Consider the following 144,179-nt stretch of genomic DNA (forward strand, 5'->3'; position numbering starts at 1 on the left):
GGAGGAGAGGGAGGTGCAGCGGTCTCATTTTTCACTTTTTCTTCTTTCATTATCTCTTTTCCTCCAGAAGCCCTCCTTGTTCTTTTGGCCACCGATTCCACTGGTGGCTCCGGTGGGGGCATTATTAGGATCTCGCCCTCCGGCATAGCCTCGACGTCGACGATTGGGCTCCAATAAGAACAGGCGTGGAGAGATCTACATCTTGGTTTTCAGCCATGACAGTTGAAGAAGGAAGGAAAAGTGGAAGGAAGAGAAGAAAGAGATGTGTGTCACTTTCAAGAAGATTTTGCAAATAAAAATCTAAAGAAAACCTCCCTATAAATAGAATTCGGAAGGCGGTGAAAAAGGCATCCTTTTGGTTTTCCTGCTCTCTTGACAAGTGGCACGATATTATTTGCCACAAAAGCGACGTACAACGCCCATTATGAAGGTGTTCCTTCCCGTCACGTCATTACAAACTGTCGTTTCAAAATATCGAAAACGGTGCGACAGTTTGTTATGGTGTACGTTAAAAAATAGGAAAATTAAAGTAGCCCACGTTTAAGAGACTCGGTTTCACTTTGCGGAATCGACCACGAATTAAGATCGATCGGTCGTCATCAGAGTAAGTCCATACCACCATCGGTACCGAGTGAATCCTACACAGAGTGAAAAAGGCTTGTAAACTACTTCCTCGACCCAAATAAGGTTCGAGGAAGTGGGGGGCAATATGTTGAGGGTAAAATCGGCACTAAACATGGATGAACAACTCGTGGCATTTCCGACTATTTGGTGAAACCGACTCATTGGATTTAATAAGAATTGTCACGGACCTTATTCCATCCGGATAAGTAGCAACAGGCAAACTAGGAAACCGCCTCCTATAGAGGCAATGTATTCTAAGGCGGTGACTTTATACCTATAGGAAGTTCATAGAATAGTAACTTGCTGTGGGATCCGATCCCGCTAGAGGGGAATGGCCCGCGAGCCACCTTCCTCTCTCTTGGTCTCTCGTATCCACGCGAATGGCATGTGCTTTTCATTATTGATTTTAATTACCCAGACTCGTTACCTGGTTACGAGAATGGAAGGTATGGGGAGTTACCACCACATGCACCATTCCTGCCCGATAATCGGTATTCAATTCCAAAAGTTAACTCTTTTGAATTTCTTTTAAATGGCTCATTTAACTCTATATTAATGTGCGAACTACATGACATACATCTTAAGATCTAATTTCAGTGTAATTCCTAAATGTGTATCTTGATTTTCTTAATTTGTTTGAATTCAATCTAAGTGAAAGTTCTCCTCAAATTCTAATTTCATGGAAAGTCCTAAGTGATTTAATTACTTTTAATTTAAGGATTAATGTACAAAACCCCACCACTTATGTCTGGAGCCGACTCAGGCTTGGTATGCCACTCAAGTATCCAAGTTGCCTACGTATCCCAGCCTCACTGGAATCAGAGTCGATCGTAGTTCGGTGCACCTGAACTAAGCTACTTATGCCTAACTCATCTAGGACACCGATCTAGACTGGATTTACTGTTTTAACAGTTTAAGAGAAATTATTTAGTTCAAGTTGAAGATTTTATTATCCTAGGACTTCATCTAAGATGCTATATGGTCCTATCTAAGTGCAAGACATCCCTTTGACTAATGCAGGTGAACCTACATCTTAGGTAACTAGGCTTGTCCTATGGGAAAAAGGGGTGACTAGTGTAACTAGATCTATTGGCACGGTTGTTATCCATAGCAAACGACCGTGATGAGGCTAGACTCCTAACTCTAGGACTCCCTAAAACCTAGGACACAACGAGACGTAAGTGTTCCTAAGGGGCCCTAAAGGTTCCTACGATAGGAGACCGTAATCCAACGGCTCCTAAGATGCGGATCGAGTTAATTCGATTTGTTAAACTTAATGATTTTCAATTTTTGAGGATTTTCGATTCCTAAACATCTAAGGATATCAAAGGCTCTATGGTTCGCAAGTTTCGGCCTTGAATTGCAATCATGAAAGGTAATCGTGCTCTCAACACTTGTATAATTTAGCACGTAAATTATAGTATCTTATTGCCTGGCATATTTTTCAGGATTTCCGTGGACAGTGGACCTCAGATCCAATATCATACTATAATTTACGCACTCCAATTATGCAGGATTAATCGCAATTAGTATACGATTACGGTTGCGATCTCGGCAGTTAGACTATCGCGGTATAGCGAATTTACAATGGAGATCTATGAACCCTAAGGTTTCTGTTTCAAACAAGTTAGGGATTAAATTCATGATGTAAAGTTAAGATTTTTTAGAGGTTTTTACTGACTTTTGTGTTGATTTGCTATTAAATTATGATTTATTAACATTATTACACAGAAACCGTAAGCAATCAAACCCCAAATCAGCTAAAACGTTTCCAATAACAAAATATGGATGATTGTGGCTTACTGGAAAAATTTCATGAATTATCATTAAGATTTGATATCAATTTCTGATTTTCCAAAATTTAAATCAGATTATAGATTAACATAGCAACTTATAGCATATCAATTTCAAATTAATCCAAAATTTCACAGAATAGAGATCTAAATTATTATAGCTTATTCAAAAACTTATATGAATTGTCATTAAGATTTGATATCAATTTCCAATTTCTCAAAATTCAAATTAGTTCATAGATTAACACAGTAACTTATAGAATATCAATTTCAAATTAATCCAAACTTTCACAGAATAAATAAAATCATGAGATTAGACTACGGTATGACTTTCATGGACTTTTATTACGATTTGATGTCAATTGAAATTCACACAAAAATCGGATGAAACCAAAGAATTACTTAAAAAGCATACCTAATAGTATCCTAAAATCAAATAAAAAATTCCAGTAGATATATAATAGAGTATAAAATTTTAAATAAAAATTTCAAAACTTAAAAATTAAATCTCCTCCATAAAATCATTTTTTAAATAGAAAAGGGGAATTTGTTTCCTAGGAATTGAAACCCATTTATTAAAATAAATTACAAAACCATATTAAAACTTTACAAAACCAATTGTAATTTTTTATCCAACATTCCAGTAACTAAAGTTACTGGTTTGTAAAGAAAAATTTCAAAAATTTACTAATTTCATGAGAAGCGATTAGAAAACAAATTACGGCACGTAAAACGAAGAAGCGATTAGAAAATAAATAAAAAAACCTTTTTTGAAAAAAAAATTCATGAGAAATTCAATTTATTATTGAACATTAATTCTGGAGAGTTTCATCAATTTGTAAAACATTCTGATATTTATTAAAAATGACCGAAATTTAAAACCGGATTAAACAAATTCAAAAAAATCCGAACATTTTTGGATGTTCTGGAAATCAAAACATTGGTTTGGAAATAAGATTTCACAAATTTTGGACATGATTTGATATACTTTTGGATTCGTTCATCAAGAAATAACCCCTTTCGGGATTATTGTTTGAAAAATAGAATGAAAATTAAAACGGCCAAACCGTGATTGAAAATTAAGTTTCCAGTAGTATTTTATTTTATAGAAATTCTAAAAAATATCAGTTTTTAAAGAAACCCACGTTTTCTAACACTTGCTTTAATAATCCGATTTAAATCCATATTGAATAAAAAACGAAAGAAAATCATTATTAAATGGAGGAAATTTAATTTTTTGGTGAAATTTTGAATTTTGAAAACTTATAATCTATATTATAACATACTGGAATTTCAAGGAAAAATTCATTGATTTGATCTATTAAAAGTAAAACTCTAGCATGCTTTTCTACTTTTGATATTACAATGATAAAGATCCTACCGTTGATCGCGCTCCTTGTCTCTAGGGTGCGTAAATTCGAGGTATACGCTTTGTCGCACCCTTTTATATGATGAAGAAGACCCAAAGAACACCGCAAAGATCCTTGATGTGTGATTTGTTGAAGAAGAAAAGGGATTTTAAGAATCCCTTTTGTGAAGAACCCTTGAAAGATATGAATACACTTCAAGAGATGAGGTTTTTTTTTTTTTTTGGAGGAGAGAGAAAAAGGACGAATTTGGATTTTTTTCAATCTTTTCTAGGATTGTTTGCTTTGATTTTTGTACAAAAAAAGCTAGGGTTAAGAGAGAAATAGTAATTTTCAATGTGATAGCTCCCTTTTTGGCTTGTTTCCAATTTTTCCCTGTTGCTTTCTTTCTTTCTTGTTTCCAAATTGGATTTGATTCCAATCTTAATTTCTTGTCAATTAAGACATGCTATTCTCATTCCACATTGCTTCTTTCGTAGAAAACTTTTTTAAGCAATCATTCATCTTTTCCTTCTTTCCTTCTTTTCATTTTTTATTCTTTTTATTTTTCTTTTAACAAATATGATGTCACCATTGTGACATCATCAAGGTTCGGTGCTCAACTCATGTGGGTCAACCATGTGGGCCGCCCACCATGGTGGTTGACCCATATGGGTGAACCCACATGAGCTCCATCTTTGCGGGCTTTAGCCCAATAGGCCATTTCACACGGGTTTCGGGTTTTTCCGTAAAAAATCAATTAAATCTTTTTAAATTCAACATTCTATATATGGACCCAACCCATTTGACATTTATGGTGCATCCCTCACACATGATTGGACCATCTTTTTTGAAAAATAACTTTTCGGACCAAAATGCCCCTATTTGACTGTTAGACATCCAAATGCGACCAAAATACCCTCAGATTGATTCACCCCTAAAGGGAAAAATTGAAAATGGAAAGTCTTTGTGGTCAAACTTTAAAAATAGAAACTTTTAAAATTGGGTCCTTTCGGTGAGCAATATTAAACATGATCATTTGGTATCTCCTGAAAATACCCAAAATGCCCTGAATTTCCAAATTAAGCGAAACTCCTGAGAAATTCTAAATTTAGCAGGTTTTCCAAAATTCAGGAAATCATTCATAATCTCTCAGACATATTTCGTGGATCAAAAGAATTATACAGGAAAAGACCAAATTTCCCCGATGTTCTAGAATTTGGCGAGACTAGGGAAAACCCTGAGAAATTCTAAAAATAGCAGATTTTCGAAAATTTATGAACTGACTCAAGATTTCTTAGACCCAACTTAGGGACCAAATATGGTATGTTTGAAAATGTCTAAAATACCCCTGAAGTGCAAGACTAAGAGAAAATCTTGAGAGATCTAAGTTTAGCAGGTTTCCCAAATCTTACGAAATGACTCCTAATCCATCAGCCGTACCCTCGAGATGGTTTTGGACATATGAGAAATGAATGAAATATCCATAAGATGATGAATATGTGGAAGCCCCATGAGTTTATAAAAATAGCAGCTTTTTCAAAATTTGTAAAATCACTCAAGATTTCTCAAATATAACTCGGGGGTCAAACGAGACACATCGGGAATGACCAAAATACCCCTGCAGTGCAAAATAGGCAAAAATGAGGGAAACCCTGAAAATTCTAAAAATAGCAGGTTTTTTTCATTTGCTTGGAAACTTGAACTTTCATCTTCCAGAGGCCAAAGGAACCCCCTAGAGAATCAACTTCAAAACTCCCATAATGAAATGAAATCTACCCTAAAATGCATGGATGCCTAATCTAATACTGAATACGGATTCAAAACTCGATGATACTACCGAATCTTTTGCTTTTTAAAGCGTTGCAAAATGGGGGTGTCTACAGATGCCCCTCTTTGGTAGAGGCGACGTAGTCATCGAATACCAAAGCAAAAAGTGACAGAACCGTTTTGCGTAGCTTTAATCAACAATGGATTCACTAGACAATGCAACCTAACCTAATGCAAGACCCTAGATGAAGTCCTAGAACATATTCAAGATCATTTATTCTAAACACTGTGACTTGGTGGTTCAGAATAATGGAGAAATGGATCTAATCTGATTTGCAAAAATTTCGCAACTCAGAATGAAAGATAATTATGACGTAGCGCCGTTTTCAAACGGGCAATGAGGAAATGAGAGATCATTTTCAAATGGATACTGCTTTCAAACAGGCTCAACAGAAATGACTTACTGTAATTGTACAGGCCAAAGGGAAATAAGAGATAGATCATTTTCGAATGGACTCAGATAAAATGAAATGCCGTATTTATACAGATTCTGAGGAAATGAGACATCATAGGGATCTCAAAGAGAAACAAGAGACCATTTTTAAATGGACTCAGATAGAATGAAATACCGTATTTTTACGGATTCCAAGGAAATGAGATATCATATTTGTATGATGTTCAAAGAGAACTAAGAGATCATTTTTAATGGACTCAGATAAAATGAAATACCGTATTTTTACGGATTCCAAGAAAACGAGACATCATAATTGTATGATGTTCAAAGATAATTAAGAGACCATTTTTTAATGGACTCAGAGAGAACGAAATATTGTATTTGTACGAATTCCAAGGAAATGAGACGTCATATTTGTATGATGCTCAAGGAGAATAAGGGACCATTTTTTAATGGACTCAGAGAGAATGAAATACCGTATTTATACGGATTCCAAGGAAATGAGACATCACATTTGTATGATGCTCAAAGAGAATAAGTGACCATAGTTGTATGGACTCGAAGAGAATGAGAAATAATTTTCAAATGGGCATGGAAAGAATGAGATACCGTATGTATACAGGTTCAAAAGGGATGAAAGACCATAATTGTATGGACTCAGAGAGAATGAAATACCGTACTTATACTGATTCCAAGGAAATGAGACATCATATTAATATGATGTTCAAAGAGAATAAGAGACCATCTTTGAATAGACTCAGAGAGAATGAAATACCGTATTTTTACTGATTTCAAGGAAATGAGACATCCTAATTGTATGATGTTCAAAGAGAAACAAGATACCATTTTCGAACAGACATCAGATAAAATGAAATACCGTATTTTTACGGATTCCAAGGAGATGAGACATCATATTGGTATGATGTTCAAAGAGATACCATAATTTGAGTTTTGACTGAGGTTATCAAAAAAAGGAAATTGAAATCTCCATTTAACAACTTTAGAAGTAAATGATCATATGATAAAGGACTTTCAAGGCCTAAATTTGAGTCGCCACTTCATTAGCAACCAGCCCCAGCTTGAGGCATTCTGACCTCCTTCTATTCTTTCATCAGAGGTCAATCTTCAAAGATCTTTCGCCATTGATGACAGTCCTGCTTTTTTCAAGTTTCTCAGAACCTGTTGATGAACCCGTTTTTAGAGTGATTGCACCCTACAACAATTCTTAAAATAGAATTTGTAAAAATTTAAAAAAAAAATAAAAATAAAAATAAAACCACAGACATTTGTAATGAAATGACAAAATAAGAAAGATTACTCAAGTAATCCCGTGATGCTTCTGACTTATCATTATTTTCTTTTGGGTTAGGCTTAGCCTCTTTTAAAAAATGTTTCTCCATTGATAAACATCTTCACTTATTATTTAAAACAGCATGTATTTTTCTGTCAACATTATGATTACTAGAAATTAATGCCCCTAGTTTCAAGAATCATTGCTATTTTTGTCTGTCCTATTGTGATTTCAGAGATCAATGTAATTCTTCTGGCGTGAACCCAATCTTACCACGACCAAGTTCCCTTTTTGGATTTTCGACTTGGTGGACCACTTGGCCTTAACTTTTGCCTGAATCACCTTTTCAGATTTTCGACTCAGCAGGCCACCCCCTTAACTTTTGCCTAAGCCGCTCTTTCAGGTTTTCAACTTAGCAGGGGAATGATCTTAAATTTTGCCTAGATAGCCTTTTCAAGTTTTCAATCTAGCGGATCTTCAAGCTCAATTTCTTCTTCTTTTCTCTTTTTTCATTTTTCATCATCATTTTTTTTTACTTGAACACCCAAAGGACTTTATAGGTGAGGTAGGGCTTTTCAAAGAATGGCTTAAGATTTTGTAAGAATTTCGATCGAACCTGTGAACAGGTTGCCTACGTATCCCAGGGTAGGAATCAGGCCGTGCGTAGTTCAGGGCGAGTGCCCCTAGTTTGAAGGTAAATTATTCTTCTTTTTGTTCTTTCTCTCTTTTTTGTTTCTTTGTCTTTTATCATGACCGAACTCGTTTTGACCGAGCTGCCTACGTACCCCGGTGTAGAGATCAGGTCTTGCGTAGTTCAGGGCGGATGCCCCTAGTATATTGGGTTTTTGAAGGAAAATATTACTTAGGCTCAAAAGGGTTCGCAAAAGGTCATATATATTTTTTATCTTGGGTTATGAATTTGGGATTTATTTGGCCAAAAGACGGCCTTCTGGTGTTCAAGCATAGAACCTCATGAGTTGATCAAGGTTTGTTGGTTCTGGTAATATTTCTCCATTTAAATTACGGAGCTTGATGGCTTTTCCGGGTAAGATTTGGTCAACCATGTATGGTCCTGACCAATTAGGTTTGAACTTGCCCCTTGGGTCAAATACTGGTGCTCGGTTCTCTTTCAGAACAAGATTGCCTTTTTCTAAATCTCTGACCTTAACCTTTTTATTAAAAGCTCGGGCTATTCTGCGCTGGTAACCCTGCACATGGTAAAGCGCCTTTAACCTCTTCTCGTCTATCATGTTCAACTCTTTATATATGGCATCTGCCCATTCATTTTCTGGCAACTTAGCCTCAGTCAATACTCAAAGCGAGGGTACATGGATTTCAACAGGTAGCACTGCTTCCATCCCATAAACAAGAGAATAAGGGGTTGCCCCAGTTGAAGTTCTAATTGATGTTCTGTAAGCCCACAAGGCGTACGGTAGCTTATTCGACCAATCCTTATAAGTTTTGACATTTTACTAATGATAGTCTTGACATTTTTGTTTGCAACTTCTACCGCTCCATTTGTCTGTGGTCGATAAGGTGAGGATTTATGATGTTTAATCTTGAACTCTTGGCAAAGAGTGATTACTTCCTTCTTGAAATGAGATCCATTATCTAAGATAAGTTCATGGGGAATTCCATATCTGCATATGATATTAGTGCGTATGAATTTAGCAACTGATGCGGATGTAAGCTTTGTGTAAGAAGCGGCCTCAATCCACTTGGTGAAGTAGTCAATCGCAACGAGTATGTACTCGTGACCATTAGATGATTTGGGAGAAATCTTGCCAATAATGTCAATTCCCCACATCGAAAATGGCCAAGGAGAAGTAAGATAATGCAATTCGGTAGGTAGTACATGGATAAGATTTGCATGTATTTGACATTTATAGCATTTCTTCACAAACGTGTGACAATCTGCTTCCAATGTTGGCCAATAGTACCCTAGACGTAGGATCTTCCTTGCCAACATCTTTCCATTCATATGAGGTTTACACACCCCTTCATGAATATCTGCGAGAATTTCTTCTGCTTGACCTTCAGTGACACATAAGAGTTGAATTCCGTCGAAAGACCGTCGATATAACTCTCCTTCACAAATGACAAAATTAGCTGCCAATCTCTGCAAAGTCCTCCTTTCTTTATTCGAAGTCTCTTCGGGATGCTCATGGCCTAAGATGTAATTCTTTATGTCTGTGTACCATGGCTTACCATCAGGACATCTTGCAGCTATTTCTATAGCATCAACATATGCAGGAGCCCATTGCTCCTGAACCGTGATGGGTCTCATCTTCATATTGTGAGGTATGTCAATCATAGAAGCTAACGTCGCTAAGGCATCGGCGAATCTATTCTTCAATCTTGGTAAATAACTGAAAGTGATGCACCAGAATTGTTGAACAAGAACGTCCAAGTATTCATGATATGGCTGTAGCTTTTCTTCTCTGGTTCTCCACTCTCCCTGACTTTGGCAAATGATTAACTTCGAATCTCCATATACGTCAAGATTCTCTATGCCTAAGGCCAATGCGGCCTCAAGCCCAACAATGCATGCTTCATACTCTGCCATATTGTTGGTGCAATTAAATTGTAACTTAACGGCAAGGGGAACATGCTCATTTCGGGGTGACATAATCAATGCCCCTACTCCTTGCCCTGTTTGGTTTGCTGCACCATCAAAATAGAGGGTCCAACCAGTTTTCGGATATTCATCTTCTACCATCATGATCTCTTCATCTGGGAACATTGGCTTGAAAGGCTGACTTTCTTCTCGGGTTGCTTCTGCCAATTGTTCAGCAATGGCTCGACCCTTTACTGATTTTTGGGTTACATGGCTGATGTCAAACTCAGATAACAACAATAACCATCTGGCGGTCCTGCCTGTCAGGGTTGGTTTTTCAAAGAGATACTTCAGAGGATCCATCCTTGACAAAAGCAGAACCTTATGTGATAAAAGATAATGTCTGAGTCGTTGAGTAGCCCAAACCAAGGCTAAGCAGGTTTTTTCTAGGACAGTGTACTTCTGTTCATACTCCAACATCTTCTTACTAAGATAATATACAGCCCTTTCATGCTTGGTTTCTGGATCTTGCTGTGCTAACATACAACCCATGGTGGTTTCTGTTACTGAGAAGTAAAGCAGCAATGGATGTCCCGGTATTACTGGTGCTACTATCGGTGGTTCAGACAAACTTTGCTTTATCTTCTCAAAGGCCTATTGACATTCCTCTGTCCATTCTTTGGAAGTATTTTTCTTTAAGAGCTTAAAGATAGGTTCGCAAGTTGATGTAAGATGAGCAATGAATCGTCTTAGGAACTGTATCCTTCCTAGGAATCCTCGAATTTTCTTCTCGGTTTTAGGCGGCGGCGGCATCTCCTAGATAGCCTTAATCTTCTGAGGATCTACCTCTATGCCCCTTTGGCTCACCATGAATCCTAGCAACTTACCAGAGGTAACCCCGAATACACACTTACTTGGATTCAGACACAACTGATATTTGAGTATTCTTTCAAAGAACTTCTTAAGGTTCGGGATATGATCGCTCCTTTCTTTGGATTTCACAATCATATCATCAACATAGACTTCAACTTCCCTGTGTATCATGTCATGGAGTAAGGCTGTAGCTGCTCTTTGGTATGTCGCACCAGTATTCTTAAGACCAAATGGCATTACCTGATAGCAGTAGATCCCCCATTGTGTAATGAACGAGGTCTTAGTCATGTCTGCAGGTGCCATTTTAATTTGATTGTAACCAGAGAAACCATCCATGAAAGATAGTAATTCATGCCCGGCCGTATTGTCCACCAGGATTTCGATATGTGGTAGAGGAAAATCATCTTTTGGACTTGCCTTGTTCAAATCCCTGAAATCTACACACATTCTCACCTTTCTATTTTTCTTTGGTACAGGTACTGTATTTGCGAGCCATTCTGGATATTCCACTACTTGCAGAAACCCAGCATTTAACTGCTTAGTAACCTCTTCCTCTATTTTCAAGACCCACTCGGGCTTCATTCTCCTTAGCTTCTACTTTTTAGGTTTAATTCCTGGTAACAAAGGTAGCTTGTGCTGAACAATGTCTTCGCTCAACCCGGGCATATCTTTATAGGACCAGGCAAAAACTTCTTTATATTCCCTAAGTAGGTTTATTAATTCATTGCGCTCTCAGGAGATAGAGTATTTCCAATTCGTATTTCCTGTATTAAATCTTCTGTTCCGATGTTTATTAATTCATTGGCGGGCCGGTCGACCGGGCGACCGCGAAGGTGTCCCTGGACATCCAGGAACAATCCGTCATGGGTTTGGGCGGGCGACCGCCGTGGATCGGTCGACGGCAAATATGTTTTTGAGCCGAATTTTTGAGCTAACAGATTTGCCTCGCCGGACGACCTCCATGGAGCCGGTCGACCGCGATGGTAAGAAATTTGAAAATATAAAAGGGCGTCCGATAGGGGCGGGCGATCGCGGTGGCTCGGTCGACCGCGACGGTTGGGCAAACTAGCCGTTGGGGCATTTTCTGTTTGACTTTTTCGAGCCAGTTATTTACAGTTTTACCCTAAACGGTCATATTTTCAAATACACTATATATACATGATTAAAACCTATCTCTACAAGGTTTTGAACATTTGAGAAAGATCAAATCCCATTTCTTTGTGGTTAAACTTGTCAAATCAAAAGCAAAATCCTCTTTGAGCTTGCATTTCTATATTCTTTCAAGAGGTACTCCATAGGGCTTTACATTTGTATTTTCTTGGATTGATTGTGAGCTATTAAAGTTGTAATCCACCTATTAAGAGGCATTTAGTGTTTTTAATTTTCTTTGTTCTTCATTGAGGGTCTTCTCTACGGCCCGGTAAGAATTGTGAAGAAGAGGGTCTTCTCTTTGGCCCGTTAAGAAAGGTGAAGACGAGGGTCTCCTCTTCGGCCCGTTAAGAAAGGTGAAGATGACATATGAGGGTGCATCCCCTCACCGAAGGCTTCGTGCAGATGGGCTTCGCTTTGGCCCTTGAGAATAGAAGAGTTTGGTCATGTAATGGCTCATTGATCTGGCCTTGAAGGAGGATCGAGATAGTGGACCTCACGCGCGGACGTGAAGAGTGGAGTAGGTCATGTGATAGACCGAACCATTATAAATCTTGTGTTCATTGTCTCTCTCTCTCTCTCTCTTCCTTTCATTCTCTTGCACGTGTGATGATTGGTAATCTCTAACCTTAACTTGTTTATGCTTTTAATGGAACAAGGGTTAGTAAATGCACTTGATTTAAATGTATAAACCCTAATTGCATTATAATATATATTTGAACAAGGGTTAATAAATGTGCATGATTAGAATGTCTAAACCCTAGCTTTGATCAATATGTTTATTTGAACAAGGGTTAGACTAATTTGTGCTTAATTAAATGGATTAATTTTTAATCTTTCCCTAATTAAGCCTAAAATTTATAATTGACCAATTCACCCCCCCTCTTGGGTTGTCACACCTGTATTTCAAAAAATCTTGGAATGATGAAAATCTCGTTCCGCATCCCGGCCCGCAAAGCCCATTTTCTATTCAATATTTATGTGTTTTGAACCTTTAAAAGATGGGATTCTGCAGAGCAACTTGGAGTCGCTTCTTCAGATTCTAGCGAATTTGTTTCTGCCCAATTTTTTAGGCGAGAAAGAGAAGCCTTGCTGAACAAGCCCTAAGTGATCTTGATAAAAAAAGGAGCGTAAGTGATAGACTTGTTTTCTAATACTTAATATTCTCTAATATATTGTAGAAAATGATGACACCGGCAATATAAAATATAAGAGCTCCAACTATATATTCCTGCCCTCTCCCCATCAAACAGTCCTAAGCCTTCAATTTTTAGAACTCTTTTTGTTTTGTTAAATCTTTGTGTACCTATACTCTATAATGTGAAATAATATTGCTCCCAATGTTATTTAAAACCTAATAATTGTAAAGTTCTCATAACCAAGGTTTTAAATTTTGGTTTCGGTACCCATTTCAGACTCCATCGAAATCTGAAATTTCGGCGAAATCCGAAATTTCGGGCCAAAATTCGGTAATAATTAAAAAATATTATTTAATTAATTTCAAAATTTCGGCTGAAATTTTGTAACATCTTTTTTTAAAATTACATTAAATCAAAATTTCGGACCGAATTATATAAATTTCATCCGAAATTTGGTATTTCGGGAAATTCGGACCGAAATTATAGAAATTTCGGCTGAAATTTGGTATTTTGTGATATTCCAAATTTCGGCAAATTTCGGTTACGATCCCGACCAAAATTTAAAACCATGTTCATAACTAATAAATATCTTATAAATGTAAATTTCTTTATAGCTAACAAATATAATATAAATATAAGTTTCTCTATAGATGTAAATTTCTTTGTAGTTATTTAATGCTTTATCTATTTCAATATCTACAATATGTATGCAATACATAATGAAAAACTTGGGTTGGTCTAATGTTATTTAAAACCCTATAATACCATTTCTTTAACTATTAAATAGCTTATAACCATAAATTTCCTTATAGCTATTAATTACCTTATATAAGTAAATTTCAATGTAACTATTAAATAAGAATATAGCATGTGCCACGCATGAGCATTGTTCATGTGAAAATATGTGCTTTATGACTACATCAATATAAGTGCAAAATAGGGTTAGAGCTTGAAAATGTAAGGTTTATTTATAGCTATAAAGAAATTTACATCTATAAGTTATTTAATAGTTATAGAGAACCACACACAGACACACACATATATGATAAAATATTTAATGGCTACCATGGTTTTCAATTACGGATAGTATAGTTACATTTTTTTATGGGGAAGTGATAAATTCGCACCTATTCATTACTTGGGACACCCAGCTGCAGTGTATCTATGACTTTAGAGGGGCAGATATACTTCTCGTCAGAATGATTCAATGGACCTGATTGCCACCAAGTACTAAAAAAGGGGCGTATTTATCATTTCCCTTTTTTATGGCATATAATTACATTAATGGAGAGAAAGATATTGAATGGCAAAGAATTATATTAATGGAGAGAAGGATAGTGTGGTTGAGCTGAGAGAATAAAGTATGGTTACATTTAAACCACATTACAAAGGCTTAGTTGAATTGAGTTTGGGAAAAGGCTTAGTTGAGTTGAGTTGAGTTGAGAGAAAGATGGTATGGTTACATTTAAACCACATTACAATATTGTGTGTTTGTGTCTATATATATATATATACGGTACATTTTTTGTTACATTATACGGTATATTATATGATATTTAATACCTAAAGAAAAGTTTACCCTAAAAGGTTAGCCTTGGAGCCACCAAAGTTTTTCCATTATCTATAGTATAAACAGCTATATACAAATTTACGGCTATAAGAACTTTAATACTATAAGTTTTTTTTATGGGTAATACTATAAGTTATATGATATAAGTTATATGATATCTAAATAAAACTTTAAATTTATAATGTTTTAAATAACCTTAGAGCCACTAAAATTTTCCAATTATATGTAGAATAAATATCTTCTAGGTGTAATTTTTTCGTAGCTATTTAATACCTTACATATTTAAGCTTTTGCTCAATTTCATCTCATATAAATTTAATCTATATTTTCTCCATGACTAATTCATGCATGGCACTAGCCATTTTCTTGTACGTTGCTGTTCTTTGTAGTTCAGGGATTTATTTTCATGCTAGAAGTTGTTGTGGGTCGTACCTCTACCACCATAAAGAAAATATTTTATGGGTAGTGTTAGGCCCAAAATTGGTAACAGATACGGCAGTGACGAAAGAAGTGGTCTGGCTGGTCCAAGTTGACTTAAAAATGTCCTACACAGTAGTGCACAAGGTTTGAAGACCAACCCGGAGTCGTTGCTCCAGACGGGCCCTTCGACACTCAAGTCAGTATGAGCAGAAGAGTAAAGCCAGAGCTTAGAGTTATAGCTTAAGAATTTTTCTATCCCCCTCCACCTTAGCATGAGTGAAGGCTATTTATGGTGAGAGCTCTGGGGTGGTTAGATTACCTACTCAGGGACAGGTGTCGGCCCATGCGTGGGCTTGTTTTTACCTGCTCTTGGCAGATTACTAGGTTGCCCTTGGGGCTGTGTCAACTCCATGGTGGGCCCTTCGGGGGCCACGTGTCGACAGCTGGTTGGATGTGGCTTTTCATACCCCATCATTTGCCCCCGGTTCAAGTCACTGTAGTGACTTGGGGAAGCATGAGAGGTTGTGTTCCTAAGCAGTTGAGTGAGCCGAGGTTCGGGATGAAGCGCGTCGGCCAGCTTCCGGCGTCTTGCCTAGTTTGGGGCTACCAAAAATACAAAGTGGAATAGGGAGTGAAATACTCTGGCCGGCCAAGCCCTCTGCACGGCCTGGGATGACCAGAAATAAGAAGTGAAATTCTCTGGCTGGCCAAGCCCTCTGCACAGCCTAGGACGACCAGAAACATCAAGTGAACTCTGGCCGGCAAGCCCTCTACACGGCCTAGGACGACAATAAATAGAAAGTGAAATTCTCTGGCCGGCCAAGCCCTCTGACGGCCTGGGACGACTAGAGTTTTGTCGTTTTGTACAACACGCCATACCCTGGCCGGCCTGGGAAGACCAGATTTTTGTTGTTTTGTGCACGCGCCATATCCTGGCCGGCCTGGGACGACAAGATTTTTGTCGTTTTCTGCACGCGCCATATCCTGGCCGGCTTAAGACGACTAGATTTTTGTCATTTTCTGCACGCGTCATATCTTGGCCGGCGTGGGACGACCATATTTTTGTCGTTTTCTGCACGCACCATATCCTGGTTGGCTTAAGACGACCAGATTTTTGTCATTTTCTGCAAGCGCCATATCCTGGCCGGCTTGGGACAACCAGATTTTTGTCGTTTCTTCACGCTCCATATCCTGGCGGGCTTAAGACGATTAGATTTTTGTCGTTTTTTGCACGCGCCATATCCTGGCCGGCTTGGGACGACTAGATTTTTGTCGTTTTGTACAACGTACCATATCCTGGCCGGCTTAAAATGACCAAATTTTTGTCGTTTTCTACACGTGCCATATCCTGGCCTGCTAGATTAGAGACGAACAATTTTTCATACTCATGTTGTACGTGTGAAATCCAAGTAGAGACTTGGTTTGGCAACCTAGAGGGGGGGGTGAATAGGATGTTTATAAAACTTTTGCCTTTTGTAAACTTTTACTAATTTCACCCTAGTTTTATCCCTTGGTTAATTAAGTTGAATTAGTTAAGCGTAACCAATTTTCACAAATGTATATAAGCTTAAAAACCCTTGTTTGAACAACCAACTTAATTAGGAGATTTAGTGGGCTAATTAGCAATGTAAAGATATTCACGTTGGATGGTAATGCTAACTTACTCAATTCTAAATAATAAGACAAGCACAAATAAGAGAGTGAGAGAGGGAGTGAGAAATTGAGAAATACCAACGCAAGCAACACAAGGATTTATAGTGGTTCGGCCATAGGCCTACTCCACTCTACTCAAGGTCGCGCTTGACAATTTTCACTATTGAGACCTCCACGACGCCCGGCTCTAAGGCTTTTACACTCTAAGGGAATTAAATGAGGATGCCCTTCCACCTTTACAATGACTCTCCTTCTCCGTCAAGTTCTAAGCGCTTCACCCAAGGGAATTAAACACGGATGCCCTTGCCACCGATTGAATGAAGAAGAAGATTAGCTTTGCCTCTAAGTAGGCTAAAATGCACACTCAAGCTCCCACAAGATTCTCTCAAAAATCAATCACAAGTTTAAAGCCTAAACCAATCTCAAATGATTTTCTCCAAATCAAGGCATAAGAGGTTGGTGAGAGTTTTTACCCAAAAATGATTCACAAATGATTTTCTAGGGTTTGTGGTTTGTTGAAGTTGGACAATGTTCATCTAATGTTTTAGACCCATTAGATGGGTATATATGGTGTCCCAACTCAATATGACCATTTTAGGGGCAAAACGGTTATTTTCGGGTCAAACAGACTACTAGCAGTTGGGCCTCCAACGGCTCTATTTTTTTGAGTTCGTAGTGTTCTCGGAGTTCCGAGAAAATGGCCAGAGTATAAAATTTTACTACTGGACCATTTCTCGGAGTTCCGAGAAAATACCCAGAGTATATTTTATACTCCCTGGAACATTTCTCGGAGTTCCGAGCTCGGAGCTCCGAGAATAATTCTCTGAGTTCCGAGAAGCCTATGAATAGCATATTTTCCTGTTTTTGTTGCTGAATTCTTTTAGGCTTTTGGAACTCAATTTACCCAAGTTAAATGGAATGTCATGAGGGTCCCACAATGAAGAAACACCACATGGTTATTCACTAGACGAATTAGGCTCTAAGGGTGTATTGCAGTGTCTTTGCAAAATATTATTTTTCACTAGTTTTACGGGTTTAAAACAATGTGCCTTGATAAGAGAAAATGCAAGAGAGATAGGAATACATTCTACCCTTTCTATCACTCTCTTGAACTCTTCTCTTGAGCTGGGATCTTCTATGATTGAGCTTCCATGCTTGACATCTTCAAGTTGTGGTACAAGCTCCTTGGTCCTTTGCATTAGGTTCTTGATCCTCCAGCTTTGGCCTTCATGAACTTCTCTGTATGTTCAATGCTTGATATGGATGATGTTGAGCTTCTCCTTGGTGGATCTTCCAAGGTGTGATTTGTCCAAGAATGCTCTAGCTCATTTTTCCATTGGTTGGTTCATCTTCAAGCATAGGCCAACAAGGTGTGTGCTAGTATGATTTGACTTGTGTAGGACCTATCTAAAGCACAACAGTCAAGGCAAATGATCAGTTCATAAACGACTAATCAATTTGTGTTTGTTAATCATCAAAACAAGGTGATTGAATGAACCCATGGGGAACCCTTGGGCTTACAACGTGTATACATACAAAATACATATATACACTATACACGTATGTATTATTCGTATCCCTGTACGAGTACATATGCGTCGCCTCACATTGTGCACCTTGTCTCATTAATGAGGGACATGTGGAGGCCTTTGGTTCGCGAGTGCGAACCGCCTCGAACCTCCAAGGCAATAAGAAGCGGTGACTTACCCATTCACTTTCACTTTTCACTTTTACTTTCCCTCTGCCTCGCTTCTACTCCGCCTGCTCGGGTCTGCGATTAGCTTTGTGGTCATGGTCGTTGCTGCATTAGGTGCCTTCAGACCGGTAATCTTCTTTTTAGTGCGTCTTTTCCATTTGTCTTTGGCTTTCTCCATCTCCTTTTTTTTGTATTCTTGATGTCCAGTAGTAGCTCTAGTTCTGAGTCAGGCTCTGGGTCGTCCTCGGGGGAGTCCGCCTCTGCTAGCAGGTCAGGGTCAAGTTCGTCGAGGAGGACCAAATCTAATCCGACCAGGGTTCCCGACCCGTACATGGTAGGCCATAGGGTGGATGTAATTGTCCCTGACGAACTCATAGATAGTGGGGATGAGGTGATTTTAGACTTAAACACCACTCCAGTTCGAGCAGATAGCCCCTAACGGACAGAGGCGAGTGAGGGGAGTTATATGGCCGAGGCGTCCACCTCTTTTATTCCGGGGCGGGCTGCAGAGGTCGTAGCTGAGGCTCAGATGGACGCCAATCCCCAGTACAATATTCAGGCTCTTTACGAGGAGAACATCCTTGATGAGTCCAAACTAGGGGAGATTAGGGATATGTATTGCATTCCTGAGCGGTTCAGGTTGAGAGCGGCAATAGAGGGAGATAGGGCTAGTAACGACAGTAACGATGTCTGTGTTTATGACAAGGCCCTAAGGGCTGGACTTAGGTTTCCCTTACATCCCTTTTTTGCCGAGGTTCTCCGATATTATGGCCTGGTCCCTGCTCAGGTTGTGTCGAACTCATGGAGAACGCTGGTCGACTTTATGTACTTGGTCCGAGGTCGCCTCCAAAGAAATTTGTCCATACCGCTGTTCCGTATGTGCGCGCATCTGAAGAGGCATAAGGACGGAGGTTGGATCTATATCAGCCAACGTCCTCAGGGGAAGATGATCACTGGCATCCCAACCTCCATACATAACTGTAAAAACAGGTTCCTCTATGTCGTGGACAGCGAGCTTACCGGGCCCTTGCCACTTCCCTTAAAATAGTCCACCCCTGACACGCTTGTGTTGAGTTGCAAGCCGCTCCTAGAGGGCGAGGATAAGCTCACGTTTGCCCAAATCTGTGAGGAGCTACAACGAGAGGGCCTGATCTATTGCTCGGAGTTCTCTAGGGAAGAGATCATGGTCGGGCTCAGCATTAGTACGGCGACCCAGGCACGTAGGTGGCTTTAGGCTAGCATTATTCCTGAGCTTTCTTTTTCTTTCGTTGTTACTGACGCCGGCTTTGTTCTTGTTGAATTTCAGAGATGCAGAAGCAATCCGGACTGGAGAAGGTGAGACAGAATGCCTTTGGCAGGGGCCAGAAAAGGAAGGCTCCCGAAACTTCCAGTCCTGCACCAGTCCAGGATGCATCGCCCAAAGGGAGTAAGCCAACCGTTAAGATCGTCGGCGCTTATGGCCGGGGAGCTGGATCTGGGCAGAGCGCCGTCCTCGGCGTCCCGCCTACCCTTATGTGGTCCGCGGACAATGTTCTCCCCCCAACTGGGCCGTTCAGAAGAGCAACACCGGCCTGGGGGACAGCCGGGTTGCTGGGGAGATAATCACCAAGGGCTTGCTGAAGGAGGACAAGCTCAAGGTTCTGAAAGAGCCTCCGGGCACGGCCGAGGAGGCTATGTTTTCTTCAATCTACCAGGTATTCTGATTTTTAGTTTGGCTCTTGTTCGTTCGCTGCCTGTCCTGTTACTCATATCCTTTTCCTTTTATTCGCAAATCGGATGTTACTATAATGACATATGCGAGAAGAGCCGGGGCTTCTCCACAACGATCACTCGATCTGAGGCTAAAAATGGCAGGCTGAAGTAGGAAGTCGAGGAGCTGAAAAGGTCCATTGATGAGAGGGACAAGGAGATCAGGAGGCTAAACAGCAAAATGGCTGCCCAAGGGGAGAAGGCTCTCGACGCCCTCCACAAGCAGAGAGAGAGAGAGAGCCAAAAACAGGCAGAGGGAGGCCGTTCAGAAGAAGGAAGACGAGCTCATCAATCTGTCCACTGAGTCCTACAAGTTGGGTTTCACAGACTGCCTCGATCAGGTCAAGGGGACTAACCCAAATGTCATCCTGGAAGGAATTACCATACCAGAGACGGAGGCCGGGGAGGCGGACGAGCAGAGCGCCCTTCCAGCCAGGGGTGTTTCGGTGGCAAACGACCCTCAGGGGAACGAGTCGTGAGGATCCCTGATCTTCTCGTTCTGTTTTTGCCTGTCTTGACCTACGTGATGAATTCTTTTTGTTACTGCCCTTGGAGGCTCATTTTTTGTACATCTGCCCATCTGGGCTTTTATGAATAGTGAATGTTCTGAATGTCTTACAAGTGCTGGACTTCTTTGCTTTCGCTTGTGCTCGTATATGCTCAAAACTGACCATACTTGGTTTCACTCCCAGAGTGAACCAAGCAGTTAACCCGAGCTTAAGAACTTAAATCCTATTAGAATGTTGGTTCTGCCCCGGTTTGTTCCCGACCAGGAGTTGACTCCTGTAGACACCCTCATTTTGCTACACTTTAACCAACAATAACCTAATATATTGATCCGTGGAATTTCATTGGTAAAGTATGCATCCTCAAATTTTCTAAAAACCGAAGTGATAAAGAGATGTACCTGGTGAGATGATTAGATCCGAAAAATTGAAAAATACCCTGATTGGTGAATTTAGTGTGTTAAATCCATGTGAGAGCCCCTCTATCATGGATTTATATGTTTTAGGTCATTAATATCTCGATCTGACTTTACGGATCATCAATCAGGACAAAATAAGCTAGGGTCACTTCACAGCCCGGGACCTGATTCCATTCCGAGACCCGAGTTTCCGTAAATCGTTAGATCAAGGGCAGATCTTAACCTGGGTGTCTTTCCTTACCAAGAATTTGTGATCATTTAGTCAAAATAAGATCGATCAAGGTTAATCTCAAATTCAGATTAAGCATTGTGTCACTTAATTAAGCAAAAACCCAGTGAAAAATCACGGATCAATGTGGGTGAACGAGAGCCGTCGAAATAATTTAACCAAATTATCAACAACGATGCTTTCAGTACTTTAATTGTTGACAAAATTCATATTTCAAAGGTTAGGATCATTCATAAAAAATTGATCAAGTTGTTTGGACCAATTGAATCGTCAATTTGATCAACGGTTGGAAAAACGATTCGCTGTTAAAAACCGACGGCTCGCATTGGTCAAAAATTCTGAAAATAATATTTCTATGGCAATATTAGGCTTAAATGAAGGAGGAAAAATCAACGATTTTAATGGCGAAAGAATTATCGAAATCGGACTTCAAAATCTCTTGAAAACCGCGTTTTTCGATTTTTACATTCAAAATATTTGAAAAATCTTTTACAAGATTCTAGGAGATTTGGAGACATCATCTCGTCCATTCTTTCGATCAAAATTGATCTCAACCACCCAATCTTATTCCATATCATTGCAAAGATTTCAGGATATTTGGAGACCCGATCTCGCCCGTTCTTTCGATCACATGGAGATTGCAGTTAATCGCAACCATCCAAATCGTTGCCATTATCTACAAAGGCAACCAAATTGGACATTTCCTTTGCCTTGAAATTTGCTTCCAAAATCTACAAAGATTCCAAGGACAAATGGCATCATCTTGGACCTTGAATTGTTCCTAAATCTTTAGTACTTGATCCTGGCCGCATAAGTGCCTGCCATGGCTTAAATGGAAGATGCCAAAGAAGAGGGAGAATATTCTAGAAAAATCCGATCTTGGCCATTCTTTCCCCTTCCTTTTTCCATCACTCAATCTCCACCCTACACCTCTAGGCCCTAAAGATGGCAACCTGGCTCATCCCTCACCTATAAATACCCATGCTCTCTTCTTTCAAAGGGGAAGAAAAAAAAAGAAGAGGAATAAGACTCAAAGAAAACTACTAGAGAAATCCTCCATATCCCCGCCTTCAAATCTTGTCCTATTCAAAGGATACCCAAAATCTCCAACACAGGTAGGTGCACTATTCTTAGATTTTTCCAAGATTATTTGGTATTTTTTTTTATGTTTTTGCATGATTTTTAGCATTTAATTGAATTTAATTCAATATTATATGTGTGTGCTCAAAATCATGATCTATATGAGTGTTTCAATTCCGATTTGTCTCGAAATTTAATGCGCTGATCTATTCAAATAGACTAAAATAACCATCGGATCGGATCGGACATTGGATCAAAGGATTTTGAAAATTTGAGTGAAGAATGGAATTTTATTTAAAATAATGGCTGAGAAATTACAAAATTTGAAAAAATAGCTATCTCAGGATGATTTGTTTTGTGGAATTTAAAATTTTTCTTGTGTTCATCACATCAGAACAAGGTTAAAGGACATTTTCCGGAGTCGTAATTTTCTCGAAAATCGTGTTTTAAAAATAGAAAACTCTTCAAAAACATCTTTTTGACGAAGAAAAATAAAATGTATACTAAACATATTCCAAAATTAATGAAATTTTGTGGAAAAATAATATGATTCTGATACATTCTACCATGAATTTTTAAAGATTTTTGGATTCTGTTTGATATATTATTTAATGCTTTCTTTGAAAACTATCAGATGTTGTGAGAATTTTTACTGATATCAGATCAGCATTAAAATTCACAAAAGTTTTACAGTAGTCTTATATGTCATATTTCTTGCTGGTGTAAAATGTTTAATTGATTTGGATCTTGTTTCCTATTGGTTGTAGTGTAAGTTCATAATCTGCTCTTAAAATTGAAAAATCCGAAACTGGTAGTAAATAGTCTTTAAAATTCATGAAAATCTCACAGCATGCTATGTTTACTTATATCTTTCTACTGTAGAAATTTTAATGAATTTAGATTTCTATTTCTAGTAGTTTCTGTGTTATTTTTGCAATCTGGTCTTATTGTTGTTAAATCAAAATTAAATATGAGCTTAATGTAAAAATATGCAAAACTCTTTAAAAAAGCTACATCCCATCATGTCTTGTTTCTGCTGAAGTTTCAATTCATTTCGAATTCGTTTGTAACAATTTCACTTCTAAAATCACTCATATGGTTTAAAATTGATAAAATCCACTGAAAAACGGAAATTAATTAAAAATCATCTTAAAGCTTCTAAAGAATCTTAAAATTCTGTCACACGTTCATTCCTTAATCCATTAAAACAGAAATCTTAGGATTCTTAGATTCTCCTGAAAAGTGGCCAATGCATCCATAATCGTATCCCAATTGCAACCGATCTTTGAGAATTTGAATATTTAAGCTATAGCATGTTGTTTGCTCCGAGGTTACTGTCCACGAAAATCCTGAGAAATGCCAGGCTATTGCACAAGGAAAGAGCGCACGATTCCCTCCCTTGGATGTCATTCAAGGCCGAAATTTGTGAACCCTAGAACCATTGGTATTCCTTAAATGTCTAGAAACCGAAAATCCTCGAAATCTGAAATTAATTAACTTCAAGAACTGAAATCGATTCATCTCGTGTCTCTCGGAATCGTTGGATTACGGTTTCCGTCATAAGAACCATTAGAGCCCAATTTAGGAACACTGGTGTCGTGTCTTGTCCTAAGTTTTAGGGAGTCTTAGGTTTTAGGAGTCCTAGAGTTGGAGTCCAGCCTCATCACGGACGCTTGCTATGGATAGCAACCGTGCCATAGGTCTAGCTACACTAGTCACCCAATCTTTCCTTAGGACAAGCTTAGTAAACTAGGATGTAGGCTAACCTGCATTAGTTTAAGGAACAACTTGCATTTAGATAAGAATCATATAGCATCTTAGATGAAATCCTAGGATAATAAAATCCTCAACTTGAATTAAATAACTTCTCCTAAAACTGTTGAAACAGTCAATCCCGTCTAGGTCGGTGTCTTAGTTGAGTTAGGCATAAGTAGCTTAGCTTAGGTGCACCGAACTACGTCGACGTAGGCAGCTTGGATGTCTGATGGCATACCAACCGCGAGTCGGCTCCACAACAAATTGTGGGGTTTTGTATATTAATTTTCTTGTAAATGCTTAATTAAATCACTTAGGATTTTTTCATGAAATTAGAATTTTAGGAGAACTTTCACTTAGATTGAATTCAAACAAATTAAGAAATCAAGATACACATTTAGGATCTACATTGAAATTAGATCATAGGATGCATGTCACATAGTTCATACATTAACAAAGAGTTGAATGAGCCATTTAAAATAAATTTAAAAGACCGATTATCGGGCAGGAATGGTGCATGTGGTGGATAACTCCCCATACCTTCCATTCTTGTAACCAGGTAATGAGTCTAGATTTCTGGTTAATTATGGGTCCTAGATCCCACATCTAGATGGCGACTCTGTCACTCTCTTTTGTGTGGAATTCGGATTGCCTTAGTGATCCCAAGTTCACATAAAAGATGAATTAAAATCAATAATAAAAATGCACACGCCAATCGCGTGGGTACGAGAGACCAAGAGAGAGCTTGGCGGCTCGCGCCCCACCCCTCTCGCGGGATCGGGTCCTATAACTCCCGATCTTACTGGGATGAACCGGAGTGAACCGAGCATTTAACCCGAGCTTTGAGAACTTGGATTTTTATTTGGAATGTTAGTTTTCTGCCTCGGTTTGTTCCTGACCAGGAGTTAACTTCCAGTCTTACTAGGATGAACCGGAGTGAACCAAGCAGTTAACCCGAGCTTAAGAACTTGGATTTTCATTTGAAATGTTAGTTTTTTGCCACGGTTTGTTCCCGACCAGGAGTTGACTCCCAGTCTTACTAGGATGAACCGGAGTAAACCAAGCAGTTAACCCGAGCTTAAGAACTTGGATTTTCATTTGAAATGTTGGTTTTTGTAGACACCCCCATTTAGCTATACTTTAAAAAATAAAAGATTTGGTAGTTTGTCAAGTTTCGATTCCGTATTCCACCTAGGATTAAGCATCTGTGCATTTTATGGTAGATTTTGCCTCGTTGAAGGAATTCTGAAGTTGATTCGGGATCCTAAAGGTTTCTAGGGTGTTCCAATGGTATCTAGAAGATGAAAATCAAGTTTCCAACCAACTGAAAAAACCTGTTATTTTTAGAATTCTTGGGATTTCCCTCTTTTTTGCCAATTTTTACACTACAGGGGTATTTTGGTCATTCCCGATATGTCTCGTTTGACTCCCGAGTTATATTTGAGAAATCTTGAGTGATTTTACAAATTTTGAAAAAGCTGCTATTTTTTGAAACTCATGGGGCTTCCACATTTTCATTATCTTATTGATATTTCAATCATTTTCGTAAGATTTGGGAAACCTGCTAAATTTTGATCTCTCAAGACTTTCTCTTAGTCTTGCACTTTGGGGGTATTTTAGACATTCCAACATATCACATTTGGTCCCTAAGTTGTGTCTAAAAAATCTTGAGTCCGTTCATAAATTTTCAGAAATCTGCTATTTTTGGAATTTCTCAGGGTTTTCCCTAGTCTCGCCAAATTTTAGCACATCGGGGTAATTTGGTCTTTTCCTGTATAATTCTTTTGATCCCCGAAATATGTCTGAGAGATTATGAATGATTTCCTGAATTTTGGAAAACCTACTAAATTTAGAATTTCTCAGGGGTTTCGCTTAATTTGGAAATTCTAAGTGTTGAGCGCATTTTGGGTATTTTCAGGGGATACCAAATGATCATATTTAATATTGCTCACCGAAAGGACCCAATTTTAAAAGTTTTTATTTTTGAAGTTGGACCACAAAGACTTTCCATTTTAATTTTTCCCTTTAGGAGTGAACCAATCTGAGGGTATTTTGGTCGCATTTGGATGTCTAACAGTCAAATAGGGGCATTTTGGTCTGAAAAATTATTTTCCAAAAAAGATGGTCCGATCATGTGTGAGGGATGCACCATAAATGTCAAATGGGTTGGGTCCATATATAGAATGTTGAATTTAGAAAGATTTTATTGATTTTTTACAGAAAAACCCGAAACCCGTGTGAAATGGCCCATTAGGCTAAAGCCCGCAAAGATGGAGCTCATGTAGGTTCACCCACATGGGTCAACCGCCATGGTGGGCGCCTCACATGGCCGACACATATGAGTTGAGCACCCAACCTTGATGATGTCACAATGGTGACATCATATTTGTTAAATGAAAAATAAAAAGAATAAAAAAAGAAAAGAAGGAAAGAAGGAAAAGATAAATGATTACTTAAAAAGGTTTTCTTCCAAAGAAGCAATGTGGAATGAGAATAGCATGTCTTGATTGACAAGAAATTAAGATTAGAATCAAATCCAATTTGGAAACAAGAAAGAAAGAAAGCAAGAGGGGAAAATTAGAAACAAGCCAAAAATGGGAGCTCTCACATTGGAAACTACTATTTCTCTCTTAACTCTAGGTTTTTTGTATAAAAATCAAAGCAAACAATCCTAGGGAGGATAAAAAAAATCCAAATTCGTCATTTTTCTCTCTCCTCCCAAAAGAAAAAAAAGAAAAAAGAACCTCTTCTATCTTGAAGTGTGTTTATTTCTATCAAGGGTTTTTCAAAAAAGGGATTCTTGAATTTCCTTTTCTTCTTCAACAAATCACACATCAAGGATCTTTTGGGTGTTCTTTGGGTCTTCTTCATCATATTAAAGGGTGCGACAAAGCGTATACCTCGGATCTACGCACCCTAGAGACAAGGAGTGCGATCAACGGTAGGATCTTTATCTTTGTAATATCAAAAGTAGAAAAGCATGCTAGGGTTTTACTTTTGATAGATCAAATCAGTGAATTTTTCTTGAAATTCCAGTATGTTATAATATAGATTATAAGTTTTCAAAATAAAAAATTTCACAAAAAAATTAATTTTCCTCCATTTAATAATGATTTTCTTTTGTTTTTTATTCAATATGGATTTAAATCGGATTATCAAAGAAAGTGTTTGAAAATGTGCGTTTCTTTAAAAACTGATATTTTTTGAGATTTCTATAAAATAAAATAGTACTGAAAACTTAATTTCCAATCGCGGTTTGGCAGTTTAATTTTCATTCTATTTTTCAAAAAATAACCTCGAAAAGGGTCATTTCTTGATGAACGAAACCAAAAGTATATCAAACCATGTCCAAAATTTGTAAAATCTTGTTTCCAAACCAATTTTTTGATTTTCAGATTACCTAAAAATGTTTGGATTTTTTTGAATTTTTTTAATCCGGTTTTAAATTATTTTAAATTTTGGCCATTTTTAATAAATATCAAAAGGTTTTAAAAATTGATGAAACTTTCCAGAATTAATGTTCAATAATAAATTGAATTTCTCATGAATTATTTTTTTCAAAATTTTTTTTATTTGTTTTCTAATCGCTTCTTCGTTTTACGTGTCGTAATTCTTTTTTATATTAAATTAATGAAATTTCCTATCTTTTTCCTACAAACCAGTAGTTTAGGCCATTGGAAGGTTAGTGAAAACATTTCAAAAGATTTTACAAAGGTTTAATATGATTTCATAATTTTCTTTTAAAAAAAGGGTTTTAATTCGTAGGAAACGAAATCCCCTTGTTATTCAAAAATCAATTTTATGGAGGAACATTAATTATTAGGTCTTGAAATTTTGATAGTAACTCATATAACCTATTTTATATCTACGGGAATTTATACATGATTTTAGGATACCATTTAATCTACTTTTTAATTGATTCATTGATTTTATCCGAATTTTGTGTGAATTTTAATTGGCATCAAATCTTGATAAACGACTTTTAATTTTTATAGTAGTCTAATACCATGATTTTATCTATACTGTAACAGTTTTACTTTATTTGAGATTCGTATGCTATGAGTTGATTTATTAATTTGCAATCTGACCTAAATTTTGGAAATTCAAAAATTGATAGCAAAACTTATTCCAAATTCATGAAACTCTTCCAGTAATCTAAACTCATTAATATCTTGTTACTGAAAAAGTTGCAATGAATTTGGAGTTCGATTGCTTAGGGTTACTGTGTAATCATAACAATCTGGTCTTAATGTTAATAAATCACAACTTAATAGCAAATCAACACAAAAGTCAGTGAAAACTTCCAGAAAATCCTAATTTTTCATCATATATTTACCTTAAAATTGTTTGAAACAGAAACCCTAGAGGTTATAGATTCCCTTTGTAAATTGACTATGTTGTGACGGTTTAACTGCCGAGATCCCATTCGTAATCGTATACTAATTGTGATCGTTCCTGCATAATTTGAGCATGTAAATTATTGTATGTTGTTGGCTCCGAGGTCCACTGTCCACGAAAATCCTGAGAATCATGCCAGGCAATAATATATATAATTTATGTGTTAAATTATACAAGGATTGAGAGCACGATGCCCTTCCATAGATGCAACTCAAGGCTGAAATTTGCCAACAATAGAGCCTTTGGTATTCCTTAGATGTTAGGAATCAAAAATGTTTAAAAAATTGAAAATTATTTACTTAATAAATTAAGATAATTTGATCGATCCTTTTGGAACCATTGGATAACGGTATCTCTTCGTAAGGACCTTTAGAACCAATTAGGAACACTTACCTCGCGTTGTGTCCTAGGTTTTAGGGTGTCCTAGAGTTAGGGAGTTCAACCTCATCACAACTGATTTCTATTATTAGCAATTGAGTCATAGATCTAGTTACACTAATTACCCATTTTTCCCATAGGACAAGGCTAGTTACCTAGGATGTAGGTTCACCTGCATTAGTCTAAGGGATGTCTTGCACTTAGATATGACCATATAGCATCTTAGATGGATTCCTAGGATAATAAAATCTACTCAACTTGAACTAAATAATTTCTCTTAAACTGTTAAAACAGTCAATCCAGTCTAGATCGGTGTCTTAGATGAGTTAGGCATAAGTAGCTTAGTTCAGGTGCATCGAACTACGTCGACTCTGATCCCACTGAGGCATGGGTACGTAGGCAGCTTGGATGCTTGATGGCATACCAATCACGAGTCAGCCCCACACACGCCCCACACACAAATGGTGGGGTTTTGTATATTAGGTTTTTATAAATTCTTAATTAAAATATATAGGATTTTCTTCAAAATAGCATTTTAGGAGAATATTCACTTAGATTGAATTCAAACAAATTAAGAAAACCAAGATACACATTAGAGAATACATTGAAATTAATCTCAGGATGCATGTCACGTAGTTTGCACATTAATATAGAGTTAAATGAGCCATTTAAAAGAAATTCAAAAGAGTTAATTTTTATAATTGAAGACCGATTATCGGGCAGGAATGGTGCATGTGGTGGTAACTCCCCATACCTTCCATTCTCGTCACCAGGTAATGAGTCTAGATTTTTGGTCAATTATGGGTCCTAGATCCCTCATCTAGGTGGCAACTCTGTCACTATCTTTTGCGTGGAATTCAGATTGCCTTAGTGATCCCAAGTTCACGGAAAAGATGAATTAAATCACACCTTGCTAGGTTCTGTGGCTTACCCCTACCCTTATGGGTATTGGGTTGCATGTTTGTTTGCACCCTATGGCTTGTTTCTGCCTGCTTTGTGTAGGCACCCCATTTTGACCTGACCCCCAATTTTCCCCAATTTCCTAAAGTCGAATAAATTTTCAGAATCAGGTAAAATTCCTGAAGCCTGAGTCCTGAAATCGAACCCCGAGTCCCCAAAATCAAATTTCAAGTTCCTGAAACCGATTCCCAAAATGCCCTGAAAGCTAAGCCCCGAAATTTCTAAAATTTGAGGTCCAATTGCAGAAGAGCCTGAAAAATCCGAAAATGCCCGCTTGAAAATCATTTCTGGAAATATTCTGAAAGTCTGAGTGACTCCGAAGCCCCATCGGTATCCTCCGTTCAATTGCCCCCACCTTCGCTTTTATTTCTGCAAAAATTAGGCAACCTACAACATGCCCCAGAATTTTGGTATTGGCACTCCTCTATTTAAACACCTGGGCTCCGATGTATATCGGCACAGTCATATGCTGATATTTTCACTAACCCGGCTTGTTTTGGGATTCAAAAGATTATCAAATGGTTTTTACATTTTTTTTTTCCAAAATACTCCACAAGTGAAAAACAAAAAAAACAAGCCAGGAGAGTGTAATTATCAAAGTATGGATGTGTCAATATCATTTACCTGGAAAAACAACTCGGGGCAAATAATTTGCCCTTTTCCCTCCCTTCCTTAGACCACCCCCTGTAGCGTAGCAAATATGCTAAGGTAGGCTGTCCGAGGAAGAAAGGGGAGGCAATTATATTTTCTTTGTAGATGTAGGGTGAGCTAGCAAAGCAAGGGTGCCCATAGGTGAGAAGAAAAGGCAAATAGAGCATAAGGGTAGGAGGGTAAAATCACCTTATCTTAGGGGCGTTTTAGTAAAATAAGCCTTGCTTCCTTTGCAAGCAATGAACATGGGTTGTTGGATCAAAACAGCTGAGGTGTAAGCCTAAGATTAAGAGGACCATTCTAGATTTCTAAGGTTTGTTAAAGAGTATTAGGGCTAACAAAAAAAAGATCAATGGTGGAGAAAAGGAGTATGAGATATGGAGGGTGATGATTGACTTGCAAAAAGAAAAAACCCTAGTCTTGCATATAAATGAGGACTCGTTGGAAAAGAGAAAGGGGGAGAGGATTTTCTGCAGAGAGAGAGGGAGAGAGGTGGAGACCGAATCACCACCTCCGACCACCTTGTTGCCGCCGGCCGAACCACCATCTTCATCTTCCCCGACGATCCTCGTCGGAATCCGGTAAGCCCCATCACTTCCGACCAACTCCTCCCCACCCATATTCATCCCTCTCTAATCCAAACCCTCTCCACCACCCTCAGCCACCGATCTAACCCATCCAAACCCACTTCCTTTTTTTCCTTCTCCACCACCACAGCAACCTTGCCCTAACTCGGGCCAGCCACCGCTCGACCAAGCCCACATCATCTCCTCCTCCAAAACACATCTCCTCTGCAAACCCTATTATATTTCCTCTTCTCCGACCGCACCTCGTCAGAATCCGGCGAAGCTACCATCGATTACCACAATCATCCTCTTCTTCTATACACCACCACCCTCAGCCACCTCCTATTCGACCCATCTTCACCACCATTTTTTTTTATCCTCTCCGGTGACCATCATTGGAATCCGGCGAGCTCATCCCCTTTCGGTTGGACATTAAACCTATTTTCACACTTCTTCACCTCCATCTCAGCCATTGCTACCATTAAACCCATTTTTTGCACTTCCAAACCCACTTCATCTTCTTCACCCTCTTCTCTCCACCATCATTAAACCCATTTCACCCTCACCTCTGCATTTCTTCTTTCACCAACAACCACCTCTTCAAATTCGAACCATCTCTCCCACCTGCTACCACCACCGTTTTTTCATCTCCTTCGGTGGCCATCACCGGAATCCGGCAAATCCGGCCACCCAAACCCATTTCATTTCCTCCCATTTCTTCACCCCAAAACCCTTCTTTTACCATCAACATCCCCATCAGCCACACTCCAAACCCATCCTCTTCTCAGCCACACTCATAAACCCATCTCATTTCTTGGCCCAAAGGCCCAAAAACCCATTTGATTTTCTTTTTTGGAGTTGTAGAGAGAAACAAGGAGGGAGAGGAGGGTGAACGAAAAAAAAGGGGAGAGGGAGCAGAGAAGAGAAGAGTAGAGCAAAGCGGAGACCACCTTCTCATCATCTCCGGTAAGCCGCATTAACCATTTGGTCTTTTGCAGAAAGTTTTTTTTTTTTAAACTTGAATTGCATGAAGTTTTGATACCAACTAGATTATTTTTGTTTTGCTGAAAACAAATTTTTCGTCAATGGGGGTTCTCAATGGAAATATGCCATTTATATACAGTAACAGCCTTTTCTACTATAGTGAGATTGCTCTCTTATTCAGAGTAATCCTTAATACAAAAATAGCTTCGTACAGACTCCTTTGCTAAAATGGCCTTTGCTAGGAATGGCTTGTGCTAAGGATGACAAGCTGAGTTTTGTGTGGCTACTGAAGATGGTGGTGCTTATGTCTGTAGTGCTCTTTATTCTTTTGAACCCAATATTGTCTAGTTTCAACAAACGGCATAAATAGTTCTGTTAATTGCACAAGGTCAGCTATAGCTATATGTTTTGGTTTGGTAATAAAGGAGGCTATAAGCTTTTGACATCTGCACTATCATGTTTTGGTAACAATACACCATTAATTTCTTCTTGATGGTTATCCGCCTTAACGGATTTTATACTCAGTGATCCCTTGCCATATGATATAAATGCCACTCATTGGAGTTGAGAAACCAACTTGATATGGTGAAGTCAGAGAGCTCCAATTTCCATTAATGTACCTGACTTACCTAAGCCCAAACTGAGATTTCATCCAAAATCAATTCAGCTTACATTCTCTTTCAAACCTTTTAACCATAATTTCTTTGTCACCACAAGATAGTTACGACAATACCCATCTCAGTTGGAGCAACTTCTATGTAGAGTTTTGAAAAGTTGCCCATGGGAAGTGAACTATTACCCCAGGGGACTCTGTTGGTGAAGTTCAATTTTTGCCATGTAATTTGCTGCCAAGAGAGATTCTGTTGGTGGGGTGCGATCTTTCCCACGCAATTTGCTATCGAGAATAACCATCACTTCAAAGGGTTTTCATTTGCTAACCAAAAGGAGGGGATACAATGAGTGTATGTCATTACCATAATATCCTGGTGCAGGTGTCAGCAGCTTTATTTATTAGTTTGTCCTTTTGCTCGCATTCTCAGTTAATATTTTTTACCCCAAACTTGCAGGATATTCTTTGATTTTGGTTGAGGCTTCTTATCGGTTTTGAGGTTTTTATCTGTCCCTCGAGAATTGACCATCGATTTTCAAGAGTTTTCAATTGGTTAAGGCGATGACGGAATGTTTCTTGAGCCAACCCTTTGCCCTTCACATTCTCTTCCCTTCTTGGGATTCTTACAGGGCATAGGGGTTTCCCTTCTTTCTGAGGTCATCATTTCTTATAGGATCTAGGGATTCTACCTTGATTTCTTTCAGGACTGTTCTTTACATGTTCTTCGGGATTCTTTTCGTATTTCGGGATCCTATCGATCATGGGAACACTTCTCTCGGGTTTAGACTATGACGGACGGCAACCTCTTGAGCCAAACCCCCTTTTTTCAATCAAAAGGGATAAAAAAATACATAAAAATTGAATAGTAAAAATCCAAAAACAACAAAAATCTGAAAACATAAAAACATAAAAAACACTAGAAATGTTTTTCGAAAAAGCTGTTTCGAACTACGTTGGCTTGATCCCTTCCCACAGGGTACGTAGGTAGCTTGGGTCCACCCAAGTCTAGTCAAACCTTTTTTAATAAATATTTTCAAACATTTCAAAACAAAAACAAAAATGGGCAAGGATGATGATCGCCAGGTCACTCGGAGTCCCCTTTTCATGCCATTTTAGATTTCGATTGTGGTTTTCCGGTTTTCATCGATTTTCCGACGTTTTATCGAGTTTTGGGACGGGCGATGACGTAGCGTGGTCCCTTCACAGGGATTATCCTCGCGAGACTTGTCCGATCTTCAGCAGATTAGGATCGCTGGGCTTGATTCTTTTTTTGAATCGCCCTCTGAGCCTATCGTGTGTTCCATCTTCTTTTCCTTGGCATTTTTGGTTCTCACATGCCGTTGATTTTCCTGATTCATTTATTTTCTTACATCTTGTTAGCTCACTGTGGGTTTGTCTTCGGTTTATTATGAATTATTTTTTTGGTTTGTTTACTGTTCTAGCATGTGATTGATTGCCATTTTCTCAGCCTTATCTCTTGCATAGGCTCTCATGCTAGTGTGTTTACTTTACTACTTTGGTTGCTTAGCTATAGCGTTTATTCATTTGTGTTATCTTGATTATCTGTCTAGATATAGATCTTTATTGCTTTCCTTATCTCATTATATCGATCATTGTCTGTTTAGTTATAGCTCTGCATGTGGTTGTTTACTGCTTTCTTAGATGTGATGAGTTAGGATTTGTTTACTTTCTTTGCTCATCCCCGGGTCATGCATGTTTAGATAGACATTTTCTCGGGGATGATTGTTCCCATTTCATATGATTTTCGCCCAAGACTCTTCAAAGTTAATCAGAACTGGCATAAGAGACCATGTGCTTGCACTTGGGCGAATTGGGGGTGCTCTTTGGATCTTCCTCAATCGTCACCAGGCACGGACCTTTTGTATCTCTGGTTATCCGTTGCAACAGAGTATTTCATATGATTTTCGCCCAAGACTCTTCAAAGTTAATCAGAACTGGCATAAGAGACCATGTGCTTGCACTTGGGCGAATTGGGGGTGCTCTTTGGATCTTCCTCAATCGTCACCAGGCACGGACCTTTTGTATCTCTGGTTATCCGTTGCAACAGAGTATTTCATGGGATCTAGGGCCCATTTCCTTGGATGGCGACTCTGAGTTATTTTAGGTGCGTCTTGGTTTCGAGGCTTTTGTCTCCGGATCAAGAGGTATCTCATACATATCCATTCGCCACCCATGCTGTGCGTGGCATCATGTTTCGAGAGTTCCTTGGTAGAGCTCTCCTTCACATTGTGGAGGTCTCGGAGAATTGACTGGGGGGATCTCGCGTCCCTCGCTCACCGTCCTCTCGGGATCGGGGTCCACACTTTGTTGGGTAATTAAAATCAATAATGAAAAGCACACGCCATTCGCGTGGGTACGAGAGACAAAGAGAGAGCGTGGCGGCTCGCGCCCCACCCCTCTCGCAGGATCGGGTCCTACAGTTTGGCGACTCTGCTAGGGATCACCTAACTTCATTAAAATTTTAAAAGATAATTCGTTTGAATTTATTTTAACTGGCTCATAAAAAACTCTATCTTATATCTTATACTTGTTAGATTAGTTTGTATGTTTTATTTTCTCATTACATTTTACTCAAATTTAATCTAACAAAACCTGAAGGCATCATAGATTGCGCAAACTTATTGCACACACTTACATCACTTGCTTCTAAACCCTTGCATCTCACATGCACACACATCCTATTTTAGGAGCCCGGAGTGTTATCTAGCATGGTTGACTTGAATTTCATCACTTGGTGCCTCTGTGCTAGAGAAGCATTCCACTCTTAGCCTAGTACCTTTATGGTGCGTAAACGGATTTCTTGTTCACGTACTGATACGTCAGACACTAGTACAATATATTGAGCACGGATTCGCGCTAAGAGAACTCTTGGCCTTACCCCTAGATTATCCCACACGTGCATATAGTATACGAACACACGTGCATCACGTGTGTGAACTTAGATTAGGATATCTTATCCAATGGTGTCTAGATTAGGCCGTAGTCCATGTTCCAATGGCTACGATCGGTTCTTAGGAACAGTAACAAAGTCTTGAGTCGAGATCCTCTCTCCACTCCGCTAGATTAGGATTAGGGTTTGATGCCTTCAGGTAACACTGTTAAAATGTACAAAGATTAAAAAACTTTCCCTTTGGGATTAGATACAAATCCCATCTTTCCTAAGATCTCTTAGGATTAGCCATTCCTGATCTACCCGTTGAAAGCAATCCTATGCAATCTCATCTTTTGGTCATGTGTCTATCATTCGCCTCTTGTGGGATTCAATTATATCTTCATTCCCTTTCTCAATTGGCAGTAATTGTGTCTCAATCATTTGATTGTGCAATCTTGATGATCTGATCGTACTTGTACCCTTAGTCTCTTCTTACTCTAAGGGCAACATTTTTCAAGAATATTTTGCTAAGTCCTTCAAAGTTCACTCTCATGATCCTTGAACTAGGGGCATTTTCTTATACGATTTTGTCATCATTGTCATATTTTGGTCCTTTAGGATTCATCTTATTGTCCCAATTACTTGCTTACTCCATAATCTTTTTCAGTCATTGAGAAGAAACACTCCATGAATGTCAAGCTCATATACCTCGTGTTCATTGTTTTCATGACAGGAAGTTGGCACCATAGCTAAGTCTACCACTCCTTGGGTTGGACTTCTTCACGGTTGGAGAGGTAATTTGTCTCTCCACCACCCTCTGTGAGAACTCCGGCGTCCCCTTCTTTCTCCTCACCCATGGCAGAAAACCAAGAGAATTCTCCGCTCGCTACTGTTGCTGAAACTCTTGCCTTAGTTCTCCAGCAATTACAAGAGATCAAAGATGAAAATCAGGCCATCAAAGCCCAACTTGCTGAGAAACTCAGGCCATCGCCTTCCAGTTCTAAAGGTAAAGAGCCCATGCACCATACAGCTACTTCTGCAGCACCAGCCCAGCCAACGTTCATCCCTATCCTAGATAAAACTGAAGAAGAGTTTGAGAAAAAATAGTACAACGAAGATCACAGTAAACTTCCTCAATCGATGGTTGATAGGTCGGTTATGGAAAAATTGGATAGTCTTACCAAGCAGGTTCAAGATATGCAATGTCAAGATAAAGGAGGTTTCAATCCGAGTGACCTCACATTGTTTCCTAAAATCCGTCTCCTGGCAAACTTCCAGATGCCAGACTTCGACAAATACGACGGCATTGGTTGTCCCGTCACTCACTTGCAGATATTTACCATCATGTGTCAGCCTCAAGGCCTATCTCCCGAGCAAATGGCCCAACTATTCCCTGTTTCCCTCACTAAAGTTGCTAGAAGATGGTTCATGGTCTTAGACAAAACCCGTTATAAGACATGGAAAGACATAGGAGAACAATTTATCAAACAGTTCAAGTATGATGATGGCACCGAGATCACCAGAAAAGATCTGGAGAGGACCAAACAAGATACGAAGGAGTCTTTCCTAACTTTTGTGAAAAGATGGAGAAGGTTAGCGGCGCAGATGATGGAGCGCTCTTCTGAAGAAGAACAGGTCCAGATGATTATGAAGAATATATCCTCTCAGCTCCAATATCACATGTCTCTCCAATATTATCCGGATTTCAAACACTTCATCGTAGCAGGCACACAGATTGAGGAAGCTATGACTGAAGGAGTATTTAACCGAAGTAACCCGAATACTAGAGAATTCAGGAAGCCTCCATCAGCTGAAATTAATAACCTTTCCCGCTCCAAGCCTCAGCCTCCAAAACCTCAGAAACCCATGGTGATGGACTATACCCAACCTGCTGCCGCACCTCGACCACAGGCCCAGACAGAATTTACCCCTCTCCCTCTTCCACCATCTGAGATACTCAAGGAGTGTCTAGCCTCAGGTCGCATAACCCTACCCGACATTAGGGCTCCTCCCAATCCTTTGCCAGTAAATTGGCGAGCAGATCAACATTGCGAATACCATAGAAATTCCTGCCATCTCAGTGATAATTGCATTGCCCTAAAATTCAGAATCCAGATGTTGCTCGACAATAGAGGCCTTGTGTTCGAGCCAAGACCCAATGCTACCAATAACCCATTACCTGGTCATGCAAACCCTGCTGCTGCTGTCAATGCTATAACCATAGGAGACCCAAATTTTGATCCTCTCACTCTTATCTGTGCCTTAGAACCTACCTCTGAACATCTGGGTCAGATCCTTTTGAAGAAGAAGAAGATACAGACAGTGAAGATGTTCTAGTAGCTGCTATCCTGATGTGAACCAGCCTTCGTCGAGCCTCCAAAGCTAGACAGTTGCAACGGTTAAAGTTTTAGTCATTTACTATTTTATGTTGAGTCAATCATAATGGTCAGTACAATTGTTGTGTCCGGTCTTACAGTTCAAGGTCAATGCCTAGTCCAGGCAAGTTATCTTTTGCTTTTCTTTTTATTTAGAGTTGTGAATCCTGAGCATGTTCAGGATAGGTCGTCAGATGTAATAGCTTTTTCTTTAAATAAAATTTTAGTCACAATAGTTCATTTGTGTCTTAAGTATGCTTCTGATCTTAAAGTAAGACTCCCTCCTCAAATGAAGACAAAATTGATGAAACTCCACTTGAGTCACAGCAATTAGTTGAACAAGAGGAGGAGCGCCAATCCCAACCTTTCAAAGATGAAATTGAAGTGATAAACATTGGCACTGAAATTTTGATTCAGTGAGTGCTGATTGAAAATACATTACCCTCTGAAGAGTGTGAGGAATTGATAAACCTATTTCGAGAATAAAGAGATGGTCCAGTAAGCGCTACCATTAATGCCAAGAGAAAGACTTAGATAGAAGGTTCAAGAAAGAATGAAGTAAGTGAATGTCACATGCTATACAATGGGCAGGGATTGGAAGCAACTTCCATATCTCCAGTCAATGGCCCTGGTCACTGGTTTCACCAGTAGTAATGTAGAGCCATCGAATTCAATATGAAAAGTGCAAGATCAATTATCTCAGAGCGATCATCAAAATATCAAGAGTCACCGATTCAAGGATGAAAGGATGTCTAAAAACCAGTATGCACTCTCAAAGTCAAAGTACTTATCAATATCCAGAAGGAAGAAGAATCATTATCTCTTACCAGAAAATGCCGTCAAACTCCGAAAAAAAAAAGAAAAAAAATAATAAGTACTAGAGGGACTCTAGTAACTTAGAATGATTCTCAATCTGAACATCGGGAGGCCTCCTTTGGCCGAATAAATCCCAAAATCATAACCTAGTGTCAAAAGAATACTGGTTTGCAAACCCTTTGAGCCTGAATAAAATTTCCTTGAAAACCCATCAAACTAGGGGCATCTGTCCCGAACTACGCGAGACCTGATCCCTACACTGGGGTACATAGGCAGCTCGGTAAAACCGAGTTCGGTCGATTCAAAAAAAGAAAAGAAATTCAATCGTTCCAAAAAAAGAAAAGAGGGACAAGTTCCAAAAGAAGAGAAGTCAATCATTTCAGAAAGAAAGAAAAAAAGAAAAATCAATTAACCTTCAAACAATTTATCTTCAAACTAGGGGCATTCGCCATGAACTACGCACGACCTGATTCCTACCCTGGGATATGTAGGCAACCTGTTCACAGGTTCGGTCAAAATCTTTGTTGAACCTTAAGCCATTCTTTGAAAAGCCCTATCCTACCTATAAAGTCCTTCCGGTGTTCAGAATTAATTATCTAGGTCCCGAAACACAAAAAGTGAAAAAGAAAAAAAAAGAACGGAGTTTGAAGATCTGCTAGACTGAAAACCTGAAAGGGCGGTCTAGGAAAAATTTAAGATCATTCCCCTGCTAAGTTGAAAACCCCAAAGGGCGGCTTAGGCAAAAGCTAAGGGGATAGCCTGCTGGATCTAGGAGTGCAACTTGGGTCGGGTTGAACCCGATTTTTGGGCGGGTTGGGTTGACCAAATTCGGGTTGGGTTCGGGTCCAGGTTGGGATTTGGCAACCCGACCAAAATTCGGGTTGAGTTGGGTTGGGTATCAGGCAACCTGATCCAACCCGTAATCCGACAAAGAGTAATACACATTTTTTACTTTTTGTACTTTGTAGCTTCTGACGTTTTGTTGTTTCTTTCCATCCTTTGCAAATATAATAATAGATACTTATCAAAAATAAAAAGTAAAGGGCTAAAGTCACTAAAGTAAAAACCCTAACCTAGAAGAGATCTCAACCGCAAGATTGAAGCATGCAAAAATCGATTGATTGGATGATCTCAACCTTCTTTTTTCTAGACTAAACACCCGCATATCCTTGTGATTGTGATTGTCATGTTTTCCTCGCATCATTTGCAGTTATTTAATATGTGCATGTGTTCTAGTAGTGTTCTACTGTTTTTTTTCCTTTCGTTTTGAACTTGGGTGCCATTTCCCTTACTAAATATCTCATCTGAAATGTCTAAATCCGACCCAACTTGGGAATTCGGGTTGGGTTGGGTTGGGTTCGGGTTAGGGAAAAACCAATTTGGGTTGGGTTGGGTTAGCCATCTCGGGTTGAAAGTTGGGTTGGGTTGGGTTAGGGTTGGAGGTTAAGCTCCTCGGGTTGGGTTGGGTTGGCCTCAGCCCGACCCAACCCGACCCGAGTTGGACCCTTAGTTGGATCGAAAACCTAGAAAGATGGTTCAAGCAAAAGTTAAGGCTAACACGGTCCGCCAAGTTAAAAATCCTGAAGAGGTGACTTGGTCACGATAAGAGAATCATTATAAGAAGGCTACAGCCGGTATCAAGACTAAAGATCAACAGAAGTTCAGGCAAATTCAAGTGCCATCCTCAAAACTTGGTGCATTGAAGCTAAGCAATCTTAAGAGTCGTAATTAAATCCTTGAGGCATTACTGTTTTAAGGAAAAAAGTTCAGCGTTTACCAATTGAGAAACTATTCCTCGAAAGGATAGACTTACCAAACAAAATATTAACTAAGTCAGAAGCATCACTCTATTTCTCAGTATAGTTAGTAAATCTTTGTTATTCTAAGTTCACTCATTCAGAGCTCCTCAATCCTTTGAGTAGTGCCTTTTATCTAAGTTTTCTCTTTAGAAAGAGTCATTCGTCGTCCTTATGTCCAAATGATGCAACTGTCTCGGTGAAGGAGGCCCGGCCTCGTTAGCTCCCTGCGATTGTACCTGAAAGAGCTCGAGAATCTAGTCAAACAACTTCATTTCAAAGAAGATCAACTCAGAAGAATTCAGAAGTAGAAACATCAGAAAGCCTAGTTCCAGTAAGAAGATCATACCCCAGGAAGGCACCTTAAGCTTGGAAGAACCTCAGATGTAATGGTGGTTGAGCCAATTTCTCAGAAAGATGAACCATTAAAATTCAGAATTTCCTTCCAGTTAGTTAAATACTATCATGGTCAAGAAATGTTTATCTAAACACCTGTCAAGAGGCAAATCCCAATTTTCCATGTTAGTATCCAAGAGAGCCGTTGTTCTAGATTACCAATTTCAAGTATTTAGATCAAGGTTTCAGTTATCAAAATCCCCAGAAGACAAGACCAACAGTCTCTTTGCGAAAATTTTTGTTGAAGTTTCATGAAAGTGTTCCTCAACCATTCTCGTTAGTCATGCTTCTTCGTTCCTAAGGTTTGTCGTCTCATCATTTGTCAAAGTCTTAGTTTCCAATATCTTTATCGGGCACGATCTCTATTATCCCTGATTTCATTGAGTTTAAAAAATCTAAAATTCATCAAATCCAATCTTACGTCAAATTCAAATTCATGAAAAATCTCTAAATTCTTCGTTGTTGAATTCATCAATCGAAGCTATCTCTTTTCTTTGAGCCCGTTTGTGAACGGTGTCTCATTTTCCGAGTCCGTTTGGGAATGGTCTCTTATCTTCTTCGAACTCGTTTGGGAACGGTGCCTCATTTTTTGAATCCATTTGGGAATAGTTTCTTATCTTCTTAGAGCCCATTTGGGAACGGTGTCTCATCTTCCGAGTCCAGTTGGGAATGGTCTGTTATCTTCTCTGAGCCCGTTTGAGAATGGTGTCTCATTTTCCGAGTCAAGTTGGGAATGGTCTCTTAAAATTCTTCGAGCCCGTTTGTGAACGGTATCACAATTTTCGAATCCATTTGGGAAGGTCTCTTATCTTCGAGCCCGTTTGTGAACGGTGTCTCATTTTCCGAGTTCATTTGGGAATGGTCTCTTATCTTCTACCCGTCCGTTTGTGAACGGTATCTCATTTTTCAGAGTCCATTTATGAATGGTCTCTTATCCTCTTTGAGCCCTTTTGTGAACGGTGTCTCATTTTCGAAGTCCATTTGTGAATGGTCTCATATCCTCCTTGAGCCCGTTTGTGAACAGTGTCTCATTTTTCGAGTCCATTTGTGAATGGCCTCATATCCTCTTTGAGCCCGTTTGTGAACGGTATCTCATTTTCTGAGTCCATTTGTGAATGGTCTCATGTCCTCCTTGAGCCCGTTTGTGAACGGTGTCTCATTCCCCGAGTCCATTTGTGAATGGTCTCTTATCCTCTTTGAGCCCATTTTTGAACGGTGTCTCATTTTCGAAGTCCATTTGTGAATGGTCTCATATCCTCCTTGAGCTCGTTTGTGAACGATGTCAGATTTTTCGAGTCCATTTGTGAATGGCCCCATATCCTCTTTGAGCCCGTTTGTGAACGGTGTCTCGTTTTTCAAGTCCATTTGTGAATGGTCTCTTATCCTCATTGAGCCCGCTTGTGAACGGTGTCTCATTTTTTTCTAAAAATCGTTTGAGAATGATCTTTGTTCCTTCTCTTCAGAATCCATTCGAAAATGATATCTCATTCTCTCATTGCCCGTTTGTGAACGGCGCCGCATCGAGAATATTTTTCATTCTAAGTTGCGTGACTTTCGCTCTTAGAATGAATTCATTTCTCCATTTATTCTGAACTACCAGCTCATGGTGGCGAGAATTAATAATTTTGTATTACATTCCAATTCTAGGACTTTATTTAGGGTCTTGCATTAGGGAGTATATGTTTGCGTCTAGGTTGCATTTTGTCTAGGGTCCTTTGTTGATTAAAGCTGCGCAAAATGGCTTTGTCACTTTTGGTTTGGTATTCGATGACTACGTCATCTTTGCCAAAGAGGGGCATCTGTAGACACCCCCATTTTGCTATACTTTAAAAAGCAAAAGATTTGGTAGTTTGTCAAGTTTCGAGTCCGTATTCCACCTATGATTAAGCATCTGTGCATTTTATGGTAGATTTTGCCTCGTTGAAGGAATTCTGAAGTTGATTCGCGATCCTAAAGGTTTCTAGGTTGTTCCAATGGTATCTAGAAGATGAAAATTCAAGTTTCCAACCAACTGAAAAAAACCTGTTATTTTTAAAATTTTTGGGGTTTCCCTCATTTTTGCCCATTTTTCACTACAGGGGTATTTTGGTCATCCCCGATGTGCCTCGTTTAACCCCCGAGTTATATTTGAGAAATCTTGAGTGATTTTACAAATATTGAAAAAGCTGCTATTTTTAGAAACTCATGGAGCTTTCACATTTTCATCATCTTATGGATATTTCAATCATTTTTCATATATTCAAAACCATCTCGAAGGTACGGCTATGGATTAGGAGTAATTTCGTAAGATTTGGGAAACCTGCTAAATTTAGATCTCTCAAGATTTTCTCTTAGTCTTGCACTTCGGGAGTATTTTAGACATTTCTAACATATCATATTTGGTCCCTAAGTTGTGTCTAAGAAATCTTGAGTCCGTTCATAAATATGTTATTTTTGGAATTTCTCAGGGTTTTCCCTAGTCTCGCCAAATTCTAGCACTTCGGGGTAATTTGGTCTTTTCCTGTGTAATTCTTTTGATCCCCGAGATATGTCTGAGAGATTATGAATGATTTGCTGAATTTTGGAAAACCTACTAAATTTAGAATTCCTCATGGGTATCGCTTAATTTGGAAATTCTAAGTGTTGAGGGCATTTTGGGTATTTTGAGGGGATACCAAATGATCCTGTTAAATATTGCTCACCAAAAGGACCCAATTTTAAAAGTTTTTATTTTTGAAGCTTGACCACAATGAATTTCCATTTTTAATTTTTCCCTTTAGGAGTGAACCAATCTGAGGGTATTTTGGTCGCATTTGGATGTCTAACAGTCAAATAGGGGCATTTTGGTCCGAAAAGTTATTTTCCAAAAATGATGGTCTGATCATGTGTGAGGGATGTACCATAAATGTCAAATGGGTTGGGTCCATATATAGAATGTTGAATTTAGAAAGATTTTATTGAATTTTTACGGAAAACCCGAAACTCGTGTGAAATGGCCCATTGGGCTAAAGCCCGTAAAGATGGAGCTCATGTGGGTTCACCCATATGGGTCAACCATCATCACCATGGTGGGCGCTCCACATGGCTGACCAACATGAGTTGAGCACCCAACCTTGATGATGTCACAATGGTGACATCATATTTGTTAAAAGAAAAATAAAAAGAATAAAAAAAGAAAAGAAGGAAAGAAGAAAAAGAGAAATGATTGCTTAAAAAGGTTTTCTTCCAAAGAAGCAATGTGGAATGAGAATAGCACGTCTTGATTGACAAGAAATTAAGATTGGAATCAAATCCAATTTGGAAACAAGAAAAAAAGAAAGCAAGAGGGGAAAATTGGAAACAAGCTAAAAATGGGAGCTCTCACATTGGTTTTCTTTCGTTTTTTATTTAATATGGATTTAAATCGGATTATCAAAGCAAGTGTTTCCAAACGTGGGTTTCTTTAAAAACTGATATATTTTGGGATTTCTATAAAAAAAATACTACTGGAAACTTAATTTCCAATCGCGGTTTGGCCGTTTTAATTTTCATTTTATTTTTCAAAAAATAACAACGAAAGGGGTTATTTCTTGATGAACAAAGCCAAAAGTATATCAAACCATGTTCAAAACTTATGAAATCTTGTTTCCAAACCAATGTTCTGATTTCCAGACCACCCAAAAATTTTCGGATGTTTTTGAAGTTTTTTAATCCGGTTTTAAATTATTTTAAATTTCGGCCATTTTTAATAAATATCAAAAGGTTTTAAAAATTGATGAAACTCTTCAGAATTAATGCTCAATAATAAATTGAATTTCTCATGAAATTGATTTTTCAAGAACAGGTTTTTTTATTTGTTTTCTAATCGTTTCTTTGTTTTACCTGTCGTAATTCTTTTTTATATTAAATTAATGAAATTTCGAGTCTTTTTCCTACAAACCAGTAGTTTAGGCCATTAGAAAGTTAGTGAAAATTTTTCAAAAGATTTTACAAAGGTTTAATATGATTTCACAATTTTCTTTAAAAAAAACGGGTTTTAATTCCTAGGAAACGAAATCTCCTTTTTATTCAAAATCAATTTTATGGAGGAGCATTAATTATTAGGTCTTGAAATTTTGACAGTAAATCCTATAACCTATTTTATATTTATTGAAATTTTTACATAATTTTAGAATACCAGTTAATCTACTTTTTAATTGATTCATTGATTTTATTTGAATTTTGTATGAATTGTAATTGGCATCAAATATGGATAAACACCTTTGAAATTTTTACCGTAGTCTAATACTATGATGCTATCTATACTGTAACAGTTTTACTTGATTTGAGATTCGTATGCTATGAGTTGATTCCTTAATTTGTAATCTAACCTAAATTTTGGAAATTCAGAAATTGATAGCAAAACTTATTCCAAATTCATGACATTCTTCCAGTAGTCTAAACTCATTCATATGTTGTTACTGAAAAAGTTACAATGAATTTGGAGTTTGATTGCTTAGGGTTACTGTGTAATCCTAGCAATCTGGTCTTAATGTTAATAAATCACAACTTAATAGTAAATCAAAACAAACGTCAGTGAAAACTTTCAGAAAACCCTAATTTTTCATCCTATATTTACCTTAAAATTGTTTGAAATAGAATCCCTTGAGGTTATAGATTCCCTTTGTAAATTGACTATGCTGTGATGGTTTAACTGCGGAGATCGCATTCATAATTGTATACTAATTGTGATCGTTGCTACATAATTTGAGCATGTAAATTATAGTATGTTGTTGGTTCCGAGGTCCACTATCCACGGAAATCCTGAGAATCATGCCAGGCAATAATATACTATAATTTATGTGTTAAATTATACATGGATTGAGAGCACGATGCCCTTCCATGGATGCTACTCAAGGCTGAAATTTGCCAACCATAGAGCCTTTGGTATTCCTTAGATGTTAGGAATAAAAAATCTTTGAAAAATTAAAAATTATTTACTTAATAAATTATGATCATTTGATCAATGCTTTTAGAACCGTTGGATAACGGTATCTCTTCGTAAGGACCTTTAGAACCAATTAGGAACACTTACCTCGCGTTGTGTCCTAGGTTTTAGGGTGTTCTAGAGTTACGGAGTTCAGCCTCATCACAATTGATTGCTATTATTAGCAATTGAGTCATAGATCTAGTTACACTAATTACCCATTTTTCTCATAGGACAAGCCTAGTAACCTAGGATGTAGGTTCACCTGCATTAATCTAAGAGATGTCTTGCACTTAGATAAGACCATATAACATCTTAGATGGATTCCTAGGATAATAAAATCTACTCAACTTGAACTAAATAATTTCTCTTAAACTGTTAAAACAGTCAATCCAGTCTAGATCGGTGTCTTAGATGAGTTAGGCATAAGTAACTTAGTTCAGGTGCACCGAACTACGTCGACTCTGATCCCACTGAGGCTTGGGTACGTAGGCAGCTTGGATTCTTGATGGCATATCAATCACGAGTCGGCCCCACACACAAATGGTGGGGTTTTGTATATTAGTTTTTTTTATAAATTCTTAATTAAAATATATAGAATTTCCCTCAAATTAGCATTTTAGGAGAATATTCACTTAGATTGAATTCAAACAAATTAAGAAAACCAAGATACACATTAGAGAATACATTGAAATTAGATCTTAGGATGGATGTCACGTAGTTCGCACATTAATATAGAGTTAAATGAGTCATTTAAAAGAAATTCAAAAGTGCTAATTTTTGAAATTGAAGACCGATTATCGGGTATGAATGGTGCATGTGGTGGTAACTCCCCATACCTTCCATTTTCGTCACCAGGTAACGAGTCTAGATTTCTGGTCAATTATGGGTCCTAGATCCCTCATCTAGGTGGTGACTCTGTCACTCTCTTTGCGTGGAATTCGGATTGCCTTAATGATCTCAAGTGCACGGAAAAGATGAATTAAATCACACCTTGCTAGGCTCGGCGGCGTACCCCTGCCCTTATTGGTACTGGGTTGCATGTTTGTTTGCACCCTATGGCTTGGTTGCTGCCTGCTTGGTTGGGTAATTAAAATCAATAATTAAAAGCACACGCCATTCGCGTGGGTACGCGAGACCAAGAGAGAGCGTGGCGGCTCGCCCCCCACCCCTCTCGCGGGATCGGGTCCCACAGTTTTCTGCCCCTGTTTGTTTCCGACCAGGAGTTGACTCCCGGTCTCATTGGGATGAACCGGAGTGAACCAAGCTGTTAACTTGAGCTTAAGAACTTGGATTTTTATTTGAAATGTTGGTATTCTGCCCCGGTTTGTTCCCAACCAGAAGTTGACTCCCGGTCTCATTGGGATGAACCGGAGTGAACCAAGCAGTTAACTCGAGCTTAAGAACTTGGATTTTTATTTGAAATGTTGGTTTTCTGCCCCAGTTTGTTCCCGACCAGGAGTTGACTCCTGGTCTCATTGGGATGAATCGGAGTGAACCAAGTGTTGGTTTTTTGAGTTGTTGTTTTTCTTTGTTCTGAGTGGTTGTTGTTCTTCTGTTTTTGGCAGCAGGTATGTTTCTTCCGGTGATACTGGCAGGGGAAAGGGGATCGCGGCGGCGACGAAGGGTCTGGCGAGTCGTAAGAAGATTCCCTCCGATTTTATAGCCGCGGCCAGGTTGGATCGGTCGCAAGCTAGGCTTCCCGTATCCGCGCCATCTAGCTATTCTGGTCGATCGGTTGGAGAAAAGGGTACGACTAGGTCTCCTTACCGGGAGTTGGAGCCTTCCGCCAAGAGGGTTGCCCCTTCTGGCGCTAAACAGGAGAAAGCTGGCCGTGCGGCTCGTCCTCCTGCCTTTACGGAGGACGTTCCGAGTCGGCTGGAAGGGTCGGTTATGACCAAGCTGCTTCTAGAGCGGATGGGGCTTTCTCCGCAGTGCTTTCAAACGCGGGGAGAGCTGTTTAAACCCGACTGGAAGATTGGTGTCGAGGATGGTGTCCTTACGAATCCCTGGGTCAGGGTGGAGCTAGGGGTGACAACCGCCCTTCCTGGCGATGAGGCTGAGTTAGAAGGCTTTGACCGCAGGGCCCTGGGGGCTCGGTATTTCAGTCGACATCTTGCGTAAGTACCGGGTGGCCAGCTTTCCTGCTTGTGCTTTTCCCTCTTTGTTGCCTTTGAGACCGCAAGTGGGAGTTTCCTAATGGTTTGCTTTTTGCAGTCTCAAAGTTATGCCAGGAAGATGGTGCAGTACCTGCTCGAGGATGAGTCTGAGATAGGTGCTTTCGAGGAGCGACTCCGAAAGCTGAGCGAGGACTTGGAGAAGGCCCAAGCGGAAAAAGTGGCGCTTGATGGTACTGTCGCTCAACTTCGGGTGGACCTCCGGCAGACAGTGGAAGGGAGAAGCCGTGCGCAGGAAAGATTGGCGGTGGCTCAACAGAAGCACGCTGAGGAGCTGGCGAAGGCGCGGGAGGAATGGCGGGATTCCGAGGAGTTTCTCAAGGCCGCAGCTTCGTTCAGTGTGGATATTGAGATAGATGCTTTTGTTGAGTGCCGGCGGGGCGTTCGCGAGGTTGATCCTTCCTTCCCTCTCGAGAAGTTGGTGCACGAGGCCGAGAAAATCATTCCAGAGGATCTTTTGCCGGCATCAGTTGGTACACCGACACCGGTCGGGGATCCGGAGGTTACCTTGGAAGTTTCTGTAGTTACTGAGGCCTCTGCGAGGGCTCAGTAAGGCTCGAACGCCTTGGGGATTTGCTTCTTTTTCATGGTATTATTGACATGCTTGGCTTGTAATAACATTTGAACTATATGTATTTTTTCTCTTCGTTTTTATATGATGCGCCGTGGGCCCTTTGAGCTTTTCGGTATTTCTCTTCGAGCTATTGAGTTGCAATCTTGGTTGGCGAGAGTACTCCTTATGCACCCTTGTAGGGCGTCTTGTTCGTGGAAGGACCATCTTCCCCTCGAGTGATCAGCTCGGAATTAATGGGTCCCGCCTGCCCTTAAAGGGCAGGTCTTTTTTTTCATGGGGAGCGTTTTAGGGTATTTTCGGGGGGATTGGCCCCGATGCTACCTCTGTCTCACTCCCTGTCTTTTCCCGGCCCTTTATTCATCATGGGCCGGAAAGTAGAGATGCACATGGCTCAGGTAGAAACGCTATTCCATTGATTTGTAAAGGGGAAAACACGGCTTTGCTTCTAGAAACCACAAAAAGGAAACAAACAGAACATCCGTCATATCTTAAAAGAAAAACACGGACCTTACCCTACCTTCTTACTGGTAAAATTCTCGGAGGTTATCCATGCTCCAACTTCGAGGGACTGGGGTCCCGTCGAGGCACTCTAGCTAGTAGGCCCCGGGGCGGAGTGCTCGAACGATCCTGTAGGGTCCTTCCCATTTTGGCGCGAGTTTTCCAGTGTTGCGGGGGTCGGATACCTCTGCCCGTCGTAATACCAGGTCTCCGGGCTTTACTGTGCGCTTTTTTACTCGGGCGTTGTAGTATCGTGCCACCTTTGCTGGTAGGAGGCGGTTCGGAGGAGGGCTTGCTCTCTTTTTTCAAGCACGAGATCAAGAGTGTTCCGGAGGAGCTCGGAATTTCCTTGTTCGTCGTAGTTCTCCGTGCGGAAGCTGGAGAGGCCGATTTCTAACGGAATGACCGCTTCAGCTTCGAAGGTTAAACTAAAAGGGGATTCCCCCGTTGCGGTCTGTGGTGTCATTCGGTAGGCCCAGAGGACGCTAGGGAGTGCCTCTACCCAGTTCTTTCCAGCTTCTCCTAGTCGCTTCTTGAGGCTCTGGAGCAAGATCCTGTTAGTTACCTCCACCTGCCCGTTGGCCTGCGGGTGTGCTACGGAGGCGAAACGATGTTCGATGCTTAGGTTATCGCAGAATCTGCCGAATTCAGCATTTGCGAACTGGGGTCCGTTGTTTGTTACAAGTATCTTTGGAATGCCGAAGCGGCAGACCATGTCATGACAGAAAAACTTCTCCGTTGCTTTTGAATTGGGCTTTACCACGGCTTTAACTTCGACCCACTTGGTGAAGTAGTCGATGGCGACGTACAACATTGTGTGCCCCCCGGGGGCTTTTGGGAATGGTCCGAGCAGGTCCATGCCCCACATGGCGAAAGGCAGGGGCCCTGCCATCGCGGTGTATGGTGTGGCCAGTTGACGGGGGGTGGTTGCGTACCTCTGGCACGGGCTGCATTTCTTGACGAACTCCTTGGCGTCCCTGAGGATCGTAGGCCAAAAGTAGCCGTGCCTTACGATTTTCTGAGCTAGGATCCTGCCGCCTCCGTGGTCTCCGCAGATTCCTTTGTGTATCTCTCGTAGTGCGTATATTGGTTCGGAGGGTACCAGGCATCGGAGGTACGGCCATGTGTATGACCGTTTGTACAGCCTGGGTCCGTGGACCACGTAGTGGGCGGCTCTTGCGGTCAGGCGTCGGGCTTCCAGCTTGTCTTCGGTAGTATCCCATCTTTCAGGTATCGCATGATGGGATCCATCCAGTTTGGTCCTGGCGGAATTTCCAAGACTTGTACCTCATCGATGCTGGGGTGGGACAGTATCTCTGTGAGCACGCTGCCGAAGTTATGGGTTTCCTCGGAGGCCATTTTTGACAATGCATTTGCTCGGTTGTTCATGTCTCGCGGTACTTGGAGGATCTCAATTTCCTCCATTCTCTGCAACTTTTCTTTTACCTTCTGGAGGTATCACTTCATCCTGGGGCCCTTGGCCTCGTATGTCCCGTTTACTTGATTGAAGATGAGCTGGGAATCGCTATAGATTTTTAATTTTCCTGCGTCGAGCTCCGTGGCTAGGCTTAGCCCTGCTAGTAAGGCCTCGTATTTAGCCTCGTTGTTGGAGGCTTTGAAATCTAGCCAGAGGGCGTATTCTAGTGTGAATCCTTCGGGGCCGTGGAGGACCACTCCCGCCCTGTGCCCCGTTTTACTTGCAGATCCATCAACATGAAGGGTCCAGTGAACCTCGTCGCTCTGTTCGGCCGAGCCTGGCCTCATGTCTCCGTGAGCCGTCTGTTCGATGGGGCCCCTGTCATTTTCCATTATTGCTGGTTTCGTGGCAGGGGCTGCAGATTCCACTATAAAGTCGGTGAGGGCCTGGGATTTAATGGCCGGCCTTGGTCGGACCTGTATGTCGAACTCTCCTAACTCGACGGCCCAGCTTACCATCCTGCCCGAGGTCTCCGGTTTTTGGAGAATTCTCCTCAGGGGCTGGTCAGTCAGAAGCACTATGGGGTGGGCCTGGAAGTAGGGGCGGAGTTTCCGAGCGGCGCTGACGACTGCGAGGGCGAATTTCTCTATGTTTAAGTAACGGACCTCCGCACCGTGGAGAGTCTTGCTCACATAGTACACCGGGTATTCCTTCTTGTCGCTTTGTTTGGCCAATACCGCACTTACCGCCGTAGGGCTGATGGCCAGATACAAAAATAGTTCTTCCCCTGGCTCAGGTTTGGCGAGTAGGGGTGGTGTCTGAAGGTACTGTTTCAAGGCGTCGAAGGGTTCTTGGCAGGCCGGGGTCCATTCGAATTCTCGTATGTTTTTTAGCTGTTTGAAGAAGGGCTGACATTTCTCTGTCGACTTGGGCATGAAACGGCCGAGGGCGATGATTCGCCCTGCGAGCCTCTGCACTTCAACCGCTGTCGTCGGGGGCTCCATGTCCAGGATGGCCTGGATCTTTTCGGGGTTGGCCTCGATGCCTCTCTGGCTAACCATGAACCCTAAGAACTTCCCGGAAGTCACTCCTAAGGTGCATTTTGCCGGGTTCAGCTTCATCCGGGCCCGTCACAGGGTGTCAAAGGTTTCTTGAAGGTCGGAGATGTGTTTGGAGGCTTCCAAGATTTTTACCAGCATGTCGTCAACATATACCTCAACGTTCCTTCCGATTTGTGCCCGGAATAGCTTGTTTACCAGCCGTTGGTAGGTGGCGCCCATGTTTTTTAACCCGAAGGGCATGACGGTGTAACAGTAGACGCCCTGATCGGTAATGAACACTGTTTTCGGGATGTCTGGGTCGTGCATTTTCACCTGATTGTAACCCGAGAAGGCATCCAAGAAGGTGAGGAGCTCGTGCCCGGATGTGGCGTCGATGAGCTGGTCTATGCGCGGGAGGGGGTAGGGGTCCTTTGGGCAGGCCCGGTTTAGGTCTGTGAAGTCTATACAGGCCCGCCAGCCCCCACTGAATTTTTTGACCATGACCACATTTGACAGCCACTCGGGGTACTGGATCTCTAATAAATCCAGCTTGTAGCAGTTTCTCCACTTCGGCTTTTATGTGAGTTTGTCGTTCTACCGCGAAGTTCCTCTTTTTCTGTCAGACGGGTTTGAGGGTTGGATTCACATTTAGCCTGTGAACGGCCAATTCCTTGGGTATCCCAGGCATGTCCTTAGCGGACCATGCGAACACGTCTTTGTTGGTTCTGAGGAAGTCGATCATTTGGTCTCGCAAGGTGCCTTTCAGCAGGGAACTGATCCGGACTTGTCTCTCCGGCTGATCTTGGGCTATGGGGATGGAGTCTAGCTCCTCGGCGGGCTCTCCTCTAATCGTGCAGGCCCGCTGCCGGAGGTCTTCACTACCGATCGTGAAGTTTTCGGCCAGGGCGTTGGTTCCTCTTAGGCTTGCCGCGTAGCATTGGCGGGCTATCATCTGCTGCCCCCGAACTTCCCCTACTCCGGTTTGAGTGGGGAATTTATCTTGAGGTGGGGGGTGGAGACTACCGCTCCCAAGTCTCTCAGAGCGGGGCGCCCTATGATGGCGCTGTAGGTGAAAGGTATGTCTACAACCATGAAGGTGGTCAAGATGGTCTTTTGGAGGGGGTACGTCCCAAAGGTCACGGGTAAGTCGATTTTGCCATTGACCCGTACCGACGCCCCGGAGAACCCGTAGATGGAATACTCTGCGGGTCCCAGCCTCTCTTTGCCAAGTTTCATTTCTTCGAAGGTTCCGAGGTGTAACACATTGACGGAGCTTCCCGTGTCAACCAGAATCTTTCCTATGTCGAAGTTGGTGACGACTAGCCTCACGACCAGTGCATCGTCGTGCGGGACTTGTAGTCCGTCGAGGTCTTCGTGGGAGAAAGTGATGACCTGATCTTCATGGGGCGGATCCGTTCGGGACACTTTGGAAGGCATTTCCATGGAAAACACCTGCTCTGCATACGCCCGCCGACCAACTGTTGTCGGCCCTCCCGCCGCCGGCCCGCCCGTGATGATATTGATTTTTCCTATAATGGTAGGCGGCTGTTCGCGGGCCCGCAGCTATTCGGGGGGCTCTTCTTTCTTGGGGCGCTGGTGGCGGCGTGTGTCGTGTCTACTGCGGGATTGACGTCTGCTTCGGGAGCGATGCCTACTTGGGGATCGGTGTCGGCTTGTGGATCGGCGGGGGCTGCTAGACCGGCGCCTACTGTGTGACTGACGCCTGCCTCTGGGTTCGTCGGCGGATGTTGGGCCTCGCGCGAGTTTTCGCCAGGGCTCCTGAGATATTGATTTAGGTGCGCTTCCTCGGCCAGCTTTCCTAGATGGAGGCGGAGGTGGAAACAATGGTCAGTTTCGTGGCCGTGGTCCCCGTGGAATTCGCAGAACTTTTTTGCGGACCGCTTCTTTGGGTCCGTGGCCATTCTCTTGGGGGGGGTCAGGAGACCCTGATCTCTGATAGCTAGCAGGACATGGGAGAGGGGAACTGAAATACTCAAGAGGGGAGGTGAATTGAATTTAACTCAATATTAGGCCTTTTGAAAATTACCTATGAACCCTAATTGGAATTTTTCTTCACTTAATTAAATATTTGGTTAGTGCAAATATAATTGAAAAAACAAAGTGAAATGCCAAGCCAAACAATAATGGAAATGCAAGAGTGAGAAATGACACACCGATATATAGTGGTTCGGCCAACGGCCTACTCCACTCTACTCAAGGTCGCACTTGAGGGATTCCACTATTGGAGACCTCCACGATGCCCGGCTCCGAGGCGGTTACAATTCCAAGGGATATTAAACAAGGATGCCCTTACACCTTTACAAAGACTCTCCTTCTCCGCCGAGTTCTAAGCGGTTGCTCTCTAGGGAATTAAAAACGGAATGCCCTAGCCACCTATACAAGATATGAAAGATTGATAGCTTGGCTTCTTCTTGAAAGCTTGATGCCCTTTGTAGTTCCTTGATTGCTCTTCAACAAAGATTTGCAAGTGATAGCTCTAAAATATCCAAACTCAATAGATTCACAAGTGAAAGGCAAGTTTGGGAAAAACCAAAAATCTTAAACTTGAAAGGGTTGCAAGTTAGCTTGAGTGCTTAAGAGGGTTTTTCAAAAATCAAGAAGAAGGAAATAATCCTCTAGATGTTGTATAAATAGTCTCTCCTCAAAATATGACCGTTTGGGGGTGTAGATAACAAAAATCAAATTTTAAATCAAAACCCAACGGCTCTTTTTTGAGCTGTCGCAAGGTTCTCGGAGTTCCGAGACAACGGCCAGAAGAAATAAAATTTCTACTGGACCATTTCTCGGAGTTCCGAGAAATTTTCTCGGAGTTCCGAGAAAATGTCCAGACGCTACTGGACCTTTTCTCGGAGTTCCGAGGGAACTCTCGGAGTTCCGAGAAAAATCTCGGAGTTCCGAGAAGCCTAAAAATCTTTATATTTTGAGATTTTATTTCTTGTTTGATTTTTTGGCTTTTGGAACTCAACTCCTTATGATAATTATGGAATGTTTATGAGGGTCCCAACATGTTGGTCCACCACATAATCATTCACTAACCCGTTATAGTTCTTTAAGTGTTATTTGAAAAATATTTTGAAAACACTTTGCCTTGACTTGGAAATCTAAAGAGACGGGATGTACAATGATACCTATATAGCTTTCAACTTCTCTTTAGTCTTGGTCTTCATTTGATCTCCAATTTTGTGTATGCTTGCTTGAGAGATGAGGTGAGCTCCACTTAGCTCATTTGACTCTTGTTGGGTACATCTTCAAGCATGACCAAGTTGAGTGTTGGTTTCTTCAATGATCAATCCTATCTTAAACACAACACTTCAAAGCAAATTGATTAATATTCAAAAACACAATCAATTATGTTTAGAATCATCAAAACAAGATTGAAGAATAGACCCTTGGGCTTACAATCTCCCCCTTTTTGATGATGACAAACAAAATTGATTATGAGGTGTGTGTGGAGTGACATAGTAGGCAAGTGAATACTAGAACTCCCCCTCAATATATGCACACATATAAATGATACAAGTTATAAGCATGTGGTGCATATAGTAAATTTGAATAGATAATCAATATAGATAATCAATTTCAAACCTTCCCCCCCTTTTGTCATCGACAGAAAGGGTGTAAAAACAAATTTAGGAGTAGATAACTCCCCCTAAATCAATGCTTATGGTATAAAAATATATAACAAGTAATGCACATATACCTGTTCATGATCGAGATGTTGACATATGTCAAAATGTTAGGTATTTTAATTAAAGTGAAGATACCTCTCCAACTTAGAAAACTAAGAAGGCTAAGAATATCAATTGAGTGATTTTTAAGATTAAAGATTTGACATCTCATTCATGCAGATACTACCAAACAACGATTATATATATATATAAATACTATATAGATAAGCTGGTGAAAGGCACAAAGTATTTATTTTGCAATTTCTTTAATTTGATCCGCACTCCAAATGTTTAAGGCACTTCGGATATAACAAATTCTATCATCACTAAGGGGTTTTGTAAAGATAGCCGCTAATTGATCTTCAGTGTTGATATATTTTAAGCAAATATCCCCTTTTTGTGAGTGATCTCTGATGAAGTGGTGCCTAATCTCAATGTGTTTTGTTCTTGAGTGTTGTATGGGGTTCTTTGTTAAGCTTATAGCACTAGTATTGTCACATTGGATGAGAATATTTTCCATTTTGATTGCACAGTCCATCAATGTGCTTTTCATCCATAGGACTTGAGCACAGCAAGCTCTAGCTGCCACATATTCTGCTTCTGTTGTGGACAGAGCTACTGAATTTTGCTTCTTGCTAAACCATGAAACAAGTAATTTACCCAAGAATTGGCAAGTTCCACTAGTGCTTTTCCTATCTACTCTACATCCAGCAAAGTCTGCATCTGAATATCCGATGAGAGTGAAGGAAGATGATCTTTCATACCACAGTCCTAGACTTTGGGTTCCTCTTAAGTACTTGAAGATCTTCTTAACTGCTGATAGGTGAGATTCTTTAGGATCTGATTGAAATCGAGCACAGAGACAGACAGTAAACATAATGTCTGGTCTGCTGGCTGTCAAATAGAGCAAACTACCTATCATACCCCTATACAATTTCTGATCCACAGATTTGCCAAATTCATCTTTTTCTAGCTTAGCAGTAGTACTCATGGGAATTCTTGATGTCTTACTGCTATCCATGCCATACTTCTTTAATAACTCCTTTGTATATTTTTCTTGATTTAAAAATATTCCATTTTTGTATTGTTTAATTTGGAGTCCTAAGAAGTAGGTTAACTCTCCCATCATGCTCATTTCAAATTCATTTTTCATTAAGGTTGCAAATTCATCACACAATTTTTGATTAGTTGAGCCACAGATGGTATCATCCACATAGATTTGGACAAGGAGGATATCATGATTTTCTCTTTTGATAAACAAGGTTTTATCCACCTTTCCCATCTCGAATCCTTTTTCAACTAAGAAAGTGCAAAGCCTCTCATACCAAGCTCTAGGAGCTTGCTTTAATCCATATAAAGCTTTATCAAGCCTGAAGACATGATTTGGATGTTTGAAGTCTTCAAAACCTGGAGGTTGCTCAACATACACTTCCTCTTGGATATAGCCATTTAGGAAGGCACTTTTGACATCCATTTGATATAGTTTAAATCCTTTATGAGATGCATATGCCAAAAGTATCCTAATAGCCTCCATACGGGCAACAGGAGCAAATGTCTCATCATAATCTATCCCTTCCTCCTGATTGTACCCTTGGGCTACAAGCCTAGCTTTATTCTTAGTGATAATTCCATTTTCATCCAATTTATTTCTATACACCCATCTCGTGCCAATGACTGGATGATCACTAGGTCTAGGCACTAGCCTCCACACTTTGTTCCTTTCGAATTGACTTAGCTCTTCTTGCATGGCCATCAACCAATATTCATCATTTTCAGCTTCCTTGATGGATTTTGGTTCTAATTCGGATAGGAACGCCAGATTGTTACTCACACGGATAGTATGATCTAGTTCTTACTGGCAATGTGGCATCACCTAAAATTTGGGATTCAGGATGATCTACCAATGTTCTCCTATCCCTAGGTAATGAGTCATCATTTTCATTTTCTACTTCATCACTAGGTAATGTATGACTTGTTGATGCATGAGGAGGAGCACTCAATTTTGGAAAAAGATGTTCAATGGGTTCATCCTCATCATGTGGCATTTCTTGAGGTGTTGGCTCTCTTTCATCAAATGTCACATGCATGGATTCTTCTACAACTAGGGTTCTTCGATTAAATACTCTATATGCCTTGCTATGTGACGAATACCCTAAGAATACTCCATCATCCGACTTCTTATCAAATTTGTGTAAATTTTCTTTAATGTTTAAAATGAAGCATTTACATCCAAACACTCTAAAATAGCTTATATTTGGTTTCAAGTTTTTCCAAAGCTCATAAGGTGTTTTCTTAGAAATTGGCCTTAAATATACCCTGTTTATAATATAGCAAGTGGTGCTAACCGCTTCCGCCCAAAAATATCTAGGGAGATCATTTTCATGCAACATAGTTCTAGCCATTTCTTGGAGAGTTCGATTCTTTCTTTCTACTACTCCATTTTGTTGAGGTGTTCTAGGTGCGGAAAAATTATGTTTTATGCCATGTTCATTACAATAAGTGTCAAAATGTACATTTTCAAATTCCGTTCCATGATCACTTCTAATGTAAGAGATAGCCACACCTTTTTCATTTTGTATTTGATTGCACAATATAATGAAGTTTTCATAAGTTTCATCTTTGTGTGCTAGAAATATGACCCAAGTAAACCGTGAGTAGTCATCCACAACTACGAACACGTACCTCTTTCCACCTAGGCTACTTGTCTTCATTGGTCCAAAAAGATCCATATGAAGTAGCTCCAAGGGGTAGGAAGTTGAAATCATATTTTTAGGTGCAAATGAGCTTTTCAATTGTCTTCCTAATTGACAAGTTCTACAAATGTGATCTTTGATGTATTTGAACTTAGGCAATCCTCTAACACTTTCTTTTGAGGAGAGGGTCGAAATGAGATCCATTCCGGCGTGACCCATCCTCCTATGCCATAGCCAAGAATCCTCACTAATGGCATTAAGACAAGTTACATTTTGGAGTCTAAGATCATCTAGTCCAATTGTGTAAATGTTATTGTCTCTAGAACCTTTGAATTTGACTACTCCATTTATCTTATTTTTAACAATGCATTTATTGGGATTGAAGACAACTTCAAAACCATTATCACATAATTGACTAATGCTAATAAGATTATGGGACAAACCATCAACAAAGAGTACATCATGTATGGGAGAGGTAGAGTTACCTATGGTGCCTTCACCTTTGACTTTTCCTTTCTTGTCATCTCCAAAGGTAACGTCTCCACCATCCTTGAGTGATAGGGATGCGAATTGAGTAAGGTCTCCGATCATATGTCTAGAGCATCCACTATCAAGGTACCATGTGTTCTTCTTGTTATGGCTTTTAAGGCATACCTACATATGAATAGGCAAGTGAGATCCTTTGGGTACCCAAATCTTCCTAATCTTGCTATGTTCATTTGTTTTTACTTTAAAGTTCAATTTAATTTTATCTTGTTTGGCATGCATGCAAGCAACTTTATAATGACCTTCTAAACCACAATAAAAGCAAGTTTTGGTAATATTAGAAGAAGCCTTTAAAAGTTTGTTTTTATAGTTGGATATTGTAGTATTCCATTTAAGACCAAGTCCACTTTTATCATGTGGCATTCTTTGAATGTTAACAAGCCTATCCAATTTCAATGAACTATGTTCAAATTTTTCAAATAGTTTCTTTAGTTCATCATATTCAAAAGATATTTTACCATTTTCATGCTTTAGCTTGTTGTTTTCAATCGAAAGCTCTTGTCGGTTTTCATTCAAAATGGTGATAGAAGCATTTAGCTCATGAATTTCTACTTTGTATTTTTCATTTTTATCATCTAAAAATTCGTGATCTTTCTTTAACCAACCAAATTCTTTTGTCATGTTAGCAAGAGAGTTTTCAAGTGAAGCAATCTTATCAAATTGAATTTCAAGTTCATCATTTGCACTTTGTAAGGAATCAAGAACTTCTTTCAAAACAACGACATCATTTAAAGTGTTTACCTCGTTATTGTCGTTTGTTGAGGCCATGAAGCATACGTTCTTTGCTATCAAGCAATCTTCGCCATCATTTTGTTCGCCTTCGCTTTCAATTTCTTCATCCCACGTGGCGGTCATTCCTTTCTTGCCTTCTCTTCTCTTGAAGCGGTTGTTTGAAGTGGGTTCATTGTTGAGTGGACAATCCGGGCGAATGTGTCCAAGCTTCTTGCAACCGTAGCATCGGGGTTGAGAAGACCCATCACCAAGTTCTTCTTTCTTCTTGAATGGGGGATTTGTCCTCCTATTTCTCATGCCTCTCATGTTCCTTTGCAAGAATTTGATCCTTCTTGTTAGGAGGGCAACTTCATCTTCCATGTCTTCATTTGCATCTTCATTTTCACCTACATTACAAGCAAAAGCAATTCCTTTTCCTTTTTCGATTTTAGTTTCGATTTCGGGTGCTTTTGTTTTGAAAATCATTTCATGGGTGATCAAGGACCCTATTAGTTCATCTAGGTTCAATGTGTTCATGTCCTTGGCTTCGGTGATTGCGGAGGTTTTGGATTCCCAAGACAAAGGTAAGGACCTAAGGATTTTAGTCACTAAATCTCTATTGGAAAATTGTTTTCCAAGACCCCTTAATCCATTTACAAGATTGGTGAATCTAGTGTACATGTCGGCAATTGTTTCATCGGGTGTCATTTGAAAGAGTTCGTATTGCCGAAAAAGATGGTTCATTTTAGATTCTTTTACTTGATTGGTTCCCTCATGGGTGACTTCTAAAGTGTCCCAAATTTCCTTAGCCGAATTCAAATTTGATACTCTATTGAATTCTCCGGGAGATAGAGCACAAATGAGAGAATTCATGGCTTTGGCATTATAATTCGAAGCTTGTTGTTCGGCTTCGGTCCAATCATTTAAATTTCTTGTGGGTAAGATGTATTCATTATTAATTGCTCTCCACATTTGATAGTCTTGGGTTAAAAAGATTTTCATTTTGGTTTTCCAAAAACCATAGTTTGTTCCATCAAAATAGGGTGGCCTAGTGTTTGAATAACCTTCATGGTGTTGAGGGTAGTTTGCCATTTTAGAATCTTTACTCTAGACCGGTTAGGGTTTTCTAAAAATTAGAGACGAGGCTCTGATACCAATTGAAATACTCAAGAGGGGGGGTGAATTGAATTTAACTCAATATTAGGCCTTTTGAAAATTACCTATGAACCCTAATTGGAATTTTTCTTCACTTAATTAAATATTTGGTTAGTGCAAATATAATTGAAAAAACAAAGTGAAAAGCCAAGCCAAACAATAATGGAAATGCAAGAGTGAGAAATGACACACCGATATATAGTGGTTTGGCCAACGGCCTACTCCACTCTACTCAAGGTCGCACTTGAGGGATTCCACTATTGGAGACCTCCACGATGCCCGGCTCCGAGGCGGTTACAATTCCAAGGGATATTAAACAAGGATGCCCTTACACCTTTACAAAGACTCTCCTTCTCCGCCGAGTTCTAAGCGGTTGCTCTCTAGGGAATTAAAAACGGAATGCCCTAGCCACCTATACAAGATATGAAAGATTGATAGCTTGGCTTCTTCTTGAAAGCTTGATGCCCTTTGTAGTTCCTTGATTGCTCTTCAACAAAGATTTGCAAGTGATAGCTCTAAAATATCCAAACTCAATAGATTCACAAGTGAAAGGCAAGTTTGGGAAAAACCAAAAATCTTAAACTTGAAAGGGTTGCAAGTTAGCTTGAGTGCTTAAGAGGATTTTTCAAAAATCAAGAAGAAGGAAATAATCCTCTAGATGTTGTATAAATAGTCTCTCCTCAAAATATGACCGTTTGGGGGTGTAGATAACAAAAATCAAATTTTAAATCAAAACCCAACGGCTCTTTTTTGAGCTGTCGCAAGGTTCTCGGAGTTCCGAGAATCATTCTCGGAGTTCCGAGAATGATTCTCGAAGTTCCGAGACAACGGCCAGAAGAAATAAAATTTCTACTGGACCATTTCTCGGAGTTCCGAGAAAATGTCCAGACGCTACTGGACCTTTTCTCGGAGTTCCGAGGGAACTCTCGGAGTTCCGAGCTCGGAGCTCCGAGAAAAATCTCGGAGTTCCGAGAAGCCTAAAAATCTTTATATTTTGAGATTTTATTTCTTGTTTGATTTTTTGGCTTTTGGAACTCAACTCCTTATGATAATTATGGAATGTTTATGAGGGTCCCAACATGTTGGTCCACCACATAATCATTCACTAACCCGTTATAGTTCTTTAAGTGTTATTTGAAAAATATTTTGAAAACACTTTGCCTTGACTTGGAAATCTAAAGAGACAGGATGTACAATGATACCTATGTAGCTTTCAACTTCTCTTTAGTCTTGGTCTTCATTTGATCTTCCATTTTGTGTATGCTTGCTTGAGAGATGAGGTGAGCTCCACTTAGCTCCTTTGACTCTTGTTGGGTACATCTTCAAGCATGACTAAGTTGAGTGTTGGTTTCTTCAATGATCAATCCTATCTTAAACACAACACTTCAAAGCAAATTGATTAGTATTCAAAAACACAATCAATTATGTTTAAAATCATCAAAACAAGATTGAAGAATAGACCCTTGGGCTTACAGGAACCTTCAGTGGGGCGCTTCCCAGTCTTTCGAAGACGGGGACGGGGTTCCGGCTCGCCTGTTTTTCCTCGGCCCGTGGCCTCATGGCCCTTTGGCCGTCGTTGCTTTTTCTTTCATCGGGGCCAGCCTGGCCCTGCTCTCGGGCGCAGGCTTCTTCTGCTCGTACGAACTTGTCAGCCTTGGATTCAAGTTCCTGCAGGTCCCGTGGTGGCTTTAGGGTAAGATGCAGCTTGAGATTCGGGTCGGTGTTGGCATGCTTCAGTGTTGCGACCGCTATTTCGATGTCCATGTTAGAAAGCTGGGCCAATTCGGTGTTGAATTTTAACATGAAGTCTCTTAGGGTCTCGTTTCTTCCTTGTCGGAGGGCTAAGAGGGCGTCCGCTGGATCGTGGCGGAGGCGGTTGTTGGCGAACCTTGCGCTGAACTTCCTTCCGAATTCGTGGAAGGATGCGATGGAGTCGGGCTCCAATCTCATGTACCAATCGTTAGTGGTCTTTCTTAATAGGGAGGCAAAGGCTTTGCACATAAATCCGTCCGATGTGCCCGGAGCGTCATTACCTTTTTGAAAGTTTGGAGGAACTCGAGAGGGTCTGTGCTTCCGTCGTACAGACCGAAACGGGAAAGGTCTATTCCCGCTTCTACTGGGGTTTTTAAGACCTCCGAGGTGAACGGGGATGCTGTTTCCCTCTCCCATTCGTCGAGGATGCTGTGGGCGTAGGGCTTTTTCATTTCCAGTCTTACTTCTCTGATTTCCCTTTACAGGTCGGCTATGGGATCCATACTGGGGGGTTGCACTGAGGTTGCTACCTCCTCCGCCCGAGCTGGGGGCGGTTCCTAGAAACGAGCAGCCCGGGCAGGGGGAGCGCGGCTTAGCGTAGCTTGCTTCCCGTCGTCTCGCTGGCGTCCCTTAGCTGTGGGGGGCAAAGGGCTATTTCCCGATGGGGACGGCGTCCGGCGGGCCGGTGCTCGCCTTCGCCGGGGATGACGCTCCCCCGGCTGTTCCTCGTCACCTTCGTCATAGGCTTCCGTCCGGTCCTGCGTTGTCATGGGCCTCCCCGGGGCCGGAGGTTCCGGCGGAGGCAAGCGTTGGAGTAGTTCTCGGCAGAGTTCGTTGAACATTTCCATGGTGGGGACCATCTGCGGTGTGCTGGAGGAGGGCTGGTGTCGGCCCGAGAGCGGTGAGTTAGGCTCCCGGGAGCTTGAGGTGTGGGTTTGTGTGCGTTGAGCCTGGCTCCTGGTCATTACCCTATTTCTTGCTGTTGGGTGTGGTTTCTCATCGCCATAAGGCGTTCAGTACTCGACGAGTCTCACGGCTGGCGCCAATATGATGGCGCCAATATGATGGCGTCTGAATCCGGGTCTGCGATCGCGCGGTCGGTAGAGAGCCTCCGCGGGGTCTGTAATCACAAACAAAGGGGGTCAGGGGGTCCGGGGTGGGTCCCGGACGACCACTTCGACACCCAAGTCAGATCCTTCGACCAATCAATATAAAGGACAGCGAGAAGAGGAGGGGGTTTGATCAGGGTTACCAGGACCAAGGCGCGGGTTCTTTTCTGGGTGTGGGGATGAGTGGGTCGATGGGGACTAGCAGGGAGAGTAGGATTAAGTTCCTAGTTTCCTCTGTTGTTGCCTCGCCTCTTTTTCCGGTTGTTATGCGGGAGCTGAGAAAAATGATGTCTTTCAAGAGACGTCATGGATCTCTCTCTTCTTCCCTTCCCTCCCTTTTAAAGGGAGGCACGCAGAACTTTTCATCATTATGGAGAGAAAACCTTCCTTTGCAGGATTGAGGTGTTCCCTTGCTCCGCCGGCGCGCGCGGCTTTGCCGGGTATTTCCTTCCATAACTTGTGATGATGAGGCCTGGACGGCGAGAGAGCGACACGCGTCGTGATCGTATGGTCTTGCCATTTCCCAATGCCTTTCTTTATGATGGTTAGGCTTTATTGGTGCATGGACGACACGTGGCGAGATCTGAGAGCAACGCCGTATTTATGTCCCATCACCAACAGGCCTAAATGTAATCAAATAAATCAATTTTAGATTCAATTGTTTCTCAATTTCCACAATCGACAAGGTTTCATTCCAAACGATTTGAATATTCTGAAAATCGATTTTTAGGGATAAATTTAATGTTACCCGAAAAACCAATTAAGGAAGAAGCCGTTTTAGTAATGGCATAACCAGAATTTAGAGGCAAAGCTTATTTTGGTACGTAGAACCATTTTAGTAGTGGCCGACTTTATTAGGAGAAAATATTTTCCAATTAATAAAAACATTTTTTGGAAAAAAGCGAATGACTCTGGAAATAAAGCTTATTATATATTATAGATAGATTATATACAGGAGAAATTATATAATGCCCGACCGTGAGATTATAAAGGGTGGGTAGAGACAAAACTTGCTGCCTTGGTTTTTGAACCAAGAGAAAGTCAACAAAAGGGCTTTCTCTTGGATTAAAATCCAAGGGAGAGATGGTTTTCTCTCTCTGCCCTTTATAATCTCACGGTCGGCCACCATATATGTTCTCTATATACATATAGATATATATCTTAAGAGTTATCTATCAAAAAGAGGGTAAATATCAATTACCCTTTCTGTTAAATGTGTGTGGACTATGTCATTATCTTGCTATCCTAACACGTACTGATTAGCAGTACTTGTTGACTTTGAGGGTAGAAATAGAGTACACCACAGGAATGCTAGCAACCTTCGCCTCTCATCTCAACCACACTATCTGCATCTATTCATTAGAGTGTTTTAGAGTGCGAAGGTTGCTGACATTCCTCTTGAACTTTTCTCCACGTTAGCTGGGGTGGCCATGATGAATGACACTAACTGCCCAACTGATATTCAACAGAAACTCCTATGTTGCTTGCTTTTGAAACATTGCATGTAATGTTTAGTGATTTGATGACTATTTTAATAAGAGATTATACTTCCCATGCACGAAAACTAGGGTTAATGAAAATATTACAGATTGTTTTCCACTTTTCCTCAGCTAGTCATTTTTCAGAATGGAAAAGTCCTCTATGTCATAATGGAGCAGGGATGTTACCTTTCTTTTTTGTAGTAGCTCAACTATCCCACCAAATATGGTGGGGTTGTTAGCTTAAAACATAGCTTAATCCTTACTTGAATTGGATATTATATGCATCAGCAGATTGGTTGTAGCATGACAAAAATGATTTTTTTTATTGTAAATTTAAGAGAAGATTCTTGATAGCTTCATTTCATCAAATGTGTGGTGGATTAAGACTGATAATCTCTCTAAAGCATTTGGATAGATCATCAACTTGCTTGCATTTCTAATTAACGAATATATCAAAAGTCATAGTCCATTTGAAGTTCCATGTAAAATACTAATTTTAGGACTGTTGGTTCAATCTCATCGTATCTACCAAAAAATCAAAATGACATTTGATTTGGAGAGTTTTTATATGGCTCCTTTGAAAGGTAGGGTGGATATTTTGAATCTGCTAATTACGGTGTTCAAATCAGTTTGTTATGTCCAAAAAGAGCCATGAAAGAAGAGAAGAACTAAAGATTAATATTTTACTGTAATTAAAAGGGAACACCCCACCCCCACATCCCAAGGTTTCTGTGAGAATGGTTCACTGTTCGAGAATAAATTCACCCCCTTTAACGTTTTTCTTAGCCTTTATAACTTAACGAATAACGTTGGGCGAGGGGGGGGGGGCATGGTTTATCCGTCCGGGGGGCTATCATTTCCCAATTTTTACCAAACACTCCTACTTCCCTCGCTGATTCTTAATAAAACACATTGCTTTCTAAATTTGTACCGCTGTCACTGTATGGGGATGGGTTGGAGAGCCGCCACTTGTGTCTTTCCTGCGTGCGTCATTGCACACTGGCGTACAATGTTCCAAAAGGGATGTATCTATCAAAAGAGGGATTGCTAGGGGCAAACGCAGAAAGGCATTTTGTAGTTATCTATTGCGTGTGAGAGCAGCCACACAGGCTCACTTTTCAGAAAATTGTCTTATTCATTTTTTCAATCTGAGGTGGCTGCTCTCTCTCACATGCAACAGCCAGCTGTGAAATACCTTTATGCTCTGGTTCCTAGCAAATCCCATCAAAAGAACAGATGTTTAAACAAAAATTACATATTGGATTTCCAATCCATATACTATATATAAAGCGTGAATCAGGGGTTAAAGTCATCCTCACTTTTGCGTTTTTTCCATTCATGTCCCACAGCCCAGCACAATACTTTTTGCATTGACATTTCTGGTTTCCTTAAGGGCATTCTCGACATTCCCGTTGGGCAATAAATACCCTAGCAATTCCTTATTTTGCCTCTCAAAGATAACTCCAAACGTCAGCATTACTCTTTTACCATTAACCCCTTTGCTAATATCTAACATCTATCTCTATGAGAAATTATTTGAGGGTAAAATCGTAATCTACATACGAACAGTACCGACACGGGTATCTGTCTATGACAATTACAAAAAAAAAACTACCAAGAAGAGGTAAAGACATATGACAATGACGAAAGAACTACTTTATATTACTCATGCAGGAGACTTACAAAATATTGACGGATTCCGGACACCTGAAGAAGAACAACAATTATGGAAACCTCTATCGATTGGAGGGCTAGGATCAGCCTATATCGATTTGAGGGCTAGGATCAACCTATGGAAATGATTTTACGGGCACAACCGATTGATGTTGTGTTCCATCACATGGATGGTTTGGATCAACCTATAACCCTCTATAGATCGGAGGGTTCAGATTAACCTATGAAAATTATTTTTTGGGCACAACCTATGTAGGCAATGACCCATCTAATGGATGGTTTGGATTATCCTATGGTACGGGCCATACCGTATGATGGGGTGTAAAAATAGCAGCCTGTAGCAGGCTGACACATGTCCTGGAGTAGGTGAACTCAAGCCTATCACAGGCCGACACCTATCCTGGAGTAGGTGAACTCAAGCCTATCACAGGCTGACACCTGTCCTGGATTAGGTGTCTCAAGCCTATTGCAGGCCTGCACCTGTCCTGGCGTAGGTCATCCCACGTCATCGAGTTTCCCTCTATAAAAGGGGGTTCAAAGTTCAAACCAAGGGTAATAACCTTCCTCTCCTCAAAAAAACTCTTAAACTAGCTCTGCACTCCTGCTCATATACTGACTTGAGTGTCGAATGGGGGACTCTAAGGATAAATATCAAGTTAATACCATGGACATATGCATTCCAAAAAGGATTTTCAAGACTATATGAATAATTTATATTACTTATAAAGAGCAAGATTCACATTAGTCATGAAAAAATATTCAATTAAAACCTTTGGAAATACATATACTTACAACTCATCAAAGACTTCACATATAATGATAACCATTTAGGTATAATAGAAAAGTCTGGTGATAATGTAAAGGATAACTAGGTGCACAGAGATGTTCAAATACATTTTCTCACATAGGGCATAAAAAGTTGTCTAAGAAAGGATTTGAAGTAATTTTCTAGACATGACATTTAAGCACATAATTTTGCTAGAAGAAATAAATAAATCAATTCCAGTATATACTAATCTAGCAAATGCCATTTTTATCCAATTAGAGTCCAAATATGAAAGATTTACTCTTATGAGTTTAACTTTAAATCATGGTTTTCACATTAACTGCTCTGTTGTGGTTTTACATGTGGATGACTACTAAGTGAAAAATGATCTAAGTCTTAATGAGTGCACTTAGAGTAGTATATATAGATACACAAGAATCAAACAATATAAGTCTAATGTATCTATAAGTTGTTTCTTTAAAAAAAATGTGATCTTTAAAACACATATGAGGCTAGATGCAAGAAAATATTAATGTGACATCTAGTACCTAAATCAACTCAAGGGATATGGCATTTAAGCTCAAGATTAACTAGATACATGGGAATCAAGCATATTGTATCTAGAAGTATACATTCCATGGGATTTGACAATTTTAGCTTAAACATAAACTATACATCAAGTGAGATATCTAGGGAACCTTTTCCAATAGATATAACAATTTAATGCAATGTGTCAAAGTCTAATACAAATCAAGTTTTAAGCATATAGACTTTGGATTTTCAAAAAGATAAACATTTAAGCACAAAATATGGATACATGGCATTCATGCAAGATAGACATTTTTGTATCCAAACAACCATTTTCATATGATATAAACATTGAAGCACATCCCTACATCTATTAAGTCATTAATAGATCAAGTAGGGAGTTTTGGAACCCAAACCATCTTGGGTTCATGCAAGTTTGTTCTATGAAATAGATCATCTTTTCTAATCCACACATACTTGCAAGATTTCACAAACCTAAGTCTACACATAGATTTGTGATGACCTCATCTACCACAATAATATATGAATCATAAGAATAGGTATCTGAGGATCTAGATGAACAATTACAAGAATGCATAGGCACACAAACATGTTTAGCATTCATTTCTTGTAGGAATTTATTTTCTAACTCAAGATTTTTATTTTTCAATCTCATTTCTTTAATTTTCATTTTCAAGTGACTTATTTCATGAGATGGGGATGTTTTTACTTCATCTCCTTTTTCCATCAAGATTTTGAGTTCCTCCATTAATTCAAAATTTCTCTTTTCAAGAATATTGTTATCTTTAATCAACTTCTTTTCTTCATTTAGCAAATTTTGATAGTCATTTTTAAGGTTTTCAAATTCCTTAGAAATTGAGTTTAGAGAGTTTTTAAGTTTTTGATTCTTTGAGACTTCAAGATTTAAGGCGTTATTTAGTTTCTCACATCCATCAAGAAGTTCTTCAATTGTAAGAGGCTCATCCATATCAAAATCATTATTTTCTTCATTGTTGTTTTCTAATGCCATAAAACATTTAATATTAAAAATATTTTCAAGTGAGGTCCATATTTCTTTGGCATTTTTACAATTAGCTATTTTCTCAAACATATGAGAAGATAAGACACAACATATGGCATTCAAAGCTTTTGAGTTCAAGCAATATAATAATTTACCATGTTTACTAATTCTCTTAGATCTGGAGTTTAAGATAAAACCATTTTCAATCACTTTCAATAATTTACTATCTAGACTCTTGAGATAAGGCCTCATATGGATCGACCAAGATCCATAGTTGGTTCCATCAAAACAAGGAAGTCTAGAAGCCATTAGGTTACCAATACAGATCTTTTCTCTTGAAGAAATTAGAAAGTTCAAAAATCTATATAAGAGCCTTTAGCTTTGATACCAAGTGAAATCCCACTAGGCAACCCAAGAGGGGGGTGAATTGGGTGTCTTTAAAAAAAATTATCCTCTTTAAAAACTTTTGTAAGATTAGTTTCAAAATCTTAAATGAATATCCTCTCTTAGACCTTCTGTCAAACACTTGTTAGATGGCTTTTGAAAACCCTAGTTGATTATTCCCTTTCTAATCTTTCTATGAAAATACTTGGTGGTTGATTATAGATTGTAAATCCCACAACAAGATAAATAAATTAGATGAATGGTTTCTTTTAGGCCTTTTATCAAGCACTTGGTGGAAGGCTCATGCAAACTTAATTAACAAGATTAAATGGGCCAATTAGCAAGGTACTAGATAAGCAAGTTAATTACTATTGCTAACTACTCACTCAATTCTATGTGTATAAATGTAAGCACAAATAAGAGTGAGGGGGAGAGAGATAAATACCACACAAGAGACGCGAAGATTTATAGTAGTTCGGTCTTAACCCCAAGACCTACTCCACTCTTCTCAAGTTTTGTCTCCTTGAGGAATCCACTATCTTCCAAGGAACTTAAATACGGCGTTCCTTTCGCCTTGTACAATCCGAGCATCCAAGCTCCAAGGGTCTTAAATACGGCGCCCTTTGTTGCCTAGTTGACAATGAAGAAGAAGATTGAAGCACACTCCTTAGCCTCTTGAAGGCTTGATACAATGTAAAGCTCACAAGAGTCTCTCAAAGATAATTACAAAGATAAGCCTAGGTTTAATCCCTTTAGATATTCTCAAATTGACGCACAAGGGTGTTTTCCACTCTCTAATATGTTTATAACAAGTTTAGGAATGAGAGAGATTGGTTCACATGCTTAGGGAACCCATATATATAGAGAAAACCCAAAACTAGCCATTACAAGGGCATTTCTGTAATTCTAGGCAACTTCCCAACGGATCTATTTCAGGGCATTTTTGATATTTTCCAGATTTCAGACTCAGTTTTGTAAAATTCATATCTCACTTGTTTCTCGTCGGATTTCAACGTTCTTATACTCGATTTGAACAGAAATGATGAGCTCTTTCTGTTAAAAATATTTTTAAAAATATTTAAAAATGTTTAGGATCAGTTATGATAGGATTTATGACCTGATCTCAAAATTCAAGTGCTAAGTGTGCTGATTTGAATCTTTTACAATTCTAAGCTATCTATGGCACTAGGGCTTTGGTCCGCGGGTCTTTTCCTTATATTCTAATACTGTTTGGGACCTTATTAGTGACTTGATTATGCCTCAACAAGGGATACCTAAGTGGGATTAAATTATACAATCTAACACAAGACTCATTACTCACATCTTCAACTTTAAAGCTCATCTTCAAGTCTTGGTCTCTTACATGGATCACTCCTTCAAGTTGTTGATCTCCAAGCTTTGGCCTTCATCTATCTTTCTTTGTTTGTTCAATGCTTTGAGATGACTAATGTTGAGCTTCTCCTTGGTTGATCCTCCAAGGTATGATTGATCATTTGTATGCTCTAGCTCATTTGACACGTGTTTGGTTCATCTTCAAGCATAGGCCATCAATGGTGTGTGCTAGCATGGATTAACTTCTGAATTTTCTGTCCATACCACAACACTCAAGGCAAACAATTAGTCCATAAAAGACTAATCATTTTGCGTTTGTTAATCATCAAAATAAGTGATTGAATGAACCCATGGGGAACCCTTGGGCTAACAATTTGCCTAGCAAACGAGAAGCATAGGCCATCATTGGTGTGTGCTAGCATGGATTAACTTCTGAATTTTTTGTCCATACCACAACACTCAAGGCAAACAATTAGTCCATAAAAGACTAATCATTTTGTGTTTGTTAATCATCAAAATAAGGTGATTGAATGAACCCATGGGGAACCCTTGGGCTAACAATTTGCCTAGCAAACGAGCCGGGATAGAAACGTTGTGCAAATGCAGAAGGGGGTGATTTATCCTAAGGAGGTTGTGGTAGGGGGCGAATAGGACACGACGAATTGTCCACTTATCATTTTTTTCGCTCAACCGTGCACCCATCAATCTTGGTAGTGCCAATATCATCCCTAAGGATTGCTATAAATACCAACTTAACCTCATTTTACTCAAAAAAAAAATTAGGGTTTTGCTAACCTAATCAGAGAGAGTTGAGAGAGAGAGAGAGAGAGAGAGAGGGAAATGAGAGTTTCTCATTGTTCTTCTTCTCCGATCGTTTATTGTAGGAGCTCCGGTCAATTTTCGGCTGGATCTTATTCTCATTCTTATAGTTTGTATTCCTCTGCTATTATTCCTAACCTTGAGGCCTCATATTTGCTTTTTCCCAACCCTAACCATATCTTCTTCTCTGATTAACTCCGGCAAGTTTCCTATTAAGCTCCGGCCGGTCTCTAATTTTCTTTGAGTGTTAGTTCTTCCTCTATTAAACACCATATCTCCTCATTTCCATGTCTGTTGCAATATTCCAAACCTTATTTTCATAACATGAAATCCTAGCTTTCCATCTTTGAGGAAAATCTCTCAATCTGTGAGAGTATTAGCTTAAATCATCTAAGTTCAAGCTATATCATCTCTTCAGAGGAAGAAGGAGAATTTCAGTTTGAGGCTCAACACTTTCAAAGCATTGTGAGTTGATTTTTTCGATCAAAGCTTGATGTATATCTCTCCGTTCAATTGTATCGATCTGCTCCAACTTCTTCTACAAGGTCATCAGGTAATTTATTATCTTTAGGTGGAGTTTTTTTTAAACATTTATTGGTTTGTGGATGTATCTCATAATCCTGTAATAAAATCATTAATTGTTTATACATGTTGATAATGATAATTGATCACATCCTTTAGCATTGGAACTGATGCTAATTAGATGTTACTTAGAGATGTTGAATACCTGGTAAATGCACATGTCTGAGTGATGGAATTTGTTTATACTCTATGCTTTTGATGACAGAGATCAAGATTTCTTACTATTTGGAGTTTGTGTAGATAATATGCTGTTAATTACATTGATCTTAATTTTTTTTTTATTGAATAGGAGGATCGTTAGTGTTGACTTTCAGTTGTTAAGTTTACACTTATCTATATGGATTTATTTTTTGAAATTCTTGATATAAGATAAGAGTATCATAAATCTCTCTGTTAATTCCTTGGAAATTTGTTGAAAGTTCAAAGAAATTTGAGTAAAAAATTGCTCAAGGATAGACAAATTTTCGTTAAGAAAAACTTTTTGATTGTTTAGCTGGAAAGGTTTTAAAGTTTTTCTTGTCGCTTTCATAGAACAAGTATATATGATGACAAAGATTAGTGTAAATGAAAAGAAGATATTCCCTTGCTGTATATGATTTAAAGGCTTAATCACATGTGTTAATTTGATGAGTTTGTACCCAAATGTTGAGTAGTTTCAAGGTTTTTAAGCACCAGTCCTCTGTTTTGAAGTTCATGAAAATTGATATTTCTCATTTTTTTTAGTGTTCATTGAGTTAAAATCTTCACATTCTACAAGATCAGAAATAAATGGAGTTATTTTCAGGCATTATGTTGCATGAACTTATTACTCTGCTCTTTTCTTGTTCGAAGAACAGGTTGATCTAGTTTGGGTCATTAGGAAAACTGAGGTTAAGATGAGTATCTTGATTCATAAATAAAAGTATCTATGATCTTTTATATGGTTGTGTTACTTAATGAAAAGAAATTTGCTAAAATAAGTCATGTTCAAATGATGTTTTATTTCTAATCAGGATAATAACAGCAATACAATAGCATTTGAGTAAAAGCACTAATTCAGAATGTGTCCCTTACCCAATTTCATCTTATAAGTCCACAAAATGAATGGCGACTGTAGAGAGTTGCTGCTTATGTTGATATACCTTAGTGCTAACCTTAGCTTTGCCCAGTCGTGCTCTATTCTTTTGATATATTTCATAGCCCAATCCTCTTCATTATGCCCTGCAGCTTGTGTCGAATTCATGTCATTATTTCTTTGATTCTTTTTGGTAGTTGTGGTAGCCTTTAGTGATACTTGCTCTTTCTTGAGTCATTAAAGACAAAATGACTTGGTGTAGCTATCGGAGTGGGGTAGTACTTTATGCCAAAGCTTTATTTGTTGAATTTCTAAAAATTTAACCTTAGTAGAGAAAGACGATTATGGACAGCAAGGTAGTCATTTGGTAGAAAAAGGTTGTTTTTAGCATCTAGGGAAAGATGTAATGTTCAATTTGGTTTTATAAACAAGGGTTTTCTCTAGAATTTTGGATGGTAACATCATGTCGTTTGTGTTTGAAACATCATCTATATTTTACCTGAGTTTGTAGGGATATTTGAATAAGGGTCTTCATATTAAAGCTATGAAAGGAAAAGTTAAAGAATATTATTTAGAAGCATGTTTGGAACTGATTGTATGTATGCAGAATAATAAAATGATTAAAAAATGTTACAACTGGAATTTCTCAATCAGTTTTATGGTCAGATAAGTGCTGAATATTTGTATATCAAATTCATTCTCTGTATACCATTTAGGTTATAGTGCAGGTTCAATTATAGTTGAACATGGGTGTTGCTTTAATATTCTTGTCCATTTTGTTAGATTAATAGGTTCATGTCTTGATAAGCTTGTAACTTTGATTTTTATCACTTGTATAGCTTGTTATAACTCCTAGTATAAAATAAGAATGGAGGATTGGTTCGATTGTTCAGACCTACTTGTACCATTCGGGTTTTCGTTCGGAAAATGTCACTGAGCACCTTTAGTGTAAGTGTGTGAACTTGCAGTTGTGTCATTTGGTATTTTAAAAGAGTAATCATGATGCTCTGTCACGAGAGTGTTGAAGTTTAGTAGTTTCAATGTTGGAGTTTTGGAGGAAGTAGAGTTAAATTTTGATTGGATTCACAATGGATACCTGAAGCATAGTAGAGCTGTTCCAACTAACTTTCTGTTTCACCCATTTGATATGTTTTGAAGTTAGGGGAATGAGAATCCAAATTTGAATATAAGGAGTTAAAGTGAAGATGAAAACTACAATATTTTCTTAAGCTTCATCTGTAAGGTAACACAAAAATAAAATAAAAATTGGTGGCTAATCATGAAACTAATGGGTAGGGAGTTTCAACTAGTGTTTGGTAGACAAGCTTCCAATGGTTAAACTCTCTAAGCTTGTTGTCCTTAATGATTATAGAATGACTTGTTTGTTTTTCTAGATAGGTATTTTGTCTAGTACAACCGAGGCAGTTAGCAGGTTTTGTGTGTTCTCAACAAGAATAAAATCTGATTCAATGAATAGCGAGATGATTGACTTGAGAACCTCACAAAGACAGCATTGTTAGTTGGATGCTAATGGAAAAAATGGATGTGAATCAGAAATTTCAGAAGCTAAATCTAATTAGAGCAAAAGTATTGCTTTCACATCAGCCTTTAGAATAAAAAAAAGAGAAGAAGAAAAATGAGTGCATCCAAGATATCAGTGTGCATAGGATTTTATAATAGGAGCAAAAATCAAAATTAATATGGGGCGTAGTAATAACCACTTCCATCGATGGACAACATTCCATAAGGCATTGGTGAAACTGGATAGTAGCCACCATTGTTCAGTTTTGGTAAACTCACTTGTCCATGCATCCCATTTCTATCATATTGCTCTCACAATAGCTATTTTTGAGTTGGCAACAGTGTGATTGTAGGCCATAGTTTTCATTTTTATAGCAGATTATGTTTATAGAAAAACCATAAAAAGTTTTCCTCCTTCATTTCTTTTGAATTGATGTTACTATGAATTTGTCATGTATTTGCACATATGTTGATTAATTAATCCAAGTTAGAATACATAGTATCTCACAGATAGCAGGTGAATCCATGTCAAGATAGTTGTGTAGTTACACAAAGTCGCCTTGCTTTCGTTTACTATCATAGCTTAATAATAGATGCGTATATCACTGATATTTCTGTTCGTTTTTGTATTCACACCATTATATGTTGATATCTTAGTATTCATCTTAAAAGTTGGTGCATGAAAAGTACTTAAAAAATTATAAAAGGGGAATTAGTTGATAAATTTGAAGGTCATGTTTAGTCTTTAGAGAGTAAGAGAGATTAGTGTAATTGTAAAGGTTTAGTTTGTAATAGTATTTGATTGTTTCTATCATTTCAAAAGGGTGATGAAGGCGTTAGCCCAAACCCATCTTTAGAGGGACATACCGAATCATGGTAGTACCCTCTGTCTTCTTTCCTCTTCTTTAGGAGAAAGTATTTGGCCTTATAGATACCCTTGAACATTAGCAAGCCCTATTCATTGCAAAGGTGATGAAGGCGTTAGCTCAAGCCCATCCTTAGGGGACTTGTTCGATCCAAGTAGCTCTCCCCTCTCTATTTATAAGACTTGCCCAGTCTTTTAAAGTCATGTAACCTTGTACATTAAAAGCTCATTCATTGCAACGGCGATGAAAGAGTCATTTAGAGCCCACCCTTTAGAGAGACAAGCTATGTCTCAGTGGAAAATCATACTCTTTGGAGATAGGCTTTGTCTCATTAGTGAGTCTCACAAGTTGCACCCCCAACTAACTTAAAGACTAACTTAGTTCTTTAGTTACCCTATTCATATTTATCATCGCAAGGGCAATGATAAGGATACTTGGAGCCCTCCATAGGAGACATTCAATGTCTCACTAGAGATAGTTGTTTCTTGTAAGCCCAATGGTTCCCACCTTGGCATTCCCATCTTCTTTTGAAGATTCCAATACACAAGTGATTTAAGATCACTAATGTGTTTGATTGTCTAAGTTGTAGATCATAATTGCTTAAAGCCAAGATTGCTTGAATTGAGGCCAAGAAGTCTCATTGGACCGCATTCGGAGGGCCAAAGACATCGGAGATCCAAGACGAATGAAGACTTGAAGAATCACAATTGAAGATCGAAGTCATATTAGAATGTATAAGATCAAATCCTAGTATTAGATGTTAAGAGGCATAAATTAAGTAAATAAACACACACCCTAAATGTTTAAGTGATTGTCTTTGTGGTGTTCCAACACTTTGGAACCCTCATAACAATCCCAACTTGGTGTAGAGTTGGAAGCCCAAATAAATAAAGAAACATAATTGAAAACCTGCTGAAAATAGACTTCTCGGAACTCCGAGAAAATCCTCGGAGCTCCGAGATTTGGTCCAGTAGAATTTTTCCATCTTCTGTTTGTATTCCCGGAACTCTGAGAGAAATTCTCGGAACTCCGAGACCACTATAACAGGAAGAATTATAGCCGTTTGGAACTTTGCCAGAATTACGACTATGCCCCCAAACGGTCATATTTGGTTTTTCCTATATATATGGGTATCCTAACTTCCCAATCATGAATCCTAACACTCTAAAACTCTATTTGAATATCCTAAGAGTGATTAAAGCTTGTTTATGCCTCTCATCCTCTAAGATTAGGATTTGGATCATTAGGCTCAAATTTGTTCTTCTTCTACAAAATTTGTAAGCCATTGTGAGGGATTTTTGTTCTTTCTTTCTTTATTCAAGAACATTATATAAGGGGGAGTGTTCGGAGAAGCGGAGCCCACTCTCCGTGGTGAGGATTGCCACCAAGTTTAAAGGCATTCGGAATTGTAATCGGCACCGATCTTCGCCGAAGTAGAGAAGATCAAATAGTGAAGCCATCAACGGGTTTGGTAGGTGGAGTGGAGTAGGCCTCACGTATGAGGACTGAACCACTTTAAATCTCGGGTGCACTCTCTCTTATCTCACGCTCTTTATTTTGCATTGCACTTAGGATTTAACTTGTGTGCTTAAATTTCATCTTTGATCTCTTAATCTTCAAATTTGGGTTAGAAGTTTTCAAAAGGTTAAAACTTGTTAGCAACCTAAATTTTACCTCCTCATTAGTTGTCATCTCGGGCCTACCCTTGGAATTTCATTTCTCCCATAGGAGACGGGCTTTCTCTCATTGGCTCTAGTTATTCTCTTATTTTAGGAGACATGCCATGTCTCATTAGCACCCCTCTTAGAGTCACCAGTTTAGGAGTTACTCCATTAGCATAGGAGCCGGTCTTTAGATAAGGAGTCCACCTTCTAGTTTAGAAATCCGTCCTCTAGTTAGGAGTCAGTCTTTTAGGAGTTTGTCCTATCATCACAGGGAGCTATGATTCTATTCAATCTTTCATCAAGTCATGGGATTCTGTCCACCCTTTTATCAAGTCATGGGATTCCATCCAACCCTTGCAAAGTATAGGATTTTGTCCAACCTTCTCAAATCTTCTGAGTCTGTTATGCCCTTACAGATGTTTAGGAGTCTATCCATTCCTTTTGTGAATCTATCTTTAGATATGAGTTCCCTTTTTAGCTATATGGATTTGGCCCGTAGCACTGACACTCTTCCATGTTGTGGATCACGGGGTGCAGATATATGGGTTCCCTTTGGCTAAAATGGTGAAAACACTTTAAATATTTAAAAATATTGGAAAACTTTAAAGAACAAAAATATTGAAAACATTTCAAAACAACAAAAACACTTGAAAATATGAAAATTAAAAAAAACAGAAATAAAAAACATACAAAAACATTCTCAAAAGTCATGAGTCATAAGGAGAGTAGTTAGGAGAGTCTGTATCCGAACTATGTTGGCTTGATCCTCTCCCACGAGGTACATAGGCAGCTTGGGATCTTTTTCCCAGGTCCAGTCAAACCTTCAAAAACAAATCATTTAAATCTTTTCAAAATGCAAAAGTTCTTCAAACAAACCTTGCAAACAATTTTTTAAAATATCTTCCCATAGAGTTAGGAGTCTGTCCTAGATATTTGGGGTGTCTTAGATTTATGAGTTTATCCTGGATATGTTGATGCTTTGTGTGTTTCGTGTGAGTGTCCCTAGAGTTAGGAGGCCTCGAGTCGTGGTCGGATAGACACTTAGTCGAGCCGATGGCTAGATTAGGACGCACTTAGTTAGCCAATCATTTTCTTTAGGACATACAGCCTAGTTACACATAGGATGTAGAGCTCACCTGCATTAGTTTAGGGCTAACTTGCATTAATTAAGGCATATTGGGAGTCCTAAAAGTTACAATTTACTTGAACTTAAGCAATCACACAAGAAGCTTTAAAAACTAGTCAAGTCTAGGATAGCGATCCTAGATGGTTAGGAATCGTAGCTTAGAATAGGCCATCGAACTATGTTGACTCTGATTCTTCCCGAGGCCGGGATATGTAGAGCAGCCGGGATGGCCATCCTCATGTGGGGCGCCCACTTATGTGGCCGACTCACATGGGTGGGTCCACATGGACCCCCCTTGTTGGCTTTAGCCCAATAGGTCTTATGACATGTATTTTGAGTTTTTCTCAATGAAAATTCAATAAAATCCTTTAAATTCAAAATTTCTATCGATGAACCCAACCCATATGATGTTTATAATGCACCCCTAACACGTGATCGAACCATCTTTTTTTGGAAAAATAACTTTTCAGACCAAAATGCCCCTATTTGACCATTACACATCCAAATGCGACCAAAATACCCTCAAATTGGTTCATGCCTAAAGGGAAAAATAAAAAGATGGAAAGTCTTTGTGGTCAAACTTCAAAAATAGAAACTCTTAAAGTCGGGTCCTTTTGGTGAGCAATATCAAACAGAATCATTTGGTATCCCTGGAAAATACCCAAAATGCCCTCAACACAAAGAATTTCCAAATTAAGCAAAACCTGTGAGAAATTCTAAATTTAGCAGGTTTTCCAAAATTCAAGAAATCATTCATAATCTCTCAGACACCTTTCGAGGATCAAAAGAATTACACAGGAAAAGACCAAATTACCCTGAGGTGCAAGAATTTTGCAAGACTAGGGAAAATCCTAAGAAATTTTAAAAATAGCAGATTTCCGAAAATTTATGAACGGACTCAAGATTTCTTAGACACAACTTAGGGGCCAAATATGACATGTTGGAATGTCTAAAATACCCTCGAGTGCAAGACTAAAAGAAAACCTTGAAGATCTAAATTTAGGAGGTTTCCCAAATCTTACAAAATTACTCCTATTTCATCAGCCGTACCCTCAAGATGGTTTTGGATAAAAGAGAAATGGTTGAAATATTCATAAGATGATGAAAATGTGGAAGCCTCATGAGTTTCTAAAAATAGCGTCTTTTTCAAAATTTGTAAAATCACTCAAGATTTCTCAAATATAACTCGGGGGTCAAACGAGACACATCGGGAATGACCAAAATACCCATGTAGTGTAAAAATGGGCAAAAATGAGGGAAACCCTGAAAATTCTAAAAATAGCAGGTTTTTTCACTTGCTTGGAAACTTGAATTTTCATCTTCTATATACCATTAGAACACCCTAGAAACCTTTAGGATCGTGAATCAACTTCAGAATTCCTTTAACGAGGCGAAATCTACCCTAAAATGCACAAATGCGTAATCCTAGGTGGAATACGGACTCGAAACTTGAGAAACTACCGAATCTTTTACTTTTTTAAAGTGTAGCGAAAATGGGGTGTATACAGGTGGTGTTCGGCTAATAATAGGATCCACCATGTTTTCAAATGGGTTTCTCTTCCAAACGGTTGTATTGGGAGCAAGCTAGTTACATGTGTGCATGTGGATCACATATTAGAAGATAACCACCTGTGGGACCCGATCCCGCGAGAAAGGTGAGGCGCGAGCCGCCACGCTCTCTCTTGGTCTCTCGTACCCACGCGAATGGCGTGTGCTTTTTATTATTGATTTTAATTACCCAACCAAGCAGGCAGCAACCAAGCCATAGGGTGCAATCAAACGTGCAACCCAGTACCAATAAGGGTAAACCGCCGAGCCTAGCAAGGTGTGATTTAATTCATCTTTTTCGTGAACTTGGGATCACTATGGCAATCCAAATTCCACGCAAAAGAGAGTGACAGAGTTGCCACCTAGATGAGGGATCTGAGACCCATAATTTACGAGAAATCTAGACTCGTTACCTGGTTACGAGAATGGAATGTATGGGGAGTTACCACCACATGCACCATTCCTGCCCGATAATCGGTCTTCAATTCCAAAAGTTAACTCTTTTAAATTTATTCTAAATGGCTCATTTAACTCTATATTAATGTGCGAACTATGTGACATGCATCCTAAGATCTAATTTCAATATAATTCCTAAATGTGTATCTTGATTTTCTTAATTACGCAAAAGAGATTTTTACTGACTTTTGTATTGATTTGCTATTAAATTGTGATTTAATATCATTAAGACCAGATTACTAGGATTAGACAGTAACCCTAAGCAATCAAACTCCAACTCAGTTGAAACGTTTCCAGTAACAAGATATGGATGATTGTGGCTTACTGGAAAAGTTTCATGAATTATCATTAAGATTTTATATCAATTTTTTAATTTTCAAAATTCAAATTAGATTATAGATTAACACCGTAACCTATATCATATTAATTTTAAATTACTCCAAAATTTTACAGAATAAAGATATAGATGATTAAATCTTACTAAAAAATTTCCATTAATTAGCATTAAGAGTAGATATCAATTTCTGATTTTTCAAAATTCAAATCAGATTATAGATTAACACAGCAACCAATAGTATATCAATTTTAAATCAACTTAACCTCTTACAGTATAAAGATAATCATGATCTTAGACTACTGTATGACTTTCATGGATTTTTATTACGATTTGATGCCCATTTAAATTCACACAAAAATCAGATGAAACCAAAGAATTACTTAAAAAGCAAACCTAATGGTATCCTAAAATCAAATAAAAACTTCCAGTACATATATAATAGATTATAAATTTTTTTATCAAAATTTCAAAACTTAAAAATTAAATCTCCTCCATAAAATTGGTTTTTAAATATAAGAGATCAATTTGTTTCTTAGGCGTTAAAACCCGTTTATTAAAATAAATTGTAAAACTTTATCAAATCTTTGCAAAATTAATTGAAAATATTTTCCTAACATTCCAGTAATCTAAGTTAGTGGTTTGTAAATAAAAATTTTGAAACTATATTAATTTAATAAGAAAAAGAATTATGGCACGTAAAATGGGAAAGCGATTAGAAAACAGTAAAAACCATATTTGTTTTAAAATATTTTTCAATGAAAACTTCCATTTATTATTAGGATTTAATTCTGGAAAGTTTAATCAAATTTTAAAACGATTTGGTATTTATTAAAAATAGACGAAATTTAAAATAATTAATAATCCGATTAAATAAACTCCAAAAAATATGAAAATTTTTGGGTGATCTAAAAACCTTGTAAAACTACTGGAAACAAACTTTCACTAAATTTGGACATGATTTGATATACTTTTGGCTCCATTCATCAAGAAATAACCCTTTTCGAGGTTATTCTTTGAAAATAGAATGAAAAATAAAACGGCCGAACCGCGGTTGGAAATTAAGTTTCCAGTAGTTTTGTATTTTATATAAAACCCAGAAAATATCAGTTTTAAAAAAGAAGCATGTTTTCAAACACTTTCTTTGATAATCTAATTTAAATCCATATTGAATAAAAACAAAAGAAAACCATTTTTAAATGGAGGAAAATTAATTTTTGGATCAAATTTTGGATTTTGAAAAATCATAATCTATATTATAACATACTAGAATTTCAAAGAAAAACTCGTTGATTTGATCCATCAAAATTAAAACCCTAGCATGCTTTTTCTACTTCACAAAGATGAAGAATCCTTACCGTTGATCGCGATCCTTGTCTCTAGGGTTGGTGATCCAAGATATACGCTTTGTCCAACCCTTTTCTCCACTAAAAAAGATCCAAAGAACACTCCAATAATCCTTGATTGTGTGATGCCTTGGAGAAGAAGAAGGAATTCAAGAATTTCTTTTGTGAAGAATACTTGAGAGAGAGAGATGAACACACTTCAAGAGAGAGGAGGTTTTTTTCTCTTTTTTTTTTATTTTTTTTGGGGAGGAGAGAGAAAAAGGACGAATTTGGATTTTTTTTTTATCCTTCCCAGGATTGTTTGCTTGATTTTTATACAAAAAAGCTAAGGTTAAGAGAGAAATAGTAGTTTCCAATGAGAGAGCTCTCATTTTTTGCTTGTTCCCAATTTTCCCTTATTGCTTTCTTTCTTTCTTGTTTCTAAATTGGATTTGATTCCAATCTTAATTTCTTGTCAATCAAGACATGCTATTATCATTCCACATTGCTTCTTTGGAAGAAAATATTTTTAAGCAATCATTCCTCTTTTCCTTCTTTCCTTCTTTCCTTCTTTTATTCTTTTTATTTTTCTTTTAACAAATATGATGTCACCATTGTGACATCATCAAGGTTGGGTGCTCAACTCATGTGGGTCATCCATGTGAGGCGCCCACCATGGTGGTTGACCCATATGGGTGAACCCACATGAGCTCCATCTTTGCGGGCTTTAGCCCAATGGGCCATTTCACACGGGTTTCGGGTTTTTCCGTAAAAAATCAATAAAATCTTTCCAAATTCAACATTCTATATATGGACCCAACCCATTTGACATTTATGATTCATTCCTCACACATGATCGGACCATCTTTTTTGGAAAACAACTTTTCAGACCAAAATGCCCCTATTTGACTGTTAGACATCCAAATGCGACCAAAATACCCTCAGATTGGTTCACCCCTAAAGGGAAAAATTAAAAATGGAAAGTCTTTGTGGTAAAACTTCAAAAATAGAAACTTTTAAAATTGGGTCCTTTCGGTGAGCAATATTAAACAGGATCATTTGGTATCCCCTGAAAATACCCAAAATGCCCTCAACACTTAGAATTTCCAAATTAAGCGAAACCCCTGAGAAATTCTAAATTTAGCAGGTTTTCCAAAATTTAGGAAATCATTCATAATCTCTCAGACATATTTCGGGGATCAAAAGAATTACACAGGAAAAGTTCAAATTACCCCGATGTGCTAGAATTTGGCCAGACTAGGGAAAATCCTGAGAAATTCCAAAAATAGCAGATTTTTGAAAATTTATGAACGGACTCAAGATTTCTTAGACACAACTTAGGGACCAAATATGATATATTGAAAATGTCTAAAATACCCCTGAAGTGCAAGACTAAGAGAAAATCTTGAGAGATCTAAATTTAGCAGGTTTCCCAAATCTTACGAAATTACTCCTAATCCATCAACCATACCCTCAAGATGGTTTTGGATATAAGAGAAATGATTGAAATATCCCTAAGATGATGAAAATGTGGAAGCCCCATGAGTTTCTAAAATTAGGAGCTTTTTCAAAATTTGTAAAATCACTTAAGATTTCTCAAATATAACTCGGGACTCAAACGAGACACATCGGGAATGACCAAAATACCACTGCAGTGCAAAATAGGCAAAAATGAGGGAAACCCTAAAAATTCTTGTAAGCCCAATGGTTTTTACCTTGGCATTCCCATCTTGTTTTGATGATTCCAATACACAAGTGATCATTTATCACTAATGTGTTTGATTGTCTAAGATGTAGATCATGATAAAGTAAGATCAATGATGCTTGGATTGAAGGCCAAGAAGCCCACATTGGACCACTAATTGGAAGGCCAAAGTCATCAAGCAAGAAGTCATGAAGACTTGAAGACATGAAGAAATTCATATTGAAGACCATTTTTTGTCTTTTAGAATGTAATTGATCAAAACCTAGATTAGGTTTTTAGAGGCATAATTAAGTTAATCTCACACACCCTAAATAAACAAGTGATTGTATTTGTGGAGTTCCAACACCTTGGAACCCTCATAGCAATCCCATCTTGGTTGAGAATTGGAAGCCCAAAACAGAATTGAAAATCTGCTCTGCATAGGCTTCTCGGAACTCCGAGAGTTTTTCTCGAAACTCCGAGAATTCTCGGAACTCCGAGAAATGGTCCAGTAGACTTTTTCCAACTTCTGTGTGGCTTCTCGGAACTCTGAGATTTTTTCTCGGAACTCCGAGAATTCTCGGAACTCCGAGAATTGTTCTCGGAACTCCGAGAATTGTTCTCGGAACTCCGAGAATTGTTCTCGGAACTCCGAGAACACTCCAACGGTCTGAAAAAGAGCCGTTTGGAATTTTGCTAGAATTACCTCAATGCCATTGAACGGTCATATTTTGGTTTTCCTATAAATATGGGTGTTCTAAACATACAAAAAATCAATCCTAACACTCTAAAACTTCATTTGAATATCCAAGAGTGAATCAAACTTCAATTGTGCCTCTCATCACCATCTTTAGGATTTGGATCATAGGCTCAAATTTGCACATCCATTTTGTAACCCTTGTGAGGGATTTTTCATTTCTTTCTTTCAACCTTCGAGTGTTGTATTCGGGCGAGTATTCGGAGAAGCGTAGCCCATTCTCCGTGGTGAGGATAGCCACCGAGGTTAAAGCTATTGGGGTGAGGATAGCCACCAAAGTTAAAGCTATTGTAATTGGCATTCGATCTTCGCCAAGGTTAAGAAGATCAAATAGTGAAGCCATCAACGGGTTTGGTTGGTGGAGTGGAGTAGGCCTCGGATTTGAGGACCGAACCACTTTAAATCTCGGGTGCACTCTTTCTATCTCTTTGCTCTTTTATTTGCATTGCACCATTAGATTTAACTTGTATGCTTGAATATTGATTCTTGATCTCTTAACTTTAAAATCGGTTTAAAGGTTTTAAAATTGGTAGATTCTATTTCTTAAACAAACATATTCTCCCTCCTCATTGTGTTGCCAATCTAGTATAACTTGGGACCCCCCTACATCGGATTTTCACTTGGTATCAGAGCATTGGCTCTTAAAAGATTTTAAAATTTTTGTAAAAGTTATTTCAAAATCTAACTAGGGAAAGATTTTATTTGGCAACTTCTAATTGTGAAATGGCACACCAAATTGGAACCGGACTTCCGGAAGGCCATTCCACAACTAGACCTCCTTTCTTCAATGGGTCAAACTATGGACATTGGAAAACAAGGATGCGCATCTATCTTCTTTCGATAGATGTGGAACTTTGGTACATTGTTGAAAATGGATACAATGTACCTTCCAAACCATTTGAAGAATGGAATGTGGTAGAGAAAAGGCAAGCTAATTTGAACTACAAAGCAATAAATTCCTTGTTTTGTGCCTTAGCTACCGAGGAGTTTAATAGAGTTGCTCTTTTTTATTCCGCCAAGACTATTTGGGATACCCTTGCGACTACCCATGAGGGAACATCACAAGTCAAGGATTCCAAAATAAACTTGTTAAAGAGCAAGTATGAAATGTTTAGAATGAGTCCAAACGAGAGTATTTCGGAAATGTATACTCGTTTTTCTATTATTTCTAACGAACTAGCTAATCTTGGTAAATCTTATCCTAACGATGAGCTTGTGAGTAAGTTACTTAGGTCTCTTCCTCCCCATTGGGATCCAAAGGTGACCGCGATTCAAGAGTCAAAAAATCTCAAGACGCTAACAATAGAGGAGCTTGTAGGATCTCTCATCACCCATGAGATGCTCCTTACTAGCCGACAAGAGGAAAAGAAGCCAAATGAGAAGGAGAGGGAATTTAGATCCCTAGCACTCAAGGCTTCCAAGGAAGACTCATCAAGTGAAGCGGATAGTGACGAAGAAGAAGCTTTACGAAGATTTAAGAGCTTGTGGAGAAAGAAGCATAAGAAAGATAAGAAAAAGAAAGAAGAAAGTGATGTTGATGGAGCCTTAAGATGCTTCAATTGCAAGAAGATTGGACACAAAAGACCGGATTGTCCACTTCTAAAATCAACTTCCTCTAAGTACAAGGGTAAGAAGGATTGGAAGAAGCATAAGGCTCTTGCCGCCGGTTGGGATGCGTTAAGCACATCGGGCAAAAGCTCAAGTGAAGGGGAAGACAATAAAAAAGATGATCTTTGCTTCATGACATTCACCCATGAAGTTGAGGTAAACTCTAACCCCTCATATTCTTCATCTAGTAGTAAAAGTGAGAGCATACCTTATGATGAATTGTGTGAAACCTTGCATACCCAAATTTCCAAAAACAAGGTTCTTAAAAAATCCATTTTAAAATTAGAAAAAGAACTTGATTTTTTGAAAAAAGATTTATCTTCTTCCATATCTCAAGAACAAGTTAATCTTGCAAATCATAAACTTGAGATTGATACCCTTAAGGGTAGTTTGGATGAGAAAACTTGCCAACTTTTAAAACTTCAAAATATGGCAAGCTCCTCCAATTCTTATGAAGATGAAAGAAATGAGCTTTTAGTTCAAACATCCCATCTTCATAATGAAAATGAGAGACTTAGATTATGTTTACATGGATTTTTAAATGGAAATAAAATTATTGACATAATCCTAAGTAAAACTAGTCAAAAACCTCAACATGCTTATCATTATAGGACTAGTATATCTAACCCTCTTGTTAGATGCCATTTTTGTGGAATGAATGGTCATTACCAATTCCAATGTGCATCCAAGAGTAGGGCTAGATGTGGGACCAAGAAATCTTGGGTTCCCAAAACCCCCATATGATGTTATTCATATTGTGTAGATTAGGGGTTTTTGAACTTCAAATTGAATATATTTCATTTGTATGGTTTTTTTTATAACCCCTCTTGTATTGTAAAATTATTTTAACTAGGGGGAGTTAAAATTAAATTTTTTCTTTGAAAAAGGGGGAGCTTTAAAATTGTAAATTTTAAACCCTTTGTTTTTCTTACCCCTTCTTTTTGTTGATGACAAAGGGGGAGAAGAATCTAGAGAAAAGTCTCTAGAGTAAGAAAAATGTGAAAAGAGTATATGCTTTGATTTGTAAATCTCTTGTGCTTGTCATCATCAAAAAGGGGGAGATTGTAAGCCCAATGGTTTTTACCTTGGCATTCCCATCTTGTTTTGATGATTCCAATACACAAGTGATCATTTATCACTAATGTGTTTGATTGTCTAAGATGTAGATCATGATAAAGTAAGATCAAGGATGCTTGGATTGAAGGCCAAGAAGCCCACATTGGACCACTAATTGGAAGGCCAAAGTCATCAAGCAAGAAGTCATGAAGACTTGAAGACATGAAGAAATTCATATTGAAGACCATTTTTTGTCTTTTAGAATGTAATTGATCCAAACCTAGATTAGGTTTTTAGAGGCATAATTAAGTTAATCTCACACACCCTAAATAAACAAGTGATTGTATTTGTGGAGTTCCAACACCTTGGAACCCTCATAGCAATCCCATCTTGGTTGAGAATTGGAAGCCCAAAACAGAATTGAAAATCTGCTCTGCATAGGCTTCTCGGAACTCCGAGAGTTTTTCTCGGAACTCCGAGAATTCTCGGAACTCCGAGAAATGGTCCAGTAGACTTTTTCCAACTTCTGTGTGGCTTCTCGGAACTCTGAGATTTTTTCTCGGAACTCCGAGAATTCTCGGAACTCCGAGAATTGTTCTCGGAACTCCGAGAACACTCCAACGGTCTGAAAAAGAGCCGTTTGGAATTTTGCTGGAATTACCTCAATGCCATTGAACGGTCATATTTTGGTTTTCCTATAAATATGGGTGTTCTAAACATACAAAAAATCAATCCTAACACTCTAAAACTTCATTTGAATATCCAAGAGTGAATCAAACTTCAATTGTGCCTCTCATCACCATCTTTAGGATTTGGATCATAGGCTCAAATTTGCACATCCATTTTGTAACCCTTGTGAGGGATTTTTCATTTCTTTCTTTCAACCTTCGAGTGTTGTATTCGGGCGAGTATTCGGAGAAGCGTAGCCCATTCTCCGTGGTGAGGATAGCCACCGAGGTTAAAGCTATTGGGGTGAGGATAGCCACCAAAGTTAAAGCTATTGTAATTGGCATTCGATCTTCGCCAAGGTTAAGAAGATCAAATAGTGAAGCCATCAACGGGTTTGGTTGGTGGAGTGGAGTAGGCCTCGGATTTGAGGACCGAACCACTTTAAATCTCGGGTGCACTCTTTCTATCTCTTTGCTCTTTTATTTGCATTGCACCATTAGATTTAACTTGTATGCTTGAATATTGATTCTTGATCTCTTAACTTTAAAATCGGTTTAAAGGTTTTAAAATTGGTAGATTCTATTTCTTAAACAACCATAGTCTCCCTCCTCATTGTGTTGCCAATCTAGTATAACTTGGGACCCCCCTACATCGGATTTTCAATTCTAAAAATAGCAGGTTTTTTCATTTGCTTGGAAACTTGAACTTTCATCTTTCAGAGGCGAAAGGAACCCCCTAAAGACCTTCAGGATCGCGAATCAACTTCAAAACTCCCATAATGAAATGAAATCTACCATAAAATGCATGGATGCCTAATCCTAGGTGGAATACGGACTCGAAACTTGACAAACTACCAAATCTTTTACTTTTTTAAAGTCTAGCAAAATGGGGGTGTTTACAGATGCCCCTCTTTGGTAGATATGACGTAGTCATCGAATACCAAAGCAAAAGTGACAGAACCATTTTGCATAGCGTTAATCAACAAATGATTCACTTAACAAAATGCAACCTAAATGCAAATGCATACTAAATGCTTCCTAATGCAAGACTTTAGACGAAGTCCTAGAATTGAAATGATCATTTACTCTAAACACCGTGACTTGGTGGTTCAGAATAATGGAGAAATGGATCCAATCTGATTTGCAAAAATTACGCAACTCAAAATGAAAGATAATTATGAGGCAGCGCCATTTTCAAACGGGCAGTGAGGAAATGAGAGATCAATTTCGAATGGATACTGCTTTCAAACAGGCTCAACAGAAATGAGGCACTATAATTGTACAGGCCAAAGGGAAGCAAGAGATAGATCATTTTTTAATGGACTCACAGAGAATGAAATGCCGTATTTATACAGATTCTAAGAAAATCATATTTATGAATCCCAAAGATGAACAAGAGACCATTTTTAAATGGACTTAGATAGAATGAAATACTGTATTTGTACAGTTCCCAAAGAAAATGAGACATCATACTTATATGGATCCCAAAGTGGAACAAAAGACCATTTTTAAATGAACTCAAATATGATGAAATACCGTATTTTTACTGATTCCAAGAAAATGAGGCATCATATTTGTATGATGTTCAAAGAGAATTAAGAGATCATTTTTGAATGGACTCAGATAAGATGAAATACCATATTTTTACGGATTCCAAGGAAATGAGATATCATATTTGTATGATGTTCAAAGAGATTTAAGAGACCATTTTTTAATGGACTCAGATAAAATGAAACACTGTATTTTTACAGATTCCAACGAAATGAGACATCATATTTGTATGATGTTCAAAGAGAATTAAGAGACCATTTTTTAATGGACTCAGAGAGAATGAAATTTCGTATTTTTACGGATTCCAAGGAAATGAGACATCATATTTGTATAATATTCAAAGAGAATTAAGAGATCATTTTTTAAATGGATTTAGAAATAATAAAACACCGTATTTTTACGGATTCCAAGGAAACGAGACATCATAGTTGTATGATGTTCAAAGAGAATTAAGAGACCATTTTTGAATGGACTCAGAGAAAATGAAATACCGTATTTTTACGGATTCCAAGGAAACGAGACATCATATTTGTATGATGTTCAAAAAGAATTAAGAGACCATTTCTGAATGGACTCAGAGAGAATGAAATACCATATTTATATGGATTCCAAGAAAATGAGACATCACATTTGTATGATGCTCAAAGAGAATAAGAGACCATAGTTGTATGGACTCGAAGAGAATGTAATACCATATTTATACGGATTCTAAGAAAATGAGACATCACATTTTGTATGATGCTCAAAGAGAATAAGAGAACATTTTTGAATGGACACAGAAAGAATGAAATACCGTATTTTTACGGTTTCCAAGGAAACGAGACATCATATTTGTATGATGTTGAAAGAGAATAAGAGACCATAGTTGTATGGACTCGAAGAGAATGAAATACTATATTTATACGGAGTTCATGGAAATGAGACATCACATTTGTATGATGCTCAAAGAGAATAAGAGACCATTTTTTAATGGACTCAAAGAGAATGAAATACCGTATTTTTACGGATTCCAAGAAAATGAAACATCACATTTGTATAATGCTCAAAGAGAATAAGAGATAATTTTTGAATGGAATCGGAGAGAATGAAATACCGTATTTATACGGATTCCAAGGAAATGAGACATCACATTTGTATGATGCTCAAAGAGAATAAGAGACCATAGTTGTATGGACTCGAAGAGAGTGGAATACCATATTTATACGGATTCCAAGGAAATGAGACATCATATTTGTATGATGTTCAAAGAGAATAAGAGACAATAGTTGTATGAACTCGAAGAGAATGAAATACCGTATTTATATGGAGTTCATGGAAATGAGACATCACATTTGTATGATGCTCAAAGAGAATAAGAGACCATTTTTTAATGGACTCAGAGAGAATAAAATACCGTATTTTTACGGATTCCAAGGAAATGAGACATCACATTTGTATGATGCTCAACGAGAATAAGAGACCATTTTTGAATGGACTCAGAGAGAATGAAATACCGTATTTATACGGATTCCAAGGAAATGGGACATCACATTTGTATGATGCTCAAAGAGAATAAGAGACCATAGTTGTATGGACTCGAAGAGAATGGAATACCATATTTATACGGATTCCAAGGAAATGAGATCGTAATTGTACGGACTCGGAAGGAACATGACGCCGTAATTATACGGACCCTAAAGGGAATGAGACACTGTAGTTATACAGCCTCAAAGGGAATATGACACTGTAGTCATGCAGGCCTAAAAGGATAAGAGTCCATAGTCATATGGACTCAAAGAGAATGAGACACCGTAGTTGTACGGGTTCAAAAGAGATAAGACAACTTCGGTTGAGATGAATTAATGAATTCGACAATGAAGAATTTGTAGATTTTTCATGAACTTGAATTTGATGAATTTTAGATGCTTGAAATTGGTGTAGAATGAAATCGGGGACAATAGAAATCGTGCCCGATGAAGATATGGGAAACTAAGACTTTGACGAATGACGAGACGACAAACCTTAGGAACTATGCAACATGATTAACGAGAATGGTTTAGGAACGCTATCAGGAAGCTTCAACATGATTATTTTTTTTGCAAAGAGATTGTATGTCTTTTCTTCTGGGGATTTTGGTAACTGAAACCTTGATCTAACTACCTGGTATTGGTAATCTAGAACAACGGCTCTCTTGGATACTGAAAATTGGGAAGTGGGATTTTTTCTTTGATAGGTGTTTAGATAAACACTTCTTGACCAGGATAATACTCAACTACTAGGAAGGAAATTTTTTTTTTAAGGGTTCATCTTTCTGAGAAACTGGCCCAATCATCATCACATATGAAATCCTCCATGCCTCAGGTGCCTTTCTGGGGCATGGTCCTCTTATGGAAACTCCACTTCCCGATGTTTCTACTTCGGAATGCTTCTGAGCTGATCTTCTTTAAAATGAAGCTCTTTGACTAGATTCTCGAGATCTTTTCTTTAGGATTAACTTTGCACAGGTACAATCGCAGGGAGCTGATGACACCGGGCCTATTTCACTGAAACAGTTGCATCATTTGGACACAAGGACGACGGCTGACTCTTCTTAAAAAGGAAATTTGGGTAAAGGACACTATTCAAAGGATTGAGAAACTCCGAAAGAGTGAACTTAGAATGACAAAGATTGACTAACTACACTGACAGACACAGTGATGCTTCTGACTTAGTTAACGTTTTGTTCGGTAATGTAGACACCCCCATTTTGCTCCGCTCTAATCAACAAAGAAATTAATGTTTTGTTATCAGTCTTTTTCAGTGCTTTCTATTCCCGTATCCGTCCCTTATGCTTTCTCGATCTTTTCAATCATTTCCGCCATGTTTCGCATTTTTCCGCCAAGTGTTGAGGAGGGTTATTTACAAAAACCTAAACAAGAGGAGAATTTGGACCCATTCGGTGGGCCCGGATTGAGCATTTGTTTAAGATTCGGATCAAACAGGGGGCCCGCATATTGTTTTAATGAAAAATGAGTTTCGAGCCTACTTCGATCTAGTGCATAAAAATGCCCATCAGGGGAATAATCAGGATTTCAAGGAGGTTATTTTGACAGCCGAATTCTGTTGCGATCATCAAGTTGAATTATTCGGATAATTCTCGAAAATGATTTTTGAGGCACAACTTCATAAATTAATGGTTTGGATCATCTCGTGAAACTGATTTAGCGTGGCATATCCCATATATATATTGAGGCCTACAAATTGGACAAATTTGATCATCTTACGGACATGATCTGAGGGGTACGGCTGGTTTACATCGAATGAATGGCTAGGATTGTATAATGGAAATAACTTAGTAGACAAGCTTTCGTTGAAGCCTACAGAATGGACGGTTTAGATCATCCCTATTAAATCAGTGTGAGAGCCTAACCTGATGACATTGTGACTCCACAAATGGGCAAGTAGGACAATTCGATTGGGAAATTTTGGAAAGCAAGCTTCTCGTATGGAAATATGCTATTTTTCTCATGGGAATAATATGTTTAGCTGTGATGTATATTGGGAGGCTCTGATGAATTAAGTAATTTACGATGATGAAGGGTCGGCTAGAAAAAGGAAGTAAGGATTTCATCTCGTGAGGGAGGGAGAGTTCTAAAAAAAAAAAAGAGAAGAAGGGAGGAGAGAAGGGCGGCTCTGTTAGAACAAGAGGAAAAACGGTGCTCTCTCTGCGCAGAATCCCCACAATTTGCTCATCTCTTATACTTGATCGTTGGGAGAGAGGCTAGGAAAAAAAAAAGAAAAAGACTTTGAAAAGAAGGAGAAATAGAGGGACTTTCGAAAACAACAAAGGTGGTTTTCTTTCAGAGAAAAAAAAAGGGAAAGGAGAAAAGCCATTCTTCCTCTCTATTTCCATCCCTCAGACGTTCCCTCTTGTCCCTCTACTCCCCACGATACTCCTCTCGTCTCTCTAAATCCCTCCAAATAACAGAACTCTGTTTTTCTTTATTTTCTCACTCTCTTCTCGGTTTTCATTTTACTCATCCTCCACCTCCACGATTTCCTCTCCCTCTCCCTCACTCTGTTTGTCCTCTCACCCAACTCCATCATTATCCTCTTCTCATCCCTCTAACCTTCCCTCTTCAACAAAGAAAAAAACTACAAAAAAAAATAGAGTGTGTTTTAACGTTTTTTTTTAACACTCTGTTTTTTGTAGTTTTCTCTCTCTCTCTCTCTCTCTCTCATTCTATCTCTCTTGATCTCACTCTCTCAGCCTATCTCTCACTCTCTCTCCATCTCTCTCTCTCTTCATCTAACTCTCTCTCTCTCTTTCTATAGAACTATCTCTCTCCCCATCTTACTCTCCCATCTCTCTCACCTATACTCCCTCTATCTCTGTCTCTCAACCTCTCTATCATTCTCACTCTCGCTCACCCTCCATCTCTCCGCAGTAAAAATAAAAAATAAAAATAAAAAGGGAAGAAAGAAAGCGGAGCGAATCGCGTCGGCGGGATTTTCAGATTTCTCGGCTCTCGGATTCGGCGGGGATTTTCACCACAGGTAGGTACACTGTTCTCGAATTTTTCCCGAATTATTTGGTATTTTTTTAGATTTTTGCATGATTTGTAAACATTTAATTGAATTTAATTGAATATTATATGTGTGTACTCAAAATCATGATCTGCATGAGTGTTTCAGTTCCGTTTCGTCCGGAAATTTAATACAATGATCTACTTAAATAGACTAAAATAACCATCAGATCGGATCGGGCATTGGATCAAAGGGTTTTGAAAATTTGAGTGAAGAATGGAATTTTATTTAAAATAATGGCTGAGAAATTACAAAATTCGAAAAAATAGCTATCTCAGGATGATCTATTTTTTGGAATTTAAAATTTTTCTTGTGTTCATCACATCATAACAAGATTAAAGGACATTTTCCGGAGTCGTAATTTTCTCGAAAAGCGTTTTTTAAAAAATAGAAAACTCTTTGAAAACATCTTTTTGATGAAGAAAAATAAAATATATACTAAATGGATTCCAAAATTAATAAAATTTCGTGAAAAAATAATATGGTACTGATACATTCTACCATGAAATTTTAAAGATTTTTGGATTCTGTTTAATATATTATTTAATGCTTTCTTTGAAACTTATTGGATTTTGTGAGAATTTTTACTGACATCAGATCACCCTTAAAATTCATAACATTTTTACAACAGTCTTATATTTTATATTTCTTGTTGCTGTAAAATTTTCAAATGATTTGGATCTTGTTTCTTATGGGATGTAGTGTTAATTCATAATCTGGTCTGAAAATTGAAAAATCCGATATTGATAGTAAATAGTTTTGAAAATTCATGAACATCTCACAACATGCTATTTTTACTTATATCTTACTACTGTCGAAGTTTCAATGAATTTAGATTTCTATTTCTAGTAGTTTCTGTGTTATTTTTACAATCTGGTCAACTAATTGTTAAATCAAAATTAAATATGAGCTTAATGTAAAAATCTGTAAAAATCTTCCAGTAAGCTACATCTCATCATATCTTGCTGCTGTTGAAGTTTCAACTTATTTCGAATTCGTTTACAATAATTTCACTTGTAAAATCACTCATATGGTTTAAAATTGATAAAATCCATTAAAAATTTGAAATTAATTGAAAATCATCTTAAAATTTCTAAAGAACCTTAAATCTCTGTCACATATTAACTCCTTAATCCATTGAAACAGAAATCTTAGGATGTTTAGATTTCCCTTGAAAAATGGCCAGTGCATCCATAATAATATCCCAATTGCAACCGATCTTTGACAATTTGAATATTTAAGCTATAGCACGTTGTTGGCTCCGAGGTTACTGTCCATGAAAATCCTGAGATATGCCAGGCAATAAGGTGCTATAACCTAAGTATTAAATTGCACAAGAAAAGAGCGCACGATTCCCTTCCTTGGATGCCATTCGAGGCCGAAATTGGTGAACCCTAGAACCATTGGTATTCCTTGAATGTCCAGAAACCGAAAATCCTTGAAATCTGAAATTCATTACCTTCAAGAACTGAAATCGATTCATCTCGTGTCTCTCGGAACCGTTGGGTTACGGTTTCCGTCATAAGAACCATTAGAGCCCAATTTAGGAATATTGGTGTCGGGTCGTGTCCTAGGTTTTAGGGAGTCTTAGGTTTTAGGGAGTCTTAGAGTTAGGAGTCTAGCCTCATCAGGGACGTTTGCTATGGATAGCAACCGTGCCATAGGTCTAGTCACACTAGTCATCCAATCTTTCCCTAGGACAAGCCTAGTAAACTAGGATGTAGGCTAACCTGTATTAGTCTAAGGAACAACTTGCATTTAGATAAGAATCATATAGCATCTTAGATGAAATCCTAGGATAATAAAATCCTCAACTTGAATTAAAATCACTTCTCTTAAAACTGTTAAAACAGTCAATCCCGTCTAGGTCGGTGTCTTAGTTGAGTTAGGCATAAGTAGCTTAGCTTAGGTGCACCGAACTACGTCGACTCTGATCCCAGTGAGGCTTGGGTACGTAGGCAGCTTGGATGTCTGATGGCATACTGTGGACCCCGATCCGAGGACGGCTGCCGAGGGACGCGAGATCCCTCCTGCAATCCTCTAAGATCTCCACAATGTGAAGGAGAGCTCTGCCAAGGAACTCTCGAAACTGGTGCCACCCTCATAGCATAGCATGAGTGGCGATATAAAAGGAAAGAGATACATCCTGATCCGGAGCCAGGGCTCGAAACCAAGATATATTTAGAAATAACTCAGAGTCGCCATCCATGGATGCGCCATGGAACCAAAACAAATGCTCTGTTTGCAATGGATAACCAGAGATATAAAAGGTCCGTGCCTGATGACGAATGGAGAAGGTCCAAAGAGCGCCCCCAATTCGCCCGAGTGCGAACACTTGGTCTCTTATGCCATTTATTATTAACCTTGAAGAGTTTCAAGCGAAAATCATATGAAATGGGAACACGCATCTCCGAGAAAACGTCTATCTAATCATGCATGTCTCGGAGATGAAAATAAGCACACACAAAAGAATCGAAATAAATGTCAACTAATGATAACTAGGTTATGAATGACATGCCTAATGGGTGTCTAAGTTCTGATGTGCAAACACATGCAAGCTACAGCTAAAGGTATAGGATCAGTACAAGAGAATAAGAAAACACATCAAAACATACAATAACAACACAGCAAATCCTAAGACTCTAAATGATTAGCCCGAGTCCTCGGATGGTCTGATGTTCATCCAAAGAAGCCTACGTATCCCCGCCTCCACGAGAATCAAGGCAACGTAGTTCTCCGCACCTATTCTAAGCTAGGATGCCTAAGACACCTAGACCTCTATCTTAGACTCGATCTAAAAGACCGGACTAATTATTAAAGCTTCTTGAACAATTATTTAAATTCCAGTGAATTGTAGATTTTAGGACACCCTATATGCCCTAACTAAATACAGGTTAGCCTTAAGCTAATGCAGGTGGTTCCTACAACCTACGTGTAACTAGGCTGTGCGTCCTAAGGAAAACAATGGGATCGCTAACGCATCTTAGACCTAGTCATCAGTCGGCGATGTGAATCGCCAACTGACCGGACGGAGGCGCTCCTATAACTCTAGGACAAACCCCTAACTCTAAAACAAACACAAACAAGCAAACAACAAATCCAAGACAAACTCCTAACTCTAAAACTCTCTATCTAGGACAAACTCCTAACTCTAGAGGAAGATCTTGTTGAAAACAAGGTTTTGAAGAAAAAAAAGGGTTAAAGCATTTATTTACAAAGTTTGGCTGGACTTGGGATGTAAATCCCAAGCTGCACTACGTACCTCGTGGAAGAGGATCAAGCCAACGTAGTTCGAAACGAACTCTCAAACTACGCTTCTAAAAGAAACACTCACACTTTATATTTTTTAAGGTTTTTTATGTTTTTCAAATGTTTTTGATATTTTTAAAGTTTTCAAATGTTTTTGAGTTTCAAATTTCTAATGTTTTTTGGATTTTTAAAGCTTTTCCAATGCTCTGGACCTTTAAATGTTTTCAATCTTAAAGGGAACACGCAAGTAATACCACAAACTAGGGCAAAGCCCTAAATCTAAAGGGGAAACCCCGAACAAGCAACTAGCGTCTCAAAGAGACGAACCACAACACGTAAAAAAGTGCCCCAAGAACAGAGAAAACGATCCAAGATCCCAAGCAAGCAAAGCTCTAACAAGACTGAGTTAGTCTCTAATCAAAGTGAAGAAAAAGGTTATCAAATAAACTCAGATTTCCATTCAATTATTATAAAAATAAATCAAGTATTAAGCAAAGAAGAATTTTTAATTAAAAAATACACAACCTATAGCAATCATAAAATGATAAACAACATAAATTAGTCCAGACCAGCCGCTGGATAGCCTAATAAAGCAAAAACAATATCAAACACTTCTATGCCCAACCACAAACACCACCCCAATATGGGGATGAAATCAGATGATGCTAAAGTAATCATCTGATATCATAATACACATGATATTATTTCTAATCCCGCCTTGAAATCAGACGGTACTCATGTCGATAATATCGAATAGAGTAGTCATCTGATCTCCTTCTTTCCTAAAACAATTTATTTAAATAAAATTAAACAAATATGATAAGCTTCAAGATAATCTCACCTGAACAGTCCATTCATTATTGTCTTCAGAACCTAACTCAATGCTTAAGATAAGAAGAGTATTAGAAATATCAAAAGATTATGATAATTCCAATTAGTAAAAATTTCAGTGCATACAGGGGACATCAACTTGTGCAGATCCAAGTGCGAAGCGGTGAGCCAGAAAACATAAAGACGGGCTCCAAGTAACCTTATCATTGCCCTTTTACCCTCTGCTCTTCGAGATGCCAAAATCAAAGTAGAAGACTCTGTAAAGTTAGACTCAAAGACTAGACCCCATACTTCTATTTGAACGCCAACTCAATCATGGAATACAACCGAAGGGAGCGAACTCTCTAAAAAAAATGAAATTCAAGAGAGATCAAGACAACACAATGTGCAAGAATCCTGACCCCAAGCTCTCAAGTTCTAGGATATAAGCGTTAAAAATCAGAAATAAACTTTAATGAACCTAGAAGGAATACTTGAAAGAAGAGGGTATTAACTGCGACCATGAAAAGTGTTATGGCAAATGACAAGCAGCTATTCCAAAAATGCATGAGCACGTTAATCTTCAAATAAACATTACCAAATGACAACTTAGCATGCACGGACAGATAGCAATCTAGACAATTCTAAAATTTAAATGCACAGAACCAAAATAGCCATTTCAGTATAAGAACAGAACCTCGTTCAAAACCAGTCAAGTATTCAAAGGCCTTATCAAATATTACTCCTAACCATCCAATAAATCCACTCAAACAGCCTAATATCATGGAGCATTCAATGTCATTACCCACAACTGATAGCATGAATGCACGAAGGTCCTCCGCCCCAAGCAATTCTCACAAGGCTAATATGATTGCAGATATGCTATAATAGTTCGACTAAACTAATCTTGCCTGATATTGCAAGGGAAAGAAAAACTTACAATCATTGAGGACCAGAACAATTCGAGAAATGACTTTGGGACTCTCGATCCACTTCCTCAATGGTAATAAAACCACTTTAATCCTGAGGGAGTGACCTTGCCAAGGCTCAAGGTTGAAGATGCCGGAGAAGGCGATCCAATGGCCGGAGAGATAGAGCGCAACTGATGATGGCTGAATGACAAATTAGCTTACTATTTCCCTCCTTCCTGCTCTAAAATCCTGAACCCCTTTCCTTCTATTCTTAGATCTAGAATCTAGCTTTCTTTGATCTCAACTTCCTCACTCTGCCCTTCTCCTCAACCGGATAAGATGATGATGCCGACCGTAGCTCCGGCGAAATGGCCGGAGAAGATGAAGATGATGAAATGGGTTTGGGCAATGGAGGGATAAGAAAGGTTATAGATGGGAATGGGTTTTCATTTCTCAAATTTATAACAAGTGAGCTTAGGATTTGTGGGATTGATGGAGTTGCAGAGAGGGTTTGCTGAGATTACAGATGCCGGTGGGACGATCGGAGGAGGTGACCGGAGAATATAAAACGGTGGAAGCAATGGTGGCCGCGGGAACCGGAGTGGCTTAAGGTAGTGGAGAGGTGGTTGTGAAACCCCTCTTCCCTCTCTTTCTTTTTCTCTGTGATGGGTTTTAAAATCCTAAATGAAAAACAATGGCTGTGGTGGTGGGAATGGCTGATGGAGATGAAAATGGCAGCAATGGAGATGATGGTGGAGGCAGAAACAGAGGTGGCTGACGGTGGCTCGTTGGAGGAGGTAGAGAAGATGGCATATGGGTTGGGGACAATGGGTCGGAAATGGGTTTTGAAGGCGCAGCCGACCGGAGTTAAAGGAGATGGAGATGGTGGTGCCGGCCGAAGTTGGGGGAGGTTGAAGATGGTCGGTCGAACGAGATGGGTTTGGGGCCGAATAGGGTTTAGATCTGGGTGGGTTTATGGGTTTTTAGAGGTGGAGATTGGAGAGAAATGGGAGTAGGGACCGATGGTGGTTGAGATGGGTACGATGGGGTTGGCCGGTGGAGACGGCAGCTGTGGTTGGACAAGATGGGTATGGGTGATGGGTTTTGAGATAGGGGTGGTGGTGTGGATCGGTGTGGAGAAGATGAGGAAGAAGGGTTTCTGCAGAGGTATTGGCTGCGAAGGAGGAGAAGGTGGCGGTTGGCGGGGAAGAGAGGAAGAAGGGTTTGGTAAGGGTGGATAAAGGAGGTGGCGGTGCCGATGATGGCGGTGGAGGAGTAATCGGCCGGCGGCTCCCTCTCTTTTTTCTGCTTTCTCTCCCTCTTTCTGCCTCTGCTATGCGGCTGCAGAAAAATCCCTCTCTCTCAAAAACCCTAACTCGATGGGTTTTAAAGAAGAAGGGAAAGGTAAATTCGCCTCCCCCCCCCCTTTTCTAATGGACAGCCCACTCTAGTGTATTTGACTATTCTTTTTGTACCAACAGGGGGTTGTCCAAGCAGAAAATAGGGGTAAAGATTCTCCTCTCTCTACATGATCCTAACCCTCTAATCTAATCTAATGGCCCTTACTCATTGCTTGTAGAGGAAGCAATAGAAATTGCCAAGAGTGCCCTCTTTTGCGCGGGAAATGACATATTTCACCCCCCCCGAACTTACACCACGACACTATCTTGTCTCGTTCGCCAGGCAAACGCACTCGGATCCTAACGAAATTTTACATGGACCCCGGTGGGACCCTAACCTGCTCTAAGGTAGAATTTGGGGCCCTAACACACTGATTTGGAAAAGATAAGCACAAAACATGGAGGTGCAGGGCACGGTCAAAATGGGGTGTCTACACATACCAACCGCGAGTCGGCTTCACAACAAATTGTGGGGTTTTGTATATTAATTTTCTTGTAAATTCTTAATTAAATCACTTAGGACTTTTCCTGAAATTAGAATTCTAGGAGAACTTTCACTTAGATTGAATTCAAACAAATTAAGAAATCAAAATACACATTTAGGATTCACATTGAAATTAGATCATAGGATGCATGTCACATAGTTCGCACACTAACAAAGAGTTGAATGAGCCATTTAAAATAAATTTAAAAGAGTTAACTTTTGGAATCGAAGACCGATTATCGGGCAGGAATGGTGCATGTGGTGGATAATTCCCCATACCTTCCATTCTTGTAACCAGGTAGAGAGTCTAGATTTCTGGTTAATTATGGGTCCTAGATCCCACATCTAGGTGGTGACTCTGTCAGCTTCTTTTGTGTGGAATTCGGATTGCCTTAGTAATCCCAAGTTCACATAAAAGACGAATTAAAATCAATACTAAAAGAGCACATGCCAATCGCGTGGGTACGAGAGACCAAGGGAGAGCGTGGCGGCTCGCGCCCCATCCCCTCTCGCGGGACCGGGTCCCACAGTTTGGCGACTCTGCTGAGGACCACCTAACTTCATTTAAAATTTTCAAAGATAACTCATTTGAATTTAATTTATCTGGCTCATAAAAACTCTATCTCTTTTATGATTGTTAGATTAGTTTGTATGCTTTATTTTCTCATCGCATTTACTCAAACTTAATCTAACAAAACATGAAGGCATCATAGATTGTGCAAAATTATTGCACACACTTACATCACTTGCATCTAAACCCTTGCATCTCACATGCACACACGTCCTATTTTAGGAACCCGGAGTGTTATCTAGTATGGTTGACTGGGATTTCATCACCCGGTGCCTCTGTGCTAGAGAAGCATTCCACCCTTAGCCTAGCACCTTATGGTGCGTAAACGGATCTCTTGTTCACGTACTGATACGCCGGACACTGGTACAGTATATCGAATATGGATTCGCGCTAAGGGAACTCTTGGCCTTACCCCTAGATTAACCCACGCATGCATGTAGTATACGAACACATGTGCGTCACGTGTGTGAGCCTAGTTTAGGATATCCTACCCATTTGTGTCTAGATTAAGCCGTAGTCTATCTTCCAATGGCTACGATCGGTCCTAGGTACACAAACAAAGTCACGAGTCGAGATCCTCTCTCCACTCCGCTAGATTAGGATTAGGGTTTGATGCCTTCAGGTAACACTGTTAAATTGTGCGAAGATTAAAAACTTTTCCTTTCGGGTTAGGATATAAATCCCATCATTTCCAAAGATCTCATAGGATTAGTCATTCATGATCTATCCGTTGAAAGCAATCTTATGGTATCTCATCTAATCTTTTGATCGTGCGTCTTTCGTTCTTCTGTCATACGATTCGATCGTATCTTCATGCCATCCCCTAACTGGCAAGAGCAGAATCTTACAATCTTTCGATTATGCAATCTCATGATCTGATCATACCTGGTCCAGATGATCCAATCTTGCTTGTACCCTTGGTCTCTTCCTCCTCTAAGGGCAACCTTTTTCAAGAATATCTTGCTAAGTCTTTCAGAGTTCACTCTCATAATCCTTGAGCTAGGGGCATTCCCCACGTGCTATCATGTCATCATTGTTGTGTTTGTTTGTTTTGAGGAACCATTACTTTACTCCTCATTCCTTATCTAGTCGTATCATAATTATCATGTCAATCATAGAAAGGAAAAATTCCCTGAATGTCAAGCTTACATCTCGTGTTTATTGTTTCTATGTCAGGATTGTTCACTGCTGAAAATCCAGGAAAGCTTTTTGGGTTTGAATCTATTCGTGGCCAGTGAAGAAGCTAATTCCTCATTTTCTTTGGAAGTCCCTCTATCCACTTTTTCCTACCTATGGCAGATTCTATGGAAAATTTTCAACTCTTTCATGTCACAGAAACCCTGGCTCTGCTTGTCCAACAGATGAAGGAATTGAAGGAAGAAAATCAATTCATCAAAGCTCAACTTACTGAGAAATTTGGTCCAACCACTATTGTTTCTAAGGGCAAAAATCCGAGCCTCTCCATGGTTATGGGTTCAGAAGAACTAATTGTGAACCTCTCTAGACAAATGGCTGCGCTAACAGAAGAAGTTCATCGGATGAAGCAACAAATGCAAACCTGGTATTGTCAGTCCCAAGGTTCTGAACACTTCGCTGACAAAAGTACCAAAGTCCAAGATGTTGTTACCAGAAACTCTGTCTCTCAGCACCAGCAAGATTCTGTTGGGCCCTTAATTCTTGATTATGACCAAGAGCCACCATCTGAAACTCCTAAAAGAGAATTCACTGATTTGCCTATCTCACGATCTGGTATCCTGAAAGGGTTTAGGGAAAGGGAAAAGGGGATTAATTGGTCACAGGAGCCTATGGTAATCGAATATGATCAACCAAGACCTATACCTAAGCAAAAGCCAGGTAGGCAATTCGCCCCCCTCCCGCTTCCACCATCTGTTATATTGCAGCAAGGGTTGGCTTCAGGCAATGTCTATTTACCTCGCATTAGAAATCCTCCCAATCCACTCCCCAGGACATGGAAGGCAGATGAACACTGCGATTTTCATCGAGGATCGGGGCATAATACCGATCAGTGTATAACTCTGAGGCATGTGATCCAGAAGTTGATTGATTAGCGCAAGCTATCATTCCAGCAAACGCCAAATGTTGTGTGGAACCATGCCACACCATCGCCAGATAAAGCTTAGACGCATCGAAGTTTGAGAAGCTCAGGTCTAGCTGCAGTAGAACATGAGGGATCCAAAATTGAAAGTATCAGCCATGATGATGATTCAGAACGAACCAGCCTTCGCCGAGCCTTCAACACCAGACAGTGCAGCAGTTAAAGTTTTAGTCGCTTAATATTTTATGTTGAGTCAGTCATCATGGTCAGTACAATTGTTGAGTCCGGTCTTACAGTCCAAGGTCAATGCCTAGTCCAGGCAAGTTATCTTTTGCTTGTCTTTTTATTTAGAGTTGTGAATCCTGAGCATGTTCAGGATAAGTCGTCAGATGTAATAGCTTTTCTTTAAATAAAATTTCAGTTCCAATAGTTCACTTGTGTCTATGTCTTAAGTATGCTTCTGAATCGACGTGGTCTTGTCCCTCTTTTTTTTTTCTGGAACGATTGAATTTCTTTTCTTTTTTTGAATCGACCGAACTCGGTTTAACCAAGCTGCCTACGTACCCCAGTGTAGGGATCAGGTCTCGCGTAGTTCGGGGCGGATGCCCCCAGTTTGATGGATTTTCATGAAAATTTCATTCAAGCTCGAAGGGTTTGCAAACCGGTATTCTTTTGACGCTGGGTTATGATTTTGGGGTTTATTCGGCCAATGGAGGCCTTCCGATGTTCAGATTGGGAATCAATCTAGGTTACTAGAGTCCCTCTGGTACTGATTATTTATATATATATATATATATATATATATATATATATATATATATATATATATATATATATTTCCACGGAGTTTGACAGTGATGGGACCAAATACGGCCTCGCTCTCAGATATCGCCACGTGTCGGCCATGCACAAGTAGAGCCTAACCATCATGAAGAAAGGCGTTGGAAAACGGTAAAGACCACACAATCATGACACGTGTCGCCCTCCCACCGTCCAGGCCTCATCAGCACAAGTTATGGAAGGAAATATCCGGCAAAGCCACGCGCGCCGGCGGAGCAGGGGGACGGCCCAATCCTGCAAAGGAAGGTTTTCTCTCCATAATGATGAAAAGGCCCGCGCACCTCCCTATAAAAGGGAGGGAAAGGAAGAAGAGAGGGGATCCACGTTTTTTAAAAGACTTCCCCCATTCTCAGCTCCCGCAAAACAACCGGAAAAAGAGGCGAGGCAACAACAGAGGAGACTAGGAACTCAATCCTACTCTCCCTGCTAATCCCCTCCGACCCACTCATTCACACACCCAGAAAAGAACCTGCGTTTTGGTCCTGGTAACTCTGATCAAACCTCTTCCTCTTCTCGCTGTCCTTTATATTGATTGGTAGAAGGATCTGACTTGGGTGTCGAAGTGGTCGTCTGGGACCCACCCCAGACCCCCTGACCCCCTTTGTTTGTGATTGCAGACCCCGCGGAGGCCCTCTACTGACCGCGCGATCGCAGACCCGGATTCAGACGCCATCATATTGGCGCCATCCGTGGGACTCGTCGACACTGAACGCCTTATGGTGATGAGAAACCACACCCAACAGCAAGAAATAGGGGTAATGACCAGAAGCCAGGCTCAACGCGCACAAACCAACACCTCAAGCTCCCGGGAGCCCAACTCACCGCTCTCGGGCCAACACCAGCCCTCCTCCAGCGCACTGCAGATGGTCCCCACCATGGAGATGTTCAACGAACTCCGCCGAGAACTACTCCAACGATTGCCTCCGCCGGACCCCCTGGCCCCGGGGAGGCCCCTGACAACGCAGGACCAGATGGAAGCCTATGACGAAGGCGACGAGGAACAGCCAGGGGAGCGAGCACCGACTCGCTGGACGCCGTCCCCATCGGCGAATAGCCCTTTGCCCCCCGCAGCTAGGGGACACCAGCGAGACGACGGGAAGCAAGCTACGCTAAGCCGCGCTCCCCCTGCCCCGGACCACTCGTTTCCAGGAACCGCCCCCAGCACAGGCGGAGGAGGTAGCAACCTCAGCGCAACCACCTAGCATGGATCCGATAGCCGACCTGCAAAGGCAAATCCGAGAGGTAAAACTGGAAATGAAAAAGCCCTACGCCCACGGCATCCTCGACGAATGGGAGAGGGAAACGGCATCCCCATTCACCTCGGAGGTCTTAAAAACCCCAACAGAAGCAGGAATAGACCTCTCCCGTTTCGGTCTGTACGACGGAAGTACAGACCCCCTCGAGTTCCTACAAACTTTCAAAAGGGTAATGACGCTCCGGGGTGCGTCGGACGGATTCATGTGCAGAGCCTTTGCCTCCCTGTTAAGGAAAACCGCTAACGACTGGTACATAAGATTGGAGCCCGACTCCATTGCATCCTTCCATGAATTCAGAAGGAAGTTCAGCGCAAGGTTCGCCAACAACCGCCTCCGCCACGATCCAGCGGACGCCCTCTTACCCCTCAAGCAGGGAAGAAACGAGACCCTAAGAGACTTCATGTTAAAATTCAACACCGAATTGGCCCAGCTTTCTAACATGGACGTCCAAATAGCGGTCGTCACACTGAAGCATGCCACCACCGACCCGAATCTCAAGCTGCATCTTACCCTCAAGCCACCCCGAGACCTGCAGGAACTCGAATCAAAGGCTAACAAGTTTGTACGAGCAGAAGAGGCTTGTGCCCGAGAACAGGGCCAGGCCGGCCCTGATGAAACAAAAAGCAACGATGGCCGAAGGATCATGAAGCCACGGGCCGAGGAAAAACAGGCGAGCCAGAACCCCGTCCCCGTCTTCCAAAGACTGGGAAGCGCCCCGCTAAAGGTTCCCCTCTCCCATGTCCTACTGGCTATCAGAGATCAGGGTCTCCTGACCCCTCCCCAAGAGAATGGCAACGGATCCAAAGAAGCGGTCCGCAAGAAAGTTCTGCAAATTCCACGGGGACCACGGCCACGAGACTGACCATTGCTTCCACCTCCTCCTCCAGCTAGAAAAGCTGGTGGAGGAGGGGCACCTTAATCAATATCTCAGGAGCCCTGGCGAAAGCTCGCGCGAGACCCAACGCCCACCCGATGAACCCAGAGGCAGGCGTCAGTCACCCAGCCGCCGCCGGTCCAGCAGCCGCCACCAATCCACAAGCCGACACCGATCCCCGAGCGGGCATCATTCCCGAAGCAGGCGTCAATCCCGCAGCAGACACGACACACACCGCCACCAGCGCCCCAAGAAAGAAGAGCCCCCTGAACAGCCGCAGGCCCGTGAACAACCGCCCACCATTATCGGAAAAATTAACATCATCACAGGCGGGCCGGCAGCGGGAGGGCCGACAACAGCTGGTCGGCGGGCGTATGCAGAACGGGTGTTCTCCATGGAAATGCCTTCCAAAATGGCCCGAACAGATCCGCCCCGTGAAGATCAGATCATCACTTTCTCCAACGAATACCTCGACGGACTACAAACCCCGCATGACGACGCACTAGTCGTCAGGCTAGTCGTCGCTAACTTCGACATAGGGAAAATCCTGGTCGACACGGGAAGCTCCGTCAACGTGTTACACCTCGGAACCTTCGAAGAAATGAAACTGGGCCAAGAGAGGCTGGGACCCGCTGAGTATTCCATCTACGGGTTCTTCGGGGCATCGGTGCGGGTCGATGGCAAAATCGGCTTACCCGTGACTTTCGGGACATACCCCCTCCAAAAGATCATCCTGACCACCTTCATGGTTGTGGACATACCTTTCACCTACAGCGCCATCATAGGGCGCCCCGCTCTAAGAGACTTGGGAGCGGTAGTCTCCACTCCCCACCTCAAGATGAAATTCCCCACTCCAACCGGAGTAGGGGAAGTCCGGGGCAGCAGATGATAGCGCGCCAGTGCTACGCAGCAAGCCTAAGAGGAACCAACGCTTCGGCTGAGAACTTCACGATCTGTAGTGAAGACCCCCGGCAGCGGGCCTGCACAATCAGAGGAGAACCTGCCGAGGAGCTAGACTCCATCCCCATAGCCCAAGATCCGCCGGAGAGACAAGTCCGGATCAGTTCCCTGCTAAAAGGCACCTTGCGAGGCCAGATGATCGACTTCCTCAGAACCAACAAAGACATGTTCGCATGGTCCGCTAAGGACATGCCCGGGATACCCAAGGAGTTGGCCGTTCACAAGTTAAACGTGAACCCAGCCCTTAAACCCGTCCGGCAGAAAAAGAGGAACTTCGCGGTAGAACGTCAAACTCACATAAAGGCCGAAGTGGAGAAGCTACTACAAGCCGGGTTTATCAGAGAAATCCGGTACCTCGAGTGGCTGTCTAACGTCGTCATGGTCAAGAAAGCTAGTGGAGGCTGGCGGACCTGCATAGACTTCACAGACCTAAACCGGGCTTGCCCGAAGGACCCCTACCCCCTCCCACGCACAGACCAGCTCATCGACGCCACATCCGGGCACGAGCTCCTCACCTTTTTAGATGCCTTCTCGGGTTACAATCAGGTGAAAATGCACGAACCAGACATCCCGAAAACAGCGTTCATTATCGATCAGTGCGTCTACTGTTACACCGTCATGCCCTTCGGGTTAAAAAATGCGGGCGTCACCTACCAACGGCTCGTAAATAAGCTATTCCGGGCGCAAATCGGAAGGAACGTGGAGATGTATGTGTAGACACCCCCATTTTGCTACGCTTTAAAAAGCGTAAGATTCGGTAGTATCATCGAGTCTTGAGTCCGTATTCAGCATTAGATTAGGCATCTATGCATTTTAGGGTAGATTTCACCTCATTATGGGAGTTTTCAAGTTGATTCGCGATCCTGAAGGTCTCTACGGGGTTCCTTTGGCCTCTGAAAGATGAAAGTTCAAGTTTCCAAGCAAATGAAAAAACCTGCTATTTTTAGAATTTTGAGGGTTTCCCTCATTTTTGCCTATTTTGAACTGCAGGGGTATTTTGGTCATTCCCGATGTGTCTCATTTGACCCCCGAGTTATATTTGAGAAATCTTGAGTGATTTTACAAATTTTGAAAAAGCTGCTATTTTTAGAAACTCATAGGGCTTCCACATTTTCATCATCTTATGGATATTTCAATCATTTCTCATATGTCTGAAACCATCTCGAGGGTACGGCTGATGGATTAAGAGTAATTTCGTAAGATTTGGGAAACCTGCTAAATTTAGATCTCTCAAGATTTTGTCTTAGTCTTGCACTTCGGGGGTATTTTAGACATTTCCAAACATATCATATTTAGTCCCTAAGTTGTGTCTAAGAAATCTTGAGTCCGTTCATAAATTTTCAAAAATCTGCTATTTTTAGAATTTCTCAAGGTTTTCCCTAGTCTCGCCAAATTCTAGTACCTCGGGGTAATTTGGTCTTTTCCTGTGTAATTCTTTTGATCCCCAAAATATGTCTGAGAGATTATGAATGATTTCCTGAATTTTGGAAAAAACTGCTAAATTTAGAATTTCTCAGGAGTTCGCTTAATTTGGAAATTGTAAGTGTTGAGGGCATTTTGGGTATTTTCAGGGGATACCAAATGATCCTGTTTAATATTGCTCAGCGAAAGGACCCAATTTTAAAAGTTTCTATTTTTGAAGTTTGACCACTAAGACTTTCCATTTTTAACTTTTCCCTTTAGGGGTGAACCAATTTAAGGTTATTTTGGTCACATTTGGATGTGTAATTGTCAAATAGGGGCATTTTGGTCCGAAAAATTATTTTCCCAAAAAAGATGGTTCGATCATGTGTGAGGGTTGCACCATAAATGTCAAATAGGTTGAGTCCATATATAGAATGTTGAATTTAGAAAGATTTTATTGAATTTTTACGGAAAAATCCGAAACCCGTGTGAAATGGCCCATTGGGCTAAAGCCCGTAAAGATGGAGCTCATGTAGGTTCACCCATATGGGTCGACCACCATGGGGGGCGCCCCACATGGCTGACCCACATGAATTGAGCACCCAGCCTTGATGATGTCACAATGGTGACATCATATTTGTTAAAAGAAAAATAAAAAGAATAAAAAAAAAGAAAAGAAGGAAAGAAGGAAAAGATGAATGATTGCTTAAAAAAAGTTTTCTTCCAAAGAAGCAATGTGGAATAAAGAATAGCATGTCTTGATTGACAATAAATTAAGATTGGAATCAAATCCAATTTGGAAACAAGAAAGAAAGCAAGCAAGAGGGGAAAATTGGAAACAAGCCAAAAATGAGAGCTCTCACTTTGGGAACTACTATTTCTCTCTTAACCCTAGCTTTTTTGTATAAAAATCAAAGCAAACAATCCTAAAAGAAGATGGGAAAAAGATCCAAATTCGTTTTTTTCTCTCTCCTCCCAAGAAGAAAAAAAAATCTTTTTTCTCTTGAAGTGTGATCTCTCTCTCAAGAGTTCTTCACAAAAATGAATTCTTGAATTCCTTCTTCTTCTTCAAGGCATCACATAATCAAGAATTATTGGAGTGTTCTTTGGGTCTTCTTCATCATATAAAAGGGTGCGACAAAGCGTATACCTCGGATCTACGCACCCTAGAGACAAGGAGCACGATCAACGGTAGGATCTTTATCTTTGTAATATCAAAAGTAGAAAAACATGCTAGGGTTTTACTTTTGATAGATCAAATCAATGAATTTTTCCTTTAAATTCCAGTATGTTATAATATAGATTATATGTTTTCAAAATTCAAAATTTCACAAAAAAAATAAATTTCCTCCATTTAATAATGATTTTCTTTCGTTTTTTATTTAATATGGATTTAAATGGGATTATCAAAGCAAGTGTTAGAAAACGTGGGTTTCTTTAATAACTGATATTTTTTGGGATTTCTATAAAATAAAATACTACTGGAAACTTAATTTCCAATCACAGTTTGGCCGTTTTAATTTTCATTCTAATTTTCAAACAATAACCCCGAAAGGGGTTATTTCTTGATGAATGAATCCAAAAGTATATCAAACCATGTCCAAAATTTATGAAATCTTATTTCCAAATTAATGTTTTGATTTCCAGAATAGCCAAAAAAATTTGGATTTTTTTGAATTTTTTTAATCCGGTTTTAAATTATTTTAAATTTTGGCTATTTTTAATAAATACCAAATCATTTTAAAAATTGATGAAACTTTTCAGAATTAAAGAATAATAATAAATGGAAGTTTCCATTTAAAAATATTTTAAAAAAAATATGGTTTTTACTGTTTTCTAATCGCTTCCCTGTTTTACGTGCCATAATTCTTTTTCTTATTAAATTAATATATTTTCAAAATTTTTATTTACAAACCAGTAACTTTGGTTACAGGAATGTTAGAGAAATATTTTCAATTAATTTTGCAAAGATTTAATAAGGTTTTATAATTTATTTTAATAAACGGGTTTTAACGCCTACGAAACAAATTGATCTCTTATATTTAACAACCAATTTTATGGAGGATATTTAAGTTTTAAGTTTTAAAATTTTGGTAATAAATTCTATAATCTATTATATATCTACTGGAATTTTTCATTTGATTTTAGGATACCATTAGGTTTGCTTTTTAAGTAATTCTTTGGTTTCATCTGATTTTTGTGTGAATTTAAATGGGCATCAAATAGTCATAAAAATCCATGAAAGTCATAAATTAGTCTAATCACATGATTATCTTTATACTGTAAGAGTTTAAGTTGATTTGAAATTGATATGCTATAGGTTACTGTGTTAATCTATAATCTGATTTGGATTTTGAAAAATCGGGAATTGATATCAAATCTTAATGATAATTCATGAAAATTTTCCAGTAAGCCAAAATCATATATATCTTGTTACTGGAAAAGTTTCAACTGATTTAGAGTTTTATTGCTTAGGGTTACTGTGTATTCCTAGCAATCTGGTCTTAATGATATTAAATCACAATTTAATAGCAAATCAATACAAAAGTCAGTAAAAATCTTCAAAAAACCTTAAGTTTTCATCATAAATGAAATCTCTAACTTTTTTGAAACATAAACCTTAGGGTTCATAGATTGCCTTTGTAAATTGGCTATTCTGTGACAATTTAAGTGCCGAGATCGCAACCGTAATCGTATACTAATTGTGATTAATCCTGCATAATTGGAGTGCGTAAATTATAGTATGATATTGGCTCCGAGGTCCACTGTCCACGGAAATCCTGAGAAATATGCCAGGCAATAAGATACTATAATTTACGTGCTAAATTATACAACGGTTGAGAGCACGATTCCCTTCCATGGTTGTGATTCGAGACCGAAACTTGCGAACCATAGAGCTTTTGGTATTCCTTAGATGTTTAGGAATAAAAAATCTTCAAAAATTAAAAATCATTAAGTTCAACAAATCAAATTAACTCGATCCGTGTCTTAGGAGCCGTTGGATTACGGTCTCCTATCGTAGGAACCTTTAGGGCCCCTTAGGAATACTTACGTCACGTTGTGTCCTAGGTTTTAGGGAGTCCTAGAGTTAGGAGTCCAGCCTCATCACGGGCGTTTGCTATGAATAGCAACCGTGCCATAGATCTAGTTACACTAGTCACCCAATTTTTCCCTAGGACAAGCCTAGTTACGTAGGATGTAGGTTAACCTGCATTAGTCTAAGGGGCAACTTGCACTTAGATAAGATCATATAGCATCTTGGATGAAGTCCTAGGATAATAAAATCTTCAACTTGAATTAAATAACTTCTCTTAAAACTGTTGAAACAGTCAATCCAGTCTAGATCGGTGTCTTAGATGAGTTAGGCATAAGTAGCTTAGCTTAGGTGCACCGAACTACGTCGACTCTGATCCCAGTGAGGCTTGGGGACGTAGGCAGCTTGGATGCTTGATGGCATACCAATCACGAGTCGGCTCCACACATAAGTGGGGTTTTGTACATTAATCCTTAAATTAAAAGTAATTAAATCACTTAGGACTTTCCATGAAATTAGAAGTTTAGGAGAACTTTCACTTAGATTGAATTCAAACAAATTAAGAAAATCAAGATACACATTTAGGAATTACATTGAAATTAGATCTTAGGATGCATGTCACATAGTTCGCACATTAATATAGAGTTAAATAAACCATTTAAAAGAAATTTGAAAGAGTTAACTTTTGGAATTGAAGACCGATTATCGGGCAGGAATGGTGCATGTGGTGGTAACTCCCCATACCTTCCATTCTCGTAACCAGGTAACGAGTCTAGATTTCTGGTCAATTATGGGTCCTAGATCCCTCATCTAGGTGGCGACTCTGTCACTCTCTTTTGCGTGGAATTCGGATTGCCTTAGTGATCCCAAGTTCACGGAAAAGATGAATTAAATCACACCTTGCTGTGTGACCCGATCCCGCGAGAGGGGTGGGGCGCGAGCCACCACGCTCCCTCTTGGTCTCTCATACCCACGCGATTGGCGTGTGCTTCTTAGTATTGACTTTAATTCATCTTTTATGTGAACTTGGGATTATTAAGGCAATCCGAATTCCACACAAAAGAGACTGACAGAGTCGCCACCTAGATGTGGGATCTAGGACCCATAATTAACCAGAAATCTAGACTCGCTACCTGGTTACAAGAATGGAAGGTATGGGGAGTTATCCACCACATGCACCATTCCTGCCCTATAATCGGTCTTCAATTCCAAAAGTTAACTCTTTTGAATTTATTTTAAATGGCTCATTCAACTCTTTGTTAGTGTGCGAACTAAGTGACATGCACCCTAAAATCTAATTTCAATATGAATCCTAAATGTGTATCTTGATTTCTTAATTTGTCTGGATTCAATTTAAGTGAAAGTTTTCCTAAAATTCTAATTTCAGGGAAATCCTACATATTTTAATTAAGAATTCATAATAAAATAGATATACAAAAACCCCACATTTGTTGTTGAGCCGACTCGCGGTTGGTATGCCGTCAGACATCCAAGCTGCCTACGTACCCAAGCCTCACTGGGATCAGAGTCGACGTAGTTCGGTGCACCTAAGCTAAGCTACTTATGCCTAACTCAACTAAGACACCGACCTAGACGGGATTGACTGTTTCAACAGTTTTAGGAGAAGTTATTTAATTCAAGTGGAGGATTTTATTATCTTAGGATTTCATCTAAGATGCTATATGATTCTTATCTAAATGCAAGTTGTTCCTTAGATTAATGCAGGTTAGCCTACATCCTAGTTTACTAGGCTTGTCCTAGGGAAGATTGGGTGACTAGTGTAACTAGACTTATGGCACAGTTGCTATCCATAGCAAGCGTCGGTGATGAGGCTGGACTCCTAACTCTAGGACTCCCTAAAACCTAAGACTCCCTAAAACTTATGAGACGACACGACACCAGTGTTCCTAAATTGGGCTCTAATGGTTCTTACGACGGAAATCATAATCCAATGGTTCCGAGAGACACGAGATGAATCGATTTCAGTTCTTGAGGTTAATTAATTTCAGATTTCAAGGATTTTCTGTATCTGGACATTTAAAGATTACCAATAGCTCTAGGGTTCACCAATTTCGGCCGAGAATAGCATCTAAGGGAGGGAATCGTGCGCTCTTTCCTTGTGCAATTTAATACTTAGGTTATAGCACCTTATTGCCTGGCATATTTCAGGATTTCTGTGGACAGTAACCTCGGAGCCAACAACGTGTTATAGCTTAAATATTCAAATTGTCAAAGATCGAGTGCAATAGGGATACGATTATGGATGCACTGGCCGTTTTTCCAGGGAAATCTAAAGATCCTAAGATTTCTGTTTCAATGGATTGAGGAATTAATATGTGACAAAATTTTAAGGTTCTTTAGAAACTTTGTGATGATTTTTAATTAATTTCAATAATTTAATGGATTTTATCAATTTTAAACCATATGAGTGATTTTACAAGTGAAACTGTTGCAAACGAATTGGAAATGAGTTGAAACTTCTACAGCAGCAAGATATGATGAGATTTAGCTTACTGCAAGATTTTTCCAGATTTTTACATTAAGCTCATATTTAATTTTGATTTAACAATTAATTGACCAGATTGTAAAAATAACACTGAAACTACCAAAAATAGAAATTTAAATTCAATGAAAATTCTACAGTAGTAAGATATAAGCAAAAATAGCATGCTGTGAGATTTTCATGAATTGTAGGAATTATTTACTATCAATTTCGGATTTTTCAATTTTTAGACCAGATTATGAATTAACACTACATCCCATGTGAAACAAGATCTAAATCACTGGAAAAGTTTACAGCAACTAGAAATATGGAATATAAGACTACTATAAAAATTTTGGGAATTTTATCTGTGATCTAATGTCTGTAAAAATTCTCCCAAAATCTGATACTTTTCAAAGAAAGCATAAAATAATATACCAAATCAAATCCAAAAATTCTCAAAATTCATGGTAGAATGTACCAGTATCATATTATTTTCCCACGAAATTTCATTAACTTTCGAATCCGTTTAGTATATAATTTATTTTTCTTCGTCAAAAAGATATTTTTGAAGAGTTTTCTATTTTTAAAACACGATTTTCGAGAAAATTACGACTCCGGAAAACATCCTCCAACCTTGTTCTGATGTGATGAACACAAGAAAAATTTAAAATTCCAAAAAATAGATCATCATGAGATAGCTATTTTTTCGAATTTCGTAATTACTCAGCCATTATTTTAAATAAAATACCACTCTTCACTCAAATTTTAAAAATCCTCCAATTCAATGTCTGATCCGATCCGATGGTTATTAAAGCATTTAGACAAATTGGAGTGGAGCCACCATGATAAAAATTTAAAGGTAGGGCCATTATCATTAATTTTTTTATGGGTGGTGCCGCTATCATTTTGAGCTTCGTAATCTGATGTGTGGGACCTACAATTTATATATCGGACTATGGTTGGGGGTGAAACCTATCATTGTATATTTTGAATATGATTAGAATTCAATGGTCTGGTTGGCGAGGCCCACCATACCCTTAATTATATGCATGATAAGGGCGATCATAAGGTATGGTAATTCTACCATTTAATAAATAAATCCGGCATTGTTTGGGGATTTCATGATGTCATTATTTTTTAAAAAAAGGGAATTTTTTTCTTAAAATAGATCATTGTATTAAATTTCGGGACGAAACAGAACTGAAACGCTAATGCAGATCATGATTTTGAGCATACATATTTAATATTCAATTAAATCCAATTAAATACTAAAAATCATGCAAAATACATAAAAAATACCAAACAATCCTGGAAAAATCTGAGAATCGTGTACCTACCTGTAGTCGAGATCCTCGCCCAATCCAAGAGCCGAAAAATCCGAAAATTCCACCGACGTGCGATCCGACCTCCTTTCTTTCTCTTTATTTCTTTGCTTTTTCTTTTTATTTTTTCTTTGTTATTTCTACTGTGGAGAGGTGGAGGGTGAGCGAGAGAGACGACACAGAGAGAGAGTTGAGAGGGTTAGATGAAGAGAGATAGATGGAGGGAAAGAGAGAAAGAGAGAGAGAGTTATAAACTAAGAGAAAGAGTGAAAGAGAGAAATTGAGAGAGAGAGAGTATGAGAGAGAGAATAAAAACAGAGATGGAGAGTGGGAATAGAAAGAGAGTGATGAGAGGAGAGTAGTATAGAGAGAGAGATGAGGAGTGTATAGAGAGAGAGAGAGGGAGAGAGAGAGAGAGAGAACGTGGGAAAAGAAAACAGAGCATGCGATTCTCTGTTTTCTTTCTCACATTTTTTTTTTTAAAAAAAGAAAAAGCTGCTGTGGAGAGGGATTTTGAGGGGAGATGAGAGATAGGGAGAGAGATAGAGAGTGTGAAGAGTGGTGAGGGGATGAATATGCTCTGTTTTGAGCGTGAGAGAGGGTGAGCGAGAGAGACGATCCTCTACTCTTTTTCCTCCTTTTTTCCGAGCCTGAGAAAGTGGGGTGGGCTGTGTGAGATGAGAGGATGGTGGGAGAACAGAGGGAGATCGGGCAGAGGATAGAAAAACAGAGGGTTGCGTGGAGATGGGAGTCAATGGGCTGTTCCCCTCACGGCTTTTTGTCTTTTTCTTTTTCTTTTTCTTTTGTTCGGCCTTCTTCCTTTTCTTTTTCTCTACTTGCTGTTTTTGCTCTCCCCTTAAAACCGATCCTCTCCTTTCTGCTTGAGAAAGTTTCCTTCCCCTAAGCCTCCTTTCCTTGCTACCTCTTTTGTTTACTAAAACCCACCCCATATTAAAAGAATACCCAAGCATTCTTTCTTAAAAAAAAATGTTTCCCTCGACATTCAAAGACCGAAAATACGTTTACACCGTGTGGGCCCCATCCCGTAGTTTAAAACACATGGGCACCTTCTCATAGAAATCAATGTTTTAATGCTTATTCCAAATAAAGACGAAATTCATTTTCCATGGAAAAATTTAGGGTTTCATTGTTTGACCTAAGTCTAACCAAGTGCTAATGCGGGCCTACCAAACAGATCCAAATTCTCTCTTGCTTTAATTCTTGCGAACAACCCCTCTCAACAATTATCAGGACGACGCAAAACATGACAGAAATAACCGAAAAGATCAAGAAAACAAGAGGAGCGGACACGGGAATGGAAAACACTGAAAAAGACTGATAACAAGAAGACTAACTTCTTTGTTGATTAAAGTGGAGCAAAATGGGGGTGTCTACAGATGCCCCTCTTTGGGTAGAGATGACGTAGTCATCGAATACCAAAGTAAAAATGACAGAACCATTTTGCGTAGCTTTAATCGACAAAAGACTCTACACAAAACGGAACCTAGACGCAAACATTTATTACCTAATGTAAGACCCTAAACGAAGTCCTAGAATTGGAATGCAATAAAAAATCTCGCTGCGGTGCTGCTCACAAACGGGCAACGAGAGAAAGAGATATCATTTTCGAATGGATTATGAAGAGGATGAAATACCATATTTATACGGATTCCAAGGAATGAGACATCACATTTATATGATGTTCCAAGAGAAAAGACAATTTTCAAATGGACTCAGACAATGAGGCACCGTTCACAAACGGCCGCAAGGAGGATATGAGACCATTCACAAATGGACTCGAGAAATGAGGCACCGTTCACAAACGGGCTCAAGGAGGACATGAGACCATTCACAAATGGACTCAGAAAATGAGACACCGTTCACAAACGGGTTCAAGGAGAAGACGAGACCATTCACAAATGGACTCGAGAAATGAGGCACCGTTCACAAACGGGCTCAAGGAGAACATGAGACCATTCACAAATGGACTCAGAAAATGAGACACCGTTCACAAACGGGTTCAAGGAGAAGACGAGACCGTTCACAAATGGACTCGAGAAATGAGGCACCTTTCACAAAAGGGCTCAAAGAGGACATGAGACCATTCACAAATGGACTCAGAGAATGAGACACCGTTCACAAACGGGTTCGAGGAGAAGACGAGACCATTCACAAATGTCCTTCAGAAAAGAGGCACCGTTCACCAACAGGCTCGAAGAATTTAGAGATTTTTCATGAACTTGAATTTGACGTAGGATTGGATCTTTTGAATCGGGGATTGGATTTGATGAATTTTTTATTTTTGGGAAATGAGGCACCGTCCACAAACGGGCTCGAAGAATTTAGAGATTTTTCATGAACTTGAATTTGATGTAGGATTGGATTTCTTGAATTGGGGATTGGATTTGATGAATTTTTTTATTTTTGGGAAATGAGGCACCGTCCACAAACGGGCTCAAGGAGAAGACGAGACCATTCACAAATGGCCTTGAGAAAAGAGGCACCGTTCACCAACGGGCTCGAAGAATTTAGAGATTTTTCATGAACTTGAATTTGACGTAGGATTGGATTTTTTTGAATCGGGGATTGGATTTGATGAATTTTTGATTTTTGAGAAATGAGGCACCGTTCACAAACGGGCTCAAGGAGGACATGAGACCATTCACAAATGGACTCAGAGAATGAGACACCGTTCACAAACGGGTTCAAGGAGAAGACGAGACCATTCACAAATGGACTCGAGAAATGAGGCACCGTTCACAAACGGGCTCAAGGAGGACATGAGACCATTCACAAATGGACTCAGAAAATGAGGCACCGTTCCCAAACGGGCTTAAGGAGAAGACGAGACCATTCACAAATGGACTCGAGAAATGAGGCACCGTTCACAAACGGGCTCAAGGAGGACATGAGACCATTCACAAATGGACTCAGAAAATGAGGCACCGTTCACAAACGGGCTCAAGGAGGACACGGGACCATTCACAAATGGACTCAGAAAATGAGACACCGTTCACAAACGGGTTCAAGGAGAAGACGAGATCATTCACAAATGGACTCGAGAAATGAGGCACCGTTCACCAACGGGCTTGAAGAATTTAGAGATTTTTCATGAACTTGAATTTGACGTAGAATTGGATTTGATGAATTTTGGATTTTTTTTTAACTTAATGAAATCGGGGACATTATAGATCGTGCCCGATAAAGATATTGGAAACTAAGATTTTGCCGAAGGATGAAACGACAAACCTTAGGAACGAAGAACCATTACTAACAAGAATGGATCAGGGACACTTTTATGAAACTTTAACAAAATCTTTCTCAAAGAGACTGCTGGTCTTGTCTTCTGGGGATTTTGATACCTGAAACCTTGAACATGATACTTGAAATTGGTAATCTAGAACAAAGGCTCTCTTGGATACTAACATGAAAAAGTGAGATTTGCCTCTTGACAGGTGTTTAGATAAACATTTCTTGACCAGGATAGTATTTAACTAACTGGAAGGAGATTCTGAATTTTAATGGTTTATCTTTCTGAGAAATTGGCTCAACCACCATTGCATCTGAGGATCTTCCAACCTTAAGATGCCTTCCTGGGGTATGATCTTTTTACGGAAGCTGGGCTTTCTGATGTTTCTACTTCTGAATTTTTCTGAGTTGATCTTCTTTGAAATGAAGCTGCTTGACTAGATTACCGAGCTCTTTCATACAATCGCAGGGAGCTGCCGAGGCCGGGCCTCCTTCACCAAGACAGTTGCATCATTTGGACATAAGAACGATGATTGACTCTTTCTAAAGAGAAAACTTAGATAAAAGGCACTACTCAAAGGATTGAGCAGCTCTGAAGGAGTGAACATAGAATGACAAAGATTTACTAGCTACACTGACAGACACAGTAATGCTTCTGACCTAGTTAACGTTTTGTTTGGTAAGTCTATCCTTTCAAGGAATGTTTTTTTTTCAATTGGTAAACACTGGACTTCTTCCTTAAAACAGTAATGCCTCAAGGATTTAATTACGACCCCTAAGATTGCTTAGCTTCAATGCCCCCAGTTTTGAGGATGTCACTTGAATTTGCTTGAACTTCAGTTGATCTTCAGTCTTGATACCGGCTATAGCCTTCTTATAATGGTTCTCTTACCGTGACCAAGTCACCTCTTCGAGGTTTTTAACTTGGCGGACCGTGCTAGCCTTAACTTTTTCCTGAACCGCCTTTCCAGGTTTTCGATCCAGCAGGCTATCCCCTTAGCTTTTGCCTAAGCCGCCCTTTCGGGTTTTCAACTTAGCAGATCTTCAAACTCCGTTCTTTTTTTCACTTTTTGTGTTTCGGGACCTATATCATTAATTCTGAGCACCAGAAAGACTTTATAGGTAGGATAGGGGTTTTCAAAGAATGACTTAAGGTTCAACAAAGATTTCGACCGAACCTGTGAACAGGTTGCCTACATATCCCAAGGTAGGAATCAGGTCGTGTGTAGTTCAGGGCGAATGCCCCTAGTTTGAAGATAAATTGTTTGAAGGTTAATTGGTTTTTATTTTTTCTTTTCTTTCTGGAATAATTGATTTCTCTTCTTTTGGAACTTGTCCCTCTTTTTTTTTTCTGAAAGGATTGAATTTCTTTTCCTTTTTTTGAATCGACCGAACTCGGTTTAACCGAGCTGACTACGTACCCCAGTGTAGGGATCAGGTCTCGCGTAGTTCGGGGCGAATGCCCCTAGTTTGATGGGTTTTCAAGAAAATTTTATTCAGGCTCAAAGGGTTTGCAAACAGGTATTTGTTTTGACATTGGGTTATGATTCTGGGATTTGTTCGGCCAAAGAAGGCCTTCCGATGTTCAGATTGGGACTCGATATAAGTTGCTAGAGTCCCTCTGGTACTGATTATTTATTATTATTATTTTTTTCTCTCTTTTTTTTTCACGGAGTTTGACGGCATTTCTAGGTAAGAGATAATGGATCTTCTTCTTTCAAGATTCTAATATGTGTTTTCGACTTTCATAGAGCGAAACTTGTTCTTTGACATCCTCCATCTATGGATTTGTAACTCTTGATATCTGATGATCACTTTTCAATGCTTGCTCTTGAACTTCTTATCTTGAATTTGTTGGCTTCATGCTATGAATTTGAGAACCAAGGTCATTGATTGGAAATATGAAAGTTGTTTCCACTGTATGCCCCTTGTATAGCATATGTCTCTCACTTTCTTCATTCTCTTGAGCCTTCTATCTATGTCTTGCCCCTAGTATTGGTTGTAGCTTTTCTAGACAATCTTCTTATTCTTGAAATAAGTTTATCAATTCTTCACACTCTTCAGAGGGTAATGTATTTTTTAATCGGCATTCACTGAATCAAAGTTTCAGTGCCAGTGTTTACCACTTCAATTTCATCTTTGAAAGGCTGGGATTGGCGCTCCTCCTCTAGTTCAAGTAATTGCTGTGACTCAAGTGGAGTTTCGTCAATTTTGTCCTCATTTGAGGAGGGAGTCTTATTTTAAAATCAGAAGCACACTTAAGAAATAGACACAAGTGAACTATTGGAACTGAAATTTTATTTAAAGAAAAAGCTATTACATCTGACGACCTATCCTGAACATGCTCAGGATTCACAACTCTGAATAAAAAAGAAAAGCAAAAGATAACTTGCCTGGACTAGGCCTTAACCTTGAACTGTAAGACCGGACCCAACAATTATACTAACCATGATGACTGACTCAACATAAAATAGTAAACGACTAAAACTTTAACTGCCGCAACTGTCTAGCTTCGGAAGCTTGGCGAAGGCTGGTTCATATCATGATAGCAGCTACTAGAACATCTTCACTGTCTGTATCTTCTTCTTCTTCAAAAGGTTCTGACCTAGACGTCTCAAAGGTAGGTTCTAAGGCGCAGATAAGAGTGAGAGGATCAAATTTTGGGTCCCCTATGGTTATAGCACTGACAGCAGCAGCAGGGTTTGCATGACCAAGTAATGGGTTATTGGAAGCATCGAGTCTTGGCTCGAACACAAGGCCTTTATTGTCAAGTAACCTCTGGATTCTGAATTTTAGGGCAATGCAATTATCAGTGAGATGGCCGGAATTTCTATGGTATTCGCAGTGTTGATCTGTTCGCCAATTTGCTGGTAAAGGATTAGGAAGAGCCCTAATGTCGGGCAGGAATATGCGACCTGAGGCTAGACACTCCTTGAGTATCTCAGATGGTGGAAGAGGGAGAGGGGTAAATTCTGTCTGGGCCTGTGGCCGAGGTGCGACAGCAGGTTGGGTATAATCCATCACCATGGGGTTCTGAGGTTTTGAAGGCTGAGGCTTGGAGCGGGAAAGGTTATTAATTTCAGCTGATGGAGACTTTCTGAATTCTCTGGTATTCGGGTTACTTCGGTTGAATACACCTTGAGCCATAGCCTCCTCTATTTGGGTGCCTGCCACGATAAAGTATTTGAAGTCCGGATAATACTGCAACAACATGTGATACTGGAGCTGGGGGGGGAAATATTTTTCATGATTATCTGGACCTGCTCTTCCTCAGAAGGGCGCTCCATCATCTGAGCTGCTAGTCTCCTCCATCTTTTCACAAAAATTAGAAAGGATTCTCTCGAGTCTTGCTTGGTTCTCTCTAAATCCTTTCTAGTGATTTCTGTCCCATCATCATATTTGAACTGCCTGATGAATTGCTCACCGATATCCTTCCATGTCCTGTAACGAGTCTTGTCTAGGACCATGAACCATCTCCTAGCAACTTTAGTAAGTGAAACAGGGAACAGCTAAGCCATCTGTTCAGGAGATAAGCCTTGAGGCTGACACATGATGGTGAACATTTGCAAATGTGTGATTGGACAACCCACACCATCATATTTGTCAAAATCTGGCATTTGAAAATTAGCAGGGAGACGGATTTCGGGAAACAGTGTGAGGTCACTGGGATTGAAGCCGCCCTGGTCCTGAAACTGGATGTCCTGAACCTTCTTGGTAAGAGTTTCTAATTTTTCCATAACTGCCTTGTCTATCATGGACTGAGAAGGCCTACTGCGATCCTCGCTATACTTCTCTTTTTCCAGATCTTCTACGGTTTTATCAGGGATAGGGATGAATACTGGCTGGGCAGGTGTTGCTGAAGTAGCTGCTTGGTGCATAGGCCCTTTATCCTTGGACAACGACGGTCCCAACTTCTCAGAAAGTTGAGCCTTGATAACTCGGTTCTCTTCTTTGAGTTCTTGAAGTTGTTGGAGAATCAAGGTAAGAGTATCAGTAATAGCAGCGAGTGGAAGACCATCTTGGTTGTCTGCCATTGGTGAGGATGAGGACGGGAAAGAAGGAGATGCTGGGGTTCTTAGAGAAGGTGGCGGGGATACAGATTTCCTCTCCAATCGCGAAGAGACCCGAACCCAAGGAGTAGTAGGGTTAGCTATGATGTTTACTTCCCTGAAATATTTGAAAGACATATTTTAAAATCAGAAAGAAGTAGACAATGATGCACGCATAGACCAAGATGATGAGAGAGAAAGATGAACTTTATTGATCAATCATTGAAGCTTGAGTACATGGTTCATTCTTTCAAAGATAAACAGATAAGATTAAACATGGAACTAAGCATTCTTTTTAGACTTCTTCTTTGGACGACAATCATGCTCAGCTGACTCTTTTAGAGGTTTGATGATCCTGACATCCCAAGCAGATGAAATGGCTTTGACAATCTTGGGCTTGAGATCCTCAGGCGGATAAAAATGACGAAGGGGAGGCACAATAGATTGCTCCCTTCCATACTGACGCAGGATCCTGGCAGGAACATAAAAGGAAGTCTTTTTGAGACCAAGAAGGCGAACGTAATTAGCTTCTCCAGTGTTGAAGACGGCTTCTTGGATTCCAGGGATTTGCCTATAAATCTTATCTTCTTGGCGAGAATTTAACCATTCAACCCAATCGTTTTTGTGATCGAAAGAAACATCATGACGACATTCACTGAAGGTGTAAAACGTATGATCGAAATGCACAGGAGCTGCGATTTTTAGCTTGTGGCACAACCACACCTGAAGTAAAGCAGGACATCCTGAGAAAGAACCAACGAAGGAGCGAACATAAGAGCCTGGACCTGAGCTGGCACGAAGACGAGCCATATCATCCAATCCATTGAAGGTTTCTGCAAGCATAGTAGGAATTGGATTGGTGCCACGATCCATTTGATCAATGAGGTCCAAAAGAACAGCTGACGCGAAGAGAGAAGGCTGGACAGTGAGGAACCTAGCAAAGGCGCAGAATCTCAGAGCACGATGACGGGCCTTTTGAATATCAACAGCACCAATGTGTCAAACAGGAGGGTAAATGTCAATCAGTTGTTGCATGGACACCTCTTGGCCTTTCATGAAAGAGTTCATGGATTCATCTGGATTATTCATCAAGCGAAGGAACAAAGGACGATAATCTGGAACACAGGATGGCTTCACTAGAGGGCCATCCACATGATATTCCAATAAGGCACACCATTCTTCAAAGGTGGGACACATCTCTTGGTTGCCAAAACGGAAGACATGATGATCGGGATCCCAACACTCTGATGCGGCATAGAGTAATCCCCAATCGAGCTTGATGGTTGCCACGTAGCCGAAGAGATTCTTCTCTTGCTCACTTATGGCATAGATGTGAGATTCTCTTAATGTACCACGGATCCAATCAAGAATTGCACGAGTAGAAATGGTGCCTGCAAGCCAAGAGAAGGGATAAATAATGATCAGGATTACATGAACACGAAATTGGGATAAGTTCCTGCCAGTACAAAGAAATTATGGATACATGATCGAATCACTTGATAGAAGACTGAAAATCGTACGATCAAGAGATGGGATGAGATAGCATAGGATTGCTTTCAACGGATAGATTATGAATGACTAATCCTACGAGATCTTTGGAAATGATGAGATTTATATCCTAACCCCAAAGGGAAAGTTTTTAATCTTCGCACATTTTAATAGTGTTATCTGAAGGCATCAAACCCTAATCCTAATCTAGCGGAGTGGAGATAGGATCTCGACTCATGACTTTGTTTGTGTACCTAGGACCGATCGTAGCCATTGGAAGATGGACTACGGCCTAATCTAGACACAAATGGGTAGGATATCCTAAGCTAGGCTCACACACGTGATGCACATGTGTTCGTATACTACATGCATGTGTGGGTTAATCCAGGGGTAGGCCAAGAGTTCCCTTAGCGCGAATCCATGTTCGATATACTGTACCAGTGTTCGGCGTATCAGTACGTGAACAAGAGATCCGTTTACGTACCATAAAGGTACTAGGCTAAGGGTGGAATGCTTCTCTAGCACAGAGGCACCAGGTGATGAAATCCCAGTCAACCATGCTAGATAACACTCCGGGTTCCTAAAATAGGACGTGTGTGCACGTGAGATGCAAGGGTTTAGATGCAAGTGATCTAAGTGTGTGCAATATGTTTGCGCAATTTATGATGCCTTCAGGTTTTGTTAGATTAAGTTCGAGTAAAATGTGATGAGAAAATAAAACAAGACAAACTGATCTAACAAGTATAGAGTTTTTATGAGCCAGTTAAATTAAATTCAAATGAATTAGCCTTTGGAATTGTAATGAAGTTAGGTGGTCCCCAGCAGAGTCGCCAAACTGTGGGACCCGATCCCCCGAGAGGGGTGGGGCGCGAGCCGCCACGCTCCCTCTTGGTCTCTTGTACCCACGCGATTGGCGTGTGCTTCTTAGTATTGATTTTAATTCATCTTTTATGTGAACTTGGGATCACTAAGGCAATCCGAATTCCACACAAAAGAGACTGACAGAGTCGCCACCTAAATGTGGGATCTAGGACCCATAATTAACCAGAAATCTAGACTCGCTACCTGGTTACAAGAATGGAAGGTATGGGGAGTTATCCACCACATGCACCATTCCTGCCCGATAATCAGTCTTCAATTCCAAAAGTTAACTCTTTTGAATTCATTTTAAATGGCTCATTCAACTCTTTGTTAGTGTGCGAACTAAGTGACATGCACCCTAAAATCTAATTTCAATATGAATCCTAAATGTGTATCTTGATTTCTTAATTTGTCTGGATTCAATCTAAGTGAAAGTTTTCCTAAAATTCTAATTTCAGGGAAATCCTACATATTTTAATTAAGAATTCATAATAAAATAGATATACAAAAACCCGACATTTGTTGTGGAGCCGACTCGCGGTTGGTATGCCGTCAGACATCCAAGCTGCCTACGTACCTAAGCCTCACTGGGATCAGAGTCGACGTAGTTCGGTGCACCTAAGCTAAGCTACTTATGCCTAACTCAACTAAGACACCGACCTAGACGGGATTGACTGTTTCAACAGTTTTAGGAGAAGTTATTTAATTCAAGTTGAGGATTTTATTATCTTAGGATTTCATCTAAGATGCTATATGATTCTTATCTAAATGCAAGTTGTTCCTTAGATTAATGCAGGTTAACCTACATCCTAGTTTACTAGGCTTGTCCTAGGGAAGATTGGGTGACTAGTGTAACTAGACCTATGGCACAGTTGCTATCCATAGCAAGCGTCGGTGATGAGGCTGGACTCCTAACTCTAGGACTCCTAAAACCTAAGACTCCCTAAAACTTATGACACGACACGACACCAGTGTTCCTAAATTGGGCTCTAATGGTTCTTACGACGGAAACCATAATCCAATGGTTCCGAGAGACACGAGATGAATCGATTTCAGTTCTTGAGGTTAATTAATTTCAGATTTCAAGGATTTTCTGTATCTGGACATTTAAAGATTACCAATAGCTCTAGGGTTCACCAATTTCGGCCCAGAATAGCATCCAAGGGAGGGAATCGTGCGCTCTTTCCTTGTGCAATTTAATACTTAGGTTATAGCACCTTATTGCCTGGCATATTTCAGGATTTCTGTGGACAGTAACCTCGGAGCCAACAACGTGCTATAGCTTAAATATTCAAATTGTCAAAGATCGAGTGCAATAGGGATACGATTATGGATGCACTGGCCGTTTTTCCAGGGAAATCTAAAGATCCTAAGATTTCTGTTTCAATGGATTGAGGAATTAATATGTGACAAAATTTTAAGGTTCTTTAGAAACTTTGTGATGATTTTTAATTAATTTCAATAATTTAATGGATTTTATCAATTTTAAACCATATGAGTGATTTTACAAGTGAAACTGTTGCAAACGAATTGGAAATGAGTTGAAACTTCTACAGCAGCAAGATATGATGAGATTTAGCTTACTGCAAGATTTTTCCAGATTTTTACATTAAGCTCATATTTAATTTTGATTTAACAATTAATTGACCAGATTGTAAAAATAACACTGAAACTACCAAAAATAGAAATTTAAATTCAATGAAAATTCTACAGTAGTAAGATATAAGCAAAAATAGCATGCTGTGAGATTTTCATGAATTGTAGGAATTATTTACTATCAATTTCGGATTTTTCAATTTTTAGACCAGATTATGAATTAACACTACATCCCATGTGAAACAAGATCTAAATCACTGGAAAAGTTTACAGCAACTAGAAATATGGAATATAAGACTACTATAAAAATTTTGGGAATTTTATCTGTGATCTAATGTCTGTAAAAAGTCTCCCAAAATCTGATACTTTTCAAAGAAAGCATAAAATAATATACCAAATCAAATCCAAAAATTCTCAAAATTCATGGTAGAATGTACCAGTATCATATTATTTTCCCACGAAATTTCATTAACTTTCGAATCCGTTTAGTATATAATTTATTTTTCTTCGTCAAAAAGATATTTTTGAAGAGTTTTCTATTTTTAAAACACGATTTTCGAGAAAATTACGACTCCGGAAAACATCCTCCAACCTTGTTCTGATGTGATGAACACAAGAAAAATTTAAAATTCCAAAAAATAGATCATCATGAGATAGCTATTTTTTCGAATTTCGTAATTACTCAGCCATTATTTTAAATAAAATACCACTCTTCACTCAAATTTTAAAAATCCTCCAATTCAATGTCTGATCCGATCCGATGGTTATTAAAGCATTTAGACAAATTGGAGTGGAGCCACCATGATAAAAATTTAAAGGTAGGGCCATTATCATTAATTTTTTTATGGGTGGTGCCGCTATCATTTTGAGCTTCGTAATCTGATGTGTGGGACCTACAATTTATATATCGGACTATGGTTGGGGGTGAAACCTATCATTGTATATTTTGAATATGATTAGAATTCAATGGTCTGGTTGGCGAGGCCCACCATACCCTTAATTATATGCATGATAAGGGCGATCATAAGGTATGGTAATTCTACCATTTAATAAATAAATCCGGCATTGTTTGGGGATTTCATGATGTCATTATTTTTTAAAAAAAGGGAATTTTTTTCTTAAAATAGATCATTGTATTAAATTTCGGGACGAAACAGAACTGAAACGCTAATGCAGATCATGATTTTGAGCATACATATTTAATATTCAATTAAATCCAATTAAATACTAAAAATCATGCAAAATACATAAAAAATACCAAACAATCCTGGAAAAATCTGAGAATCGTGTACCTACCTGTAGTCGAGATCCTCGCCCAATCCAAGAGCCGAAAAATCCGAAAATTCCACCGACGTGCGATCCGACCTCCTTTCTTTCTCTTTATTTCTTTGCTTTTTCTTTTTATTTTTTCTTTGTTATTTCTACTGTGGAGAGGTGGAGGGTGAGCGAGAGAGACGACACAGAGAGAGAGTTGAGAGGGTTAGATGAAGAGAGATAGATGGAGGGAAAGAGAGAAAGAGAGAGAGAGTTATAAACTAAGAGAAAGAGTGAAAGAGAGAAATTGAGAGAGAGAGAGTATGAGAGAGAGAATAGAAACAGAGATGGAGAGTGGGAATAGAAAGAGAGTGATGAGAGGAGAGTAGTATAGAGAGAGAGATGAGGAGTGTATAGAGAGAGAGAGAGGGAGAGAGAGAGAGAGAGAACGTGGGAAAAGAAAACAGAGCATGCGATTCTCTGTTTTCTTTCTCACATTTTTTTTTTAAAAAAAGAAAAAGCTGCTGTGGAGAGGGATTTTGAGGGGAGATGAGAGATAGGGAGAGAGATAGAGAGTGTGAAGAGTGGTGAGGGGATGAATATGCTCTGTTTTGAGCGTGAGAGAGGGTGAGCGAGAGAGACGATCCTCTACTCTTTTTCCTCCTTTTTTCCGAGCCTGAGAAAGTGGGGTGGGCTGTGTGAGATGAGAGGATGGTGGGAGAACAGAGGGAGATCGGGCAGAGGATAGAAAAACAGAGGGTTGCGTGGAGATGGGAGTCAATGGGCTGTTCCCCTCACGGCTTTTTGTCTTTTTCTTTTTCTTTTTCTTTTGTTCGGCCTTCTTCCTTTTCTTTTTCTCTACTTGCTGTTTTTGCTCTCCCCTTAAAACCGATCCTCTCCTTTCTGCTTGAGAAAGTTTCCTTCCCCTAAGCCTCCTTTCCTTGCTACCTCTTTTGTTTACTAAAACCCACCCCATATTAAAAGAATACCCAAGCATTCTTTCTTAAAAAAAAATGTTTCCCTCGACATTCAAAGACCGAAAATACGTTTACACCGTGTGGGCCCCATCCCGTAGTTTAAAACACATGGGCACCTTCTCATAGAAATCAATGTTTTAATGCTTATTCCAAATAAAGACGAAATTCATTTTCCATGGAAAAATTTAGGGTTTCATTGTTTGACCTAAGTCTAACCAAGTGCTAATGCGGGCCTACCAAACAGATCCAAATTCTCTCTTGCTTTAATTCTTGCGAACAACCCCTCTCAACAATTATCAGGACGACGCAAAACATGACAGAAATAACCGAAAAGATCAAGAAAACAAGAGGAGCGGACACGGGAATGGAAAACACTGAAAAAGACTGATAACAAGAAGACTAACTTCTTTGTTGATTAAAGTGGAGCAAAATGGGGGTGTCTACAGATGCCCCTCTTTGGGTAGAGATGACGTAGTCATCGAATACCAAAGTAAAAATGACAGAACCATTTTGCGTAGCTTTAATCGACAAAAGACTCTACACAAAACGGAACCTAGACGCAAACATTTATTACCTAATGTAAGACCCTAAACGAAGTCCTAGAATTGGAATGCAATAAAAAATCTCGCTGCGGTGCTGCTCACAAACGGGCAACGAGAGAAAGAGATATCATTTTCGAATGGATTATGAAGAGGATGAAATACCATATTTATACGGATTCCAAGGAATGAGACATCACATTTATATGATGTTCCAAGAGAAAAGACAATTTTCAAATGGACTCAGACAATGAGGCACCGTTCACAAACGGCCGCAAGGAGGATATGAGACCATTCACAAATGGACTCGAGAAATGAGGCACCGTTCACAAACGGGCTCAAGGAGGACATGAGACCATTCACAAATGGACTCAGAAAATGAGACACCGTTCACAAACGGGTTCAAGGAGAAGACGAGACCATTCACAAATGGACTCGAGAAATGAGGCACCGTTCACAAACGGGCTCAAGGAGAACATGAGACCATTCACAAATGGACTCAGAAAATGAGACACCGTTCACAAACGGGTTCAAGGAGAAGACGAGACCGTTCACAAATGGACTCGAGAAATGAGGCACCTTTCACAAAAGGGCTCAAAGAGGACATGAGACCATTCACAAATGGACTCAGAGAATGAGACACCGTTCACAAACGGGTTCGAGGAGAAGACGAGACCATTCACAAATGTCCTTCAGAAAAGAGGCACCGTTCACCAACAGGCTCGAAGAATTTAGAGATTTTTCATGAACTTGAATTTGACGTAGGATTGGATCTTTTGAATCGGGGATTGGATTTGATGAATTTTTTATTTTTGGGAAATGAGGCACCGTCCACAAACGGGCTCGAAGAATTTAGAGATTTTTCATGAACTTGAATTTGATGTAGGATTGGATTTCTTGAATTGGGGATTGGATTTGATGAATTTTTTTATTTTTGGGAAATGAGGCACCGTCCACAAACGGGCTCAAGGAGAAGACGAGACCATTCACAAATGGCCTTGAGAAAAGAGGCACCGTTCACCAACGGGCTCGAAGAATTTAGAGATTTTTCATGAACTTGAATTTGACGTAGGATTGGATTTTTTTGAATCGGGGATTGGATTTGATGAATTTTTGATTTTTGAGAAATGAGGCACCGTTCACAAACGGGCTCAAGGAGGACATGAGACCATTCACAAATGGACTCAGAGAATGAGACACCGTTCACAAACGGGTTCAAGGAGAAGACGAGACCATTCACAAATGGACTCGAGAAATGAGGCACCGTTCACAAACGGGCTCAAGGAGGACATGAGACCATTCACAAATGGACTCAGAAAATGAGGCACCGTTCCCAAACGGGCTTAAGGAGAAGACGAGACCATTCACAAATGGACTCGAGAAATGAGGCACCGTTCACAAACGGGCTCAAGGAGGACATGAGACCATTCACAAATGGACTCAGAAAATGAGGCACCGTTCACAAACGGGCTCAAGGAGGACACGGGACCATTCACAAATGGACTCAGAAAATGAGACACCGTTCACAAACGGGTTCAAGGAGAAGACGAGATCATTCACAAATGGACTCGAGAAATGAGGCACCGTTCACCAACGGGCTTGAAGAATTTAGAGATTTTTCATGAACTTGAATTTGACGTAGAATTGGATTTGATGAATTTTGGATTTTTTTTTAACTTAATGAAATCGGGGACATTATAGATCGTGCCCGATAAAGATATTGGAAACTAAGATTTTGCCGAAGGATGAAACGACAAACCTTAGGAACGAAGAACCATTACTAACAAGAATGGATCAGGGACACTTTTATGAAACTTTAACAAAATCTTTCTCAAAGAGACTGCTGGTCTTGTCTTCTGGGGATTTTGATACCTGAAACCTTGAACATGATACTTGAAATTGGTAATCTAGAACAAAGGCTCTCTTGGATACTAACATGAAAAAGTGAGATTTGCCTCTTGACAGGTGTTTAGATAAACATTTCTTGACCAGGATAGTATTTAACTAACTGGAAGGAGATTCTGAATTTTAATGGTTTATCTTTCTGAGAAATTGGCTCAACCACCATTGCATCTGAGGATCTTCCAACCTTAAGATGCCTTCCTGGGGTATGATCTTTTTACGGAAGCTGGGCTTTCTGATGTTTCTACTTCTGAATTTTTCTGAGTTGATCTTCTTTGAAATGAAGCTGCTTGACTAGATTACCGAGCTCTTTCATACAATCGCAGGGAGCTGCCGAGGCCGGGCCTCCTTCACCAAGACAGTTGCATCATTTGGACATAAGAACGATGATTGACTCTTTCTAAAGAGAAAACTTAGATAAAAGGCACTACTCAAAGGATTGAGCAGCTCTGAAGGAGTGAACATAGAATGACAAAGATTTACTAGCTACACTGACAGACACAGTAATGCTTCTGACCTAGTTAACGTTTTGTTTGGTAAGTCTATCCTTTCAAGGAATGTTTTTTTTTCAATTGGTAAACACTGGACTTCTTCCTTAAAACAGTAATGCCTCAAGGATTTAATTACGACCCCTAAGATTGCTTAGCTTCAATGCCCCCAGTTTTGAGGATGTCACTTGAATTTGCTTGAACTTCAGTTGATCTTCAGTCTTGATACCGGCTATAGCCTTCTTATAATGGTTCTCTTACCGTGACCAAGTCACCTCTTCGAGGTTTTTAACTTGGCGGACCGTGCTAGCCTTAACTTTTTCCTGAACCGCCTTTCCAGGTTTTCGATCCAGCAGGCTATCCCCTTAGCTTTTGCCTAAGCCGCCCTTTCGGGTTTTCAACTTAGCAGATCTTCAAACTCCGTTCTTTTTTTCACTTTTTGTGTTTCGGGACCTATATCATTAATTCTGAGCACCAGAAAGACTTTATAGGTAGGATAGGGGTTTTCAAAGAATGACTTAAGGTTCAACAAAGATTTCGACCGAACCTGTGAACAGGTTGCCTACATATCCCAAGGTAGGAATCAGGTCGTGTGTAGTTCAGGGCGAATGCCCCTAGTTTGAAGATAAATTGTTTGAAGGTTAATTGGTTTTTATTTTTTCTTTTCTTTCTGGAATAATTGATTTCTCTTCTTTTGGAACTTGTCCCTCTTTTTTTTTTCTGAAAGGATTGAATTTCTTTTCCTTTTTTTGAATCGACCGAACTCGGTTTAACCGAGCTGACTACGTACCCCAGTGTAGGGATCAGGTCTCGCGTAGTTCGGGGCGAATGCCCCTAGTTTGATGGGTTTTCAAGAAAATTTTATTCAGGCTCAAAGGGTTTGCAAACAGGTATTTGTTTTGACATTGGGTTATGATTCTGGGATTTGTTCGGCCAAAGAAGGCCTTCCGATGTTCAGATTGGGACTCGATATAAGTTGCTAGAGTCCCTCTGGTACTGATTATTTATTATTATTATTTTTTTCTCTCTTTTTTTTTCACGGAGTTTGACGGCATTTCTAGGTAAGAGATAATGGATCTTCTTCTTTCAAGATTCTAATATGTGTTTTCGACTTTCATAGAGCGAAACTTGTTCTTTGACATCCTCCATCTATGGATTTGTAACTCTTGATATCTGATGATCACTTTTCAATGCTTGCTCTTGAACTTCTTATCTTGAATTTGTTGGCTTCATGCTATGAATTTGAGAACCAAGGTCATTGATTGGAAATATGAAAGTTGTTTCCACTGTATGCCCCTTGTATAGCATATGTCTCTCACTTTCTTCATTCTCTTGAGCCTTCTATCTATGTCTTGCCCCTAGTATTGGTTGTAGCTTTTCTAGACAATCTTCTTATTCTTGAAATAAGTTTATCAATTCTTCACACTCTTCAGAGGGTAATGTATTTTTTAATCGGCATTCACTGAATCAAAGTTTCAGTGCCAGTGTTTACCACTTCAATTTCATCTTTGAAAGGCTGGGATTGGCGCTCCTCCTCTAGTTCAAGTAATTGCTGTGACTCAAGTGGAGTTTCGTCAATTTTGTCCTCATTTGAGGAGGGAGTCTTATTTTAAAATCAGAAGCACACTTAAGAAATAGACACAAGTGAACTATTGGAACTGAAATTTTATTTAAAGAAAAAGCTATTACATCTGACGACCTATCCTGAACATGCTCAGGATTCACAACTCTGAATAAAAAAGAAAAGCAAAAGATAACTTGCCTGGACTAGGCCTTAACCTTGAACTGTAAGACCGGACCCAACAATTATACTAACCATGATGACTGACTCAACATAAAATAGTAAACGACTAAAACTTTAACTGCCGCAACTGTCTAGCTTCGGAAGCTTGGCGAAGGCTGGTTCATATCATGATAGCAGCTACTAGAACATCTTCACTGTCTGTATCTTCTTCTTCTTCAAAAGGTTCTGACCTAGACGTCTCAAAGGTAGGTTCTAAGGCGCAGATAAGAGTGAGAGGATCAAATTTTGGGTCCCCTATGGTTATAGCACTGACAGCAGCAGCAGGGTTTGCATGACCAAGTAATGGGTTATTGGAAGCATCGAGTCTTGGCTCGAACACAAGGCCTTTATTGTCAAGTAACCTCTGGATTCTGAATTTTAGGGCAATGCAATTATCAGTGAGATGGCCGGAATTTCTATGGTATTCGCAGTGTTGATCTGTTCGCCAATTTGCTGGTAAAGGATTAGGAAGAGCCCTAATGTCGGGCAGGAATATGCGACCTGAGGCTAGACACTCCTTGAGTATCTCAGATGGTGGAAGAGGGAGAGGGGTAAATTCTGCCTGGGCCTGTGGCCGAGGTGCGACAGCAGGTTGGGTATAATCCATCACCATGGGGTTCTGAGGTTTTGAAGGCTGAGGCTTGGAGCGGGAAAGGTTATTAATTTCAGCTGATGGAGACTTTCTGAATTCTCTGGTATTCGGGTTACTTCGGTTGAATACACCTTGAGCCATAGCCTCCTCTATTTGGGTGCCTGCCACGATAAAGTATTTGAAGTCCGGATAATACTGCAACAACATGTGATACTGGAGCTGGGGGGGGAAATATTTTTCATGATTATCTGGACCTGCTCTTCCTCAGAAGGGCGCTCCATCATCTGAGCTGCTAGTCTCCTCCATCTTTTCACAAAAATTAGAAAGGATTCTCTCGAGTCTTGCTTGGTTCTCTCTAAATCCTTTCTAGTGATTTCTGTCCCATCATCATATTTGAACTGCCTGATGAATTGCTCACCGATATCCTTCCATGTCCTGTAACGAGTCTTGTCTAGGACCATGAACCATCTCCTAGCAACTTTAGTAAGTGAAACAGGGAACAGCTAAGCCATCTGTTCAGGAGATAAGCCTTGAGGCTGACACATGATGGTGAACATTTGCAAATGTGTGATTGGACAACCCACACCATCATATTTGTCAAAATCTGGCATTTGAAAATTAGCAGGGAGACGGATTTCGGGAAACAGTGTGAGGTCACTGGGATTGAAGCCGCCCTGGTCCTGAAACTGGATGTCCTGAACCTTCTTGGTAAGAGTTTCTAATTTTTCCATAACTGCCTTGTCTATCATGGACTGAGAAGGCCTACTGCGATCCTCGCTATACTTCTCTTTTTCCAGATCTTCTACGGTTTTATCAGGGATAGGGATGAATACTGGCTGGGCAGGTGTTGCTGAAGTAGCTGCTTGGTGCATAGGCCCTTTATCCTTGGACAACGACGGTCCCAACTTCTCAGAAAGTTGAGCCTTGATAACTCGGTTCTCTTCTTTGAGTTCTTGAAGTTGTTGGAGAATCAAGGTAAGAGTATCAGTAATAGCAGCGAGTGGAAGACCATCTTGGTTGTCTGCCATTGGTGAGGATGAGGACGGGAAAGAAGGAGATGCTGGGGTTCTTAGAGAAGGTGGCGGGGATACAGATTTCCTCTCCAATCGCGAAGAGACCCGAACCCAAGGAGTAGTAGGGTTAGCTATGATGTTTACTTCCCTGAAATATTTGAAAGACATATTTTAAAATCAGAAAGAAGTAGACAATGATGCACGCATAGACCAAGATGATGAGAGAGAAAGATGAACTTTATTGATCAATCATTGAAGCTTGAGTACATGGTTCATTCTTTCAAAGATAAACAGATAAGATTAAACATGGAACTAAGCATTCTTTTTAGACTTCTTCTTTGGACGACAATCATGCTCAGCTGACTCTTTTAGAGGTTTGATGATCCTGACATCCCAAGCAGATGAAATGGCTTTGACAATCTTGGGCTTGAGATCCTCAGGCGGATAAAAATGACGAAGGGGAGGCACAATAGATTGCTCCCTTCCATACTGACGCAGGATCCTGGCAGGAACATAAAAGGAAGTCTTTTTGAGACCAAGAAGGCGAACGTAATTAGCTTCTCCAGTGTTGAAGACGGCTTCTTGGATTCCAGGGATTTGCCTATAAATCTTATCTTCTTGGCGAGAATTTAACCATTCAACCCAATCGTTTTTGTGATCGAAAGAAACATCATGACGACATTCACTGAAGGTGTAAAACGTATGATCGAAATGCACAGGAGCTGCGATTTTTAGCTTGTGGCACAACCACACCTGAAGTAAAGCAGGACATCCTGAGAAAGAACCAACGAAGGAGCGAACATAAGAGCCTGGACCTGAGCTGGCACGAAGACGAGCCATATCATCCAATCCATTGAAGGTTTCTGCAAGCATAGTAGGAATTGGATTGGTGCCACGATCCATTTGATCAATGAGGTCCAAAAGAACAGCTGACGCGAAGAGAGAAGGCTGGACAGTGAGGAACCTAGCAAAGGCGCAGAATCTCAGAGCACGATGACGGGCCTTTTGAATATCAACAGCACCAATGTGTCAAACAGGAGGGTAAATGTCAATCAGTTGTTGCATGGACACCTCTTGGCCTTTCATGAAAGAGTTCATGGATTCATCTGGATTATTCATCAAGCGAAGGAACAAAGGACGATAATCTGGAACACAGGATGGCTTCACTAGAGGGCCATCCACATGATATTCCAATAAGGCACACCATTCTTCAAAGGTGGGACACATCTCTTGGTTGCCAAAACGGAAGACATGATGATCGGGATCCCAACACTCTGATGCGGCATAGAGTAATCCCCAATCGAGCTTGATGGTTGCCACGTAGCCGAAGAGATTCTTCTCTTGCTCACTTATGGCATAGATGTGAGATTCTCTTAATGTACCACGGATCCAATCAAGAATTGCACGAGTAGAAATGGTGCCTGCAAGCCAAGAGAAGGGATAAATAATGATCAGGATTACATGAACACGAAATTGGGATAAGTTCCTGCCAGTACAAAGAAATTATGGATACATGATCGAATCACTTGATAGAAGACTGAAAATCGTACGATCAAGAGATGGGATGAGATAGCATAGGATTGCTTTCAACGGATAGATTATGAATGACTAATCCTACGAGATCTTTGGAAATGATGAGATTTATATCCTAACCCCAAAGGGAAAGTTTTTAATCTTCGCACATTTTAATAGTGTTATCTGAAGGCATCAAACCCTAATCCTAATCTAGCGGAGTGGAGATAGGATCTCGACTCATGACTTTGTTTGTGTACCTAGGACCGATCGTAGCCATTGGAAGATGGACTACGGCCTAATCTAGACACAAATGGGTAGGATATCCTAAGCTAGGCTCACACACGTGATGCACATGTGTTCGTATACTACATGCATGTGTGGGTTAATCCAGGGGTAGGCCAAGAGTTCCCTTAGCGCGAATCCATGTTCGATATACTGTACCAGTGTTCGGCGTATCAGTACGTGAACAAGAGATCCGTTTACGTACCATAAAGGTACTAGGCTAAGGGTGGAATGCTTCTCTAGCACAGAGGCACCAGGTGATGAAATCCCAGTCAACCATGCTAGATAACACTCCGGGTTCCTAAAATAGGACGTGTGTGCACGTGAGATGCAAGGGTTTAGATGCAAGTGATCTAAGTGTGTGCAATATGTTTGCGCAATTTATGATGCCTTCAGGTTTTGTTAGATTAAGTTCGAGTAAAATGTGATGAGAAAATAAAACAAGACAAACTGATCTAACAAGTATAGAGTTTTTATGAGCCAGTTAAATTAAATTCAAATGAATTAGCCTTTGGAATTGTAATGAAGTTAGGTGGTCCCCAGCAGAGTCGCCAAACTGTGGGACCCGATCCCCCGAGAGGGGTGGGGCGCGAGCCGCCACGCTCCCTCTTGGTCTCTTGTACCCACGCGATTGGCGTGTGCTTCTTAGTATTGATTTTAATTCATCTTTTATGTGAACTTGGGATCACTAAGGCAATCCGAATTCCACACAAAAGAGACTGACAGAGTCGCCACCTAAATGTGGGATCTAGGACCCATAATTAACCAGAAATCTAGACTCGCTACCTGGTTACAAGAATGGAAGGTATGGGGAGTTATCCACCACATGCACCATTCCTGCCCGATAATCAGTCTTCAATTCCAAAAGTTAACTCTTTTGAATTCATTTTAAATGGCTCATTCAACTCTTTGTTAGTGTGCGAACTAAGTGACATGCACCCTAAAATCTAATTTCAATATGAATCCTAAATGTGTATCTTGATTTCTTAATTTGTCTGGATTCAATCTAAGTGAAAGTTTTCCTAAAATTCTAATTTCAGGGAAATCCTACATATTTTAATTAAGAATTCATAATAAAATAGATATACAAAAACCCGACATTTGTTGTGGAGCCGACTCGCGGTTGGTATGCCGTCAGACATCCAAGCTGCCTACGTACCTAAGCCTCACTGGGATCAGAGTCGACGTAGTTCGGTGCACCTAAGCTAAGCTACTTATGCCTAACTCAACTAAGACACCGACCTAGACGGGATTGACTGTTTCAACAGTTTTAGGAGAAGTTATTTAATTCAAGTTGAGGATTTTATTATCTTAGGATTTCATCTAAGATGCTATATGATTCTTATCTAAATGCAAGTTGTTCCTTAGATTAATGCAGGTTAACCTACATCCTAGTTTACTAGGCTTGTCCTAGGGAAGATTGGGTGACTAGTGTAACTAGACCTATGGCACAGTTGCTATCCATAGCAAGCGTCGGTGATGAGGCTGGACTCCTAACTCTAGGACTCCTAAAACCTAAGACTCCCTAAAACTTATGACACGACACGACACCAGTGTTCCTAAATTGGGCTCTAATGGTTCTTACGACGGAAACCATAATCCAATGGTTCCGAGAGACACGAGATGAATCGATTTCAGTTCTTGAGGTTAATTAATTTCAGATTTCAAGGATTTTCTGTATCTGGACATTTAAAGATTACCAATAGCTCTAGGGTTCACCAATTTCGGCCCAGAATAGCATCCAAGGGAGGGAATCGTGCGCTCTTTCCTTGTGCAATTTAATACTTAGGTTATAGCACCTTATTGCCTGGCATATTTCAGGATTTCTGTGGACAGTAACCTCGGAGCCAACAACGTGCTATAGCTTAAATATTCAAATTGTCAAAGATCGAGTGCAATAGGGATACGATTATGGATGCACTGGCCGTTTTTCCAGGGAAATCTAAAGATCTTAAGATTTCTGTTTCAATGGATTGAGAAATTAATATGTGACAAAATTTTAAGGTTCTTTAGAAACTTTGTAATGATTTTTAATTAATTTCAATAATTTAATGGATTTTATCAATTTTAAACCATATGAGTGATTTTACAAGTGAAACTGTTGCAAACGAATTCGAAATGAGTTGAAACTTCTACAGCAGCAAGATATGATGAGATTTAGCTTCCTGGAAGATTTTTCCAGATTTTTACATTAAGCTCATATTTAATTTTGATTTAACAATTAATTGACCAGATTGCAAAAATAACACTGAAACTACTAGAAATAGAATTTAAATTCAATGAAACTTCTACAGTAGTAAGATATAAGTAAAAATAGCATGCTGTGAGATTTTCAAGAATTTTAGGAATTATTTACTATCAATTTCGGATTTTTCAATTTTTAGACCAGATTATGAATTAACACTACATCCCATGTGAAACAAGATCTAAATCACTTGAAAAGTTTACAGCAACTAGAAATATGGAATATAAGACTGATGTCTAAAAATTTTGGGAATTTTATCTGTGATCTGATGTCTATAAAAATTCTCCCAAAATCTGATAATTTTCAAAGAAAGCATAAAATAATATACCAAATCAAATCCAAAAATTCTCAAAATTCATGGTAGAATGTACCAGTATAATATTATTTTCCCACGAAAATTTCATTAACTTTCGAATCCGTTTAGTATATAATTTATTTTTCTTCGTCAAAAAGATATTTTTGAAGAGTTTTCTATTTTTAAAACACGATTTTCGAGAAAATTACGACTCCGGAAAACATCCTCCAACCTTGTTCTGATGTGATGAACACAATAAAAATTTAAAATTCCAAGAAATAGATCATCCTGAGATGGCTTTTTTTCGAATTTCGTAATTACTCGGCCATTATTTTAAATAAAATACCACTCTTCACTCAAATTTTAAAAATCCTCCAATTCAATGTCCGATCCGATCCGATGGTTATTTTACTCTAGTTAAATAGATCATTGTATTAAATTTCGGGACGAAACGGAACTGAAACACCCATGCAGATCATGATTTTGAGCATACATATTTAATATTCAATTAAATCCAATTAAATACTAAAAATCATGCAAAATACATAAAAAATACCAAACAATCCTGGAAAAATCTGAGAATCGTGTACCTACCTGTAGTCGAGATCCTCGCCCAATCCAAGAGTCGAAAAATCCGGAAATTCCACCGACGTGCGATCCGACCTCCTTTCTTTCTCTTTATTTCTTTGCTTTTTCTTTGTTATTTCTACTGTGGAGAGGTGGAGGGTGAGCGAGAGAGACGACACAGAGAGAGAGTTGAGAGGGTTAGATGAAGAGAGAGAGATGGAGGGAAAGAGAGAAAGAGAGAGAGAGTTATAAACTAAGAGAAAGAGTGAAAGAGAGAAACTGAGAGAGAGAGAGAGTATAAGAGAGAGAATAGAAACAGAGATGGAGAGTGGGAATAGAAAGAGAGTGATGAGAGGAGAGTAGTATAGAGAGAGAGATGAGGAGTGTAGAGAGAGAGAGAGAGAACGTGGGAAAAGAAAACAGAACATGCGATGCTCTGTTTTCTTTCTCACATTTTTTTTTAAAAAAAAAGAAAAAGCTGCTGTGGAGAGGGATTTTGAGGGGAGATGAGAGATAGGGAGGGAGATAGAGAGTGTGAAGAGTGGTGAGGGGATGAATATGCTCTGTTTTGAGCGTGAGAGAGGGTGAGCGAGAGAGACGATCCTCTACTCTTTTTCCTCCTTTTTTCCGAGCCTAAGAAAGTGGGGTGGGGTGGGCTGTGTGAGATGAGATGATGGTGGGAGAACAGAGGGAGATCGGGCAGAGGATAGAAAAACAGAGGGTTGCGTGGAGATGGGAGTCAATGGGCTGTTCCCCTCACGGCTTTTTGTCTTTTTCTTTTTCTTTTGTTCGGCCTTCTTCCTTTTCTTTTTCTCTAGTTGCTGTTTTTGCTCTCCCCTTAAAACCGATCCTGTCCTTTCTGCTTGAGAAAGTTTCCTTCCCCTAAGCCTCCTTTCCTTGCTACCTCTTTTGTTTACTAAAACCCACCCCATATTAAAAGAATACCCAAGCATTCTTTCTTAAAAAAAAATGTTTCCCTCGACATTCAAAGACCGAAAATACGTTTACACCATGCCTTTCTTTTAAGAAAAAATTTCCCTTTTTTTAAAAATAATGACATCATGAAATCCCCAAACAATGCCGGATTTATTTATTAAATGGTAGAATTACCGTACCTTATGATCGCCCCTATCATGCATATAATTAAGGGTATGGTGGGCCTCGCCAACCAGACCATTGAATTCTAATCATATTCAAAATATACAATGATAGGTTTCACCCCCAACCATAGCCCGATATATAAATTGTAGGTCCCACACATCAGATTACGAAGCTCAAAATGATAGCGGCACCACCCATAAAAAAATTAATGATAATGGCCCTACCTTTAAATTTTTATCATGGTGGCCCCACTCCAATTTGTCTAAATGCTTTACAAATGTGGTGATGGGCCCACACCATGCTGAGCACATGGTGGGCCCCATCCCGTAGTTTAAAACACATGGGCACCTTCTCATAGAAATCAATGTTTTAATGCTTATTCCAAATAAAGACGAAATTCATTTTCCATGGAAAAATGTAGGGTTTCATTGTTTGACCTAAGTCTAACCAAGTGCTCAATGCGGGCCTACCAAACAGATCCAAATTCTCTCTTGCTTTAATTCTTGCGAACAACCCCTCTCAACAATTATCAGGACAACGCAAAACATGAAAGAAATAACCGAAAAGATCAAGAAAACAAGAGGAGCGGACACGGGAATGGAAAACACTGAAAAAGACTGATAACAAGAAGACTAACTTCTTTGTTGATTAAAGCGGAGCAAAATGGGGGTGTCTACACTTGCTAGGCTCGACGGCTTACCCCTGCCCTTATGGGTACTGGGTTGCACGTTTGTTTGTACCCTATGGCTTGGTTGCTATCTGCTTGGTTGGGTAATTAAAATTAATAATAAAAAGCACACTCCATTGGCGTGGGTACGAGAGACCAAGAGAGAGCGTGGCGGCTCGCGCCCCACCCCTCTCGCGGGATTGGGTCCCACAGTATGTTGACGACATGCTGGTAAAAAGTTTGGAAGCCTCCAAACACATCTCCGACCTTCAAGAAACTTTCAACACCCTGTGACGAGCCCGGATGAAGTTGAACCCCGCAAAATGCGCCTTCGGAGTAACTTCCGGAAAGTTCTTAGGGTTCATGGTTAGCCAGAGAGGGATCGAGGCCAACCCCGAAAAAATCCAGGCCATCCTAGACATGGAGCCCCCGACAACAGCGGTAGAAGTACAGAGGCTCGCAGGGCGAATCACCGCCCTCGGCCGATTTATGCCCAAGTCGGCGGAAAAATGCCAGCCCTTCTTCAAACAACTAAAACATATACAAGAATTCGAATGGACCCCGGCCTGCCAAGAAGCATTCGACGCCCTTGAAACAGTACCTCCAGACACCGCCCGTACTCGCCAAACCTGAGCCGGGAGAAGAACTATTCCTGTACCTGGCCATCAGCCCCACAGCGGTAAGTGCGGTATTAGCCAAACAAAGCAACAAGAAGGAATACCCGGTGTACTATGTGAGCAAAACTCTCCACGGTGCGGAGGTCCGATACCTAAACATAGAGAAATTTGCCCTCGCAGTCGTCAGCGCCGCCCGAAAGCTCCGCCCCTACTTCCTAGCCCACCCCATAGTGCTTCTGACTGACCAGCCCCTAAGGAAAATTCTCCAAAAACCAGAGACCTCGGGTAGGATGGTAAGTTGGGCCGTCGAGTTGGGAGAGTTTGACATACAGGTCCGACCGAGGCTGGCTATTAAATCCCAAGCCCTCGCTGACTTTATAGTGGAATCTACGGCCCCGGCCGCGGAACCAGCAACAATGGAAAATGGCGAGGGCCCCACCGAACAGACGGCTCGCGAAGACATGGCACCAGACTCAGCGGAACAGAGCGACGAGATTCACTGGACCCTGCACGTTGACGGCTCAGCAGACGAAAAGGGGCACGGGATGGGAGTGGTCCTCCACGGCCCAGAAGGATTCACACTGGAATACGCCCTCCGGCTAGATTTCAAAGCCTCTAACAACGAGGCTGAATACGAAGCCTTGCTAGCAGGGCTAAGTCTAGCCACGGAGCTCGGCGCGGGAAAGTTAAAAGTCTATAGCGACTCCCAGCTCGTCGTCAACCAAGTGAACGGAATATATGAAGCCAAGGGCCCCAGGATGAAGCGATACCTCCAGAAGGTAAAAGAAAAGCTACAAAGAATGAGGGAAGTCGAGATCCTCCAGGTACCGCGAGACATGAACAACCAAGCAGATGTATTGTCAAAAATGGCCTCAGAAGAAACCCATGACTTCTGCACCGTGCTCACAGAGATACTGACCCACCCCAGCATCGACGACGTACAAGTCTTGGAGATTCCACCAGGACCGAACTGGATGGACCCCATCATGCGATACCTGAAAGATGGGATACTACCCGAGGACAAGCTGGAAGCCCGGCGCCTAACCGCGAGAGCCGCCCACTACATGGTCTACGGACCCAGGCTGTACAAATGGTCGTACACCTGGCCGTACCTCCGATGCCTGGTACCCTCCGAATCGGAGTACACACTGCGGGAAGTACACGAAGGAATCTGCGGAGACCACGGAGCCAGCAGGATTCTAGCTCAGAAAATCGTGAGGCATGGCTACTTTTGGCCTACGATCCTCAGGGACGCCAAGGAATTCGTCAAGAAATGCAGCCCGTGCCAGAGGTACGCAACCACCCCCCATCAGCCGGCCACCCCATACACTGCGATGGCAGGACCCCTGCCCTTCGCCATGTGGGGTATGAACCTGCTCGGCCCATTCCCAAAAGCCCCCGGGGGGCACACGACGCTGTACGTTGCCATCGACTACTTCACCAAATGGGTCGAAGTTAAAGCCATAGCAAAGCCCAATTCAAAAGCAACGGAGAAGTTTTTCTATCACGACGTGGTCTGTAAAATTTTCAATTTATTTGGATCTTGTTTCCTATGGGATGTAGTGTTAATTCATAATCTGGTCTGAAAATTAAAAAATCTGAAATTGATAGTAAATAGTTTCTAAAATTCATGAAAATCTCACAGCATGCTATTTTTACTTATATCTTACTACTGTAGAAATTTCAATGAATTTAGATTTCTATTTCTAGTAGTTTCTGTGTTATTTTTGCAATCTGGTCTCGTTATTGTTAAATCAAAATTAAATATGAGCTGAATGTAAAAATCTGCAAACTCTTCCAGTAAGCTACATCCCATATGTCTTGCTGCTGTAGAAGTTTCAATTCATTTCGAATTCATTTGCAATAATTTCACTTGTAAAATCACTCATATGGTTTAAAATTGATAAAATCC

The sequence above is a fragment of the Tasmannia lanceolata genome, unplaced genomic scaffold (genome assembly GCF_043159265.1).
Source record: "Tasmannia lanceolata isolate RefF3 unplaced genomic scaffold, GAP_Taslan_0.1 ptg000008l, whole genome shotgun sequence".
NCBI classification, from domain to species: Eukaryota; Viridiplantae; Streptophyta; class Magnoliopsida; order Canellales; family Winteraceae; genus Tasmannia; species Tasmannia lanceolata.